This window comes from Homarus americanus, unplaced genomic scaffold, assembly GCF_018991925.1.
Source record: "Homarus americanus isolate GMGI-L3 unplaced genomic scaffold, GMGI_Hamer_2.0 scaffold46197, whole genome shotgun sequence".
NCBI classification, from domain to species: domain Eukaryota; kingdom Metazoa; phylum Arthropoda; class Malacostraca; order Decapoda; family Nephropidae; genus Homarus; species Homarus americanus.
In genome coordinates this window covers 4,037,248-4,151,443 of record NW_024723050.1, presented here as the reverse complement: position 1 = coordinate 4,151,443, position 114,196 = coordinate 4,037,248, and the positions used below count along the sequence as shown (strand labels likewise).

The following is a 114,196-nucleotide window of genomic DNA, read 5'->3' as shown; positions in this document are numbered from 1 at the left end:
CAGTCACTTCTTTGAAATTTTCCCAAGACCTTTCATATATAACAACGTCACAGACACTGCTAGGTTTGCTAAGGTCCTTCTCACAGTTAGCTTAAGTCCTGTACTTGGTCTTCTTTTCTGCATGTTGTCCAACTCATAGTTACTTTCATAGGTTATTTGTACCAGCCACAACCTGCCAAAAATAAGGATAAAATAAAGATATTGCAATCTCTAGCAATTTCATAATATTAAACTCGAAAATAAGGTAAACACAATTTCTAGGCTTTTCAAGAATGGCACAAATCTGGTTTTACTGACTGCATAAGCACTGGATCACATTGTCAACAACGCCAATATTAGGTCTTCTACTCCCTTCATCCATAGATGCAACAGCAAACTGTGCTAATTCACTGACTTTACTTGGTCAGGTAGATCTACTGGTGAATACATCTCACGCTCTCCTTCTTGCCCTTGAATGTTCCACATTTGTGCAATTCATTCCAGTCACTTCTTTGAAATTTTCCCAAGGCCTTTCATATATAACAACGTCACAGACACTGCTGGGTTTGCTAAGGTCCTTCTCACAGTTATTTAAGTCCAGTACTTGGTCTTCTTTCTTGCATGTTGTCCAACTCATAGTTACTTTCAAGTTCCAGTTTGCACCAGCTACAACCTGCCCAAAAATAAGGATAAAATAAAGATATTGCAATAGAGCAATTTCATATTAAACTCGAAAAATAAGGTACAACACAATTCTTTGGCTTTCTTTTGAAGAATGGCACAAATCTGGTTTTACTGACCTGCATTTCGGCACTGATCACATTGTCAACAACCCGGATATTAGGGTCTTCACTCCCTTCATCCATAGATGCAACAACAAACTGTGCTAATTCACTGACTTTACTATCAGGTAGATCTACTGGTGAATACATCCCTACGGCTCTCCTTCTTGCCCTTGAATGTTCCACATTTGTGCAATTCATTCCAGTCACTTCTTTGAAATTTTCCCAAGGCTTTTCATATATAACAACGTCACAGACACTGCTAGGTTTGCTAAGGTCCTTCTCACAGTTACTTAAGTCCTGTACTTTGTCTTCTTTCTTGCATGTTGTCCAACTCATAGTTACTTTCAGGTTCCAGTTTGTACCAGCTACAACCTGCCCAAAAATAAGGATAAAATAAAGATATTGCAATAGAGCAATTTCATAATATTAATCTCGAAAAATAAGGTACAACACAATTCTTAGGCTTTCTTTTGAAGAATGGCACAAATCTGGTTTTACTGACCTGCATTTCGGCACTGATCACATTGTCAACAACGCGAATATTAGGGTCTTCACTCCCATCATCCATAGACGTAACAGCAAACTGTGCTAATTCACTGACTTTACTATCAGGTAGATCTACTGGTGAATACATCCCTACGGCTCTCCTTCTTGCCCTTGAATGTTCCACATTTGTGCAATTCATTCCAGTCACTTCTTTGAAATTTTCCCAAGGCCTTTCATATATAACAACGTCACAAACACTGCTAGGTTTGCTAAGGTCCTTCTCACAGTTATTTAAGTCCTGTACTTGGTCTTCTTTCTTGCATGTTGTCCAACTCATAGTTACTTTCAGGTTCCAGTTTGCACCAGCTACAACCTGCCCAAAAATAAGGATAAAATAAAGATATTGCAATAGAGCAATTTCATATTAAACTCGAAAAATAAGGTACAACACAATTCTTAGGCTTTCTTTTGAAGAATGGCACAAATCTGGTTTTACTGACCTGCATTTCGGCACTGATCACATTGTCAACAACGCGAATATTAGGGTCTTCGCTCCCTTCATCCATAGATGCAACAACAAACTGTGCTAATTCACTGACTTTACTATTAGGTAGATCTACTGGTGAATACATCCCTACGGCTCTCCTTCTTGCCCTTGAATCTTCTACATTTCTGCAAATCATTTCAGTCACTTCTTTGAAATTTTGCCAAGACCTCTCATTTATAAAAACATCACAGATACTGCTGGGTTTGCTAAGGTCCTTCTGACAGATATTTAAGTCCTGTACTTGGTCTTCCTTCTTGCATGTTGTCCAACTCATAGTTACTTTCAGGTTCCAGTTTGTACCAGCTACAACCTGCCCAAAAATAAGGATAAAATAAAGATATTGCAATAGAGCAATTTCATAATATTAAACTCGAAAAATAAGGTAAAACACAATTCTTAGGCTTTCTTTCAAGAATGGCACAAATCTGGTTTTACTGACCTGCATTTCGGCACTGATCACATTGTCAACAACGCGAATATTAGGGTCTTCACTCCCTTCATCCATAGATGCAACAGCAAACTGTGCTAATTCACTGACTTTACTATCAGGTAGATCTACTGGTGAATACATCCCTACGGCTCTCCTTCTTGCCCTTGAATCTTCCACATTTGTGCAATTCATTCCAGTCACTTCTTTGAAATTTTCCCAAGACCTTTCATATATAACAACGTCACAGATACTGCTGGGTTTGCTAAGGTCCTTCTCACAGTTATTTAAGTCCTGTACTTGGTCTTCTTTCTTGCATGTTGTCCAACTCATAGTTACTTTCAGGTTCCAGTTTACACCAGCTACAACCTGCCCAAAAATAAGGATAAAATAAAGATATTGCAATAGAGCAATTTCATAATATTAATCTCGAAAAATAAGGTACAACACAATTCTTAGGCTTTCTTTTGAAGAATGGCACAAATCTGGTTTTACTGACCTGCATTTCGGCACTGATCACATTGTCAACAACCCGGATATTAGGGTCTTCACTCCCTTCATCCATAGATGCAACAGCAAACTGTGCTAATTCAATGACTTTACTATCAGGTAGATCTACTGGTGAATTCATCCCTACGGCTCTCCTTCTTGCCCTTGAATGTTCCACATTTGTGCAATTCATTCCAGTCACTTCTTTGAAATTTTCCCAAGGCTTTTCATATATAACAACGTCACAGACACTGCTAGGTTTGCTAAGGTCCTTCTCACAGTTACTTAAGTCCTGTACTTGGTCTTCTTTCTTGCATGTTGTCCAACTCATAGTTACTTTCAGGTTCCAGTTTGTACCAGCTACAATCTGCCCAAAAATAAGGATAAAATAGAGATATTGCAATAGAGCAATTTCATAATATTAATCTCGAAAAATAAGGTACAACACAATTCTTAGGCTTTCTTTTGAAGAATGGCACAAATCTGGTTTTACTGACCTGCATTTCGGCACTGATCACATTGTCAACAACGCGAATATTAGGGTCTTCACTCCCATCATCCATAGATGTAACAGCAAACTGTGCTAATTCACTGACTTTACTATCAGGTAGATCTACTGGTGAATACATCCCTACGGCTCTCCTTCTTGCCCTTGAATGTTCCACATTTGTGCAATTCATTCCAGTCACTTCTTTGAAATTTTCCCAAGGCCTTTCATATATAACAACGTCACAGACACTGCTAGGTTTGCTAAGGTCCTTCTCACAGTTATTTAAGTCCTGTACTTGGTCTTCTTTCTTGCATGTTGTCCAACTCATAGTTACTTTCAGGTTCCAGTTTGCACCAGCTACAACCTGCCCAAAAATAAGGATAAAATAAAGATATTGCAATAGAGCAATTTCATATTAAACTCGAAAAATAAGGTACAACACAATTCTTAGGCTTTCTTTTGAAGAATGGCACAAATCTGGTTTTACTGACCTGCATTTCGGCACTGATCACATTGTCAACAACGCGAATATTAGGGTCTTCGCTCCCTTCATCCATAGATGCAACAACAAACTGTGCTAATTCACTGACTTTACTATCAGGTAGATCTACTGGTGAATACATCCCTACGGCTCTCCTTCTTGCCCTTGAATCTTCCACATTTGTGCAATTCATTCCAGTCACTTCTTTGAAATTTTCCCAAGACCTTTCATATATAACAACGTCACAGATACTGCTGGGTTTGCTAAGGTCCTTCTCACAGTTATTTAAGTCCTGTACTTGGTCTTCTTTCTTGCATGTTGTCCAACTCATAGTTACTTTCAGGTTCCAGTTTACACCAGCTACAACCTGCCCAAAAATAAGGATAAAATAAAGATATTGCAATAGAGCAATTTCATAATATTAATCTCGAAAAATAAGGTACAACACAATTCTTAGGCTTTCTTTTGAAGAATGGCACAAATCTGGTTTTACTGACCTGCATTTCGGCACTGATCACATTGTCAACAACCCGGATATTAGGGTCTTCACTCCCTTCATCCATAGATGCAACAGCAAACTGTGCTAATTCAATGACTTTACTATCAGGTAGATCTACTGGTGAATACATCCCGACGGCTCTCCTTCTTGCCCTTGAATGTTCCACATTTGTGCAATTCATTCCAGTCACTTCTTTGAAATTTTCCCAAGGCTTTTCATATATAACAACGTCACAGACACTGCTAGGTTTGCTAAGGTCCTTCTCACAGTTACTTAAGTCCTGTACTTGGTCTTCTTTCTTGCATGTTGTCCAACTCATAGTTACTTTCAGGTTCCAGTTTGTACCAGCTACAATCTGCCCAAAAATAAGGATAAAATAGAGATATTGCAATAGAGCAATTTCATAATATTAATCTCGAAAAATAAGGTACAACACAATTCTTAGGCTTTCTTTTGAAGAATGGCACAAATCTGGTTTTACTGACCTGCATTTCGGCACTGATCACATTGTCAACAACGCGAATATTAGGGTCTTCATCCATATGTAACAGCAAACTGTGCTAATTCACTGACTTTACTATCAGGTAGATCTACTGGTGAATACATCCCTACGGCTCTCCTTCTTGCCCTTGAATGTTCCACATTTGTGCAATTCATTCCAGTCACTTCTTTGAAATTTTCCCAAGGCCTTTCATATATAACAACGTCACAGACACTGCTAGGTTTGCTAAGGTCCTTCTCACAGTTATTTAAGTCCTGTACTTGGTCTTCTTTCTTGCATGTTGTCCAACTCATAGTTACTTTCAGGTTCCAGTTTGCACCAGCTACAACCTGCCCAAAAATAAGGATAAAATAAAGATATTGCAATAGAGCAATTTCATATTAAACTCGAAAAATAAGGTACAACACAATTCTTAGGCTTTCTTTTGAAGAATGGCACAAATCTGGTTTTACTGACCTGCATTTCGGCACTGATCACATTGTCAACAACGCGAATATTAGGGTCTTCGCTCCCTTCATCCATAGATGCAACAACAAACTGTGCTAATTCACTGACTTTACTATCAGGTAGATCTACTGGTGAATACATCCCTACGGCTCTCCTTCTTGCCCTTGAATCTTCCACATTTGTGCAATTCATTCCAGTCACTTCTTTGAAATTTTCCCAAGGCTTTTCATATATAACAACGTCACAGACACTGCTAGGTTTGCTAAGGTCCTTCTCACAGTTATTTAAGTCCTGTACTTGGTCGTCTTTCTTGCATGTTGTCCAACTCATAGTTACTTTCAGGTTCCAGTTTGCACCAGCTACAACCTGCCCAAAAATAAGGATAAAATAAAGATATTGCAATAGAGCAATTTCATATTAAACTCGAAAAATAAGGTACAACACAATTCTTAGGCTTTCTTTTGAAGAATGGCACAAATCTGGTTTTACTGACCTGCATTTCGGCACTGATCACATTGTCAACAACGCGAATATTAGGGTCTTCGCTCCCTTCATCCATAGATGCAACAACAAACTGTGCTAATTCACTGACTTTACTATCAGGTAGATCTACTGGTGAATACATCCCTACGGCTCTCCTTCTTGCCCTTGAATCTTCCACATTTGTGCAATTCATTCCAGTCACTTCTTTGAAATTTTCCCAAGGCCTTTCATATATAACAACGTCACAGACACTGCTAGGTTTGCTAAGGTCCTTCTCACAGTTATTTAAGTCCTGTACTTGGTCTTCTTTCTTGCATGTTGTCCAACTCATAGTTACTTTCAGGTTCCAATTTACACCAGATACAACCTGCCCAAAAATAAGGATAAAATAAAGATATTGCAATAGAGCAATTTCATAATATTAATCTGGAAAAATAAGGTACAACACAATTCTTAGGCTTTTTTTGAAGAATGGCACAAATCTGGTTTTACTGACCTGCATTTCGGCACTGATCACATTGTCAACAACGCGAATATTAGGGTCTTCGCTCCCTTCATCCATAGATGCAACAACAAACTGTGCTAATTCACTGACTTTACTATCAGGTAGATCTACTGGTGAATACATCCCTACGGCTCTCCTTCTTGCCCTTGAATCTTCCACATTTGTGCAATTCATTCCAGTCACTTCTTTGAAATTTTCCCAAGGCCTTTCATATATAACAACGTCACAGACACTGCTAGGTTTGCTAAGGTCCTTCTCACAGTTACTTAAGTCCTGTACTTGGTCTTCTTTCTTGCATGTTGTCCAACTCATAGTTACTTTCAGGTTCCAGTTTGCACCAGCTACAACCTGCCCAAAAATAAGGATAAAATAAAGATATTGCAATAGAGCAATTTCATATTAAACTCGAAAAATAAGGTACAACACAATTCTTAGGCTTTCTTTTGAAGAATGGCACAAATCTGGTTTTACTGACCTGCATTTCGGCACTGATCACATTGTCAACAACGCGAATATTAGGGTCTTCGCTCCCTTCATCCATAGATGCAACAACAAACTGTGCTAATTCACTGACTTTACTATCAGGTAGATCTACTGGTGAATACATCCCTACGGCTCTCCTTCTTGCCCTTGAATCTTCCACATTTGTGCAATTCATTCCAGTCACTTCTTTGAAATTTTCCCAAGGCCTTTCATATATAACAACGTCACAGACACTGCTAGGTTTGCTAAGGTCCTTCTCACAGTTATTTAAGTCCTGTACTTGGTCTTCTTTCTTGCATGTTGTCCAACTCATAGTTACTTTCAGGTTCCAGTTTACACCAGCTACAACCTGCCCAAAAATAAGGATAAAATAAAGATATTGCAATAGAGCAATTTCATAATATTAATCTCGAAATATAAGGTACAACACAATTCTTAGGCTTTCTTTTGAAGAATGGCACAAATCTGGTTTTACTGACCTGCATTTCGGCACTGATCACATTGTCAACAACCCGGATATTAGGGTCTTCACTCCCTTCATCCATAGATGCAACAGCAAACTGTGCTAATTCACTGACTTTACTATCAGGTAGATCTACTGGTGAATACTTCCCTACGGCTCTCCTTCTTGCCCTTGAATCTTCCACATTTGTGCAATTCATTCCAGTCACTTCTTTGAAATTTTCCCAAGACCTTTCATATATAACAACGTCACAGACACTGCTGGGTTTGCTAAGGTCCTTCTCACAGTTATTTAAGTCCTGTACTTCGTCTTCTTTCTTGCATGTTGTCCAACTCAAAGTTACTTTCAGCTTCCAGTTTGTACCTGCTACAACCTGACCAAAAATAATAATATAAAAATGTTGCAGTAGAGAAATTTCAAAATATTGAAACACAATATTAAACATGAAAAATAGGGTACAAAAAATTTTTACGCTTTCTTTCAAGAATGGCACAAATCTAGTTTTACTGACCTGCATTTCAGCACTGATCACATTGTCAACAACCCGGATATTAGGGTCTTCACTCCCTTCATCCATAGACACAACAGCAAACTGTGCTAATTCATTAACCTTGTTCTCTGGGAGTTCTACTGGTGAATATCCTCCCAAGGTCAATCTCTTTGTCCTGAAACTGTAAGGGTTTAACAATTATCATTGCAATGCTTTATGTCTGTTCAATATAGTATGAGATGATCAGCTTACGTTTTGAATACAGATAATAATGTTGTTTGTTATTATCATTATTATTTATATATTTTGTTTAGAATACTCTTTTATTTCTTTCATAGGTCATCTGACATATTCCTCTTTTTTGTGGAAATTTACAATGATCATTTGCTTATTAGGTGAACTGTCTTGAACATAGGCTTGTATTGTACACTATGAATGATATGAAATATTTGTTTAGTTGTGTGAAAAGAGATGGTGTATTGATTCTCCCCTGAATGCTGTAAGAGGGAAAGAATTTCCATAGTTGGAAAATACTGTATAGTACAGTACTGTAAATGAATGATAACGAGGTTTGAGTGGAAGGAAAATTTTCACTGAGTTTGGATGACATTAGGGAATGATATGTCTTCGACTTGAGATGAAAATATTGGTATCATTGATCGTCTTATAGTGGATTACTGACCATGAAGAAAACAGATCGTCGTTCTGGGGGGAAGGAGGGAGGAAGTGAGGGAACTGGTCTTTGATAAGGAGGAATAGCTTTAGATTGAATTTTGTCTAACAATAATAAGTAAGAATGTAGAGCACCACCTCTGATGTGAAAGTAAGACTCTTCAGTTAATGAAAATATGGCTGTTGTAAAAAGTTAAAAGTCGTGAAGAAGTAAAATATGGACGAGCGCTAAAGAGGAAGCCTAGTGCTGTTGATGTATTAATTGGAGTGTCGGATTTTTTTTTTTTATCCTCTTCACCACTGATCGGCTCGTTAGCCGCTTGGGCGATCGGTCATGTCTTTGTTACGCAATGTTGGCAAGTACTAGGCATGCACTGGCTCCTGAATGTATCTGAACCTGCTCCAGTGCTTGTCAAGTCTAGTCTTGAAAGAGCTCACACTCGGTGCCGTCACAATACTCTCTGGCAGATTGTTCCACGAGTTCACAATTCTCACTCCGAAAAAGTTACCCCTCACAGTTTTCTGGACTTGCGGCTTCTTCAATCTTGAGCTGTGACCCCTTGTGGGGCGAGCATCCGCCAGCTCCATGTAAGGACACTCGACTGAGTAGTGCCCCCTGAGATGCTTATACACCTCAACTAGGTCACCCCTTGCCCGTCTGTAATATAAGCTAGGCAAGTTCAGGCGCTCCAATCTCTCAGGGTAGCTGAGGTGCCGAAGTGCAGGCACCAGTCTGGTGGCCCTCCTTTGAACATTTTCAACCAACTAACAGTCCCTAGCATATCTCGGGGACCAGACGGGGTGACAGTACTCCAGATGGGGAAGCACTTCACTCTTGAAGATCGTTACGAGGGACGGACCGTCTAGATATCTGAACGACCTTCTTATAAGACCCAATAATTTATTTGCCTGGTTTACCTTCTTCTCGCAATGGCCCGAGAACTTCAGCTCATTGTCAACATACACACCTAGGTCCTTCTCACATTCAGTCTCAACTAGTGCAGTTTCTTCATCCCGTTGGGACACATGATACGCCTCCTTACCGTTGGTACGCCCCAGGTGCATCCTCTTACACTTCGTGACATTGAATCTCAGCAGCCATTCCTTCAACCATTCCTGGAGCCCACAGAGGTCCTTCTGCAGCTCTTCACAGTCAGCTGGGTTCTTAATTTCCCGAAATAACTTAGCGTCATCGGCAAACATTTGTATGGAGGAGTGTACAACGTCAGGCATGTCATTTATGAAACAAACAAACAACAGCGGGCCCAATACACTGCCCTGTGGTACCCCACTTGTAACAGGTACGGATGGCGATTTCGTGCTATTAATCACCGCACACTGTTTGCGGTCATGTAGAAAGTCTTCTATCCACGCTAGGACATTTCCCCGAATTCCGTACCCTTCCAGTTTGATTTTCAGCCTTTCTTGGGGTACACTGTCGAAAGCCTTGGCAAAATCTAGGTAAATATTGTCGATATTACCACCCCGTTCTAGAATATGGGTCCAAATATTCAATACCTTGAGCAATTGTGTCAAGCAAGAGCGCCCCGGCATAAAACCGTGTTGGCAATCTTTTACAAGGTTGTTTCGTAGTAGATGTTCCATCGCGGCATCTCTGATAATACTCTCAAGTACTTTATATATTATGCTGGTCAGGCTCACCGGTCTATAGTTGTTCGTGGAGTGACTATCGCCCTTCTTGAAGATAGGACTCACATAAGCCACTTTCCATTCACTGGGGACCATTTGTTCATCCAGGCATTTACAAAACAGAATCTTCAGGGGCTCTGCAAGCTCGTTGCACAGCTCTCTTAGCACTCTAGGATGCACCATGTCAGGTCCGGGACTCTTATGGACCTTTAGCCTGACAGTTTATTTCTAATACCCTCTTCTGTGAACACAATGTGGGTCAGTGCTGTGTCGAACCGTCTGTCCTCAAACGCAGGAAGGTTAATCGCATCCTCTCTTGTGAACACCGAGGAAAAGAAGCTGTTCAATGCCTCAGCTTTATCCTGGTCAGAGTCTGCGTAACTACCATCTTCAAGCCTCAGGTCTGATACTCCTACTCGCGTTTTCAATTTCGACTTTGCATAGCGGTAAAACGCCTTTGGGTTTGACTTGACCTCGCGTGCAACCAGCCTTTGGAACTCCTTTTCAGCCCTCCTACACTCTATCTTTGCTTGGTTTCTGGCTCTTGCATACATCCTCCTGTCTTGCTCATCGTTTGATCCAACCCACGTCTTGAATTTCTGGGTTTTCTTCTTAATTTTGTCGACCGCCGCATGGTTCATGTGTAGGGATCCCCTCGTATTCCTAGAAGCACTGGGTTTGGTCTTGGGTATATATTTATCGATCAATTGGGTCATTTTACTAGTTATGATATTCAGCGTAGTGTCTGCGTTCTTGTACCTTAATAAGTCAGGCCAGTTGATACCCCTCATCTCTTCCCTCATCCCATTGTAATTTCTCTTGTAATATTTGCACCTTGGCCTGGCCTTATCTTGAACTAGGTAACAGTTAAATCTGAATGACAACACTGTATGGTGACTGGTGCCAACTGGGGCAAGGTGTTCCAGTTTGGCCACCATACCCTCCTCGTTTGTTATGATGAGGTCAAGTGGCTTGGGTGTTTGCTCCCCTCTGTAATGTGTCGGGTCTCTCACATGTTGGTACAGAAAATTATCTCTCAGAGTTTCTACAAAAAGAGTAGCAGGGTTATTCAAGTCATTCGGGGTGGACTCGTTTCTCCAGTCGATGTCGCCATAGTTAAAGTCCCCCATGATAAGGAGGTGGCTCGGGTTGAGCATCGCCGTATTGTTTATTAAGGTCCTTAAGTTCCTTTGATTTAGTGGGCCACAGTTTGGGGATCTGTAGATACACCCGACGATAAGTAAGTCCCCTCCCTTTAATTTAATTTTACACCACTTGGACTTTTCAAAAACATCCTCTCCCTGTACCCTCGCCTAGCTGGCTCTAAGGTCTTGCCTAGCGTAGATAACCACACCCCTCCTACAGGATTCTTGAGTTAGGTTCGTAAATGAGTCATATCCAAGGTCTTGCCTAGCGTAGATAACCACACCCCTCCTACAGGATTCTTGAGTTAGGTTCGTAAATGAGTCATATCCAGCAATACTGAACTCACATTCCTCTGGGTTGATTCTCCTGTTCTTGTACAACAGTTCTACAACTCCTACAATATCTGGTTGGTGTACTCTTAGTAGTGTTTCAAACTCCTCTCTCTTATCAAGGAACGTGTCAGTATTAGTGTACATGACATTCAAGCCAGAATTTGTTCTCGGTAACGTCTCTGCTCTTAGTAATAAACCCGCTCCCCCCACATTCTCAGAAGCTGCAGCATTTGCTAAGTACACTGTATTTTGCAGGGTGTGGTTAGAAATGTCATTGTTTACACGGCGCTCGTCCCCTCCTGTCCGGTAGGCTGAGCTGGTGCCGCCTCCCGGGTGGGGGGTTGAGTGGGTGGAGGGTGCACTGCTGCCCCCTGGCCCTGTGTCGGCATACTTGTTTCCACTACCTCCCCCTGAGTATAACCCATGTACACCCGTCCCCGTTCCTCCTCGACTCCTCCCTCTTCTGCTTCAAGTCCTGCAGGAGCTTCTTGTGCTGTTCCCTCTGCATTACCGTGCGGTCTGGGTGAATGAATACATCCCGAAATGCCTCGCTCCTTGCTAAGTTTTTTGCCTGCCGAATAACTTGCCATTTCTCCTCCTCACTCCCAAGTGTGATCCTGAGGGGGCGAGGCTTAGCCCCCTGCTTTTGTCCCAGCCTCCTCACATCCTGAGGGGTTGATGGAATCTTCAGAACCTCTGTGCAAATATTTTGAAACAGCACCTTATCGTGTGTTTCCTTACTCATAGTTCCCTCCGCCTGGCTCTCTGTGACTCCAAAAACTATTACATTGTTCCTGCGCTGGAGCCGTTCCTGGTGTTCCTCCTCTCCCCTAACAGTAGGTCCGTTAATTTTCATTTCTTCGACACACTTCTTCAAAGTCCCAATCTGCTGTAGAACCTGTACTGATTCTGCATTACTCTCCGCCCTCCCCCGTGGCCCTCCTAATACGTCAGCATAACTCCTCTTAGCAACCACCTCCATTCTATTAGCTACTTCCTCAGTCTTAGCAAGGATCTCTTTCTCAACTTGCTCCAGTTTGTCAACCAGCAGGGCTCCTGCTTCATCTATTTTCGTCCCTAGAGAACTCGTTCCCTTATGGATTGCAATCGCTTCATTCACCTTGACTATGCAGCCAGAGCAATACCAGCAACAGCCATCATGCTTTACGGCAGTTAGTAACTTCCTAAACGTTGCATTAGTTAGGCCTGTATCCTCCATATCCGACGTCTCCCTGCAGTAATCACATATCAAACTCATGGTTGTTGTTGTTGTGGGGGGGGGGGTGCAGACTGTGTATAAATCTACACCTATTTCAATAAAAATAAAGAGAGAAAAAGTACTTAGCTACTCTCTGTTGCCTATAGAGTTGTCGTCTGTGACTGCGTACACTGTATCTCCCTGTGAATGGTGTATTGTAGGCACAGTTTCAGTCCTTGAGAAAGCACACAATCAACATAAAATTTAAAGTCTCTGTGGCACCTATGACACGACTTGGTTTCAGCTGGCACGGTGCCTTTGCAGCTTGCTTGCTAGTGAGCGCTCACTTTAAGTTATTTACAACTTCCGCGGTCACTGATGACACTATGAACTATCACTGTGGCACCTATGACACGAATAGGCTGGCAGTTGTCCTTACCAGCTTGATTGCCAATATGTATTCACTTTAAGTTATTTATAGTCTCTTCTGCATTCACTGATGACAACTATGAACTGATTAAACTAAAGGCACAGTACTACACTCCCTGGTTGGCCTTTATCACAGCCGTGACCACAACACCCTAAAAAATAAAATAAAATAAAAGCTTTGTCATGTGGCAGTGATTGTGTGGTTATAGGCCTGTGACCCTGGCTGTACCTCCAATCCCTGCGGATTGCCATGAATTTCCAATTGCTACTGAAGTTAGATTATTTTGAGGCCCAAAAATCAGAGAACCTGATGTTTGTAGTTTAGTTAGTGTTAGTTGTCTATTTAAGAAAGTCATTAATCTCCTGAACTATTCTGTCAACCTGTATAATCTCCAACATCTAACGTATCCCCTTGAATAGTTCCTTGTTTGTAGCTTCGCTGATTTTGCAAAACTAATGTTAACAGCGTGTGTAATTCCACTTTTTCCTGACAGGCTCAATCTCTGATTATATTATATGAATAGACGTAGGAAATTCGCAGGACCAGTGGCAATTGGGTGTCATAGTTAAATATACAGCTACTGAGTTGAATGTAATTTCTGTCATTGCGTGATTAGCCTTTCTGGCATGTGTTCCGCACAGGCCTAAGTTGCCAGTTAGCCGTATATAGGCTCATGCACGGGGGAGCATCACACCTCTGACGCTTCTCCATCTTTATCTCAGGTATGTGTACGATTCTCCGCCCGCCATATTGAGTCAGTTTAACTCAGTAAATTTTGTGAATATCAGTGTTCATGTTGTAACAGTGAAATTGTCATTTACCCAGTGAAAGAATTAATGTAACGTAAATGTTGTCTGTCGTTGCTAGACAAAAGATTGATTGTGATTGAGTTACTATTCACTTTTCTGACGCTTCTCCATCATTATCTCAGGCACTGTCTGTGTTGCCACCACTACTGAGGTACGGTAGCCGCCTATGGGCAAGATGGTCATGGAAAGATGTCTTTAATAAGGCAAGACTAGAATCGGAGGACAGGAACAGCCAGTGAAGATCTTGCTACAATACTACAGCGATTCTACCACGGGCGTTACTAGCGAGCGAGCCTCAGCTCGGCTGTGTGTGTAGTCAACTACCCGCGCCCAGTGGGCTCAGTATTGGATTCAAACCTCCAGCCATCTCTCCCGCCGTGTTGGGTAAGCGGCGCGAGAAGGTTGCGCAGTGTATGTCTTTGTTGCGTTATCGGTGACGTCATATGACGTATCTGACTGTGATTGGGCCAAGCATCCTTACCTCCCTCCCCCGCTAGCTGTGATTGGTTTAATGTAATATGACGTGCCCCTCTGCGGGAGCGTTCAAGCTCCTTGACCTACCCGCGTCAGTTACACCCCTCCCGGCTACACCGTGTATATCGGTATCCATTGTTCCATTGTACTGAGCACATCATTGTCATTCCTAAACACCCCATTTTAATTCATATTACGCTACATAACATTCAAATCCACCACGCTTGTAGATTCTCAGAGAACGGGAAACATTGTTAAAGGATAACTCACCTAGTCAATGTTACTGAATCATGTGTTGTGTTGTACCCAGGTACAGTTACATCATGTTAATTGTATGTATTCATAGCATTAAGGAGAACTCAGGGTATCCATAAGATGATTGGGAAAGTCCAGTTGAGCCGGACTAGTGTACTGTAGGACTAAGTGTGGATCATGGTTTGAAGGTCATACTATTTACATCTGTGAACGTGCAGCAAACATAACTTCCACAGATATCATATGAAAAACATGAGAACAATGATCTGGAAAAGGATAAATGTGTCAGAACTATGAGGTGTTGGAAGTGACCCAGAAACTATACTTGAAAAAAAAATATCTTGTATGTTTGGTGTGAACTTAATACACCTCGTATCCTCGTGACATATACCACAACAGGTACAGTGATCAGAGAATCTTATGTCTGTGTTCAAATAGTGCAATGTGTGAGAGGAGGATCCTCATTACAGTTTTAAGTGAAGTGGATATACCCACATAAGAACATTCGGCTTTTGTTTTAGGGAGCGTCGTGGACCCGCCTCGAGTGTGCCGCGTTGATATTATAACCCAATGAATTTACCCACGAACTAGCAAACCAAGACCTTACCTTAGTGTGTAATTTAGGATTAAAATATGTGTTTATAAGACATGGTGACAATATACGGAAAGTGTTCAGGTGAGGAAGAAAATAAAGTAAAAATTGAAGATTGGAAACTGTAGGCCTACGTGGTGACGAGCGGCGGGGCACTGCCCTCAGTACCCTCCGTTCTACCGTCACCTCAGGTCAGTGTCCTATCGGGCTACATCCCGCCACAGTAAACTTATATAGCAGTTATTACAGTTTAAAGCTTTGCCTGATGTATAAGTGAAATAGTAATGTGTTAGGGTGTGTGATAACCGCCCATCAGGCAATATTCTCAATACCCTCCGTTCTACCCGCTTCTAGGTCACAAGCGGTGGAGCACCTTGCTGGGCATCGGCCATTCTCCCTGTGAGCGTCCCACCATGTGAGGTGACTACCAGCTATACTATTCCACTGTGAACCTGGGGATCCCCAGCAGACCACCCCAAATGAGTGGAATAAATAAGGAAATGCTTGAGAAACTCCACGGTCGTCACTTGGAGCGACCTATAATGCCAGGCGCAGAAACAGTACTGGTATGTCTCTGGGGTAGCCCTTGTCTCGACCCACCGAGGACGGTGTGCGAACAAGGTGCCTCATGTGTGCACCTAGAAATCACAAGGAGTCCCATACTTGCAGGTGTGGGTAACAGGTGTGGTGAGCTGGTGCTACAGAGGAGGTGAGATGGTGTTACATGTATGATGACCTAAGGTGCTATATCCCATACAGGTGGAGCAGTCCAAAGTGTTAAATGATACTGTAAGCAGGGTAACCAAACTCATCGTTGTTCTTCTGAGGAAGGCCAGCTCAATTGTATTTTTGTTACCATATAGTTTATAAAGAATAAATTAGTTAAGACATGTTATGGTTTCACCCTTCTTTCCCCTTATCGATCTGGTCAATGAAAAAACCTAACCCAATGCCTAATCCACTCTGCACGCTACCTAACAAGTTCCATACTGTCCAGAAGGGGTCTGGTGGCGACCCTTAGAAATTAAGATTAGAGTTGTATTTTCCTTAGAATTAGTACCCCAGTCTGGCAGTATACCAGAAGAATGGCTACCGGACCACCACCACAAAGCCTTGCATTATTACCTGGACCCAGCGCCCTAAGCCAAAAGAAGATACAACGTTCCCCTAAACTCTGAAATTAAATACAAAAGATCATCAAGTTGGAGAAAGGAACAAGACAGGTTGATCTTACTTGGCACGCCAGCATGGTGTTAGCGAATCTACGATCCGGAAGATCAAGAAGGATGCAGCCAAGATAAAGGAGCACGAACATCACAAAGTCTACAGGTGCTTCTATGATCCAAAATATTGCCACAACCAGGTGCTTCTCAAGACAGAAAAATTACTGTGAGCTACTTGATTAGATCAGGTGCAACAGAACATGGCGGTAGACAGCGATCGGTTGAGGAGTACTCACGTGAACTGTATGCTGCAGTGTCGCGTATAGATGGGAATTGCAAACTAAACCGCTAATATTTCACTCTGGGTGGTTGCAAAAGATTTAAGAAGAGGAACAAGATCAACAACATTAACATTGGTGGTGAAGAAGCTGAGTGCTGACGTGTTGCGGCTAGGGATTTTCCTCCGTTTTCACGTGAGATTATGGAGGAAGGACAGTACATTGGCGACCAGGTCTTTAACATGGATGAATCTGGTCTTTTTGGAAAAAGCTACCTTCAAGATCTTAGTTGTGAAGAATGCCAGCAAAATTAATGGGGCGGGAAGTTGCAGAAGGGCGCATCACCGTCCTGTTTACCACCAATGCCTCTGGTACCTGAAGCTCAAGTTACTTGTTGATCCACACAACCGCGCCAAGCTGCTGCGCGCCCACTACAAAAGAGCATGGACATGACCAAGCTAAATGTCCACTGGCTGACGCCGTAAAGGCGTGGATGTTCTCTACTCTATCCCTCTCTGGTTTGATGACTGTTTAGTTCGGCGTGAAGAAGAAATTCTGTGAGCAACAGAATGTTCCATTCAAAATTTTGTTGTTGTGACAGCGCGCAGTTTACTCGCCCCTACTGTTAGATGCGTCACCCCAACGTAAAAGTGAGGGTCTTCCTTCCTCCCAACACTCGTCATTAATACAGCTAGCCCATGGACAAAAATTGATCTGTAATGTGAAAGCTGCATTTCTGCAAAATTTAAGCTCTTGAACGACTATACCAACACCAGGATGAGTTGCTAACTTACAGGTGACACCGATAGCAAGCTGAAAGTGGGCCGAGGAACAACTCAGTTGGTAGAGCAAGAAGTACTTGTGAAACAATTTTTGGAGAAAATTCAACGTCAAGAAAGCTGTGGACTTCTTGGTGGAGGCATGGGATCAGCTGTCTGTAGTAACAGTTAGATCGCATGGAGACATGTGTTGCAGGTATTCAGGTGGGAGGCAGGGGTCAATCTGTGACTGGTGAGGTTCAGACTGTTGCAGTAGCAGTGGACAGCCTTCCCAGAAGAAGCTGGCGAAGTGTTGCAGCTGCAGGCTTCTCGAGACCACCAACAGCGACATCCTGGAGGTGATAAGGGATCCTGATGTGACACACGTGAGGATGTTAGATGATGATGGCGTCAGTGAAAGAGCGGGTGGTCGTCATCCCAAAGAAGAACACAAGGATGCTCGCGCATGGTAATGTAAGGGGTGCCATGGTGTGTTGAAAATCAAGTTCCTCGCTCACGGCGACCCTGGCGATGCCCGATTGTGAAGTCTTCACTACCCAGCTGTTGCAGATATGGAGCCCTACATCCAAGGTGTATCGCGACAACATCAGCACCAGCGGAGTAAACGAAAGCATTGCCGGAGTTCTTAAGCCACAACCCACCACAGCCAGCCCAAGCCAGTGATAGTGACAAAAGACAGTATTGGTGACTTTGAGGGGATTTGTCGGGAGGCACTAATAAGTGTGGTGGCAGTGATGAAGACTCACCTGAGGGCAGTAGCCTGCCCTCTGCCTCGAACCAGCCTCTATTCCATGCACGCCCGACCCACTTCTCTCACTCTACTAATGCAAGTAATTACAACCTAGCCTTGTTTTTTTTCTAACCTAACCTGGTATATTATTCTCTTGTGTTGTTCCCTTCTATATTATGTGTGTGTACGTACCATCATAAAGTTAAGATATTTTACTAAGCGTCGCGTATTGTGTCGAGGGAGAAAAAGTGGAGTTTGGGGGTGGAAGCCCGGTCTCTATTTCAGTGTCCATATGTTATGTTGTTCGTTTTCTGGTTTCTTGCTTTCTGAGCTGCGTGGAAAAAGGTTCAATTGACGTAAAGTGAGGTTCACTGTATAATTAGAACAGGGTATACTTCAGAAAGGTAAGGACATAGAAATTCAGAAAATACAATACTATATATGAAAAATGAAGTAAGAAAAAGAATATTGACTTGGAAAATATAATAAGATACAGTATATACTTAGACTAGAAATAAAGGCCACAGCATATGAAATTATTAAATATATACACCAGAAAGATTAATACTGTATAAAGAATGAACATGAGCAAGAAAATAGTAAATAAGAATACAGTATTACCCCGCCTAACGCGGTTTCACTTAGTGCGTTTTCGCATATACGCGGTGCCTTGCCAGAGCTGAACTTTCACTTAACACGGATATTTTCCACATATACGCGGTGAGTGTCCGGCTCGAGATGCTATTTTTAGATTTTGCCCACGCGCCACCCGCCCGCCTGCCTGCCTGTGCTCCTCGCCTCTCCCTCCTCCTCCCTCCGCTTGGGCAAGCCGCGCGGTAAGGTTGCGCAGTGTGTCTTTGTTGCGTTATCACTGACGTCATATGACGTATCGGACTGTGATTGGCCATGCATCCCTACCCCCCTCTGCTGCTAGCTGTAATTGGCTTAAAGTATTATGACGTGACCACCCCGGGGAGGGAGGGAGGGAGGGAGGAGAGACGACGCTTGACCTAGCCGCGGCAGTTTCATCCCTCAAGGCCACCCCGTGTTAACGCGCATCCATTGTTCCGTAAAATGGCTTCCGCCGGACCACCACCGCCCCCAGAGAGAGACCTTTCCTTACCTGGACCCAGCGGCACTAAGCCAAAGAAGACACGACGTTCATTAAGCTACGAGGTGAAGTACCAAATTGTTCAAGATTTGGAGAAAGGAAGACGGCAAGTTGATCTCGCGCGCCAGCATGGCGTCAACGAATCTACGATTCGTACGATCAAGAAGGATGCAGCCAAGATCAAAGAGCACATGAAAATCACAAAGTCTGCAGGTGCTTCATCTATCAGGTATTGCCAGAACAGGGTGCTGGCAAAAGTGGAAAATTTGCTGGTGAGTTATTTGGTGCGTCAGGCGCGACGCAACATGGCGGTGGACACGCGCTCAGTGCAGGAGTACGCACGTGAGCTATACGCAGCAGTGACACGTAAACTGGGAATTGCAGAGCCCAAACCCTTCAATGCTTCCTCTGGTTGGCTGCATAGGTTTAAGAAGAGGAACAAGATCACCAACATCAACATTGGTGGTGAGGAAGCGAGTGCTGACCGTGCGGCGGCTAGAGATTTTCCTCCGTTTTTACGTGAGATTATGGAGGAAGGACAGTACAGTGACGACCAGGTGTTTAACATGGACGAATCTGGTCTTTTCTGGAAAAAGTTACCTTCCAAGACCTTCGTTGTCCAGTCTGCCAGCAAGGTAAGGGGTCGGAAGTTGCAGAAGGAACGCATCACCGTCCTGTTTACCACCAATGCCTCCGGTACCTGTAAACCAAAGTTATCGGTGATTCACACAGCCCGCAAGCCGCACGCCTACAAGAATATGGACATGAACAAGCTTAATGTCCACTGGCTAACCGCACGTAAGGCGTGGATGTCCTCTTCTCTGTCCCTCTTCTGGTTTGACAACTGTTTTGTTCCCGACGTGAAGAAATTCTGCGAGCAACAGAATGTTCCATTCAATATTTTGTTGCTCCTTGACAACGCACCTGGACACTCGCCCCTACTTATGGATCGTCACCCCAACGTAAAAGTGGTCTTCCTTCCTCCCAACACTACGTCATTAATCCAGCCCATGGACCAGGAGTTGATCTGCAATGTGAAAGCTGCGTACTCTGCAAAGAAGTTCAAGCTCCTGAACGACTCTACCAACACCAAGGATGAGTTGCGTAAGCTGGGTGACACCGACAGCGAGAGCAAAAGCGACGAGGACAAGGAACAAGAGGCGGTGACTCAAGAACTTCTCGTCAAACAATTTTGGAAGAAGTTTAACGTTAAACAAGCTGTAGACTTCTTGGTGGAGGCATGGGATCTGCTGACTATTGCTACGATTCGTCACGCATGGAGACATGTGTTGCATGGCATACCAGGTGAGAGGAGGAGTGAACCTGTGACTGGTCAGGTTCAGACTGTTGCAGTAGCAGTGGACCTTGCCAGAGAAGCTGCGCTCAATATTACAGCTGAAGGCTTCTCCGAGACCACCAACGAAGACATCCTGGAGGTGATCAAAGATCCTGAAGTGACTGCCGACGAGATGTTGGAAGAAGAACACGCCAGTGAAGAGGAGGAAGAAGGTGCGTCATTCTCCGAAGAACCTAGTTTAAGTCATAGTGATATTAAGTGTGTCATAGAGTTTACAGAAAAAATTAAGTCCGTCCTTTCCCGCGACAATGACGATGAACGCTATGAAGTCTTCCATACCCGACTGGTGCAGGCTATGGAGCCGTACATCAAGGTGTATCACGACAACATCAACACCAGCCGTCAGCAAAGCATAACCGAGTTCTTCGCCCGCAACCCACCACAGCCAGCCCAAGCCAGTGATAGTGAAAGTGAAGTTGACTTTGAGGGATTTGTCAGGGAAGCCCTGACAACTGTAAGTGACAGTGATGTTGATTCACCTAGTAATGGTGATTCACCTGAGGGCCAGTAATCTGCCCTCTGCCTCGGAACCAGCCTCCATCCCCGTATGCCGACCCATCTCTTCTACTACCGTAAGTGTTCCACAAAATTTTTCGTTTTTTAACCTATTCTTTATTTTTCCTATGTTAACCTTTATCTTTCCTAACCTAACCTCTTCTATATTACTTGTTTTTTCATACCATCATAAAGTTAAGATAGAATTTTTACTACAACATAGTTATGTGTCGTCAAAAAGTGGAGTTTGGGGGTCGGGCTGGGTTCTATTGGAATTAATCCCATATGTTCTGTTGTTCACTTAACGCGGATTTCACTTAACGCGGGACCCTCTGGGTTCAATTGACCGCGTTAAGTGGGGTACAACTGTATAAGAAAGAAGAATATAAAGAATATAAATATATTAAAAAATAAAAGAGAAGAAATATATCAAATAGAATAAATCTGAAGGATAAAATAAAAATAAAAAGTCTGCCCCTTACACTATAGTCCAAGCTTAACCTGGTATGGCATGGTTGCCTTGTTGGTAATTTTCATGTAAACAAGGTTAAAATTGGCCTAATTTTGAAGAAATTGGCTGATAATTATGTATGAAATCAAGGTTCTGCATTAAGTCATGAATAAGCCTGGGAATGCTCCCCCCACCCCACACCAACACCCACCACAGACCTGACCCAACCTCCAAAACTAAGGTTTAGCACATTGGGCATTTTCCTTAAACATTTGGCATTATTTCATGGTTAACGTTGGCCACACCCAGGACTCTGATTGCTGATTGGCTGGCATGGAAGCTGTATTTAAACATTCAGAATTTCTTCAGTTTGATAAGTCTGTTACCTGGTAAAGATCAAAGCACTTGACTGTGGTCTTTTTGTGTGTATTTAAGCTGAGGTGTTCCTCATTACCATTTCAACAAGGAAACGTGGATAGTGAGGTGTTAAGAGAAAAGTTCTATCCAGTGATTACAAAATCAGACTAGTGAATACTGGCTGGTTGAAGTGTGGAAAACCTTGGAATAATATTGCTTGTAATTTTATTAGCTTGGAAACTTGCAGGTGCTGGGCGTGGGTTCTATACTAGGGTATGCATGTATGAGATGGGAAGTGAACAAGATACAGTAAGTCCTAAGCTTAGCGTTGCCCAACTTAACTTTGTTTGGTTACTCGTCACTAAACTTTGAGACCAAAAATTCGTTTTAACGTCCGGTTGATCAATACTCGTCGTTTTGCGTTGTCCGCGGACTTCTTTCTGGAGCATCACCCGGCTCTTGTGCTGCACCACACTCTCTCGGTTAAGCTGCCATCACTTTCGTGAATGTCACAGCTTCCCCAAGGCTCCAAGCTGGTCTCTGTTAAGACTTCACATCATTCGTGTGTGCTTAAGTGGCGCTCTAAAACTCTACTATAACCGTTCGAAATGGCTTCCAAGCGCCCAACAAGTGCTACTGATGCTCGTGTAGTGAAGAGGCAACCTTTGCTACGAAAATGGATGTATTAACCCGATTTGAAAAAGGGGAACGTTTCTGTGAACATAGCCGCTGTGCTGGGTCTAACCCCCAACGTGCGTACTATCAGGACCAACTCTGACAAGATTAAGGTTAGTGCTGGAAGTAGTTCTTCTCTGAGTGCAATTAAGACAACTCGCACTAGAAGCACTGTGATGAAAAGTTTAGAAAGGTAATGTGTGGATGGAGGGACCAGAATCAAAGCTTAATGTGCCTGTGAGCCTTATGGTTATCAGCATAAGGCAGATATTGTTTGATGACATAAGGACAGAAGAGGGTGAAGGGATGAAGGAAGGGCATTCGTAGCGAGGATGGTTTCAACAATTTAAACACAGGTATAACTTCATAATATTAAGATGACTGGTGGAAGCTGCGGGTTAGGATATGGTTGCTGCTTGGGCATTGCATATAATTAAAACTTTTTATCAGGAAGAAGGCTACCATCGAAGCAAGTCTCTGTGTGGATGAACTGGTTCTCTTTGGAGGGGATGCCTGAGGAGGACTGTATCTCCAAGGAGGAGAAAAAGTAGCCAGGTTTTAAAGCTGAAGGGCAGGCGGCTGCTGCTTGGGGCGAAAGGTGCCAGTGACTGCAAGCTGGAAGCCTATGCTGATTTCTCACTTTTGCCAACCCACGGGCCTAAAAGTTGCTCTAAGGATCACCTTTGTCATGTTACAAGTAAATGAAGGCATGGATGGAAAAGCGCCATTTTGTAGTGGTTGAGCGTGTATGCCATCCCTGCACTGAAGGAGATACTGTGCCAAGGAGAACCTTGTAACTTAAAATTCTTCTGATCCTTGACAATGCCAGCTCATCTCCCAATCTCGGCGACTTGCATGACAATGTAAAGAGTTGTGATTCATTCCTGCCTCCAACACAACAGCACTGTGATATAGTCTGTGGATCAAAGGCGTCATCGCGATTCAAGAGGCATGTGTTTCACGCCCGTACCATGGCAACTGCTCAAGGCTACGAGCTGGAGAAATAAACCAGATCGAGAATATTGGCACAGCTTTACTATTCTTCATGCAATTGACAACATTGGCAAGGCATGGGAGAGAGGTTTTCAGAAAGTGTGCATGTGGTGTGTGGGGTAAGCTGTGGCCCAAAGTCGTCAGCAGTTTCACGGAATTCACCGGACTTAGTCCCAGCAGTGAATAGGGATATCCCCGGAAGCTGGACAGGCAGGCTGATGAGCTGGAATCAGAGGATGATGGGACGTCTTGGCATCCCATACGGAAGAGCTCACCAAGAATGCAACAACTAACAGAACACAGTCCGTTGAAGATGGCGGCGGCGACAAACGCTAATTTCAAGAGGATGGAATTGTTCAACATGTTCCAGCAAGCAATGCAAATCCTTATGATGGCTGACCAAACAGAGAATGTAGCTCAAAGGTTCAGCGTAACATTGAGGACAGTCTTGGTTGTTACACCGAGATGTATGGAGAAGAAGATGAGTAGTACCAAGCAGTCAACACTGGATTCATTTTTCGCCGCTTGGGGCGGCAGGAAGCAGTTTCTTCACGGAACCCGGTGGCGAGGAGGAGCAAACATCAGCGGAGGAGGAGCAAGCATCAGCGGAGGAGCAAACATCAAAGGAGAGGAGCAGGCATCAACGAAGGAGGAGCAAACAGCAATGGAGGAGGAGCAACAACAGCGGAAGAGGAGCAGGCGGCGTGAGGAGGCTTGGTCAAGAGCAGGAGGAGGGAGGGGAGAGGCGGCCGCGGTCTCAAGACTTTTCCCACCCTCCTCCTCTCCTGCCCTCCTCCCTCTCCGCCATCTCCCTCCTGCCATCCTCCTCCTTCACTGAACTACCCACCACACACTGGCTCTACCACCTCCGCCCATCGGTGGTACGCAATACAGAACTTGTACTGTAGTTCTATATAAGTAGTACTGTACATATACTATTTTTTCTATAGAAGTGGCGTGATTTTCTGTATATGTTATGTTTTTAAATTGGGGCAAGGGAGGCTGGAGGGCGTAACTCCATATTTTATCTTTCTTGTGGGAAAATTTATCTGCTTGACTTTTGTTTTATAGCATTAAGCGTTTTTAGGAGCGTAACCCGGCGTTAGCGAGGCTGCAGGTGTGATGCACTGCGGGTCAATGGTCATGTGTATAGTAAGTCCTCCTTGCGTTGTGGTTCCGTTTCTGAAAGCGGCAATGATTCGCGAACAAGCGTTAGCGGGAATCAATTTTCCCCATAAAGTACATAGATAAATTCAGGAGTTACGTTCTGAGTCCTCCCCTTAGCCATTACAGTCTCTCCTCAACTTACACGACGGGGTTCGTCCGGCGGCCAGGTAAGTAGTGAAAATAATACATAGAAATTCTAGAATGTGTCTCTTTTTCTTCTCAGCACCACGAGAACTCTCACTTTTACGCTTGCCAGCCATTTTAAAGGGAATTACAAACAAAAATTTTGTCACTACACAGCACGATCATTAACGTTGGGACTAAAAAATAAGTAACTTTAAAAATATTTTATACGACCACGGCGGTTGTATGTCCAGGTTGTCGTAAGTGGGAGTACCTGTACGTATACAGAAATTCAAATGATATTTTTATAGAACATAGTATATGTATACTGTATATATATATAAATAAACTAAATCATTTTGTATTGTACCCACTGGTGGACGGAGGTGGTGGAGCTAGTGTGTGGTGGGTAGTGGAGGCGGAGGAGGGGGTGAGCAGGAGGAGGGTGGAGAGTCACTGAGATCAGGCGGGTGGCTTCTCCTCCCGGTTTAAAACTTCCATTTTCGTAGCAAGGCTAATGGTCTTATGTTGCTTCTTCTCAACACTAGCATCAGTAGCAGTAGCACTTGATGGGCACTTGGAAGCCATTTTGAATGGTTACAGTACAATATTAAGAGGAAAAACACTTAAACACGCACGAGCGGCTGTGGAAGCCTAACAAAGACTGGGGACTCTGTGACGTTCCACGAGTGAGAGGCAGCACGCCAAGACGAGAGAGGGTGATGCGCCATAAAAAGTAGTCCGTGACGACCCTAAAAACGATGTTATATTGAGTCGTCGGGACGTTAACCGTTTGGTATCTAAAGAGGGCGACGTTATAACGAAACAACATTATCGGGGGCAACATTAAACGAGGTCTTACTGTACATAAATAGCTTCTGTAGGTGTTGGTCAGGTGCAGACATGATACTGTAGGGGCGGGTCAATTTTACTTACCCATGTCGGGCTCTGGGTCACACGGGATAAATTCCTTCTCACATTTGTCCAGGGCCGGGGATTGAACCCAGGACCTAAAGTGAGATATGTGCGTTGTGCTGTACCACCAACACTCTTATCTATACTACAGTATCTCCAAGTATTTCGTTAAGTGATGGGGATTCCTCACATGTCCCAACAGGAAGAAGAAACATCATTAAATGAGACCAATTGTGAAAATGACCTAGGTGTGCATGTTGACAATGAAGTGAAGTTCTTAGACCATTGTGGTAAGATGGTAAATCAGGTAACTAGGCTTGTAGTTCTTATAAGAAGGGCATTCAAAAGTGGTGCTTCCCCATTTGGAGTAGTCACCCCATTTAGTCCTGAGATATACAGTACAGTGGTCCCTCGGTTAATGAACACAATTCGTTCCAGAAGGTCGTTCGTTAACCGAAACCATTGTTTCAATGGGATTTTGGGAAATTGGTTCCAGCTCACAGAAAATTACATACAAAGTAAAAATAAATGCAGTAAAGTACACTTACTTTGAGGTGTGTATGTAGAAGGCTCCTGGTTGATGATGATGGTAATTAGAAGTGGGGGTGGAAGAGAAATCACCCCATGTTTCATGCCGTCATTTCACCCATAAAATTTTAAGTTCACTTGGTGTAATTCAAGATTATTTTCTTTAAATCAACACTGCACTGCACTATATATTGTCAATATGTAAAATAAATTTCAGAATGAACAATAATTGTACTGTAAAAACGTAAAAATAGTTTATGTTCAAGAGAGCCACAAGCAAGATGTTACCTCCACTGACCAGAGATACAAACTGATGCCTTTGTGGAAGTCAAATTGGCTGATTGGCGCACAAAAACTAGTTTCCTGTGCTGCAATTATGTGAAATAAGTGATTAAAATTACTAAAAATTTAATATAAAACTTGGAAAATTATTGAATAGTACAACCTTCTTGATATTTGCTCAAATGGGAACGAATTTAAGCCCTAGAACCGATTACTGTATTGGCGGACTAATATTCAGCTGGTGAGCAAGCGAAAACATGTTGACATGATTTCGTAAGAATTTGCAACCGAATTTTGTTGGATTAACGAATTGAAGATTCTTATGGAAGGTAATTCGTTAACGAGGGATCACTGTACAGTCGGCCCTGTTACTCACAGCGGGTTTAGCATACACGGATTTGCAAATACTGTGCGGATTGCCGCCGGGAGGAATATTACATTGAAGTAATTGAAGTACATTCAAATCGTGGCATTGAACTATTCCTTGCATGGCACCTCCCACGGGACACCGCCGCTCCCGCTACCTCACACACACCGCGCATAGCTCTCCCTCACTCAGCCAATCTCGTGTAACCACGCTTTGACATCAGCATTGTATTTGCAAAAATATTACATTTCCGTGAATGTATTATATCAAGCACAGTATGAATAGAATATCACCAATATAACAGTATTTTAACGAAACTATTAAAAGAGCGAGTAACATATCTTGAACATCTGAAGGTTAGGTAAAGTTTTTTGTTTTCATGTAGTTTATCCTAATTTACATTGAAATACATTACGTTTCAGCAAAAATACTATGTGGAATTATGAGGCTAATGATAGGATAGAATATTATTGTTATACAGTACAATCGACAGTTTTTTAACTGAAAACCATTAAAGATTACGGTAAAATCTTTTGAACAACGAAAGTCATTGTTTTCGTCATGATTTTATCCCACTTTCCACTGTAATATGTACGTCATTTCAGCCAAAATATTACATTTCCATATTTATTTCTGAGGAATACAGTCAACCCTCACTTTCTGTAGTTAATGCTTAACCCGCGGGAGTCCATGGAAAAGTGAGGAACAGCGTAAAAGTGAATAACATAACATATGGGATTAATTGAAATAGAGTCGAGGCCGACCCCAAACTCACTTTTGACGACACAACTATATTTGTAGTAAAATTTTATCTAAACTTTATGATGGTATGAAAAAACAAGTAATATAGAAGAGGTTAGGTTCGGGTAAATAAAAGTTAATATAGGAAAAAATAAAAGGTTAACATAGGAAAAATAAAAAGGTTAGGTTAGGAAAACTAAAGTTACTAATGGAACACTTACGTTGAAGTAGAAGAGATAGATCGGCGTATGCGGGGGATTGGAGGCTGGTTCGGGCAGAAGGCAGGTACTGGCCTCAGGTGAATCCTACATTACCCCAGAGTGCATCACCATCACTGTCTAACGAAGTTCAGGGCTTCCCTGACAAATCCCTCAAAAGTCATCTTCACTGTCTATCACTGGCTTGGGCTGGCGGGTGGGTTGCGGGCGAAGAAATCTGTTATACTTTGCTGACGGCTGGTGTTGATGTTGTCGTGATACCTACCTTGATGTAGGCTCCATAGTCTGCAACAGCTGGGTAGTGAAGATTTCATACCTGTTTGCATCGGTGGTCGGAAGGAGGGAGCTTGGCTTTTCTTGATACACTCGATGGCACCTAACATTAATATGGGATAATTGTTGTTTTCTTGGGATGACGCACCACCTGCCTCTTCACTGACGTCGTCATCATCCTCTACCATCTCGTCGGTAGTCACATCGGGTTCCATATTATCACCTCAGGATAATGCGTGGATTTGGTGGTCTGGGAAAACCTGGAACTCTAATCTGCAGCTTCTCTGGCAAGGTCCACTGCTGCTGCAACAGTCTGAACCTCACCAGTCACAGATTGACTCCTCCTCTCACCTGGTATTCCATGCAACACATGTTTCCATGCGTGACAGGTGTAGCAATAGACAGCTGATCCCATGGCTCACCAAGAAGTCCACAGCTTTCTTGATATTAAATATTCTCCAGAATTGTTTGAAGAGTATTTTACACTTTGTACTTAACTGTTGATACTCATCTTCTTCGCTCTTGCTATCGGTGGTGAAAATTGTCACTCAGGTTGCAACTCTTCCTAGTGTTGGTGCTTAGTCGTTCGGGAGTTTGAATTTTTTTCATGAGAATCTACAAGTACAGATTAACTCTCTTGGTCCACATGGGCTGTAATATAGACGTAGTGTTGGGAGGAAGAAGACCACTTTTACGTTGGGGTGACGATCTAACAGTAGGGAAAGTGTCCTGGTGCGTTGTCAAGTAGCAAAATCTTCAATGGCACATTCTGTCGCTCACAGAGGCCCTTTTACATCGGGAACTTCAAAACCAGTCATCAAACCAGGAGGGATGAGTGTAGAGAACATCCACGCCTTGAGATTTGGTCAGCCAGTGGACATTTAGCTTGGTCATATCCATGGTTTTACAGCTAAGGCGTGCGGCTTACTAAAACTTCGTATTGGATCACCGATAACTTGAGCTTACTGGTACCGGAGGCATGTCGTCGGTAAACAGGACGGTGATGCATTCCTTCTGCATCTTCCGGCCCCGAATCTTGCCTGGCATTCTTTACAACGAAGGACTGGAAGGTAGCTTTTTCAGAAAAGACCAGATTCGTCCGTATTGCATCACCTGGTCGTCACTGTACTGACCTTCCTCCATAATCTCACGTAAAAACGGAGAAATTCCTAGCCGCAGCACAGTCAGCACTCACTTCTTCACCGCAATGTTTATATTGGTGATCTTGTTCGGATCTTAAACCTCTGCCAATCAGAGGAAGCATTAAAGACTAGCTCTGTAATTCCCATCTTTCATTACCACTGCAATGTACGGATCTGATGGTACTCCTTAACGAACATCGTGTCGACCGCCATGTTCCGTCGCGCCTGACGCCAAAATTACTCACAAGTAATTTTCTGTCTTGAGAAGCACCTGGTTGTGAAAATCGATCATCGAAGCACCTGTAGACTTTGTGATCTTCATATTGCTCCTTTATCGCCAGCTGCATCCTTCTTTATTGTTCGAATAGTAGAGTCATTCACACCATGCTACAGTAGCCAAATCAGCCTGCCTTGTTCCTTTCTCCAACTCTTGGATGCTGGTATACTTCACCTCGGCCAGCAAGAGACGTCGTGTCTTCTTTTGGCTTAGTGCCGCGCTGGGTCAGAACAGAAGGTTTCTCTCTGGGGTGAGTCAAGTCAGCGGAAGCCGTACAGAAAGTATAATGGATACCGCGTTTACACGGTCTGGCGTGGAGGGATGAAACTGGCGGCGGCTAGGTCAGGATGCGTCTTTCTCCACTCCCTCCCGGGTGAACCGCGTCATAATACTTTAAGCCAGTACAGCTGGCAGCAGAGGAAAATGGGGATCCTGCCTCATCTGAGAATCAATCAATCATATGACGTCAGTAATAGCAACAAAGACACACACTACTTAACCACACAGCGGCTTGCCCAGCGGAGGGAGGAGGAAGCGAGCACAGGCAGGCAGGCGGGTAGGCGAATCTAAAATGGCGTCGGCGCCCGGACACTCTCCGGGTAATGGGGTTCGCACCGCGTAATGTAGCCGAGCAAGTTGAGTTCTGGCAGGGCACGGCGTTAACGTGGAAAAGCAGCGGAATGTGGGACGCGGCGTAAAGTGAGGGTTGACTGTATATTCATTCAGTCACAGTTAAGGTAAAATACTTGTGATGTAATATTTTAATGAAAATACGGTATAGTACTTTTCTTTTGTTTCAAATTTAATTAACAAAGATTGATGTTTCAAATGTAATGAACAAAAATTTATGTACAGTGTCTATAAATAAACTTTAAAAAATGAATACTTTATGTTTTACATCATCCTGTGCTACCATACCATGCATTTGGCTACTTTGGGGCTCTATGATGACGCAAGAGATCTGCCCTGGCAACTGTACCGACACTCACAGCTGGTGGTGCGTTGGTGCGTTTCCATTGTTTACTGGTAGTTACTGGTAAATATTTTTCAACCTAACGAAACTATTACCCGATAGAGGTCGACCCCAATTTTTGCCAAATAATTTGGTCTTGAAAACTCGAACTACACACAGGTATATATGGTAAATAAGGACATGGGGGGCCAGGGTTTTAGGGGGCGGGGGCAGCAAAAGTACACGGATTTTTAACGTTCACGGGTATCTCTGTTACCTAACCCCCGCGTATGTTAAGGGCCGACTGTATTTGCAAACATTTGAAATCAGCCTTGAAAAGTGCATTGTGAAACTCCAAGCTTTTAAGCTGTTTCTTGAAGATCAGCAGAATGAAATTATGGAGAGGGCCATTCATTATGTAACTACAGGTGCTCCCCGACTTATGACGGGGTTAGGGACTAAATCCAGGTCGTAAGTCCGACATAGATTAAAAAAAAAAAAAGAATTCTAATTAAAAAAAAAAAATCTACACTGAAATACAGTACAGTAAAAGTAATAAATAATGAGGAATGGATACAGTGTGACTGAGCACTTACCTTTAATGTAGTCAGCTGAATGCACTGGGTCCCCCATAATTTTCTAATTATAAATGGAGACTACATTAACTGGAAACGTTTCAGTATAGAAAATGCGCATGTCATTTTGAAAAAAAAATAAAAAATTTGGGTCACAACTGAAGCGGTTGTAAGTCCCGACGGTCGTAAGGTCAGAGCAGATCGTAAGTACCGATGGACTTAAGTCCAAACAGTTGTAAGTCGGGGACTACCTGTACACAGTGTGAGGAAATGGGCATTTCTGTGGAGAGAAGAGTGAGGATAAGGCTCCAAAAAAGGATGCCAGGGGAGATGGCAAAGGATGCTGGACTCACATTGCAAGAGGAAGTGAAGAGGGCTATGTTTGAATGCTTCGATCACTTTCATCAAGAATTGGAGATTCATTCAAAGGCAATGGATCACATTCTGTCAATCTTTGCTGCTATTCAGCCAAACTCTTTGGTTGTTACAACAGAAGAACTTCGGAAGAGTATTCCAAAATTAACTAAAATGTTCAATGAATTCTCTGATGAAGACATTAGTGTAGAACTTGGACAACTTTGGAGACGTTTGGAAGTTGCCAAAATCAGCCTTGAAGAAGCAAAGAAGTGGACAGCATTGCAGTTTTTAGAGTTTATTGTAAAATGGGATTTTTGTGAATCCCTGCCAAGCTTGTCATTGTGCTTGAGATTCTTTTTTACTATCTGTGTGTCTATAGCTTGATGTGAAAGAAGTTTTTCCAAACTGAAACCGATAAAAAATTCTCTTCGCTCTAGCATGAGTCGGACAAGATTGACAAACCTGGCTTTGCTTTCAAATGAGCATGAATATGCAAAATAGGTGAATCTTTATGTCATTGGCTAATTTGCAGAAATTAACAAACTGTGAATGTTTTTTCTATTCATCTTTGAAGAGTATGTTGAGCCTTGTGACTGGGTTTTCTGTTACCTTTTTTAAAATTCTTACTGATGATGTTTTCTCTGTTTTTGAAGATGCGTTTTTGTTATATCAATGCCATGTCTGTTTGCCGAATTTTTAATGTCCTCCATTTTCTTATTTCCAATTTGCTTACTACAGTACTGTATTACTGTAATCCACTTGAAATTTTACTTGCAAACATGATATTGTATATGTTTTCTGTTTACAGTTAACGAACGCCTCGGTTAACGAAATTTCGGTTAACGAACTGCCTCCCATAAGATTCTTAAATTCGGTTAATGAACAAAAATTCGGTTAACGAATTTCTTACGAACCGACCTCAACATGTTTTCGCTTGCACTGGCCGGTCAACCAGCTTTAGTATGAGTCCGCCAATACATTAATCGGTTCTAGGGCTTAAATTCCTTACTATTTTAGTAAATATCAAGAAGCTTATACTATTCAATAATTTTAAAAGTTTAATATTAACGTCTTTAGTCATTTTAACGATTATTGAACATAATTGAAGGTAAAGAAACTAGTTTCTGGCATGCCATCAACCTGTTAACACACCAGACAGGCGTTAGTCTCTCTCTGTTTTCAGTGGAGGTAACATCTTGCTTGAGACTCTCTTCAACTAAATGCTTTTTTCTGTGTTTCCAAGCAAATTATTGGTCATTTGAAATATATTTTACATATTGACAATATATAATGCAGTGCAGTGTTGATTTAAAGAAAATAATCTTGAAATACACCAAAGAGAACTAAAATTTTATGGGTGAAATGGTGCCATGGGGTGACTTCTCTTCCACCCCAATGCCTTCTCTTCTTCCTTCTCCTCCACCTCCCACTTCAAATGCACATCATCATCATCATCCAGGAGCATTCTACATACACACCTCAAAGTAAGTGAACTTTACTACCATTTTTGTTGAATTTAGGCAATTTTCGGTGAGCTGGAACCAATTACAGGTTGTACCCTTCTAGTCCGGCATTCTGTGGTCCGGAACGATTTTAGTTTGTCCAATAGGTAGATAGGCAGTTTTTTTTTTTTTTTTTACTTATCTGAATTATTATTATTATTATTACAGGAGTATTAAATTTTTGCCCCTCAGGCCCCAATGTGGGTCAGTGACCTATGCCCGGGTGGGCTAATCCCTTAAAAAGCCGTGGGAAATTAGGTTCGTTTACATCCGGCAGTTCGGCTGCTCTCTCTCTCTCTGCTTGTCTATACAGAGTACATTTAACCCTTCAATATATATGAGCAGTAAATAGGTGTTGCTTTCATATTCTTATGTAGAGTAATGACGATATATTTCACATGTGCGCACTTACATACGAGCACTCACTTTTTTACCATTAATGGTTAGCTACTTATATTGTTCCATTTATTAACATTAAATAACATTACAGGTACTTCAAGCAACCATATTCATTTTTTACATTAATTTTGCTACAGCTAAACTCAGGGTCTTATTTTCTTCAGTTTTATATGTAGAACCAATCAGTCACTGGTTTCGTAAGCTTTAACATAAACAATGCCGGCAGCCGTCTCGTCTCCTCTAATATTCCACGTATTATTAATAAATTGTATTGTTAATTTTGCACACACGTACATTAATTCAATAAAAACAAATTCAGAAACATTAATTAAAATATATATGAACAGTAAATAAGTGTTGCTTTCATATTCTTATGTAAAGTAATGACGATATGTTTTCACATGTGCGCACTTACATATGCGATCTCTCTTTTTCTTTACCATTATCGTTAGCTACTTCTATTGTTCCATTAATTAACATTAAATAACATTACTTAAAACAACCATATTAATTTTACTACAGCTACAACCAAGGTCTTATTTTCTTCAGTTTTATATGTAGAACCAATCAGTCACTGGTTTTGTAATCAACGAAAACAATGCTGTGTCATTTCCTCGTGTGTTTTAATATTCTACGTATTACTAATGAATTGTATTGCTCATTTTGCACACATAGACATTAATTCAATAAAAAAGACATTCAGTAATCAACAATAATGAATCTTTTGTACATAAGAGAAATGACGCTGTTTACACGATTATGCCCGTCGTCTGCACGTTGGCGGGCCGTTCAAACCCGTCGAAATTCAATTTTCCGCCGTCAAAATTTTTATTTATTTATTTTTTTGTGTGTTCCAATAAAATACGTTAAGAATTAAAAACTCGCGAAATTTGAGAAGCTACTATACGACATTTAACCCTTCAATATGTCTTCAAAGAAACCATGACGCAGAGAAAGTGGTGCTAGTGCTTCCAGGCATCAGCACAAGTCACTATCTATCCAGGAAAAGGGTGAATTTCCATGGTCCGGCACCGGTCAGGTCCCGAGGTTGCCGGACTAGAGAGGTACAACCTGTACCCAAAAACCCATTGAAACAATGGTTTCGGTTAACGAATTTTTCGGTTAACGAACAATCTGCTGGAATGGATTGTGTTCGTTAACCGAGGGACCACGTATTTAATTTTTATAATTATTCATATCGGGAGGGGGGGGGTGCCAATGGAAGGGCCTGCCCCGGGTGCCAAATACTCTAGGTACGCCCCGGGTGCCAAATACTCTAGGTACGCCCCGGGTGCCAAATACTCTAGATACGCCCCGGGTGCCAAATACAGGTAGTTCTGCTATAACGCGATAGTTGTGTTCTTGTAAAACATCGTGTTATAGAAATTCGTGTAATAGAAATAACAGGGCTTATGGAGAAAATAGGGTTAGGTGCAGATTACTCCAAATAAAAAAAAAAATTCGTAGTTAGCCTAACACAAATGATAGCACAGTCTAAATAAATGTTACATTCATATCTAATAATGTTACACTTTACCTTGAAAAAATATGAATATAACTTGATGGGGGAGAAGGGTGATGTTGAGGCTGAGGAGTCATGAAACATCAAGCTTTTCTTCAAGTGTTATAGCCTTTCTTTTACGATCACCACCGGAAATGCGATCACCAGAGTGCTTCCCAGAGATATTCTTCTTTTCCATAGTCACAAAATTGGAGAAACAGTAATCAGAATTCACTGAGGACACTTAAAAACTTCACGTGTTTCAAACAAAGTGTGGAGTAAACAGAGCGCGCGGGTCTAAAACGCTATGTATTTTGTTTTTCTCTTATTTAAAATTTTACATTTTACATATACTGTACAGGTATACTGTATACATAAATATTACATAAATTATTTCTGCAATTCTTCACAAACAAAACACATAAATCAATTGAACAAGTGATGTCGAACGTGAACTGTAAACATTGAGCCAAGCCACAACACTGTACAGTACACTTTAACACTTTAAACGCTACGTATTCAGTTTTTCTCTTTTATTTAAATTTTTAAAATTTACATATATATATATATATATATATATATATATATATATATATATATATATATATATATATATATATATATATATATATATATATATATATATATATATATATATATATATATATATATATACCTGTATAAGTAAATTGTAATTTACATATTATTCATATTATGCTAGAGCGCCCACAAAACATAAGAAACGTTTGAGTCCCCCAGTAGAGATGTCCGTTCTCTATCCACTCCAGGATGTCCTAGTCCTCCGTTTTCTTTTTGTGTACTCGCTCAGGGACTCAAGTATTTCTGTATATGACACAGGATGATAAGGGAATTTGAATTTATTTGTTTATTTATTTATATATAATATACTGTAATATTTTAAATATACTGCAAGTATTTTCTTTAATTTATATACGTGTTTCGCGAAAAAGGGAGGCTACATTTATGGTGATCGTTAAGGACCAAACTCCGAATCCATGACGTGACTTCTGTTCATTATTTATATCCTAAATTTACCACTGTAGGTAGTTTCAAGAATTAATGCAGTCATTTACTGAATATTCTTTGCAAAAAAATTAATTTTAAATAAATTATTTATAAGAGATAAGTATTATGATAGTAAATATACGGCGGTGTGGGCGGGCGGGTCGTGTTGCGTCTCTGTAACAAAGCGTGTTCGCCATTCGGGCCTTCGATGTAGAGCGGCAGAAATTGGACAGTGATTACAGAAATTCGTCAAGATCGTCTTAGTGAGGTGAAAGTGTAAATCGATGTAGGACTTTTCATGCTAGACACGATTGTATTTTTGAAAACTCAATTTCCACCGAGTTGGAGGTACAGCCAGGGTCACAGGCCTATAACCACACAATCACTGCCACATGACAAAGCTTTTATTTTATTTTATTTTTTAGGGTGTTGTGGTCACGGCTGTGATAAAGGCCAACCAGGGAGTGTAGTACTGTGCCTTCAGTTAAATCAGTTCATAGTTGTCATCATTGAATGCAGAAGAGACTATAAATAACTTAAAGTGAATACATATTGGCAATCAAGCTGGTAAGGACAACTGCCAGCCTATTCGTGTCATAGGTGCCACAGAGACTTTAAATTTTATTTTGTTTGTGTGCTTTCTCAAGGACTGAATCTGTGTTTATAATACACCACTCACAGGGAGATACAGTGTACACAGTGATAGTTCATAGTGTCATCAGTGACCGCTGAAGTTGTAAATAACTTAAAGTGAGCGCTCACTAGCAAGCAAGCTGGAAAGGCGCCGTGCCAGCTGTAACCAAGTCGTGTCATAGGTGCCACAGAGACTTTAAATTTTATGTTGATTGTGTGCTTTCTCAAGGACTGAAACTGTGCCTACAATACACCATTCACAGGGAGATACAGTGTACGCAGTCGCAGACGACAACTCTATAGGCAACAGAGAGTAGCTAAGTACTTTTTCTTTCTTTATTTTTTTGAAATAGGTGTAGATTTATACACAGTCTGCCCCCCCCCCCCACAACAACAACAACCATGAGTTTGATATGTGATTACTGCAGGGAGACGTCGGATATGGAGGATACAGGCCTAACTAATGCAACGTTTAGGAAGTTACTAACTGCCGTAAAGCATGATGGCTGTTGCTGGTATTGCTCTGGCTGCATAGTCAAGGTGAATGAAGCGATTGCAATCCATAAGGGAACGAGTTCTCTAGGGACGAAAATAGATGAAGCAGGAGCCCTGCTGGTTGACAAACTGGAGCAAGTTGGGAAAGAGATCCTTGCTAAGACTGAGGAAGTAGCTAATAGAATGGAGGTGGTTGCTAAGAGGAGTTATGCTGACGTATTAGGAGGGCCACGGGGGGTGGCGGAGAGTAATGCAGAATCAGTACAGGTTCTACAGCAGATTGGGACTTTGAAAAAGTGTGTCGAAGAAATGAAAATTAACGGACCTACTGTTAGGGGAGAGGAGGAACACCAGGAACGGGTCCAGCGCAGGAACAATGTAATAGTTTTTGGAGTCACCGAGAGCCAGGCGGAGGGAACTGTGAGTAAGGAAACACACGACAAGGTGCTGTTTCAAAATATTTGCACAGAGGTTCTGAAGATTCCAGCAACCCCTCAGGATGTGAGGAGGCTGGGACAAAAACAGGGGGCTAAGCCTCGCCCCCTCAGGATCACACTAGGGAGTGAGGAGGAGAAATGGCAAGTTATTCGGCAGGCAAAAAACTTAGCAAGGAGCGAGGCATTTCGGGATGTATTTATTCACCCAGACCGCATGGTAATGCAGAGGGAACAGCACAAGAAGCTCCTGCAGGACTTGAAGCAGAAGAGGGAGGAGTCGAGGAGGAACGGGGACAGGTGTACATGGGTTATACTCAGGGGGAGGGTAGTGGAAACAAGTTTGCCAACGCAGGGCCAGGGGGCAGCAGTGCACCCTCCACCCACTCAACCCCCCACCCGGGAGGCGGCACCAGCTCAGCCTACCGGACAGGAGGGAACGAGCGCCGTGTAAACAATGACATTTCTAGCCACACCCTGCAAAATACAGTGTACTTAGCAAATGCTGCAGCTTCTGAGAATGTGGGGGGAGCGGGTTTATTACTAAGAGCAGAGACGTTACCGAAAACAAATTCTGGCTTGAATGTCATGTACACTAATACTGACACGTTCCTTGATAAGAGAGAGGAGTTTGAAACACTACTAAGAGTACACCAACCAGATATTGTAGGAGTTGTAGAACTGTTGTACAAGAACAGGAGAATCGACCCAGAGGAATGTGAGTTCAGTATTGCTGGATATGACTCATTTACGAACCTTTCTCAAGAATCCTGCAGGAGGGGTGTGGTTATCTACGCTAGGCAAGACCTTAGAGCCAGTCAGGCGAGGGTACAGGGAGAGGATGTTTTTGAAGAGTCCAAGTGGTGTAAAATTAAATTAAAGGGAGGTGACTTACTTATCGTCGAGTGTATCTACAGATCCCCAAACTGTGGCCCACTAAATCAAAGGAACTTAAGAACCTTAATAAACAACGCGGCGATGCTCAACCCTAGCCACCTCCTTATCATGGGGGACTTTAACTATGGCGACATCGACTGGAGAAACGAGTCCACCCCGAATGACTTGAATAATCCTGCTACTCTTTTTGTAGAAATTCTGAGAGATAATTTTCTGTTCCAACAAGTGAGAGACCCGACACAATACAGAGGGGAGCAAACACCCAAGCCACTTGACCTCATCATAACAAACGAGGAGGGTATGGTGGCCAAACTGGAACACCTTGCCCCAGTTGGCACCAGTCACCATACAGTGTTGTCATTCAGATTTAACTGTTACCTATTTCAAGATAAGGCCAGGCCAAGGTGCAAATATTACAAGGGAAATTACAATGGGATGAGGGAAGAGATGAGGGGTATCAACTGGCCTGACTTATTAAGGTACAAGAACGCAGACACTACGCTGAATATCATAACTAGTAAAATGACCCATTTGATCGATAAATATATACCCAAGACCAAACCCACTGCTTCTAGGAATACGAGGGGATCCCTACAAATGAACCATGCGGCGGTCGACAAAATTAAGAAGAAAACCCAGAAATTCAAGACGTGGGTTGGGTCAAACGATGAGCAAGACAGGAGGATGTATGCAAGAGCCAGAAACCAAGCAAAGATAGAGTGTAGGAGGGCTGAAAAGGAGTTCCAAAGGCTGGTTGCACGCGAGGTCAAGTCAAACCCAAAGGCGTTTTACCGCTATGCAAAGTCGAAATTGAAAACGCGAGTAGGAGTATCAGACCTGAGGCTTGAAGATGGTAGTTACGCAGATTCTGACCAGGATAAAGCTGAGGCATTGAACAGCTTCTTTTCCTCAGTGTTCACAAGAGAGGATGCAACTAACCTTCCTGCGTTTGAGGACAGACGGTTCGACACAGCACTGACCCACATTGTGTTCACAGAAGAGGGTATTAGAAATAAACTGTCCAGGCTAAAGGTCCATAAGAGTCCCGGACCTGACATGGTGCATCCTAGAGTGCTAAGAGAGCTGTGCAACGAGCTTGCAGAGCCCCTGAAGATTCTGTTTTGTAAATGCCTGGATGAACAAATGGTCCCCAGTGAATGGAAAGTGGCTTATGTGAGTCCTATCTTCAAGAAGGGCGATAGTCACTCCACGAACAACTATAGACCGGTGAGCCTGACCAGCATAATATGTAAAGTACTTGAGAGTATTATCAGAGATGCCGCGATGGAACATCTACTACGAAACAACCTTGTAAAAGATTGCCAACACGGTTTTATGCCGGGGCGCTCTTGCTTAACACAATTGCTCAAGGTAATGGATATTTGGACCCATATTCTAGAACGGGGTGGTAATATCGACAATATTTACCTAGATTTTGCCAAGGCTTTCGATAGTGTACCCCACGAAAGGCTGAAAATCAAACTGGAAGGGTGCGGAATTCGGGGAAATGTCCTAGCGTGGATAGAAGACTTTCTACATGACCGCAAGCAGTGTGCGGTGATTAATGGCACGAAATCGTCATCTGTACCTGTAACAAGTGGGGTACCGCAGGGTTGTGTATTGGGCCCGCTGTTGTTTGTTTGTTTCATAAATGACATGCCTGACGTTGTACACTCCTCCATACAAATGTTTGCCGATGATGGCAAGTTATTTCGGGAAATTAAGAACCAAGCGGACTGTGAAGAGCTGCAGAAGGACCTCTGTGGGCTCCAGGAATGGTCGAAGAAATGGCTGCTGAGATTCAATGTCACGAAGTGTAAGAGGATGCACCTGGGGCATACCAACGGTAAGGAGGCATATCATATGTCCCAACGGGATGAAGAAAATGCACTAGTTGAGACTGTGTGTGAGAAGGACCTAGGTGTGTATGTTGACAATGAGCTGAAGTTCTCGGGCCATTGTGAGAAGAAGGTAAATCAGGCAAATAAATTATTGGGTCTTATAAGAAGGTCGTTCAGATATCTAGATGGTCCGTCCCTCGTGACGATCTTCAGGAGTGAAGTGCTTCCCCATCTGGAGTACTGTCACCCCATCTGGTCCCCGAGATATGCTAGGGACTGTCAGTTGGTTGAAAATGTTCAAAGGAGGGCCACCAAATTGGTGCCTGCACTTCGGCACCTCAGCTACCCTGAGAGATTGGAGCGCCTGAACTTGCCTAGCTTATACTACAGACGGGCAAGGGGGGACCTAGTTGAGGTGTATAAGCATCTCAGGGGGCACTACTTAGTTGAGTGTCCTTACTTGGAGCTGGCGGACGCTCGCTCCACAAGGGGTCACAGCTCAAGATTGAAGAAGCCGCAAGTCCAGAAAACCGTGAGGGCAAAGTTTTTCGGAGTGAGGGTTGTAAACTCTTGGAACAATCTACCAGAGAGTGTTGTGACGGCACCGAGTGTGAGCTCTTTCAAGAGAAGACTTGACCAACACTGGAGCGGGTTCAGGTACATTCAGGAGCCGGTGCATGCCCAGCATTTGCCAACAGTGCGTGACAGAGACGTGACCGATCGCCCGGGCGGCTAGCGAGCCGATCTTTTGGTGAAGAATATAAATGAAAAGAGACGTGACCGATCGCCCAAGCGGCTAACAAGGCGATCAGTGGCGAAGAGGATAAAAGTAAAAGTATTACTGACCACCTCCGAACACAAGGACGGCTAAAAATAGCCACAGGCGGTCACAGTCAAGGTCACTTTCCCTTTCTTGTCACTGGCAAATGGGGGTGGGGGGGATGATAATAGCAGCTGTGTTTATTACGGTATGTTAGACTGGTTTATAATACATTTTTATTATTTTAATATACCGGTAATCTTCATTTTAATCCAGCTTCCCAAACGTAAGTTTCAGTATAAAATAATTAGTGGTACTGTAGGACCTTGTGAGTGGTTTACTGTATACATAAATATTACATAAATTATTTCTGCAATTCTTCACAAACAAAACACATAAATCAATTGAATATGTGATGTCGAACGTGAACTGTAAACACTGTGTGTGATGTAAAGAGAGCGCGGGTGTAAAACGCTATGTAATTTGATTTTCTCTTTTATGTAAAATTTTACAATTTACTTATAATATATAGGTATACTGTATACATAAATATTACATACATTATTTCTGCAATTGTTCACAAACAAAACACATAACTCAATTGAACATGTGATGTCGAACGTGAACTGAAGCCACAACAACCGTTCGAGTGCAATCGCGTTAGAGCAAACGAGTTCGCGTTTTACAAATATCGTTCCTCAATTCATAAATCGCGTTCGAGCAAATTCGCGTTGTCAAAACACGCGTTATAGCAGAACTCACTGTACTCTAGGTACGCCCCTGCTGTACTGTACTGTATTGTCACTAGTAGAAACATACAGTATGTGTGCATTCTACACCACTGACTGAATGCACACCACACTTTGTCAAAATAACCAGAGTGAAAAGGATCAAAGGGTGATTTATATGATCAGAAATAAAGACAGGGATATATACGGTATGTAAGGAAGGGTTGTAATAAGGTAAGGATTGAGATTGTTTTTGTAACGTACAATACATGGCTTAAAAATGAACCAAGGTAGAGCACATGTTTTGATGTAAGAGTACAGTACTTATATAATCTTGTGAACAGAAATAAAATGGGGTTTACTAAATATGTAAAAAAAATGTTAAGGAAGGTACAATAACTGAAAGAAGAATTAATACAGTACTTGTACAATATATATTGATAGGGGATGAAAGACAGGCAGTTATCAGGGAAGAGTGTGGGTGTATAATGACAAATTCCTTATTGACTTACATAATTGTAATAAGAGGTTTCCTTCTGATGAACATTTCTTTCTACCATAAACACAAATGGAGAAAGGATGAGAGATTGAATGGAAAGTTACTAAAGGATTATGAAGTAATGATGAGACAATCTGGAAGAAAATGGTAGATGTGGAAGTAAAGGTAATGAGAGTAAAGATGTTGAACGTTTATGTAGTACATTACTGTACACTACCCGTACTCTGTACTAGTGAAGTTGGATGGTTTGTATAAATTACTGTAGTCAAAAGGGATAGGGTTGATAAGAGTTACAGTGAAGGATCTAAGAGGACTGGAGATACAGTCCAAGTATCGAAAAAGTTAGAATTTGTACTATGTGATTATTTTTTAATGAAATGGTGTACCTGTATGTTGCAATACCATTTACAGTATTAAATACACAATGTTTGTTGAACTGCAAGGTTATGATGTGTGGTGAACTATTGGTGGAGATGAGAAAATTTAAATACTGTACTGCACAGTACATGGCCAGTGATAAGTGAAATAAGGTGGAAAGGGTAAATGTAACCATACAAATAAAATTCCATTTTCCATCAGTGTTTCCCAATTTGACCTACAGGAGTGGAACACTGACAAATTATAGAACACAGTTGTATAGCTCAAGCTGCTGCAATAAATTACCTGAAAAGTAATTGTTGTATGCATTAATGTGAGAAATTTTTAATAGTACAGGGTGTGTGGGAAGGCCTGAGATGGTTTGGTCATACACACATGATGTCATTTGGCAATATGGCATAGAGTACAAGAGCGGGGCAATAATGGCACAGGACGGGAAAGGTACAGAAATACAACGGGAAAACTCTTACGAGACAGAGGAAATGTAGTAGGCTGGGGAGATGTGTTCAGATGGTCCAGCCTGGATGTTTATATCTCAAGGCCATTCCCAAGGGTAAGCTTCTTGAGGAAATAAGATGTCAGAGTTACAGTACAGTACAGTACTGTACTTGTAAGTAGAGATGGAAGTTGCTATTAATTAGCAGAATTACATTGCTTCTGCTTCACTTACCTTGTATCTGTCCAATCTTACGAAAGTGTGTTCTCTCTTGAGAAAAAATTTATATTTGTCATGAGCAGGATGAGAAGCCATTGGGCTAGAGGCTCAGGAGGTTCCAGAAGCTGAAAGCTTGGAGGCACTCGGAAGTTAGTTGAAGATTTGAAATAAATATTAATTTTTTGTACTGAGCAGTACAGTACTAGGATTCAAAACTAAAGGAGTAAAAAATGAGGCCATCGAACTACTAATTAACCAAGAAGATTTATGAACCATATGAGAAGACTACCTCAAAATACTGTACACCAAAGAAGAAAGGGAGCAACAATTGACTATGGTAATTTCCAAGAGTCTGATATTGTTGATTGTTAATAGCAGCTCTCAGTAACCTTATGAACAGCTCATGATATCCCAATAGAACTGCTTGAGTACAAGGGAGAGGATGTAACACAAGAATCTCTGAATTCTTAGAAAAGTGTGAAGAGAGCCATAAATCTACAGTATCTCCACTCTACAATATTTTTTTGACACTATGATCAACATCTGTTTACTAAGACATTAATCAGATTACATGAGAAGACTATAACTATATTGCAACAAAAGATGGATATAAAAGACAGCCAACTTTTACTCAATCAACAGCCCATAATCCTTGAAAACATTACACATTTGCTGACTCCATATTTTGCAAACAAGTTAACAGCTGAGAGCTCTCCATCTTCTTAAGTGAAATATCTGCCAGATACTAACGCTTAAAACAATAATGATGGAACTGCTTCCAAATGCTGTATTACTCTTTCTTAGATAATTTACCATAACTTCTTGACTAATCCAAATCTGCTCTATAACTCAATCGATTTTCTTCACTGCCAACACAACACAAGGTTCTCTTTGTTCCTCAACTTTGCAATTCTCGACTCTTGCTTTTACTTTTATCCTCTTTGCCAATGATCGGCTTGTTAGCCACTTGGGTGGTCGGTCATGTCTCTGTTACACATTGTTGGCAAGTATTGGGCCTGTATAGGCTCCAGAATGTACCGTATCTGTACCTGCGACAGTGTTGGTCGAGTCTGGTCTTTATTGAGCTCCCACTTGACGCTGTCACAACACTCTCTTGGAGACAAGATGAGATGGGGTGACTGTACATTTACCGTATGTCTTGCTTATTATTGAATATTTGTGTTATTTATCTGTGTCATACATAATTGTTTAAAAATATGTATACATTTATATCATATAATGTTTGGTTGTCCATCAGAATAAATCATGCAGGTCCCCTGTGTTTTCCTGTATATACTGGGATTACCACTGAATCTAACATATTTTGTTGGTGCCTTACCTTTTTTTTCATAAAAATGTATTGATTTTGACCAGTTTTGATAAGATGTGAATAAAAAGCACAACTCATTTGACTTAAAACACCCATGTTCTTCGTGTTCACTTTGTTAACTTTCAAAAGTAAATTGTCCAAACAAATATGGCAATGTCTTCATTTGCATCAGATATTTGTAGACTTAAAGTGGTACATATAGTGAATGAGGTTTTGCTATTCGTGTAGCAACATAAAGAAAGAATCTTGGGGTATGGTAAGCAAGCCCAGGATAAAGGAACTTACTGGTAAGATTAGACTACCATGAGCATGCACTATATTGTACTGGGTAGTTATTGTTCGCCGTAAATGACCCAGGGACAGGGTTGTTCGAATCTCTGAAAGTTTGTAAGTAGAGGAGCACCTGTATATACCTGGAACTGTACAGTATATATATTTTTTCACCTATAATGATATACATTTCTTTTTATATTCACATTACTGTATTCTTTAGTTTTTAAGCTGTATAAAATGACACAACTTCATGGGAGTCTGAATTTTCAAATTCATCTTTCAAGTACACTCGCCACAAAAATTTCTTGAACGCTCTAAGGGTCATACAATGACAAACCGAACAAGAAATCTGAACATTGCTCTCTGAGGAAGTTTTATTGGAAATTAAATTACTTCTTTTCACCTGTAAATACTTACAAAGATGAGCAACATATATTATTATGAAATATTGAGTCACTTCACAACCAGACATACCATCCATTCTGAGATGACATGAGCCACAGTGCTCATTCTGAAATCTGTTCTGCCCAGCTGTTTGAAAACTTTTTGTGGAGAGTGTATTTATAATTGAGGTTCATTCTGCAAAAGCTAAAGCTTAGAAGGTTCTAATTATATAAATGCAAGCACCAATTAATCACTTTGTAAAATTAATGCATATCTTTCTGAATGATATGAAGATCTGCTTTTCACCATGTCTGAAGCAGTTGATGAGGCTGCTTGCAAAGAATACCCCGGAGTAATTTCATATGGAAAGGATAAGGGATACTCCAACAAGTTACCCAAAGCTGAGAAGTAGAGGGAGGGAGCATGACAAGCCAGAAAGTTCCCAATAGAGGAAATAATAAAAGGTGAAGCATGGGAAAATAGTATTTATTAAAAGGATTATATTAAGTTCAAGAAAATGCAGCAGATACCAAGTGGCTCTGCAGAGTGAATGTGACCACAGAAAATAACCATCAATGGGAGGAGAGGAAATAATCTTTCACCTCTCCCACGGTAGTGCTTCCATGGGCGACCGAGGCCAACCGGTCTACTACCTGTGCCTACCAGTCTTACCTGTACCAACCAGTTTAGAACTTGAGACAAAACCAGTTTACTACTTGTGGGCGTATCCAGTATAGTATTTATGGGCAACTGGTCTAGTACTTGTATCAATCAGTCTAGGACCTGTGGGTAACTGGTCTAGTATGTGTGCTAACTGTTTTACTACTTGTGCCAACTGGTCTAGTACCTGTGGGTTACTGGTTTACTACCTATGCCAACTAGTCTAGTACCTGTTAGCAACCAGTCTACTATTTTTATATTAGCTAATATTTGTGGTATTAACATTACAAAATTATTTTGCAGAACAACAGAATTTCCCCATGAACCTATATTGTACAGGTTTTAACCTATACAGTTCCTATAAATCCTTGTTCATGAACTTTACTGTAATGAATAATTTAAAATCCTATACCTGTATATATAACTAAGAGGAGCATATAAATTTGATAAAAAAATACCCTCCATGATGATGATCTGTCACTACTGCAAGATCCAGTTAAAAATAATATCACTCTAACATAGTCAAACTCAGTAGTAGTAATAATAATACTAATGCACCACAAGTATACATCAGATGAGTGTTTTACTGCCTCTCAGTGAATCAAATTATTTTAAAATTAAGGAAAGCATCATTTCCTCTGCAAAATATCCAGGCTAATGCTAAAAAAAAATTAAATAAGCTCCTTCATCACTCACTGTTTGTCTTGTACATCTCTGCAAATTATTTTAGTTACTTGGAAAATTTCTTCCCATGGTTTCTCATAAATATCGACATTACAAATACTGCTGGGTTTACTAGTGTCCTTCTCACACTGACTCAAGTCCTGCACTTGGGCTTCAGTCCTACAGGTCGTCCAACTCACTGCTATCTTCAGTTTCCAGTTATATCCAGCCACTACCTGCTCAAAATAAGGAAGAATTAGATATTCAAATAAAAATAACATTTTGTTACATGTAATACTATCCTAAACCTTTCATAAAAAAAAATCATGCAGTAAACCCTCGATAACTCAGACTTTCATTTACTCGGCATGGATATGGTCTCGGAATGTACAGCATAACTTGGGGAAATGCCGAGATGTATAAAATTATCTGGGAAAATCTCAGCATATCTGGCCACCTGCATCAACTACCATGTTTCTGTGTCACCCAAAGACTATGTGAGAAAGACGAGAAAGCATCTACCTTTATCGAATAAAAAAACGTGAGCCACTGAGCTCCGATCAATGCCATCTGTTGGCAACGCGGTTAACTAAAAGCCCGGGGCGTGTGAGGGTAGCGTGTCCATGTTTCCATGGTAACCAGCAGAGTGAGCTGATATTACCTTGATGTCTTTGCCTTGACACACACACACACCGGGTACACACTGACACACACACACATACAATATCACACAGTAAATTCTGTATGATCAATGATATATAGTAACGGGAAACACAAGCTCAGGGTGATCTGTTTTTGTACGTGTGCATATGGCGCACCGGTGATGGTGACGGCCACTCATGGTTAAATGTTCCGGTCTTCATGTAAACAAACAGTTACAGCTACAGCATCAAATTCAGCAACTACAGGTTCAGTAACAGCTTCAGCAACACCTATGCTAACATTATGGAAAGCTACAGCTTCAGCTAGAGTTGAACCTGATGACTTGGCAACTTCGTCATCCGAGTAAAAACACACACAACAACATTGGCTGTCCTTATGTTTTCAACTTTATTACCACTGGTGAGTAGAATTTGTTTTTTAATTCAGAAACATTAATTAAAACAAATATGAACAATATTAAGTGTTGCTTTCATATTCTTATGTAGAGTAATGACAATATGTTTTCACATGTGCTCATTTACATACGTTGGCGTTGCGGTCTCACTTTTTTCTTTACCATTAATGGTTAGCTACTTCAATTGTTCCATTTATTAACATTAAATAACATTACTTAAACCAACCATATTATTTTTTTTTTACATTAATTTTACTACAGCTACAACCTGGGTCTTATTTTCTTCAGTTTTATATGTAGAACCATCGTCCCGGGTGTAAACACTGACGACAACAATGGCGTCCCATCTCTTCTGTGACTACATATTATTATTTATTTATTTTGTACTGTATAAGGAGCATTAATAACCATGATTTAAAGACTATAGTTTTAATTTTTCATTAATTTTACTTTTTTGGAGGAAAAGGGTAAAATACCACACAACATATATGAAAAAGGCAGACCTTGGAACGCATCTAATTAGTAGAACGTCGATTTAAAGTGATTCAATTTAAGATTATTGATTTAAAGAGACCCACAATTAAGGACAATGTTTTAATTTAAAGCGAATCTTTCCTATTTTGCACGAGTCAATCTGGCTCATCATTTAAAATTTTGAGCCTAATGTTTCTCTGGGCACACTACACTGTCCTAAGGGCAAAGCTGGACTTTTACATGTACTCAAAATAATGTACTTAATGATGACTAAAGTTTTTGTCTAGTGCAAACTATAGCATGTTTATGTTCAAATTAATCACTATCTTATAACAATTCCAGCTATGTAAATTTTATTCTCCCCGGTCACTTCTGTGACATTTTATAAGCAAAAAACATCAACTCAAGCTAAAGGACATAAATAAACAAATAAATACTTCACTAGACCTTCGGTGCCAACTGTCAAACATGTCACTGTCACTTACCCTCCCCCCCCCACCTCTTCCCAGCCAGAGTTTGGTGTTTTAGGCTTAAAGTTTTTATCTTATATAATGTCACAGACTAAAGTTAGGAGAATATAATTTGTATTGCTGGAATCCTTGCAAGACAGCGAATAATTTGAATATAAATGTCATATATTTTGCACGAGATAAAAAATTTTGCTGTGTAATAAAATTCTTAAATTATAACTAAAATTTGTATGTCTAATGCAAGCTATAACATGTTTATATTCAAATTAATCACTATCTTATAAGAATTCCAGCAATGTTAATTATATTCTCCCATGGCAGTTCAGTGACATTTTAAAAGAGAAAACTTAGTCACTCTTAGGGACAGATAAATAAATAAGCACTAGACCTTGGCATCAACTGTCAAACATATCACCTCACCTCCCTCCCTCAAGCCCCATCTTCCCAGCCAGTAAACAGACCATTTCACATCCCTTAATTTTAGCTGTGTTGATTTACGAGTGTTTGTTTTAACATAATACTACAAAAAACAATGTTTTGTCTATTCTAGGAGATGGGCTGAGGTGCATCTGGGTAGACTCTCAGTCTTTTTAGTATTTTGTGTTTCTCTCAAGTACCAAACTAAATTATTCCATTGAAACAACACTTCGATATAGAGCAAATTCGGTTTAAAGCGACCTCTCTTGGAACGTTCTACTGTATTATTGCTTTATTTTCATGGTAATTAAGGATTCATTATACGTTGATTCACCTTACACTGCAATATTGGAGGACACATTACCGTCGTTATTCGAGGCTTTAGTCACCTTCCATACCCCTTCATTCTTCATCAGCAGTGCCGGTAAGTGTTACTTTTTTACATTTAGTAATTACATGTACACATATATGGGTCGATAATTTTTTATTGTTGTATTTTTGTAGGAGGGGGAGTGCCTTGATAAGTCAGAATTTGGGATAACTCGGCAAGGCCAGAGCCCCAAATGTGCCGAGTTATCGAGGGTTTACTGTACAAGTAAAAGAAAAATCCATTACAATTAAATTTATATGGGATAATTTTAGCAAATTTTCAACATTTTATATACATGTACCTAAAACGAAAAAGAACATAAGAATTGATAAACACATTAAATCTGTCAATGACTAATGAGGAATGACTTTTACTACCATACAGTCCAAGATATTTAGAGCTTGTAACTATATCATAATATTTCATCTTCAATAGCCAATGTTTGACCATATTTTGCTTTTTTATAAAACAATACAAAATTTTTTATCTTTTCAGTGAGAACAAAATCAATCTAACCTCCATTATCTATTTACAGTTTTTACAGACATTACAGTATTCCATCTCCAAATATTTAAGTGTGATTATTAACAGTCACTATAAAATAATCAATCTATAAAAGATTCCCCATTTCCAATTATTCAAGTGAAAAACCTTAACGTCATCACAAGAACAATACAGTACACTATTTACAATGGAATACTGTACATAAAAAGGTTTTACTTTATGGAGACTTTCAGTATCTCTACAAGAGTTCATATTTTAACAGGGTCACTGCCCCCATCCCATATTCATTATACATCCATTACATCTTGTAGGGCATATATATAGGATCTGTCTTTATCACCCAAACCTCAAGGATAAAAACACAAACCTACAGTATGGATAAGGCCGGCACAAAATAGTATTTTGGAAAACTGACCTATGAGCCTCAGTGAAAACATATTCAACTCTCACCCATTAATTCTGATGCAACCTGCAGCTATCACTTAGGGGTAATATACCCTTGCTTAACCAGAAACTTCTATATTTCCATACAAAATCCATCAATATTAGAATACTTAAGTACTTCATTCACTAATTTATTCTTTTTCTCTGTGAGTAAACAGTTTTGAGTATCCGTCCTTCTTGTTCATGAAATTTTGAGAACAGTCCCTGTATACAGTGGGGTATGCTATAATGAACGGATCCTACTACGAATATTCCTATAACGAACGGTTTTACCTATAAAATTGAGAATGCTATAACGAACGAAACTCCTACAACGAACATTATGTAATTTTTTTTTTTTTTTTTAATTTATTGTTTTTGTATTACAAATATTAATGACATTCTTTATTTCAGGGGTTTAGATGCATATTTATGCACTTTTTTACAATTTTTACAATTTTATATTATATTTTTCAGTGTTAAGTGGTTGTATTTGGGGGCCTGGAACGGATTAATCATATAACGAACGAATGCTATAACGAACAAGGTTCTAGAACCAATTAGATTCGTTATAACATACCCCACTGTACCTGGTTAGTGCTGTACTGGTTAATATTTGTTTACTTCTCTTCTGCTTAATCCTTTCATGCCTTTGTCCCTCTCAACCTATTACACTTACTTAATTAGTAATTATTGTGTTTATTTTCCTTAGTCCTGTATTGGAAGAAAGAAAATGTAAACAATTTGCATGATTTAAAAACAAGCAATCTCTACTGACCTGCCGCTGAGCACTGATCACATTATCAACAATCCTGTTGTATTCAGACCCTGAATCTGCAGATGCAAGGGCACGTGCTGCTACACTATTGACATCTTCAGAGAGATCTACAACTTCATATCCCCCTGCAGCAGCTCTCTTGCCTCTGAAGTTTGGGAGTTCATCGGAATCGTCCTCATCACTATCATGACGATGGAAGTTCATCCGACCGGACGGGTGATAGAAACGCTGTTACGTGAAAAAGTTATGTTGATTTATAAATTGTTCATCTAGCGTAATACCTGTACCTCATTTTAATAAAAAACAAATAACATTATAAAATGTGCAATCTGAAATAAACATGACACCATTTGATATCAAATTAATTTACCACTAAACAATATCATCCAGATTCAACTGACAGCAAATATTGCACCAACACTGCTTTGCAAACAAACATATCATTTAATTTATATGTATTAGTTGAGAAAGCAACATACTAAAGTAACACATAATGGAATATAATAATCATGTAGACGTATCCTGGGTGTCAAATAAACCTGGGTCACAATGTTGACCCACTTTATCAAAACTAAATTCTAATGGCCAGAACCCATTGTTAACAATATTTACTTCATCAGAATCATCTTCGTTGGACTCGTGGCTGTTGCTGGATGCCGGTCCGGATGGATCGTAGAAACGCTTTAGGAAGGAAGAGGTACAACTGCCATTAGCGATGCCTCTTTAATGGCAATGGACCAAGTTTCAAGCATATGAAGATGCATGACGAATGTCATGTGGAAAAATATTTAAGGATGAGGCTGAAATTACATACTGAAGGAAAAGTATTGAAGGTAGCGATAAAAATGGTAATATTCATAACTATGCACAGTCACAGCCCAGTAAGAATTGCTTTTGGGAGGAGTATGATAGATACATACAAAGAGTAGTGGAAATATGAGTATGAAGCTAAATGAAAGTTAATATTGATAAGAAAAGAAATATCAACAGTTTTTAAGGAACAAGGGTGAAATTTTGAAAGTAAGACTTTTTACATTGCCATCATAAACATGCTAATAACCAATTGCCACATTCAACTCCAAAGCTATTTCCAACACCCTTCTGGCATAGCAACATGTTCAGCTCAAAGGATAATCTGCCTTTTACCACTCAAATTTTGTAAGTTTGAAGACTTCAGATGCACATAAACCATGCAGTTAAATAACTATTTATATATATTTTTTAAAGTTTGGAAAGAACAAACAGCAAGCTGTAATGTTGTCAAGAAAACTTACCTCATTGCTCTCATCACTCTCATCACTGCTCCTGATCAAAAACTGACTCTGAAACACTGGCCGTGCATGAGCAGATGGATGTACTTTGGGGTATAGAACTTCAACAGAATCATCTGCCTCAAAGAAATCATCCTTCTCAGCACACCGTAGATCAGTCACAACTTGTCTCTTGAGCCATGGTTGGGTGAGGACATTTGCTTCACACACCTACAATTTGATGAAAGGGAATTACAAAAATATAAAAAGTGAGCATCCTAGATAGATGGATTAATCCAAGAAGAAAGTAGAAAAATCAATGAAAAAAGTAGTGAAAGTAAAAATTATACCCTGTATAAGGTTATAGTAATACCTGAGAAATAGATAACAACTTGAATGATGTCCAACACTATGCAGTACTACATCCACTGCAGGAAATTTATATTCCTTTACTGACAAACTGATGAATAATGAAAGCCAGAAGACAAACACTCACGTACAACCCAAAGATAATAATCTGGTAAAACCAATTTTTTTCTTTTAAGAAAGACTTAATATTGACATAAATTATTATCATTTAAGTTAAGGTAATGAGAAACTTGTAGAAATTTTATTACAGTACTTCTAACATTTATGCTCAATTCATTAAGGATTACAGTTGGTATAAATATATTCTGATGAGTAGTTCTCAGAGAACAATGTTCAATTTGTTTTTAAACTCTCTACAGTACTTACTCAACACACAGTGCACAGGTTATTTAAGTCTATCCTGGATAAAGCCATCAGGTGCCTAGGCAGAATCTTACCCTATACAATACAGTGTATCTATAGTAGATCATGGAAAGAAAGATCACACAAAAAAGTGGCAATACTTTTTGTTTAAACAAGTCTTGTGTGTGTGTTCACATGTGCCTCCATGCAATGTCTTCCAAGTATTTTGACAAGACTTTTATATGAGCAAATACATCATTTGCCTGCAAAACCTATGGTTTATTTTAGTGACTGTCAAGACAGTTCTGTTGTTGGTCTACAACTGGCCAGTTTATCTACTGTACTCTTATCTTTATATCTAATTAACTATCTACTGTCCTTTCTCTCTCTCATCTTACCATAGGTTCTTCACCAATGTCTGGAACACAGCGGGCCTTGTTGATGCGACGCTTGTACTTGGGGCACACTGTCTCCTTCAGCTCAACCACAAGGTGATACTTAATTCCTGAAGCAATCTGAAGAAATAGAGATGATACATCTTTTTCAGAAACTTATAAATCTATATCATCACAATGAGTACAAACTATCTTAGAGTAATCATTAACTATTATCATTAAAATGACCTTCATGCTATCATACATCTTGATCATGACAATGACCAAGTTAGCTTACAAGCCATATATCACAATGGTCTACCTCTATAGGGTTCTGTATCAAAAAAGGCATATCCCAAGTTCCCAACTTTTAGCACAGCAACTCCAGAAGTTAACTCATTAATGCAGTACATGTGTACTTTGTACTGTATAGTATATATATTATCTTTCTCATTCATTCTCACTTTCAGCCTCCCACTTTCCTCCTTTCTACTTACATTACTCTTATCCATTTGTCTCAGCTACCCTTAATAACGTTATCCAACTCTATACAAAGCTCTTCATCAAAATTTCATCACTAATACAATACTGTACTGGCATTATAACAAACACTTTCAGAGGATGCCACATAGTAAAAAATATTGATAAAATTACAGACTGTACTGTACCTGCTTGCGGGCTTGTAGGACCTTATGGAAGATAAACAAATTATCTTCATCAGATCGTGAATCAAACTCGTCAGCAATGAGGTGACCGTACTTTGCAAGACTTTTATCATTGATATCAGCTTGAGTCCACAGCCCACCATGAGGACCTGTGGATTACAAAGTTGGATAAAATACAAACAATGAAAAAAGAGTATTTAAGACACCCTGAGGTTTTACCTCCAGTAATTTTTCTATATGTATACTGTAAAGTATGTACAGTGGCTTTAATAGATACATTATGTTATTTTGAAATATTTTTCTCATATATGTGTGTGTGTGTGTTTTTTTTTTTTACCGCAAGCAGTAATGAGTATACAGTATATAGAGTATTGAGATGGTGGAGATGGAGAGACCTAGAGTAGGTTGAGGTGTTGGATGGTGTAAGGGGAGCTTGTTTGAGTATAAAAAGCCTGACGCAGCAAATTTGGCCAGCCAGGGCTGGACATGTGACGCCCGGCAGGGCACTGCCACTGTAGCTATCCCCATCATAGAGCCAACACCTAACCTGTTTCTCTTGAGACTTTCAACACATAAGTTTAACTTGTACTTATTGTGTACACAGGTAGACTGTGTCCACTGCATCGTTTATCATTGTGACAACATAAAAATATGACAAATTAAGTACTCAATGGAAGTGTTAAGATTAGACTAATTACATAGCTATGATTGTTATGTAAATACATATTGGATTAAACATTTATGTATGATTGTCTATGTATGATTTATTTGAAATAACAAAATGAATTGTACTCAACAGGTTTGACCGAATTATAAAGTTCGAGTTTAACGTGAAGAGTCTGATAAACCTTTAAACGCCCGGAAGGCGTTTATAACACACACACACATGCATGCATGCATTCGCATGCACACACACACACACACACACACACACACAGTAATCCCTTGCCATTTGCAGGTTTGTCATCCGCGATTTCGGCGATCCACAATAAGCAGATGGTGGCTAGTTTGCAGGCCTTTTCCCGCAGCACCACATTCAGCATCTTGTGTTGTACAGGTACTCTCAAAAGTTTAGTGTTTCTGTGTGAAATGGTCCCTAAAAGACTGCCTAGTGTCAGTGCTATTGGTGCTAGTGGAGTGAAATGTAAAAGGCAGAAGTCAGTGATAACCCTGACAAAGAAAGTTTAATTATTAGATAAGTTAAAAGAGGGGATGAGTGCTGCCGCGGCTGGTCAGTTGTTTGGTATAGGTATACAATAGTGCACTAAGGTAGTGTAAGTAGCTATTTGTTTTGCCAATTCGTGCCATTTCTTGGAACCTATCCCTCACAAAGGGCAAAGGTCTACTGTATATCATATGTATAATAACATTACCATTTTTCTTAGTACAGTAACACCATCACAACTTACCAGATGCAGATGCTTGATGGTCAAAAGAGCTTACACGTCCAAGCTTTCCTGAAAAACAGACAACAAAATCCTACAAGTTGTATTGTGATATCAAACCTAAAACAATGAACACAAATCTTATAGTACTGCTGATATACTGTACTGTACATATGAAATCTAGTACAAAGAGAAGACTGAAGTAGGAAAAGTTACTCAAACTCCTAACAAAATTCTTATCATTTGACTTATGAAATCAGCTCACTCACATTTGGATTCATTTTAGCTTTTAATACCTGTTTATGGATTTTATTCAAATGCAAAAGAAAAAAGAAAAGATCATCTGCATGAAGTTCTGTAAAATTCACAATGTTAGAAAATAATAAGATATGGGCTCTCAACTCGAGTAACTGTACACAGCCAACCCAAAAAGTATCAAGACTCCAATAATTTTTTCTTTTATTTTATTTATTATTATTTGTATTTATTTCTCACATTTGCTATGACTGTAAAGTGCTTTTGCTCTGTTTTTGTGACTGTGAAGTGAGCAGTGAAACTTTAAAATGTTCTGCATCTGGGAAGGTCAAGACACTTGGGAAAACCATGTTTCTGGAGGTGAAGCTTGACACTGTGAAGCAATCTTAATAATGTGGTGAGTGGAATGTAGGAAACTTCAGCACTACAAGTTGGACACTGGAAACTTCGGCACCAAATTTTTGGCACCCAGGAACTTTGGCACTGGGATTTTTGGGGACCAAATTTTCTACACCATGAAAGAGTGCATATTTACTGTTTGTTTGCTTGTAAACAACGTCCATAAAGGTTAATAAGTCCAATAATACCCTTCACAACCTCACCACAAACAAAGGAAACTGAAGGACAAAACCTAAAAAACTAGAAATATTTCTTTCGGTATCCTCCAAATTTTTTTTGCAAATAAACAGTGTTTCAAAAAAAACATTCTAATAAACAATATCCTTCATTATATTAACATTGAAGGATGTTGTATACTACCAAACAGGCATTAGAAACAAACTATTTATTTGCAAAGGACACTGAAGGATACTGAAGGAAACATTTCTAGCCTTTTAGGTTTTGTCTTTTAGTTTTCTACGAGTTCCTTCGTTTGTGACTTGGCTGTGAAGGGTATTATTTAACCTACTAACCTTCTAAGATTTTGTTTACTAGTAAACAAAATGTAAAAATACACTATTTATTGGCTATGAACACCGACGGAAGCAGTTTTAGCCTTGCAGACTATTTCCTTCGGTTGTGAAGAGCATTGTTTGACTTAATAACCTTTAAGAACATTGTTTCCTAGTAAACAAACAGTAAATATGCACTCTTTCATGGTGTAGAAAATTTGGCGCTCACGTTTCCTAAAGCCGGTGAGTGTTGTTTAATTCTTTTTTAGTTATAGACAAGTATAAACACCCAGTCAAGTGTTTATACCTGGTATTGGCGGACGCCCGTCGCCCGCCCCACAAGGGGTCACAGCTCAAGGTTGAAGAAGTCACAAGTCCAGAAAGCTGTGAGAGCAAACTTTTTCGGAGTGAGAATTGTGAACTCTTGAACAACTGCTAGAGTTGTGACGGCATCGAGTGTGAGTCGTTTCAAGATCAGACTTGACCAACAGTGGAGCAAGTTCAGATACATTAAGGAACCAATGCACACCTAGTGCTTGCCAACTGTGTAACAGAGACGTGACCGACCGCCCAAGCGGCTAAAGAGTCAATCAGTGGCGAAGAGGATAAAAGTAAAAAGTGTAGGATTTTTTTTTTCCGGCGATACATGTTGGTGTTGGACTGGCTGGGAACATATCCCATTGAACCCCATGTTATAATGATCCCAATTTACGATATTTTTGACTTGCAATGAGGTTTTCAGGAACATAACCCCATCGTAAATTGGGGATACCATAATGAACAGTAAACCCTCATTTAACTGACCCATGCAATAAACAACCCACCCCCCAAGGAATGGGTTCAATTCTGCCATACAAGATTATTAAGAACACTTTAGAACCTTTAGGAAATTGATTATCCGCAGGCAACGGAAGAAGCTCACACAACTGAAAATTTACAGCTTCAAGCCAAGGCCTAGTTGGACACTATACCTATACCATCAGGTGTAAGCACTCCCAGCACATCAAATCGGACATCAGTTCCCTCAAACAACATTAACCACAAGTCCAGGTGGAGTCTTCTTCAGACTAAGAATAACTACAGTACTGTGCTGTACTAAGTGCATTTGTTTACGGCAGAGAGAAAGCGAGTGAGTGGGTGAGTGAAATAAAGATGACTGTACATGTACTGTACTTTATGTTATTTCTGTATAACACGATACTGTATATTGTACCTGTATTTCCATATATTTGTACAGTTCTCCCACGCATGATTATTACCTAACTCAAGTGATTATCTTATGCGCTTTAACATATTTTTGGTACAGCACCTCCATTATCCGACTTATTGGCTTTTCCGACCCACCCCTCCCCCCATATAGGTGAGTTAAACGAGGGTTTACAGTATTCTCACCCTATTCTCAGTGAGTAAGTAAGAAATTATGAAATTAACTTCAGAAACAAGTACATACCTCTATACTTTCTGGTGTAGTAATCACTTGTTTCATCACAGTACAGTTTGTTGAGATGCCTGCTGCTTCCAGGTGCTTGTGGTACGGAGACTTCAGCCTGGCACACTTCCTTCTCCTCAGAGTGGTCAACTGGGCAGCGACTGGGGTCAGCAATTGGGAAATATTTCTTGCAGTGGGTCTCGGCTAACTCAATCTCAAGATGATAATTAACACCACCTGATGCAGCCTTGAAGAGTGGAAAACAACACAAAATAAGTTCTGGCTCACTGCTTAACACTATAACTACTTGCTAGCACAAGAAGAACAGTAAGAAATTACATTAACTAAATATTTTCAAAACACTACTGTATAAACCCTATGGATGTGAAACAGAAAATTTTATTTATAATAGGTAAGCAACTCAATTAATATGAAAAAATCAGCTTTAACTACAAAATTTCTATCCACAATCCTTCAGATTACCTTTACAATGTTGAAACTATTTATTTACCTGTTGGTATGCACTGATGACCTGCGTAAGAGTATATACCTCATCTTCGTCCGCCCTCAGGTTATATTGCTCTGTGACAAAAGCAGCAGCTTGTTGTACATTAGAGTCATTTGCTGCAACAGATTGGAAACCTGCACTTGTGTCTTGTGAGACATCCAGGAATGGATGATCCATAAAGTCAAATGAATTGAGGTTAGACATGAGTTTGTGGCGTAAATAGTCATCCAGGTCATCGCAGGTGAAAGAGATAATTTTGCGGAAATCAGGAGTCTGAAGCCATGCCTGTTCATGGACCTCTGCTTTGCACACTTCATGTTCCTCAGTAGGATCCAACAAGCAGTGTTCACCATTGCCAAGTGTTGGGTCAAACTTGCGACAGTTGGTTTCTCCTAACTCTACCACCAGAGTGTACTTCTTTCCAGACACCACTTGTGAGGTTGCTTCATGAACCTTCACCAATTTGTAATATTCAGAATCATCCTCCCGTCTATTGTATTCATCCACAATCATCTTGACCACTTCCATTGTCTCATCATCAATCTCGATTGGACTGTGACCTCCCAGTAATGATGAGCGAGATCTAAATGATGACACTAAGCCAGGTGAAGCAGAGCTCAGGCCACCTCCCAGGGCAACAGGCACAATGAATTCATCCTGGCCTGACTCACGATAATCATCCTTGTCATAACACCTGTGGGAAACAAATAAGTAAAATCAATATATTGTCAATGGTGCTCAAAAGTTAATTTAAATTATTAACTCGGGGTGGACGACAGCTAAAGATTTACAGACCAAGTGACAATGATATTCCTATTATCATGCCTTCATATTTTGGCCACTCTGGTAGGTACAGCTAATACAAATGTACTAATTTTTGAAAGAGTTGAAGAGTGTTCCAAGGGTACCTAAAAAAAAAGTGTATATATATATATATATATATATATATATATATATATATATATATATATATATATATATATATATATATATATATATATATATATATATATATATATATATATATATATATACACATATATAAGCATTCAACATGAATTTGAGTAACGGCATGTACAAGCTGGACAATTTTGTAATTAAGAAGATTTGTGACCAGGTGAGAAGGCCGGGTCACCTGACCATCTGACCTGACCACCAACCATTGTGTGCTATTTAAAGATTAGTAGGGTCATTACCTAATACCTGACCATTGTGGACCTGGTCTCACCCTCCTCTGTATATATACACCTTGATTTGTATATATATATATATATATATGCAGTATATATATGCAGTATAAATATGCAGTATATATATGCAGTATATATATGCAGTATATAAATGCAGTATATATATGCAGTATACACACACACAAACACACACACACACACACATACATACATACATACATACATACATACATACATACATACATACATACATACATACATACATACATACATACATACATACAGTTGAGTCTGGATTTAGGCCGGTTTTTGTTTATGCGTTTGGTCGTTTACATCGGGCCTTGCCAGAATTGAAATGCTTTGATTATGCGGTAAATTTGGTCATTTACGCGGAGAGCAGCTGGCGGTCCAGCCGCGCCGCGCCATTTTTGGATTCAAACCTCCTGCCATCTCCCGCCGTGTTGGGTAAGCGGCGCGAGTAAGGTTGCACAGTATGTCATTGTTGCGTTATCGGTGATGTCATATGACGTATCGGACTGTGATTGGGCCACGCATCCTTACCTCCCTCCCCCGGTAGCTGTGATTGGTTTAATGTAATATGACGTGCCTTGCCACGGGAGGGAAGAAGCCGCTGACCTAGCCGCGTCAGTCGCTCTCCACCCAGTCACTCCGTGTAAACTGTGTTCCATTGTGCTCGCTAATCTCGTAAGAATGGCTTCCGCTGGACCCCCACCACAACAGAAAAACCTTGCATTACCTGGACCCAGCCGCCCCAAGCCAAAGAAGATACGAAGTTCCCTAAGTTACCAAGTTAAGTACAAGATCGTACAAGATTTAGAAAAAGGAACGAGTCAAGTTGATTTGGCGCGCCAGCATGGCGCGAACGAATCGACGATCAGGACTATCAAGAAGGATGCCGCCAAGATAAAAGAACACATGAACATCACAAAGTCTGCAGGTGCTTCAATGATGAAGTACTGTCAGAACAGGGTGCTGCTCAAGACGGAGAATTTACTTGTGAGCTACTTTTTTGGAAAAAATGCCTCGCCGTACATACATTACCAAGGAGGAAACTTCTGTCCCTGGCCATAAGCCAATGAAAGACACGCTTACCCTCCTTCTTTGTGCTAATGCTTCTGGTGACTGCAAAATAAAGCCACTCCTTGTGTGCCACGCAGAAAACCCCAGAGCATTCAAAAACATTAGGAAGACCCGCCTTGGTGTTATGTGGCGGTCAAACCCAAAGGCTTGGGTGATCAGGAATTTATTCTCTGAGTGGGTGATTGAGGTGTTTGGACCCAGTGTTCGGGAATATCTCAGGGAGAAAAATCTTCTGAAAGCTTTGTTGGTGATGGACAATGCACCAGCCCACCCTCCTAATTTGATGGTTGAATTGCCAGAGTTGAACTTCATCACTGTGCACTTCTTGCCACCCAACACAACACCTCTCATCCAGCCCATGGATCAACAGGTAATTTCTAACTTTAAGAAGTTGTACACAAAGGCACTGTTTAGAAAATGTTTTGCGTCCACTTCTTCCAGTGATGTTAGCTTGAAGGAATTTTGGAAGTCACTTCAATATAGCAGACGCTGTTTTTTTAATTACCTCAGCCTGGAAAGAGGTTACTGTGAGGTGTCTTTGTGCTGCTTGGAGGCCATTGTGGCCTGAATGTGTCCTTCAAAGAGACTTTGAAGGCTTCAAAGAGTTAGAAGAAGAGACTGTTGCTCATGAAATTGTGTCTCTGGGCAATTCCATGGGCCTGGAAGTGGATGATGATGATGATGTTGAGGAGTTGGTGGAAGAGCACAGTAAGGAATTGTCCACTGAGGAGCTGCTTGAGCTTCACAAAGAACAAAACGAGACACTGAAGCAGAGCTTAACTTCTGAGGAGTCAGGGGAGGAGGAGGACAAGGAGGAAAGCTGCATCATTCCAGCCAAAGATCTCAAGGATGCATTCTTTTGCTGGAGCAAACTGTCCAAACTTGCTGAGGATTATCATCCTGATGTTGGCTCTGTGCAAAAGGCCATCAGTGTGTTTAATGACAATGTTATGAACTACTTTTGGAAGGTCCAGAAATCAAGGTTGAAGCAGCCAACCCTGGATTCCTTCTTTACAAAGGTAACAAAAGACCCTACAGACAAAGTGCCTGTGAGACAGTCACCAAAGAGGGCTAGGAAGGATGACTCCTCTCCTTCCACCTCTTCTCCATAATTCTCTCCTCCCCCCTCCCCCTCTGCCTCCTGTCCTGCATGCTGAACAACACTAAGTAAGATAAAGTACAATATTTTTTAAATTTTCCACATAATTTTTTCAGTGTTAAGTGGTTGTATTTGGGGGCCTGGAACGAACTAATGCTATAACGAACGAGGTTCTAGAACCAATTAGATTCGTTATAGCATACCCCACTGTATTACATTTCCGTGAATATAGTATATCAAGCACAGTATGAATAGAATATCATTGTAATATAACAGTATTTTAACCGAAAACTATTAAAAACACGAGTAACATCTCTTGAACATCGAAAGGTTAGGTAAAGTCTTTTGTTTTCGTCATGTATTTTATCCAATTTTACATTGAAATACATCACGTTTCAGCAAAACTACTATTTATTTCTGAGAATATATATTCATTCAGGCGCAGTTTAGGTAAAATACACATGTGATGTAACAGTTTTTTAACCGAAAACGATTCGAAAAACACGTACCCTCTAGCCCTGTTCAAGAAGAAGACTGGGAGGAGCTGTTTGGTGCTGAAGACGATGACAAGGAAAATGATTTTGATGGATTTTAATGAAAATATTCAGAAATATGGTATCGTAGTATTTATTCAAGTGAATTAGGATAGAATATCATTGTAGTACAACAGTAGTGACGATGTGGAGGAAGCGGAGGGATAGAGCGGGGAGGAGTGGTGACTGGCGGGAGCAGGGACGAGTGGAGATGCCAGCCAGTACATTACGGGTGTACAGTATTAATTGTTTTTATAGCTCTTTTTGCATTTTAATATTAAATACTGTACATTACATTTCAACAAAACTACTATTTATTTCTGAGAATATGGAAATGTAATATTTTTGCTGAAATGACGTACGTATTACAGTGGAAAGTGGGATAAAATTGTGACGAAAGCAATGACTTTCGCTTCCTTTCGTTCAAAAGATGTTACCGTAATCGCTTTTCGAATGGTTTTCAGTTGTGGGATTATGAGGCTAATGATAGGATAGAATATTATTGTAATACAGTACAACAGTTTTTTAACTGAAAACCAATCGAAAAGCGATTACAGTAAAATCTTTTGAACAACGAAAGAAAGCAAAAGTCATTGTTTTCGTCATGATTTTATCCCACTTTCCACTGTAATATGTACGTCATTTCAGCCAAAATATCACATTTCCATATTTATTTCTGAGAATATAATCATTCAGTCACAGTTAAGGTAAAATATACTTGTGATGTAATATTTTAATGAAAATACAGTATCGTAGTTTTCTTTTGTTTCAAATTTAATTAACAAAGATTGATGTTTCAAATGTAATGAACAAAAATTTATGTACAGTATCTATAAATAAACTTTAAAAAATGAATACTTTGTTTTACATCGTCCTGTGCTACCATACCATGCATTTGGCTACTTTGGGCTTGCTATGATGATGCAAGAGATCTGCCCTGGCAACTGAACCGACACTCACAGCTGGTGGTGCGTTGGTGCGTCGTTTCCATTGTTTACTGGTAGTTACTGGTAAATATTTTTCATCCTAACGAAACTATTACCTGTTTAGAGGTCAACCCACAAATTTTTGCCAAATAATTTGGTCTTAAAAACTCGAACTACACACAGGTATATACGGTAAATAAGGACATGGGGGGCCAGGGGTTTTTTTTTGGGGGGGGGGCAGCAAAAGTACACGGATTTTTAACATTCACGGGTATCTCTGTTACCTAACCCCCGTGTATGTTAAGGGCCGACTGTACTACGTTGACGACTAGCATTGATGGTGTCAAGATAGATCTGGATATACGGCTCCATAACTTTCGTAAGATGGTTATTAGACGCTTCATACCGATGCTTGTCTGGGTCGTTGTCAAGGATGAGCTTAATTTTCTACCCCAAATCGATGATTTCCTTCACACAATCATGGTTTGGTCCAAGTAATTCAATGTTTTTCTCTGGTGGTGGGGGTCCCGCGGAAGCCATTGTGAGTTGTGAGGGGAATAGTGGGCACAAGAGAGAACTGTATACGCGGACTGAGAACAATGAGACAGGCCCTGCTAGGTCAGCGACTTCTACCCTCTGGTGGCAGGGCACGTCATGTTACAGTAGACCAATCACAGCTGGCGGCGGAGGGAATGCGTGGGTGGTAAGGATGCGTGGCCCAATCACAGTCCGATACGTCATATGACGTCAGCAATAACGTAAGAGCGGCCTAATGCGCACCACTCACCTCGCCGCTTCCCGCGCACGGTCGAGAATGGACCGCTTGAATAAAAAATGGCATGGAGCGTCTGGACCTCCAGCCGCTCTCCGCGTAAATGACCAAATTTACAGCGTAATTAAAACATTTACATTCTGGCAAGGCACCGCGTAAATGACAAAACGCGTAAACAAAAACTGCGTAAACCCAGACTATACTGTACTGTACTATATAAAAAAAACTATGGTTAACTTACTGTGCTGAAACAAGATCTCTGGCAGGAACCCATGGCTGGTCAACAATTTGCAAGTCACATATTTTAGTTTCTTCATCTAGATCTTGTTTACAGAAAGTTCTGTTGACATCAACACCAGTCAAAGTCTTCTTGCAGTCTGTCTGTGCCAGCTCAATGGTCAGGTAATACTTTAGACCAGCAACAACCTGAAAATGACATTACAGATTAATGTATATGCTGACTTAATAAAAAATAAATAAAATAAATATGTAAATAATACAGGTTGACAACCCTTTATCCGAAATTCCAAAAACCAAAAAGCTCTGAAAACCGGAAACAAATTTTTGTGGAGCAATTTTTTTTTTTTTTTATATTAGCCCACCTGGGCACAGATCACTGACCCACATCGGGGCCTGGGGGGTGAAAATGTAATAGTAATAATAATTATAATAATAATAATGATAATACAGTAAAAATAATAATTATTCATAGTAAATAAATTTTTTTATAAAAAATACACAAAAATAAAATAAGAATGATAACAATAATAATAATAACAATAATACTGTAATAATAAAATAATAATAATAATAATAATAATAATAATAAAGAAATACAAGAATGAAAAAAAGATCAAAAGTGAGAAACATGACCTAGACCTATGAATTATTATTATTATTAGTAGTAGTAGTAGTAGTAGTAGTAGTAGTAGTAGTAGTAGTAGTAGTATTATTATAATTATTATTATTATTATATTTTAGCCCCCAGGCCCCAATGTGGGTCAGTGACCTGTGCCCGGGTGGGCTGATCCCTGAAAAAAAAAAATTAACCATTCTGAAAACCGAAAAATTTAAAAAACCGAAATACATCTGGTCCCAAGGATTTCGGATAAGGAATTGTCAACCTGTATCTACAATTAACTGAATTAATTCAATCTGGGGCAGATTACAGTTTCCTGTGTCAAAGAAGCTGAGCAAGTACATACAGTATAACTTTATGATTGGACACAATATGTGATCCTACTACAATACAAAACATAGGATAATAAAGATTCTGTTTTTATTCTAGTAAGTCTTTTCCTCTGTGGTGCAAGGCAAAAAGATTGACGAACAACAGAGACTTACCAATCACTTTTGTCATTCACTCTAATACTTACAAACGATGGGTTCTGCTACAGTGTTTTCTTTCCACAACACAGCCCTAAAACTCCTATCTGGTTTACCTGTTGCTTCAAAGAACTCTGTATCAAATCCATCCAGAAAAAGAATGACATGCTCTCCAACCACATACACCCTCTGTTTCATCCTCCTATCTACCTCTCCTTCACCTCCTTAGTCTAACCCCCTTCCTCTCCAACCAACCATGACTGGGGTGCTCTCCATAACAAAATTTGATTGGCTTTCTGTTTAATATTCTTTTCACTTTTACAGTTTATGTTTATTATTTCTTACGCTCCTGTTCCTAAGCACATCATTTCCATTGCTTCTAACTTCTTCCTCACTCAGGTATAATCCAAACCCCACATCTGTACAGTAATGTCAGATAAACAATTCATCTTTACATTTCCATCTTTGTCTCGTTTCACATAGTTCTCGCTTCCCTCTCCCTCCATATATTTCTTACTGAGCCTTTAGGTATTCTTGTGATTATACAATACTCATCATTCATTGTTCCCTTTGCTGTTAGTTTTACCCCTCTTATTACCATATCCATGAATACACTCAACAAGCATGGCAAATTTACACATACTTCATGTAATCCCACTTTCTCTTGCCAACACATTCTAATGTAGACTTTAAAAAAGTATTTTAAATACTTTCAACACTGTGCATATATCACTCTATTACCATATACTGTATACATTTTCCAGAGACATAAATGCAACAAAGTATTTCCTCCCCTTTCTCCAGATACTTTCCACTGATACTCCTCAACACAAACATCTAAACCACACATCCTCTTTCTTTTCTCAATCCAGTGTTCTCTACTTAGCAAACTCTTTCCAGGTTTGCTTAACAAATTTATTCCTCTCTATTTTACATTCATTCCAATATCCTCCCCTGTATACAAGGAAACTACTAATGTTCTCTGCCATATCTTCAGTAATCTTTTCCGTCATGCAAAGCATATTTACTCCATTCTATCCTTTTCACTTCCCTTTCCATTGAGGTAACATCCACATCTTGTGCCTATCCAGTGTTAAGTTTACTTACCACCTGTCTTTCCTCTTCCTCATCTAACATTTTCCCCTCTTTCAACTTTGGTTTATATGTCTTCACATCCTGAAACAACAACTATGCCTCTCTTTCATCTATATCTTTTGCTACATTCATTTTTTTTCGACTCACTAACATTTATAACCCTCATTATAATTTGGATTCTATTTTTGTCCTGAATATTCTGTTCCCTATTATTCTAACTTCTACAAGATGATAGCCAGATACTCTGCAAGCAGTACTTTTACATCACTCATTGTGTATTTCAGTCTTCAGCCCATGAACACATACTATCCATTCTTAACCTGACCAACAGTACAATATTGTATTCTGGTATCGACTCCCATATTTTCCCCCCACATACTATCTTCACACTTCATCACTCAGCAGCAAAGCCACATCTTCTTTTGCTCTCACCTTTTTAGACATTCCTGACTTTACTCATTTCATACTAATTATATGTATACACAGTAAAACACCAATTTTCTTTGCCTTTGTCTTTTTGAAAACATGAACATAAAAGATAAGTTACCATCCATCATTCAAAGTTAGTGAAATGACTAAGCATATTAGTAGTACAGTATAAAAAAAAATGAGTTATTTTAGCATACAGTATTGAATTTTCATTATTACTTCATCAAAAAATAAAAAAAATGGTGAATAAAATTTTAACTGATATTTTGTTCACAAATCGAATCATGGGTCAAACTTCTTTTTTTTTGTAACTTTGGACTTACATAAAATGGACCTTCGTAAATCAGAGCCTGCCTGTAGTGAAAACTGCGTTTCTGTGTCTTATATTTGTGCATAAAATAACATATGATAAGACAGAAATCAACACTGCAGAATTCAAAGCAAAATTTAGTATATTAACCTGTGTGTGAGCTTTCAGGAGCCGAAGAACCAGGTGGAGTTCTTCTTCATCAGCATTCCTGTCGTACTCCTTCAGAGCAAAATCAGCAATCTCCAGGATGGTAGGATCATTGAGAGGGGCTGGCTGAGGGCATCCCGCACAAGGGTATCTCACTGGGATGACCAACTCCTCCTCTACACTTCGCTAAAACAAATTAAACAAAAGCATAAGTACAATGATCACCCTCACCTTCTGACTTTTGGGAATTGACTGATTCATTCACTCAGGAAATATATATGATCTTGTAGGGATTGACTTGCTCAAGGACAGTCATGGACTTATTGATCGGCATTAACTCTCTCTCTTACTTTCATATTAATTTACTGTATTACACATGCTGTTCTTTTCAGGGAATATAAAGCATATAAAAGATAGTGGAGATATATTCTAAGTGAGCTTCAAGCATTACTGCACAAAAAGCTTAGCTAATAATCAACCCAATACAATGATCTAGAAAAAACAACTACCCAGGTACTAATGTTTTATATAGTACAATTAACTCCTTCATAAGAGAGAGAGAGAGAGAGAGAGAGAGAGAGAGAGAGAGAGAGAGAGAGAGAGAGAGAGAGAGAGAGAGAGAGAGAGAGAGAGAGAGAGAGAGAGAGAGAGAGAGAGAGAGAGAGAGAGAGAGAGAGAGAGAGAGAGAGAGAGAGAGAGAGAGAGAGAGAGAGAGAGAGAGAGAGAGAGAGAGAGAGAGAGAGAGAGAGAGAGAGAGAGAGAGAGAGAGAGAGAGAGAGAGAGAGAGAGAGAGAGAGAGAGAGAGAGAGAGAGAGAGAGAGAGAGAGAGAGAGAGAGAGAGAGAGAGAGAGAGAGAGAGAGAGAGAGAGAGAGAGAGAGAGAGAGAGAGAGAGAGAGAGAGAGAGAGAGAGAGAGAGAGAGAGAGAGAGAGAGAGAGAGAGAGAGAGAGAGAGAGAGAGAGAGAGAGAGAGAGAGAGAGAGAGAGAGAGAGAGAGAGAGAGAGAGAGAGAGAGAGAGAGAGAGAGAGAGAGAGAGAGAGAGAGAGAGAGAGAGAGAGAGAGAGAGAGAGAGAGAGAGAGAGAGAGAGAGAGAGAGAGAGAGAGAGAGAGAGAGAGAGAGAGAGAGAGAGAGAGAGAGAGAGAGAGAGAGAGAGAGAGAGAGAGAGAGAGAGAGAGAGAGAGAGAGAGAGAGAGAGAGAGAGAGAGAGAGAGAGAGAGAGAGAGAGAGAGAGAGAGAGAGAGAGAGAGAGAGAGAGAGAGAGAGAGAGAGAGAGAGAGAGAGAGAGAGAGAGAGAGAGAGAGAGAGAGAGAGAGAGAGAGAGAGAGAGAGAGAGAGAGAGAGAGAGAGAGAGAGAGAGAGAGAGAGAGAGAGAGAGAGAGAGAGAGAGAGAGAGAGAGAGAGAGAGAGAGAGAGAGAGAGAGAGAGAGAGAGAGAGAGAGAGAGAGAGAGAGAGAGAGAGAGAGAGAGAGAGAGAGAGAGAGAGAGAGAGAGAGAGAGAGAGAGAGAGAGAGAGAGAGAGAGAGAGAGAGAGAGAGAGAGAGAGAGAGAGAGAGAGAGAAAAAAACCTGGCCCTGTCATTGTGTTGTGATTTTGTTCCATTTGTTATTTTCAAAGAGTTTCAATTTTAATAAAATAATTGTGAACTTTCCTAGGGAATCAGTGACAAAATCCCAGTTACATAAAATTAATTCAATAACTATATCACACACCTTTCTTTCACACCGTATATCAGCATCACCCTCCAGGATCGGCACCACCTCCAGACCTGATATTTGGTTTGGGTTATGAACCACAATAACAGAACAGATGTAGTGGTCACGCTGGACATCTCGGGGACACGACCTGGGGTCAGTCTTCTCGTCGAGTGACTTCAAGCAAAGGTTGAAACCATATTCCACATTCACTTGCACTTTAGTTGTGTTCATTAATGGGTCAAACTGCAAAATATTACCCATAATTAATATATATAAAGCAGTCATAAATAAATTACTACAGCAAATGAAAACTAAAAAATTTCATAAAACTATTTTTATACAGTACTTGATACTTTTCAGCATAAACATATATTGTACTACAGTAAATATACAGAACTTAAATTTGAATTCATCTTAAATCATATTGGCAAATTCAACTTCTGGTACATGTTACTATTAAAAATCACAAAATACCTAATACTGTATATGTATAGTGAAGTACAGTAAGGAGAAATACAGTAATCTCTCCATTAGCCAAAATCTTCTATCCCCAGAATTCTGGCTGTTGCAGAATTCTGGGAAAAATCTCTCCATTCCAAGTATGAGAACAAATTTCCAAAGACTGCACCACGTGCACTTCCGAGAAAATTTCTCCATTCTGGCCACTAGAAAAATTTCCAAGAAAATTTCCATCATGTTTCTGTTGCGGGGACCCACATTTATTTTTTACGGGGATTAGCCCACCTGGGCACAGGTCAGTGACCCACATCAGGGCCTAGGGGGCGAAAATGTAATATTAATAATAGTAATAAAAATGATAAAAATAATAATAATACAGTCAACTCTCGCTTTACGCGGTCCCACTTTACGCGTTTCCATGTTTACGCGGTACCCTGCCGAACACGGAATGCTCACTTTCCGTGGTGTGTGTACCCCTTTATGCGGAGAGCGGCTGTCAGTCCTCTTGCGCCGCGCCATTTTTGGATCCAAACCTCCCGCCCTCCGCCATGTTGTGTAAGCGGCGCGAGTAGGTTGCGCAGTGTATGTCTTTGTTGCGTTATCGGTGACATCATATGACATAGCGGACTGTGATTGGGCAAAGCATCCTTATCTCCCTCCCCGCTAGCTGTGATTAGTTTAATGTACTATGACGTGCCCCGCCGCAGGAGCGTTGAGGCCCTTTGACCTACCCACGTCAGTTACACCCCTCCCGGCTACACTGTGTATATTGGTATCCATTGTTCCATAAGAATGGCTTCCACAGGACCACCACCACCACCACAAAGAAACTTTGCATTACCTGGACCCAGCCGCCCTAAGCCAAAGAAGACACGACGTTCCTTAAGCTACGAAATCAAATATAAGATCATACAACAGTTGGAGAAAGGAACAAGACAGGTTGATCTTGCGCGCCAGCATGGTGTTAACGAATCAACTATCAGGACAATTAAGAAGGATGCAGCCAAGATAAAGGAGCACATGAACATCACAAATTCGACAGGTGCTTCTATGATCAAGTATTTAAACAACCAGGTGCTTCTCAAGACGGAAAAATTACTCGTGAGCTACTTGGTGCGTCAGGCGCGACGGAACATGGCGGTGGACACGCGCTCAGTTAAGGAGTACGCACGTGAACTGTATGCTGCAGTATCATGAAAGATGGGAATTACAGAGACCAAACCCTTTAATGGTTCCTCTGGGTGGTTACAGAGGTTTAAGAAGAGGAACAAGATCACCAATATCAACATTGGTGGTGAAGAAGCTAGTGCTGACCGTGTTGCGGCTAGGGAATATCCTCCGTTTTTACGTGAGATTATGGAGGAAGGACAGTACACCGACGACCAGGTGTTTAACATGGACGAATCTGGTCTTTTTTGGAAAAAGCTACCTTCCAAGACCTTCGTTGTGAAGAATGCCAGCAAGTGTCGGGGCCGGAAGTTGCAGGTACGCATCACCGTCCTGTTTACCACCAATGCCTCCAGTACCTGTAAGCTCAAGTTATCAATGATCCACACAGCACGCAACCCGCAAGCCTACAAGAGCATGGACATGACCAAGCTAAATGTCCACTGGCTGACCGCACGTAAGGCGTGGATGTTCTCTAATCTGTCCCTCTCCTGGTTTGATGACTGTTTCGTTCCCGATGTGAAGAAATTCTGTGAGCAACAGAATGTGCCATTCAAGATTTTGTTGCTACTTGACAACGCACCAGGACACTTTCCCCTACTGTTAGATCGTCATCCCAACGCAAAAGTGGTCTTCCTTCCTCCCAACACTACGTCTATAATACAGCCCATGGACCAAGAATTGATCTGTAATGTAAAAGCTGCATTCTCTGCTAAAAAATTCAAGCTCCTGAACGACTACACCAACACCAAGGAAGAGTTGCGTAACTTGAGTGACACCAACACCGATAGCAAGAGCGAAGACGACGAGGATCAACAGTTGGCAGAGCAAGAAGTATTTTTGAAACAATTCTGGAGAACATTCAACGTCAAGAAAGCTGTGGACTCCTTGGTGGAGGCATGGGATCAGCTGTCTGTAGCAACTGTTCGTCATGCATGGAGACATGTGTTGCAAGGTATTCCGGGTGTTAGGCAGAGTAAATCTGTGACTGGTGAGGTTCAGACTGTTGCAGTAGCAGTGGACCTTGCCAGAGAAGCACCAACGACGACATCCTGGAGGTGATAAGGGATCCTGATGTGACTACCGACGAGATGGTAGATGATGATGACGTCAGTGAAGAGGCAAGTGGTGTTTCATCCCAAGAAGAACGCCGCTTATCCCATAGTAATGTAAGGGGTGCCATCGAGTGTATTGAGAAAGTCAAGCTCCTCCTTTTTGTCGACCCTGACGCTAACAGGTATGAAATCTTCACTACCCAGCTGTTGCAGACTATGGAGCCCTACATCAAGGTTTATCACGACAACATAAACACCAGCCGTCAGCAAAGCATAACAGAGTTCTTCGCCTGCAACCCACCACAGCCAACCCAAGCCAGTGATAGTGACAGAGGCAGAGACAGTGATGATGACTTTGAGGGATTTGTCAGGGAGGCACTAGTAAGTGTGGATGACACCGATGAAGACTCACCTGAGGGCCAGTAGCCTGCCCTCTGCCTTGGAACCAGCCTCCATTCCCCTACGCCGACCCATCTCTTCTACTAACGTAAGTGTTAACCCCAACCTTGTTTTTTTCTAACCTAACCTTCAGTATATTATTCTCTTATTGATTGTTCCCTTCTATATTATGTGTGTGTGAATACCATCATAAAGTTAAGATGTTATTTTTAGTAAAACGTACGTATTGTGTCGGGAAAAAGTGGAGTTTGGGGGTCGGCCCGGTCTCTATTTCAATTAATCCCATATGTTATGTTGTTCACTTTACGCGGGCCGCCGTGGGTTCAATTAACTGCGTAAAGTGAGGGTTCACTGTAATAATAATTATAATAATAATAATAATAATAATAATAATAATAATAATAATAATAATAATCATCATCATCATAATAATAATAATAATAATAATAATAATAATAATAATAATAATAAACCATAAAAAAATACAAAAATTAAAAAAAAAATCAAGAGTCAGAAACAATATACAGTACTGTATGTATGTTGTGTTGTCAATAGTAAGAGATACAATTGAGACCCTGCAATTGTGTTTAAATTAGGCAGAAAGTCAGATCAGCAACCTGGGACTTGGTCACAATTTTCGTAATGCCACATTTTTTTTTTACGGGAATTAGCCCACCCGGGCACAGGTCAAACGATCCACAACGGGGCCTGGGCAGCAGGGTCTACCATTAGACAATACATTATGCTTCCAATATCTTCCTGAACAGTAGTACCTCCCTGTTTGGTAGCTGCCTACTACCTAGTACCTGGATGGGTAGGCTCAGAGTGCTCGTGAACTACGATTGGTCATTAATGTCATGTAACTGCATGGGATGCCTATGATTGGCTGAAGTATCTCAGCCTATCTCCTCAAAATTTTGCATCATGATACTCTTAGTTTATTGTCCGCTGCCATTGTACAGTACCAGCTTGTTCACTCGCTCACTACTGTTTTTGCGTACAATCTGTGTTGTGCAGTACTGTACATTATTGTGCCAGCATATAGTTAGCTATCAATTGCATTAAAACAGTGTTAAGGTGTACAAAGTGATTACAGTTATGTACTGTATGCAGTATTGTATTGTACATTCACTACATGTGAAAGTACCACATGTACAATACAGTACAGTATGTACTTGTACATAGCAGTGAACAGTGTATGCTTGTGTAGAGGGTGCATGTATAAATAATATACAGTGTTTGTGTTTAACCCCTCCTTCATGGACAGAGAGGAGAGTGACAATTAGTAACACCTGCTACAGTAGATGGTAAAGGTAGACCATCCTGTATCATCATATCACCATTTGGCCTGCCTGTATTAGCACCACAGGCTCAAGACTACAGCATCTGCTGGTGAGTACCATACAGTATAATGTATACAGTAGTATATTTTGTTTATTTATAATATATTGTATGTGTACAGTGGCGTTTGCATAAATAAATACAACTCTGTGTCTGTCAGTTCAAGATGCGTAGTTTAGACTCTTGAGAAACTTTCCCCAGTACAGTACCCAGAAAAATTCCAAGGATGAGAAAATCTCCCAATCCCGGAACCGCTTTGCACCAATTATTTTGGCTAACGGAGATATCGCTGTATCACCACAGCTATCTACCTATCTATCCCAGCATAGGTGCCAATCTGAATTGACAATAAAAAGATGTTGCAACTTTGTTTCACCATCAAATGAACATTGAAGCAATGCTGATCCAATGTTCATTTAATGGTGATGCGGATTCAATGTTGAAACAAAGGCAAGTGCCTGCTGGAATATTTCCATCTCTCCAAGGCCCTTACACCTCTCCTTACTACACAAGGTGGAACATACATGTGTCAAAGAACCTCCCTTGTGAAGGTGCTTCAGGAAAGAAAACCAACCTACCATAATGTTGCCAAGGTCAGAGCTGATCAACTCTCCTCTGAACTTAGACTCTGAGCCATGGTCTATATAATTAAATGCCTCAATGCCCAGCTGATTTTCATTAATTCCCTCAGGCAACTCTGCCAGCGTCACATCTGATGGGGAGGGCAACAGGTGATGGAATGATCCCCAGCTGTTAAAGTCGTTGTCATCTTCTGTTTCAGCGCACCTATGGATGAAATACAAGATACAGTACCGTACACTATAAACTGAACAGTAAAGGTGAATCATCATGTAAATAATAAAAAAACACAACTAAAGTACATACTGCACGGTGAAAGCATAATTTTCTCTTACAAAATAGCATATGTTGAACTCACCCCCTAAAAAAGGCTTGAGTGAACAACTTTCTGAATTCCAATATATCCTAATGCACTTTCTTAAATTACCTTACACAGGAGAAAACTTGTACTGACTATATCCTTCTACATAACATTGGAATAAAATTTATATACAATAGTATATGGAATGTAAAGCAGTGTAGATTAATATTACCAAAACAATTAAAAACAACAGGTGCAACCATAAAGTAGACTCACCTGGATTTTTCATCAATAACCTTTGAGCTATTGAGCCACTGCCTTTCCCAAATAACAATTTCACAAATGTGCATATCCTCTGTTGGGTCAAAAGCACACACATGGAGATCTGAAGTTCCAATTGGGCATTTGGTCTCTCCAACCTTCAAAGTAAGGTATACAAGCAAGCCAGACACAACCTGAAAGAAGAAATTATATATTCTTTCTATGTACATACACATAACTGTATCTTTATCATAAAAATCTACAGTTGTTGAATGGTAAATATCCACAAGCTTTTAAGTGTGATTTTAGTTCCAAGATTCCTAGACACTCCTGATGAGTACCTCCTCATTACAACTAGGTACCAACTGAGATATAACATTTCTAAAGCCCTGAGTATCTCACACAATACATATTTTTTCAAATACTGCTCAGTACAGTACTGTATCACAAAATTTCAAGAAAAATCCTATTAATTATGTAACTATATTAACTGTAGGATTATCCATATATAATCTCTACCCACTCTCCAGTAATGTAAATGGAATATGAAAGTAGATTCCACAACCCTGACATCCTATTATAGGCAGTGTACATACACTATACTCAGCCTTCAGTAAATAGGGAGGCAGGGAGGCCAGCACAGCACTTGACTACCTTCAATTCCCCATCTGTAAAGTTCAGTACCTATTCACAGCTTGGAAGACTGTAGATGCCCAAGCCATGAAACAGTGTCTCTTGGAACTGGAGGTGAACACTACGTACTGGGCTACTGCACCCTACTACTGATATGAAAAGGCCTGACAGCCCATTATGAGCAGTGTGGATAATATATACTGTAAATTAAACTTTTTTCTGGTATACAAAGAGGTAGCGTGGCTAGCACTACGCCAGTGGTGGGCACAGCTAAACTAAAAGTTAGCTTCGCTAACAGCTAATCTGCTAACTAAAAAGTTTTCGCTAACGCTAAACAGTTAAAAAAATTAGCGGAAGCTAACGCTAACCGCTAACTTTTATTATATGAATTTACTTTTGGTTTGTTTGTTATTTGGCTCTAAAACCCTTAAAAGCAGACCTAGAGAGCTGAAATTTTCATATGTTGTCTTGTAGATTAAACATAGAGCTTTCCAAAAAGGTATAGCATGCCAAGATCAGATGATGATCAAGGTGTACACAAATAATTAAATGAACTAATAAAATTAAACATTACCAGTTTACATTCAAGTTTCAACACACACTTTATAATCTTTATTAATTGTATGAAAAGACAGAAAGTATTAAACGAATGCAAAACTATAGTACTGTATAGCATAGGTAGCAAATAGCATCATGCCAAGATCAGATGACGATCAATTTATCAAGGTGTACACTGTACACAATTTCACAAATAATTAATTTGCATTCTCATACAACCTATCGGCCTTATTCATTATTCATGTAAATATGCAATACCAACCACATACACATTATACCAGTGCATTTTTATATAACTTATTGTTGGTCTTAGTCATGTAAATAAACAGAAAACTCTAAACTTTAATGAAAAGTAAGTTTTTAGAAAATTTTGTTTGGCACACACCTTGGATGACATCCTGGTTATGAGCTTATGCAGTACTTAGCATAACCAAATATATTGACACAAACAAATCCTATTTAAATTAACAAATAAATGAGAAATGAAATCATACATTAGTTTACAATTACACTCTATGATTCTTTCAACATACACTGACAGTCTTTATTTACTGTAAAAAAAAAGTATTAAACTTTAATAATCGAAAAATTCCATTCACTCTGGCTGCAGTGGCTGGGCCTTCATCATCGCCTCGACGTGATGCTGGTTGCCCTTCATAAACATCAGCCTCTCAAAGTTGCCATCTGACAGGGTGGCCCTCTTGGCCCTCAAGGTATCTTTGCACGTACTAACAGCCAGTCAGCCAAGCGTGCCTGACTGGCTGTTGGAGACACGCGTCGCGGCGTCACACGCTTACAACAGACAGGAACAAACATGTATAAATTTTGTTAGCGGACTTAAAGTTAGCGGAAGCTAAGTGGTCCGTTGATGGTTTCCAAAGTTAGCGAAAACGCTAATCCGCTAACGAGAAAGTTAGCTTCGCTAATTAGCGGAACCATGCCCACCACTGCACTACAGTACACTCAATCTAATTGGTATTTGTCAAATTTAATATGTTTAAAAGATGTCTGTGCAGACGGACTGACGGACCCAAAGAATTTGGTTTCTCTATTGTGAAAATGGCAATCAAAGATAGCATACATCACCTCAGCTACACTATTGTCACTGGAGAAGGAAACTACACTTATGACTTCATTTCCCTGTTCAGTCATGTTTTTATTTCATGGAACTGATGAAGTGTCCCACAAAGACTCCATGCTATGCCTAATTTGAAGATTTAATTCAGCAGTTTCTATAGCTTTAACTTTAACCTATTAGGGTAAAAAAAATTAGGTTGCACCCCAATACTTTTTTCTTAAATGCAATATTGTAGGCCTACTCAGGCATTTTTGTATAGTAAAATGTAATTAATATTGACTTCAGAATATATCCTAATATCAAGTGCACATGACTTCAAAATAGCCTCAAAATGCCCATGATATTGGTCAGATAAAATCTAGGGGGGCCTTACAGCACCAAAAAAATAATAAAATAAAAATCCCAGCTGGGTGGCTTGCTGTGCTCGCCATGTTCCTCACCCACAATTTCTTGGACCCCCGTCTTTTTTATAGTCCTGGACCCGCCCCATGGGGTCTCGACAGTTAATTCATCAAGCAATTTTCATTTGTAATGCGGGTAAAAAAATCACCTTTGGCATTTTATTACATTATTGGCCTCATGAGGAAACAAAGACACTCATCCAATACCTCGGAAACCCTCTCAGGGCCAAGTACAGTGCTATACGCTGTAATACTGTATGCAGATAACAATTAATGTAAAAAGCAGGTTTTGATTACCCAAATCAAGAATGACTTGCCACAATAATGGTATCTACAGTAGAGACAAAAATATCAACTACAGTCAACAAAATCAACTAAAGAAAACAAAATTCATCAACTGTAGACAACAAAAACATCAACTGGACAACAACAAAAACATGAACTGGAAAAAAACATTAATTAGACGCAAAATACAACTTAGATAGCAATAAGACAGCCACCCAGAGACCTTGAGGTAGGCGGCAACACTCCTACATTCATCTAAAGGTTACCAATAGGCCCCGCAGGTGATAAGTAAGTACAGTACAAGGCAACTAATAACTACAATTAACGAGTTCTAGACAATTTCCCAACACTACGACAACTGTGAAAATTTATATTAGGAGAAATCAAAAGATGGTTAATTACAGAGAGAGAGAGAGAGACTAATAAAAGACAAAAGAAAAATAACACTGAACTAAAAATAAATCCTATATATAAAATGTCCAAAGGGGAATAAACGTTACTACGACTTACAGTACTTCTTGACATACCCGTGTTTTTTGTTTGTCACTGATTAGGCTACGCACACACACACACACCAAGTCATTTATCTCAAATAAAAAAAAATCAACATCTATCGACTTGCACAGTTGACATACTTCCTGGATACAATGGGATTTATAACTTTTTTGTTGGTACACGGTCCTCACAGAAGGTCACAGAGATAACCCCCTGTGGATTTCCCTGTTACAACATGGTCTATCTGAGTCCAATTACAGTACTAATATGCAGACCTCTTCCGCTACCAGTTTGCAACAGTCACCATAAGAACAAATGTCAAATATCTTAGCCAGTTAACTGTGAAGCTAAAGGCGATTACTGAACCTGAGACAAAGGTCGAGTCATGAGCGAAGTGAGAAATGTCAAAAGGGCAGAAATGACTCCGAAGAAATGGTGGAAGGTCGCACCAGTACCGACAAACAAAGTGCAAGGGCAACTTAAGTAATCCCTAGTGACCACAGCAAAAAGTAGGCGGAATTATTAACAATGTTGGCATAAGGCCTGTGTGAAGGGAATTGGAAAAAAAAGCAAATATCAAGAGCACGATATAACATTAAACATGAGCAAGCCAATAAAGGGGACTACAGTACCTAAATTAAAAAGAGAAAATAGAATAAAACTGAAGTAAATAACTATAAAAGTACACCATGAAAATCAAGAAGCACAATTTCGTTGGAAGGATGGTTAAAATTGGTTGAGCGTGTATATATATATATATATATATATATATATATATATATATATATATATATATATATATATATATATATATATATACACATATAGTTGCATACAAAAATTCTCTGGACATTACTATCAATATCTGCCATCTACTTCAGTGTCATGTGCTTTACGTAAGGGGAATTGGGATTTTATCAAGTACAGTTTATGTTCCCAATTTGTTATTCAGACATAACTATATACAGCACCTATAATGAACCAATCACACGTATTACCCACACGTAAATGTCAGATACAGTACTCAAGATAGTGACGATTGTCGACAGAATTTGGTCCATATCTATCTGGTATCGATTCCGGTGTAACACTGTCCCTGTCACAATTATAATTGCTTATCAGATAATGATGACAGGATATCTCTCGTTGTGACGACGACAGAAACAGCTGTCAACACTTTATCTAGACCATCAGAGATACCCTAAAATACACGTACTGTAATACTAAATGAGATAAACAGCTTGATTGGCATATTTCAAGCAATGATTCTCACCGAAACTTTTGAGACGTACGGGGTGTGGGGGTTTGAAGACATACAGTACAGTACTGTACTACAGTACATGTATACCAGTAATATTTCTGGGTCTAGATTCTCACAGCCTCTACAATGAATAACCCTGGTAGCTGAATGTGTAATAATGCATCTAACTGTTGACAAGAGCTAAAGCATAAAAATATCTTATATGTATACTTTAGTTTAAATTAATAAGTAATTATATTCTTCTTTAGTTACCCAAAATATCCGTCGCACAAACCCTTGACGATGGTAAACACGCAGATGAAAAAATTACATAGTTAAAATAAGAAAAACAAGAACACAATGAACGGATGCAAACACTCCTTAGTCGAAGGTTATTGAGATGACGTCAAAACTGATTGGACAACCATAATAACAATAATTTACTTGGTAGAGACAACCAAAGACACATTTCAAAGTATTAACATCCCACAACCACTATTCTAAACTTTCCCTTACTTCGCAATTCCCCTTTATACTCCCTGATACACTATGTATCTTTCCCAATTTATATGTAAATTCTCCCCGTTAATGTGTATAATCCTTAGCCACACTTAAAAAAAAAAAAAATAAATGAAATAAAAATTCTTCCCTATCACTCCCCAACAATCATTCTCACACTATAATATAAGTAAGTTATTACTGCCACTGTCGATGATGATCCAAGTCGCAATTTCTGAGTATTTGTAAATTGTACTGTATATTCACGAAAATAGATCAGCCATGATACCCAAAGCTGTCTCAACACAAAATGTGCAACTGTTTACTCGAAGATTTTTTCTGGGGTGGCATTTGGAATTTTAATGGAAGTTATGTCCTCTTAAATTAAATAGGTTTATTTTACCTAACCTAAAAATAGAGGGTCAGTTGACGTCATTGAGGTGAGACAGAAAGGCTAATCCGTGTCGCTTGCCATGTACATTAAGTATTTCAATTTATTCTTTTGAAATGCACGGCCATACTCTTACTAATGTGCGAAAAAATGTCATAATATAGTTTTTGCAACCTTCGTTAAATTATAATAAAATCAATAAAGCCTAAAAACAGGTACAAATGAGAATGTAATATAGCGTCATATTTTATGTGGCAACCGGCCAGTCTAGATGCTTGCCACACCGCTTCTCTGCTGACAAAATACAAAGGATATACGCGCGCACCGTAATGACCTTAGTATTTGATGGCTACGAAATCCAAAGGAGCAAACCAGCTCGTTCTTCCCAAAACAATATACAAAAACTAATCAATATCGATTTTACTAAACAAAGAAAGTGGAAGAGCTTTGAATAAACAAATAATTCGGTTGTAATAATACAACTCCTAGGTCTTAACAACTCCTATTAGCGTATAGTGTATAATTTAAGTTGTATTAACTTTCAAATCAGTGAAGACGTTTTTAATTGTTTCCACACCATAAAGATAAAACTTTCTTCCTAAACTTCAAATTATCAACACAAGTAGTGTCATCAAAACGTGAGTACTGTAATGCTGCTATTCCAGATTTTTTCACTTTTGTTTATTCCATTTAGCTGGTCTTTGGATTTCAGAGCACCCAAGAAAATCTACCGTAATTCTGTTTTATCTGATGTCATTCTTATTTGCGCTTTTCATAATTCGCATCTTACCTCCAAGTAATTTTCATATCCATAGTCAACGTTCACTTGCACGTGCTACTAATGAAAATAGTAATATAAGTTTGCCATTAAATGCGGGAAAACCCCTGTCCTGCCACATCCGACCCGGGGGAGCCACAACTCAGCACATTAAAGATAGTTAATTCAATTATCGATCTTATCCAAGATCCTGTTGCGATAAATAAACAAATCGACTGTTCGAATTATCGTGCTCATAAACCCAACATGCGTGGACGGGAGCGGCAAGTTGCAAAATCTAAAATTAAAACTAAACACTTTTGATGACCACTGACAGCCTGAGTTGTGATACAAGAATAGTCCTTACTGACAGCCTCTGTTGTGAGTACAAGAATGGTGTTCACTGACAGCATGTGTTGAGTACTAGAGTAGTGCTCACTGACAGCCTCTGTTGTGAATACAAGAATACCCTGCAGTGCTCGCCAACAGCCATGTCGTGAGCACAAGAGCGGGTTCTAAAAATATCAAAGCAGCGTACGCTTGTTCTCTCTGACCTCACTTTTGTACTCGCAACAGAGACGGCCCATTATTAAACATCTTCCCTTGAAGAAGGTCGTCGTGTTTCAACCAGAGTTTTGAACTAAATGAGTCCTGAGGGACACCGCAGTACAGTACTTAACGGGGTGGTGTAGCGGTAAAATTAACTAATTCCAATAAAATGTATTTATAATATTGGAATTAGTTAATTTTACTGCCACACCACCCCGTTAAAGTACAGTACTGCGGTGTCCCCAGGACTCATCTAGCTTAAAACTCGGGTTGAAACACGACGACCCTCTTCAAGGGAAGATGTTGTGTAAGAGACTTAGTGGCCATATTGCACTCACATGAGTTTGTCAGTGGCCATCACTCTTGCAGTCACAACGGAGGATGTAAGAGAGCATCTGGAAGTTTTAATCTTGTTTAAGTTTGTCTTTAGTGAAGGTTTGATTTACAAAACTGACAAGGAAGTTATTGTGAATGTTTTCAAGTAGCGAACTATCTAAATGAAACACTAAAGGTGAGAAGAGTTAAACGCTTTTATGAATATATAAATTACAGTATTACTTATTATATATCATTTCATTAACATCTGGGAGTGAACTTAATAATTTACTGAGTAATGGGTGTTCAATAAGCCCTAAGTTACATCACGAGAGAGGTTTCTTGCCAATCATTTCGAGCTGAACTTGTAACATATGATGGTGAGGGCAAGTCAATCCTTCGGGTGGTAAATTTAATAGCTGAAAACTGTATGACGGCACAACGCTACAGATAAAAGTTTATTACATGGGAGAAAAGTGTGGATGTTTTTCCCTGAATTTAAATACTGTAGTGACGTCATAATACTAGTTATCTAGGACAATATAAGCACAATATGTTGAAGTAAATGTTTGCGTTGTTTAATTCTTTATTCCCAGGGCTGAAGTTATTCACACATGGCCGATGCGTCATCTGTTACGCCACCTCCCCGATTCATTAATATATTGTTATGTGTTATAGACCGTAAATGAGATGTCAGTAACCACTGGCTGATGGGAAACTAAACTAAAAATATTTATATCCTAAAGGTGAAATGTGGTGTACAGCCTCGTTTAAGTGTGTACTGTACTATACTTTAACAAGACTACAGCTGTTAAGTGTTTACATATTTACGCAACAAATACCTTATAATTATCATTGTGACATTCATGCAGTAATTTACCACGTGTTCTTTTTTATTTTGCATTAGTTTTTCCGCGGATTTAGGATTCTTGTATTCAAAATCAACACTTTATTTTAACTAATTTAATGGAAAAATAACGTAAATATTGTAGTGTGGTTCCTTAGTAACTATTTCTGCTCTCTCATTGTTGGCCAAGAGGAAAAACAAATACTAAAAAAATAAACCTTAGCCGAGGGATAACGTAGATTACAGTGACTTGTCTGTATCTGACGAAATCAAGTTAAAATTAGCTTGGGTGGGATGGGTTAGGCAAGAGCTGAAGGTACAGCTCTACAACAAACACTTTTCTCACCGTCACACAAAACCCGTTGTCGTGCGACAAACTTTCCGTGCGCAAAACCTTCCGGGGTAAATGCTTAGTTTTGGGTATTAAATGTAATTATAAAGTTAGTAAAATTCATACAACTTTGGTGGTTCTCCAGTTCGCGTGTGTTTATTGTTTACTTCTTCACGCGGTGACACATGATCAGCCTCCACCATCGGTTATGTAGGGTAAAATTTTGTAATGTTAGGTTAGGTCAGGATTCCTTGGGTTTGATTGGTTCATTTTTTGTGTTCTTACCCCACAATTTCCATCGACTTCAAAGCCCTGCCCACTTTGTGCTTTCATTGTCTTTGGTAGTGAGTATGTTTCATATCATCGTTGTACTGTAGTCAGTTTGCCCAAGATGAAATGGGAAATTCATTCAAAACCTTCCGTTACCGTATTTATTAATATTTTCAGCTCTCACAAATCAATCATACATCTTAGATGTCAATAATGAACATCAGTAATGGCTGAGCCCGGAAGGTTTATCGCACCGAAAGTATTTGTCGCGTGACACCGTACAAACAGGATGGTGGCTGGTGCTGTTGAGTGGATGGTGAGTCACATTTATCTGCTTTGCCATACTCTCTGATAATTGAATAGTACCTTGGACCAGGTAGTAAGCAGCTATCAAACAGGGAGGTGCTACCGCCTGGGGAGATATTGGAAGCATAATGTGTTGACTAATGGTAGACCCTGCTGCCATATGGCATCACGAAAATTGTGACCAAGTCCCAGGTTGCTCATCTGACTTTCTGCCTCATTTACACACAATTGCAGGGTCTCAATTGTTTCTTACTTGGACAACACAACATACGTAATGTATATAGTTTCTCACTCGATTTATTTTTTTTTGTATTTATTTATGGTTATTATTAATTTATTTTTATTAATTTGATTAATTGTTGTAATAATAATAATAATAGATATTATTATTATTATGTTTTCGCCCCCCAGGCCCTGATGTGGGTCAGTGACCTGTGCCTGGGTAGGCTAACCCCCGTAAAGAAAAAAAAAAGTTAGATAGAGAGATCTATGGCCCGGCACTGTCTTGGACTCCTCACAACTTTTACTTTTATCCTCTTCGCCACTGATCGGCTTGTTAGCCGCTTGGGCGATCGGTCACGTCTCTTTTCATTTATATTCTTCACCAAAAGATCGGCTCGCCAGCCGCCCGGGCGATCGGTCACGCACTGTTGGCAAATACTGGGCATGCACCGGCTCCTGAATGTACCTGAACCCACTCCAGTGTTGGTCAAGTCTTCTCTTGAAAGAGCTCACACTCGGTGCCGTCACAACACTCTCTGGTAGATTGTTCCAAGAGTTTACAACCCTCACTCCGAAAAAGTTTGCCCTCACGGTTTTCTGGACTTGCGGCTTCTTCAATCTTGAGCTGTGACCCCTTGTGGGGCGAGCGTCCGCCAGCTCCAAGTAAGGACACTCAACTGAGTAGTGCCCCCTGAGATGCTTATACACCTCAACTAGGTCCCCCTTGCCCGTCTGTAGTGTAAGCTAGGCAAATTCAGGCGCTCCAATCTCTCAGGGTAGCTGAGGTGCCGAAGTGCAGGCACCAGTTTGGTGGCCCTCCTTTGAACATTTTCAACCAACTGACAGTCCCTAGCATATCTCGGGGACCAGACGGGGTGACAGTACTCCAGATGGGGAAGCACTTCACTCTTGAAGATCGTTACGAGGGACGGACCGTCTAGATATCTGAACGACCTTCTTATAAAACCCAATAATTTATTTGCCTGGTTTACCTTCTTCTCGCAATGGCCCGAGAACTTCAGCTCATTGTCAACATACACACCTAGGTCCTTCTCACATTCAGTCTCAACTAGTGCAGTTTCTTCATCCCGTTGGGACATATGATACGCCTCCTTACCGTTGGTACGCCCCAGGTGCATCCTCTTACACTTCGTGACATTGAATCTCAGCAGCCATTCTTTCGACCATTCCTGGAGCCCACAGAGGTCCTTCTGCAGCTCTTCACAGTCAGCTTGGTTCTTAATTTCCCGAAATAACTTAGCGTCATCGGCAAACATTTGTATGGAGGAGTGTACAACGTCAGACATGTTATTTATGAAACAAACAAACAGCAGCGGGCCCAATACACTGCCCTGTGGTACCCCACTTGTGACAGGTTCGGATGGCGATTTCGTGCTATTAATCACCGCACACTGTTTGCGGTCATGTAGAAAGTCTTCTATCCACGCTAGGACATTTCCCCGAATTCCGTACCCTTCCAGTTTGATTTTCAGCCTTTCTTGGGGTACACTGTCGAAAGCCTTGGCAAAATCTAGGTAAATATTGTCGATATTACCACCCCGTTCTAGAATATGGGTCCAAATATCCAATACCTTGAGCAATTGTGTTAAGCAAGAGCGCCCCGGCATAAAACCGTGTTGGCAATCTTTTACAAGGTTGTTTCGTAGTAGATGTTCCATCGCGGCATCTCTGATAATACTCTCAAGTACTTTACATATTATGCTGGTCAGGCTCACCGGTCTATAGTTGTTCGTGGAGTGACTATCGCCCTTCTTGAAGATAGGACTCACATAAGCCACTTTCCATTCACTGGGGACCATTTGTTCATCCAGGCATTTACAAAACAGAATCTTCAGGGGCTCTGCAAGCTCGTTGCACAGCTCTCTTAGCACTCTAGGATGCACCATGTCAGGTCCGGGACTCTTATGGACCTTTAGCCTGGACAGTTTATTTCTAATACCCTCTTCTGTGAACACAATGTGGGTCAGTGCTGTGTCGAACCGTCTGTCCTCAAACGCAGGAAGGTTAGTTACATCCTCTCTTGTGAACACTGAGGAAAAGAAGCTGTTCAATGCCTCAGCTTTATCCTGGTCAGAATCTGCGTAACTACCATCGTCAAGCCTCAGGTCTGATACTCCTACTCGCGTTTTCAATTTCGACTTTGCATAGTGGTAAAACGCCTTTGGGTTTGACTTGACCTCGCGTGCAACCAGCCTCTGGAACTCCTTTTCAGCCCTCCTACACTCTATCTTTGCTTGGTTTCTGGCTCTTGCATACATCCTCCTGTCTTGCTCATCGTTTGACCCAACCCACGTCTTGAATTTCTGGGTTTTCTTCTTAATTTTGTCGACCGCCGCATGGTTCATGTGTAGGGATCCCCTCGTATTCCTAGAAGCACTGGGTTTGGTCTTGGGTATATATTTATCGATCAAATGGGTCATTTTACTAGTTATGATATTCAGCGTAGTGTCTGCGTTCTTGTACCTTAATAAGTCAGGCCAGTTGATACCCCTCATCTCTTCCCTCATCCCATTGTAATTTCCCTTGTAATATTTGCACCTTGGCCTGGCCTTATCTTGAACTAGGTAACAGTTAAATCTGAATGACAACACTGTATGGTGACTGGTGCCAACTGGGGCAAGGTGTTCCAGTTTGGCCACCATACCCTCCTCGTTTGTTATGATGAGGTCAAGTGGCTTGGGTGTTTGCTCCCCTCTGTAATGTGTCGGGTCTCTCACATGTTGGAACAGGGTCTCTCACATGTTGGAACAGGGTCTCTCACATGTTGGAACAGAGTCTCTCACATGTTGGAACCAAGCAAAAATATAGAAAAGAACTCAAATTTCCCCACCCAAATTATGTGGCATAGTGCACCACGCTATTGTATAAAGTACCGACATGCATCTACATACTGTGGGTAAAAACTGGCTCCAAAGGACAAGGGATCTGGGAGGCAGGTCTCTTTTCCTCAAGGTTTAGGAGTTTCAGGAAAATAACCAGAAAGCGAAATTTTGCTGTAAATTATGTTATGTTAGAAATGGATTGCTTAGGTTAGATTAGGCTTAGTCATAGTCTCTCTCTCTCTCTCTCTGTATATATATATATATATATATATATATATATATATATATATATATATATATATATATATATATATATATATATATATATATATATATATATATATATATATATATAGAGAGAGAGAGAGAGAGAGAGAGAGAGAGAGAGAGAGAGAGAGAGAGAGAGAGGTGTACAAGTGCTGTATAATCAGTTTGATTAAATCTTAATCTAATACAGTATATTGTGTTGGCATTCTTTTATATTATTCCTTGATATATGATCAGCATTTTTCATTGTGCAACATTTGCTTATTCAGTTCAATGTCGACATTAGTTTTAAATCTCTATAATGCACACTTAGACTTGCTGGTGTGCACTATACCGTGTACAGGTGGTGTGGGGGCTTGAGCCCCTACCTTTCTCTCCTTACACCCAAAAACTACCCTTATTAGAATGTTTAATGGATCACCTGAATAGCATACAGGATCTGTTCACTTTTGATAAGATTTCCCTTAAAATGCACTTATAATTTGAGAGTGTAATGTTTGGAGAAAAAAAATCCAATGAGCCGGTTGAGCCCATAAAATATGCTCTGCACATCTCTGTCATATGTATACAGTACATACATTCGCCTACAGTCATTCACATGAAAAGCACCCAAAGCCTAGGTTAACGTTGTGAGTGGTCATGTAAGTCCAAGGGCGATTATACAGTACAGTATTTGACTACCACAGCCCTACCCCCAGTACTGAAGCAATCTGCAGAAATACTGTATGAGAAAAGAAACAACCATATCACTTATTTTAATCAGATCACCCTTATCCTTTAAACTTTTGTGAGCTCTTGAGAGAAATACTGCACCTTGTTGAGCTTCAAGGAGATCTGTAAACTTTTTCAAGATATCACCTTCACATGAAGAGTGAGGCCACTGAGTGGGTAGTGCGCACCAATCGAAAATAACCAGTGAATTCATTCGGAGATGAATCTAATTTTTGTATACAATTTGAATCCCAGGGGTAATAAATGTTATTAGCATATATTTTTAACTTCTATACAATACTATGAGAGCACAACTGAAATAATGCAGTACACTCACAAACTGCTCTTAATTCACTAGGTTGTGAACAGTCATGGAACAAGTTCTGAATAACATATACTCTACATGCATAATTAACAATAAATATCCTATACTATTATTTTTATTTCCTATAAATCACCAAGTCACTAATCTGTGCTGCTTCTTTGGCCATCACAAACAAACATCTACAATCTTCACCAAATACTGTACTGAGCTGTATACCTACAGTATACTGCACTGTACTCTGAAATGTTTATCAAGCATTCCAAGTACCAGGTACCCGGTATTTGGCAAAAAAACAAACATGTGGCCCAAGCCAGCCACTGTGGCCACCTTCTAAGTCCAATGAAGAATAAAGCATTAAAGATACTAGTATAAAAAGCCAAATGGCCACCTTTTCAAATCCTGGAAGTAAGTTTGACGTTTTATACTAAAACATTTAAGGTCTTTAAGCACATAAGGTTAGTAATTACAGTACAGTACACTAGTCCATCAACAATTAAAAATTATGAGATCAAACTCGTGGAAGTAATAAGGCATCACAGATATAAAGATGCCATACTCAAACATTACCATGACCACCCTCTTCAAGTCCCGGCTGGAAATAATAAGGCATCACAGATATAAAGATGCCGCACTCATACATTACCATGACCACCCTCTTCAAGTCCCGACTGGAAGTAATAAGGCATCACAGATATAAAGATGCCATACTCATACATTACCATGACCACCCTCTTCAAGTCCCGGCTGGAAGTAATAAGGCATCACAGATATAAAGATGCCACACTCATACATTACCATGACCACCCTCTTCAAGTCCCGGCTGGAAGTAATAAGGCATCACAGATATAAAGATGCCACACTCATACATTACCATGACCACCCTCTTCAAGTCCCGGCTGGAAATAATAAGGCATCACAGATATAAAGATGCCGCACTCATACATTACCATGACCACCCTCTTCAAGTCCCGGCTGGAAGTAATAAGGCATCACAGATATAAAGATGCCATACTCATACATTACCATGACCACCCTCTTCAAGTCCCGGCTGGAAGTAATAAGGCATCACAGATATAAAGATGCCACACTCATACATTACCATGACCACCCTCTTCAAGTCCCGGAAGTAATAAGGCATCACAGATATAAAGATCCATGACCATTACCCCTCTTCAAGTCCCCCAAGGCATCACAGATATAAAGATGGACCACCCTCTTCAAGTCCCGGCTGGAAGTAATAAGGCATCACAGATATAAAGATGCCACACTCATACATTACCATGACCACCCTCTTCAAGTCCCGGCTGGAAGTAATAAGGCATCACAGATATAAAGATGCCACACTCATACATTACCATGACCACCCTCTTCAAGTCCCGGCTGGAAATAATAAGGCATCACAGATATAAAGATGCCGCACTCATACATTACCATGACCACCCTCTTCAAGTCCCGGCTGGAAGTAATAAGGCATCACAGATATAAAGATGCCATACTCATACATTACCATGACCACCCTCTTCAAGTCCCGGCTGGAAGTAATAAGGCATCACAGATATAAAGATGCCACACTCATACATTACCATGACCACCCTCTTCAAGTCCCGGCTGGAAGTAATAAGGCATCACAGATATAAAGATGCCACACTCATACATTACCATGACCACTTCAAGTCCCGGCTGAAATAATAAGGCATCACAGATATAAAGATGCCGACTCATACATTACCATGACCACCCTCTTCAAGTCCGGCTGGAAGTAATAAGGCATCACAGATATAAAGATGCCATACTCATACATTACCATGACCACCCTCTTCAAGTCCCGGCTGGAAGTAATAAGGCATCACAGATATAAAGATGCCACACTCATACATTACCATGACCACCCTCTTCAAGTCCTGGCTGGAAGTAATAAGGCATCACAGATATAAAGATGCCACACTCATACATTACCATGACCACCCTCTTCAAGTCCCGGCTGGAAGTAATATATCACAGATAAATAAAACCAAAGAGATAGGCCCCACCTCCCCCTTGACAACAGACTACGAATCAGCCAGAGGGCAGGAACAAGTGGCCTTTGTATGAGGATCTATCCCCTCTCCTAGGACTGACCCAACTACACAACAATCATGCTCTGTTCCACTACACCCTCAGTCCACCTTGAAACCTAATTATAAATGCAATTGGCCTCAATTCCTTATAACTGTGATGAGTATTTTTACAATCTGCATGCTTTCATAACTTTTCAAATCCACATTCATGCTGTATAATATTGCAAGTTAACTGGAATAGGGGTGGCCCGATTAGGTTATATTTAGGAGAATTAAATTGTACAATATTTCTGATATTGCACAACCTCACATACTGTTATTATGTCATAATCCAGAACACTTATATCCATATCTGGAGTCATGCACAACACATCTACCGTACTGTAATTACTGTAACTGGGAAACAAAAAATTATATCCCCTCCAAGGTTATCCTTTATAATCTATAAGTTTGTAAATCATTTAAAACAGGCAATGTCTCCAGCACATGAATTAACACTTATTGCCATCTTTCATAATTTTGCAATAAGGATTAAAAACAAACACTACAAAATACTGTACAAGGAAACGACAATAATCAAGAACAATTTCCACCAAAGCCAGAGGTATAAAGTCAAAGTGAATTTCGTCACTGACAGAGAAAGAACTCCCTACCAGAGCCAAGCACATACAGTACATGGTTGGGCTACAGTTAGATTCAAAGGATGATCAGACTGTGTGCTGTAATCTGAAACAACGATACAAGACCCTGTACAATACAGTAATCATTTACATATTAAGAGCATGATAATGTGGCACTTTAACCTTCATTCACCTTTCAATAATAAATGTGTCTTGAGGACGAAAAGTTTTAAATTTTAATCCAACAAGTGGACAAAAACTGACTTGAGTGTTGTTTATGAGTACAGTATATCACATTACTGGCACTACATTCAAGAGGTCCTCATCTCTCCTCTGGCATCTTCTCAGTGCCTCAAGTTTAAAGTGCTCTATATACAGAGTAGGTCATCTAGTTGGCAGCAAACACTGCCTTTGTGCCCAAATACTTTGCATTGTTGTTATGCCTTAACATTTTTCCTCTTCTGGTGACACTCCACATTAATAAGCAACATACACATCCAATAGATAAAGCCATCCTCCTGCACTTTCTCTCAAATTTATTAGCAACAAACTTTTGTCTCCATACAGTACATGTATTCACAATTAACCCTGGTCAACAGTAGCAGTACTTTTGCTACTCCTTGTATATTGTCTTTCACAAAAAAGGAAAACAAAATATCACCACAACCAAGAATAAGAGGTAACTTGTTGCTAATAAGAGAATATCAGTTAAAACATGCAATACATGAGATGCAATGACAATCTTAAGACTGTATCACTACAGTATTTGAAAAATACCACACAGTACAGTAGAGTACGTACCGGGGTATAAGAAAACTGAATTTCAGAAAAAGCAAACAATACTGTAAAATATATATCATAAACTGTACTGTACAACAAATCCTGACTGCACAAATTAAGAAATTGCAACAGCTACTGGTTAAAGGTACAGTGAGGTACAGTACCATGCTCTCTAGACCACACCCAGGAGTTTACGGGGCCCTAGGCCATTTTGCTGGATTGTATTTGCGGGGCCCTAAGCCATTATAAATGCTGACACTTAAAGGGACGGAGATAAAGTCGAAGATGTAGTTTCTTTGGACCAAGGGCCTGCTCACCAGGGAGATTTTTAAAATTAAGGTCCTTTGAGGCTGCAAATCCTGCCTTCTGAAGGAGAGTGCAATGAATGGTAAGGTCATCTTAAATGGTATATGATATGAGATTTCTGTAATCTAAAGATATTTTTGGGCAAAACCAGACATTCTGTGAGGGCTTTTTGTTCTCTGTATTGGATGAATGAAACTGATTGTCAGAAAAGCAACAATAAAACAAGTGAAGTGAACCAGAAAAACATGTAAATTTATTATTCATGCAGTAGAATAACATAATGATAGGCCTATCCAAGTAATGCAAGAAAAAAAATTAAATTCATTTGAAAGCTCTCTTACATGCTTTCCTGCAAGCAAATTCATCAATAAAATGTTCAAAGTTAAGTGTTTGAATAATATCTGACTCAATGGTGAGAGCAGAAAGGTTGCTGAGTCTGTCTTGGGTAACAGAAGAACAAAATCTGTCTTGAGAACCGAAAATGAACTTTCTCCTTCTGTGTTTGCCGCTGGCAATGTCAGGTAAATCCTCAATGCTATTTCAACATTGGGAAACACTTCAACAGTATCCGATCCTCGAATATACTCCAACATCTTCTGAGGTGATAAAGATCTTTCTTTAGTTTAGAGAGGTGCCCAGAGAAATGAATCATCTCATCAGGAAAGCTTTTTTTCCAAATCTGTGTAGTACGTTGTCTGTCGCTTTGAAGCAAGAGAGCGAATTTTGTCAGTAGAAAGTGTTCACAGTTCAAACAGCAGTACAAATTGGTCATAAGTACTGCATATACAGTACCGGTACTTGTTTTCTGCAACCAAGCTCAGTAGTCAAGAAATCCAAAATTACTACAAACCTCATAATGCAAAAGTTTTCTCTTGCCATTGGTAATCCTTCTTCAGCTGAAGCTTCCTTGCTTGCACAAAAAAAAAAGTTTCCGTTTCAGTGTCCGTCTTTCATCGTAAGTATGATCATCCACAAGTTTCTTGGCCTCATGCTCAAATAAATTGTATTCGGTCCGCAACGATTTTATGTACGTCATCAAGCCTTCATACAAGTGAACAACTGTGGACAACTCAATTGTTTCCTTTTGAAGTGCTTTGCTTGTGGCATTGAAGTGATGCAAAACTTTGCCCCACAAAATGGCATGCTCATACTTTTCCATCTTTCTAGCCAAAGATGATGCTTCACTTCGTGTCTGAGGTGTCTCTTTTTTGTCTGTGGAAATACCCTGTAACTTGCAAACCCGAATAAATTTTTTTATACCTCTTCTTCAATGCCCACGTTGCATCATGTCTATCGGACCATCTTGTATTTGACAAAGACCTAGGAACAATACCATGCTGATGCAGAAAATCTTTGAGTAACTTCCAACGACGTGTAGATGCCGAAAAGAAATTATAAAGAGCTTGCATGAATCCAAAAAAATTTAACTGCATTGACACAACATTCTGCAGCACATGAACCAACTAGATTTAAAGAATGTGCTGAACAAGGAACAAAATGAGCAAGAGAATTTATGTTTCTTATTCTTTGCTGAACTCCTGAATACTTTCCAGCCATGTTGCGAGCATTGTCTTAACTTTGTCCTCGACAGATAGAAATGGGAATATCAAGGTCATTCAGTGTACTTAGTACAACATTTGTTTGATCATGCCCCCTCAATCTCAATGAATTTTAGAAACCTTTCAACATAAATACCATCTGCACTCACATAGTGCAATATGAAAACTAACTGATCTGAGGGAGGGTAATGTCTGGTGTCAAATCTACACTTATGCTGTGGTGCTTGGCTGCCTTCACTTCAGACACACAATAGCAGTCGTAATCTGCTTTGCCATCAAATGGATAAATTCATTGCAAACTGTTGATGAAAGATGTGAAGGGATACCACGTCCTGCATTACCGAATCTGTTCAAGTAATCTGCCAGGAAACCACCATACTGCGCAAGCAGTTCGATTATTCCAGGAAAGTTTCCATTATTCCTAGAGCCTATCTGTTCATTTTGACCACGGAATGGTAGTCCTCTCTCTGCTAAAAACTTTACAGCAGAAACCACTCATTTTAATGTACTCTTCCAGTACTGCACTCTTTTTCTGTTTTGTAACTGCATAAACAATGTCTTATCTACTCGCTCAGTTTCATGGCCAAGAGAATAACATGCAGACATAGACTCTCTCTGGATTATACTGTTTTCATGCTCTAAGAGATGATGAACATTTTTTCAGTCATTAAATCCTGCAGTTAATGCTGACTGATTGGAAGAAAAAAGTTTACAATCATAGCAAAAAACCATGCCACTTGACTCAAAAAATCATCCATCTTCTAACTTTTCATACCAAATATATTAAAGTAAGGAAACAAATTCCTAATTCTTTTTAACCTCTCATGCATCAAGACATGAATTACATCAAATCATTGGGTAGTACTACAGTACTTGCATCAGGGATGCATATTGTATCATTAAACTTTGAAAATTCACCAAAAGATGTTTAAGATAATTGCATCATAGATGAATGCATGATCCTGTGAGTGAAGCTTCCAGAAAGTACCAAAATGCTGGGAGTTCCACTGTCCATCAGCTTCCTCCAGTCAGCTGTGCTGGTAAGTCACATTCGTCTCTTTATTTCCTCTCCCACCCTCCCCACAATTCATCACTGGAAAACTCATAAAATTCCACTTCTATAAATATACATATAATACCATAGCAGGTTTGTAAGAAAATATCTGAGATATGGAACTAAAAATGAAAAAATATTTATTCAGGGTGAAAAAATATTTTTATATAACCCTGTACCCCAGGTTGACAATCCCTTATCCGAAATCCTTGGTGCCAGATGTGTTTCAGATTTCGTAATTTTTCGGATTTCAGAATGGTTAGGTTATTTTTTTTATGGGGATTATCCCACCAGGGCACAGGTCACCAACCCACATTGGGGCCTGGGGGACGAAAATGTAATGATAATAATAATAATAATTCAATAGGTCTAGGTCGTGTTTCTCACAGTGAATATACAAAATGCACCCAGGTCCTTAAGTAACCGCAATACGAGGTTACGCCAGTGCTACATAGGGTACTGTATACGTAAATAGTGTGGTCAGTGGTGCACCATTATCAAAATGTCAAACACCTGAAAACCCGTATATCCGAATCAACTGTGAATGAAGGAGTACAACTTTTTACTGAGCAAAGTCAGGTGAGCGAGAGAAAAAGTCACCCTGCACTGGACTTAAGAGATAAAGCATGTATTGTAGTGTTGAAATACTTACTTCAGGCAGGTAATTTTGTCGGCAAGACATTTAAAGGGAGTTGACCAGATGGCCTTGGTGATGTGAGGAAGTGCAAGTGTGGGTGATGTCAGGGCAATTGCCTTCCTTCCAGCAGTAAATAGGTCACTTTCTCTTCTAGCAATAAATAGGGCACTTCCTTTCCTCCTAACAATACACAAGTCACTTTCCTTCCTCCCAGCAATACAGAAAGTACCAGTACTTCCTTCCTCCTAGCAATAAACATGGTACTTTCCTTTCTCCTAGCAATACATAGAGCATCTGCTGTCCTCACAAATATATATTGTACAGAGCACTCCCCCAGCAAAACTCAGGACACTTCCTTTCTCCCAGAGTCAGGGCACTTTCCTTCCAACTAGCAATAGTCAGGTCACTTTCCTTTCACCTAGCAATAGTCAGGTCACTTTCCTTTCAACTAGCAATAGTCAGGACACTTTCACTTCCCCCCTCCCCCCTAGCAACAGCAATATCTCAATTTATATTACTATTACCCCTAACTCTATCTTACCCTTTTCCCTAACTTTAAACCACTTATCGTCTCTCCTTATATCCTGTACAGTATTTCAGTTTATCAACATTTTGGATTACCTTGTTATAATCATCCATTTAGGATACTGTGCTTTAAAATTTTCCCAAAAGAGAGTTACGGTATGTGCCATCCATTAAAAGAGAATTCCGTAGGCCTGATGACCCATTAAAGGAAATGTCTATACATGAGAGAGGCAATGTGGCTAACACAGCACTCAATCACCTTCACTGTGCCCAAGTTAAAGTTAATTTGAACCACTGTTGTCAGAGGACAATTACAGGTTGACTGCTGTGCATAATGATTTGGACATTAATGTAAACACCTGTTTGCACTAATGACAAGACTTTAATGGTGGGGTATGGTAAGAGTTCTGTATTACTCATGAGAAGATTTTTATCTGCACTATAAAGTTTCATGTCTATGTACCATATTAATTTTCATAACACACAACTGACACGAGCAAACTGAATCGTTGTAGCCATTACAACACCCAGCCATCATTTCAGGGAGTTCACAGCTGTCATGATAGCTACTGTTTCTAGATGCCACGTGTGTACTGTGCAAGATATGTTAAGTGACCCTAGTTATAAGAAAAAAATCACATTGTGCAGGACTCATATGGGATCAGGAGATAAATGTCTCCAGTAAAAAATACACAGGGTCCAAAAATACCTTGTGTTACCACTGAAATGACACCTTCAAGAACAAAAGGTGGAAGAGAAGACAGCTCCCCATTTGTCCCACATGAGTGTTGTTGCTTCCTTGAGTGAACAAGGCCAACAAGTCTACTTATTTTTATCTCAGGCTGTCCTGATTATTCCTTCTTATTTAAGTGAAGGTTCTGGCCTCATTCACCCAAAACTTATTTTTTCTTTATGCCTTGAAGTTTTCATAATACACCACAGTAAACAAGAGTCTGTAAGAAACTGATTCTGCAAGGTGAGAGGGATTTGATAGTTGATTATTTTTCAAAGCTATAAAACAAAATTAATGATTTTCTATTTTACAAAGTGTTCTTTGTTTTGGTGTTTGATTCACATACAGTATGTAAACATTTTATGGTATAATGAATATAGTTTAATGTACTGTGCCTTTTTAATACGATTCCATGACAAAATCCCAGCGGACAAAATCCCAGCCTCTAATCCCAAAAGTGGACAAAAACCCAGTCTCATATAAGATTAATTAATAAGATTAGGTGTAAAGGCCATTCGCCTGTTATCATATTAATAATATGATATTATATTATATATTGTACTAAGGTATCGTATACAATTTTTATATGTGGCAAAATAAAAATAAATAAAAACACGACAAAATAATAACACCTATGATTGTTGTTCCATAACAGCATAAGACTTTTATTTATGAAACTGAATTTTATTTTATTTTATTTATGAGACTAGAATTTTGAATGTTAAATTTGTTTTTTTTAAATATGAGACTTATTTATAAGACTGGGATTTTGTCCACTTTTGGGATAAGAGGCTGGGATTTTGTACGCTGGGATTTTGTCCTGTAACCTTTTAATACAGTAGTCAAATACTGTACTGTATATTTTCAGTCAAGTACACCACAAGAGTTGAAATCTAAGCAAGAGTAAGATTCTTGACTCTGGTTTGTGTACAAGAAATGTCAGCCAACAAAAAAGAATGAAAAGAATGAACAGTGCAACAAGAGGGTCAACATCATTCTCCCCCAAGCTCAGAAAGGAGACAAGTTTCAATGCCGGAGTTAAAGATTATGATTTGAGACCACTTGCAAGCTGGGGCCTGCACGCATGCTCTACCTCACTAATATGACACGAGCAAATCAAAAACAATGAGGCTTTGTTGAAGAAGGTCATTTGTTCACCATGTAAGAATAGGATCACCTGAAGATTATACAACCCATTTGAAAGACCCTAATCACCCTAATGCTACCTGGGTGAGTTAGATTATGTTAGGTTAGCATTAGGGTGTTTAATTTTCTGGTGATCCCATGAATGTTATATGGGGTTTGCCTGTTAACTTCTGTGTTGTATATTTTGGTGAAGTTCAAGGTTAGCTGCACACACTTATTGATAAATACCAGATAATAAAAACCTGTACTGTACAAACCAAAATGCTGCTCTCACTTAGTAGAATCCATGTCAAGCTAATATTTGCTTCTGATTACTGTACTGTACTACTTCAAATTTACTCCTGTGGTATGGAAAATGGGTTGCTCGAATTTATCAGGACTGGACCCGTGAATATTTACGAAATTGAACATCATGTAGGTTCATCTGCACAGTATTTAAAATAAAATACCTATACTGTACTGTATCATATAGTAAAGGTCTTTGTCAATTTCCTGTACCAAAGGATAGATTTAACATTACCATTAAAGGTAAAACTGTTGAAGGTGTAAGTATTTTTCAATTAAACAGTATAATACAATATACAGTATTACACCCGCCTAACGGTGTTTCACTTAGCGCGTTTTATCATATATGCGGTGCCTCGCCAGAGCTGAACTTTCACTTAACACGGATTTATTCATCATATACGCGGTGAGTGTCCGGCTCGAGACGCTATTTTTAGATTTGCCCCACGCGCCACCCGCCCGCCTGCCTGCCTGCCTCTCCCTCCGCTTGGGCAAGCGGCGCGGTAAGGTTGCGCAGTGTGTGTCTTTGTTGCGTTATCACTGACGTCATATGACGTATCAGACCTGTGATTGGCCATGCATCCCTACCCCCCTCTGCTGCTAGCTGTAATTGGCTTAAAGTATTATGACGTGACCACCCGGGGAGGGAGGGAGGGAGGAGAGACGATGCTTGACCTAGCCGCGGCAGTTTCATCCCTCAAGGCCACACCGTGTAAACGCGCATCCATTGTTCCGTAAAATGGCTTCCGCCGGACCACCACCGCCACCAGAGAGAGACCTTTCCTTACCTGGACCCAGCGGCACTAAGCCAAAGAAGACACGACGTTCCTTAAGCTACGAGGTGAAGTACCAAATTGTTCAAGATTTGGAGAAAGGAACACGGCAAGTTGATCTCGCGCGCCAGCATGGCGTCAACGAATCTACGATTCGCACGATCAAGAAGGATGCAGCCAAGATCAAAGAGCACATGAAAATCACAAAGTCTGCAGGTGCTTCATCTATCAGGTATTGCCAGAACAGGGTGCTGGCAGGTATTGCCAGAACAGGGTGCTGGCAAAAGTGGAAAATTTGCTGGTGTTATTTGGTTCGTCAGGCGCGACGCAACATGGCGGTGGACACGCGCTCAGTGCAGGAGTACGCACGTGAGCTATACGCAGCAGTGTCACGTAAGCTGGGAATTGCAGAGCCCAAACCCTTCAATGCTTCCTCTGGTTGGCTGCATAGGTTTAAGAAGAGGAACAAGATCACCAACATCAACATTGGTGGTGAGGAAGCGAGTGCTGACCGTGTGGCGGCTAGAGATTTTCCTCCGTTCTTACTATACAGTGACGACCAGGTGTTTAACATGGACGAATCTGGTCTTTTCTGGAAAAAGTTACCTTCCAAGACCTTCGTTGTCCAGTCTGCCAGCAAGGTAAGGGGTCGGAAGTTGCAGAAGGAACGCATCACCGTCCTGTTTACCACCAATGCCTCCGGTACCTGTAAACCAAAGTTATCGGTGATTCACACAGCCCGCAAGCCGCACGCCTACAAGAATATGGACATGAACAAGCTTAATGTCCACTGGCTAACCGCACGTAAGGCGTGGATGTCCTCTTCTCTGTCCCTCTTCTGGTTTGACAACTGTTTTGTTCCCGACGTGAAGAAATTCTGCGAGCAACAGAATGTTTCATTCAATATTTTGTTGCTCCTTGACAACGCACCTGGACACTCGCCCCTACTTATGGATCGTCACCCCAACGTAAAAGTGGTCTTCCTTCCTCCCAACACTACGTCATTAATCCAGCCCATGGACCAGGAGTTGATCTGCAATGTGAAAGCTGCGTACTCTGCAAAGAAGTTCAAGCTCCTGAACGACTCTACCAACACCAAGGATGAGTTGCGTAAGCTGGGTGACACCGACAGCGAGAGCAAAAGCGACGAGGACAAGGAACAAGAGGCGGTGACTCAAGAACTTCTCGTCAAACAATTTTGGAAGAAGTTTAACGTTAAACAAGCTGTAGACTTCTTGGTGGAGGCATGGGATCTGCTGACTATTGCTACGATTCGTCACGCATGGAGACATGTGTTGCATGGCATACCAGGTGAGAGGAGGAGTGAACCTGTGACTGGTCAGGTTCAGACTGTTGCAGTAGCAGTGGACCTTGCCAGAGAAGCTGCGCTCAATATTACAGCTGAAGGCTTCTCCGAGACCACCAACGAAGACATCCTGGAGGTGATCAAAGATCCTGAAGTGACTGCCGACGAGATGTTGGAAGAAGAACACGCCAGTGAAGAGGAGGAAGAAGGTGTGTCATTCTCCGAAGAACCTAGTTTAAGTCATAGTGATATTAAGTGTGCCATAGAGTTTGCAGAGAAAATTAAGTCCGTCCTTTCCCGCGACAATGACGATGACCGCTATGAAGTCTTCCATACCCAGCTGGTGCAGGCTATGGAGCCGTACATCACGGTGTATCATGACAACATAAACACCAGCCGTCAAAAAAGCATAACCGAGTTCTTCGCCCGCAACCCACCACAGCCAGCCCAAGCCAGTGATAGTGACAGTGAAGTTGACTTTGAGGGATTTGTCAGGGAAGCCCTGACAACTGTAAGTGACAGTGATGGTGATTCACCTAGTAATGGTGATTCACCTGAGGGCCAGTAATCTGCCCTCTGCCTCGGAACCAGCCTCCATCCCCGTATGCCGACCCATCTCTTCTACTACCGTAAGTGTTCCACCTAACTTTTAGTTTCTCTAACTTAACCTTCATTTTTCCTATGTTAACCTTTATCTTTCCTAACCTAACCTCTTCTATATTACTTGTTTTTTCATACCATCATAAAGTTAAGATAAAATTTTTACTACAACATAGTTATGTGTCGTCAAAAAGTGGAGTTTGGGGGTCGGGCTGGTTTCTATTGGAATTAATCCCATATGTTCTGTTGTTCACTTAACGCGGATTTCACTTAACACGGGACCCTCTGGGTTCAATTGACCGCGTTAAGTGGGGTACAACTGTACTGTACATTACGCCCGGATAATTCGCAGTCCTCTATTATTTGACACCCTGGATGTTCCCAAGAAGGTCTGCGGGTAGTTTTAAACTTGCCGACATTTTCGCTGCCAGGACAGGGGGCCATTCATTCTAGAGACAGTAATTTCCTTTACCTGTATTGTATATATGTATGTGTAGACACACACACAAAATACATATAGATAAATATTAATGGAAAAATCCTCTCACAATTAATCAGAAACAATTGTAGTGTTAAAAATGTTGAGTCTACCCTCAAATCTACTCCATATGCTAAGAAAGAATGGGGGTACAGGTACAATATGCACATTAGGCTTATGTACTCAAATTATAAATGACATCGGAAGCATTTTTGTTCTAGGCAGAGGCTAAACGTACAGATAAATATCATCTCGTCTCTCATGATGGACGAGAATTGAATGATTCTTGAGAACCTCACCAAACTTGGAGCAAGAGATGTGATGTACGCAATTTCCCAGCCATCACGAAAGACAACGGGATGAGCTATGTCCACACAATTTGCCACAGTGCTTTTTCTATACCTTGTTCTTTGTTGTCAATCTTTCATTAATATTGGAAGAAAATTATAAGCTGTTCTGTTTCTATTTTCCAAGACTTCTATTTCAATATAATTTCCCTAACTTATCCTGACTCAATAATCACATCTATTTTTTGGTTATGATAAAACTTGGATGGTTGAAACTGGATTGCAGTCATACATACCAAAATACCTGCACTTTTCACACATGTTTACATTAATGATGGAATTTTACATTAATAAGTAAGTCTGCCCTCGTTAAGAATTTGGTAAATTACTGGTACAGTACAGTACTGTACTGAAGAACAGGGAAAAGAATTCTTAAGTGTATATGGATTGTTTTTTAAAAAGTTTAATAATGATAAGATACCCGCCGCCGTGTTATTTGTTTTGATGTTTATTTTCTTACTATGTTTTCATCAGTGAGTTCTGATACGATATTAATTTCTTGGGCAAATGCTTCATTTGGTAGAAAATTAGGGAGCCACGAATTACCCAAATGTACCCAAAAGTATAGCAAATAAGGGTAAAATCTTAACGAATATCTGTTATACATACACAAAACATGTTTAATAATATTTTTGGTGTAATTTTGTAAAAATAATTTGTAAGATGAAATAATAAACAGCGAAAAACTTTCAGTATTGGACTAACGCTAAATTCCAAAGAGTTCGTTAACAAGAGAGATAACTCAGATCCATCGTGATGCACTTCGCTAACCTAACCTAACCTAATGAAAAGTAAATCCTACGGCTATGTTAAATACCCCAAAGTAACAGAAACATCGGTAATTATATCTCCATTTTGGATAGGTGATTCTTTGGAATTTAGCGTTTTTTGCTGTTTATATTTCATTATTTTGACTACATTTCAATGAAAACATTATTAATCAAGTTTTATTGATGTAAAACATATATTCATTAAGATTTTACAAATTTAATTTACTTTTGGGTACTTTTGGGTAATTCGTTGACCGGAAAATTATGCCCCTAGGTTCGTAGTAGAGGCACACTTTGATTTTGTCCTACGTTCAGTGTATGTTTGTGAGCTGCTCGGACTGGGTGGCTTCTCTCACGTCCACAAAAATACATAAAATTACATCAAATCATAGTGAGGTCTTTCTGTTTAATAACCTGGGAGTCCATGGGAGCAGAGCTAGGAAGTTGGGTTTCTTTGGTTAGGTCTTTTAACAATGCTTCTGCTGCTTGTTTTTCTTATTAACTTCGAAATAAACCACTTTTTAACACATCTGCCCAAACAACAACAGTGTCCACTACAAAACAGTGAAAAAGCGGCTTTTTTTAAATAATTTTTAGAAAAATCGGCGGCGTGTATCCTGTCAATAAATACCTTGAAAAATATTGATATTTGTATCGTGATCTATCAAAAATGTACTGTACTGCTAAACTGTAAAAATAAGGCTAAATGAAGTACTGCATACACTCCACATAAACATTCTTGTCCAATTTATAGGTTATTGTTTTGGTCATGCAACGAATTTTAGGGTTTTAAGGTTAGGTTGAAATTATGTTTTTCCAATGGTTTTTTGATGTGTTTTGAACGATACTGACCTACTTCAAAATCGGTACATGACCGAAATGATAGTTTTACCCTTTACAGTAATAATAAAGGTAATTATTGACGACTGACCCGTGGCCGAGTAGTCAATATTAACCATAATAAATCTTGTTACGAAGATAAATGGTTTACTTACCTGTTTGTGTGCACTGACTAAATCACTGATCTTGACAGCGGAGTCCGCATCAGTCTTGGATTGTATAAAGCTATTAATAAGTGACAATCTCATCACACGTTGTACATCACTGTCCAATTCAGGTTCTCGCACAGGCCGTACTCCTCCTGGTGTTGGCAGGTCTTGTGTAGCATCAACGGTGTGGTAGGGTGGTAATGGAACACCTCCAGGGGAATGTGGGTGTCCTACACCACCAGAACCAGGCGGAGGAAGAGGAACTCCCACATTCTCCCCGAGAGGCACCACCACCGTGTCTATCTGTCCAGGGTGTACAGGACCAAAGTTTGATCCTAGGTGAACACTGCCTGGAGCTGGTGGAGGCAAGGGCACCCCAACACCAGGCGTCTGCTGGAAAGGAATAGGGCCACCGAATGCAATGCCAGGCGTCTGTTGGGTGGGTAGAGGCACTCCGACTCCAACGCCAGGCGTTTGTTGGGGAGGTAGAGGCACTCCGTGTCCAAAGCCAGGCGACTGCTGAGAGGAAATAGGTACTCCATGGTGCTGCGTCGGGGCCTGGTGGGGCGGAAGGCTTGGTAGGGGCACTCCTACATTATGCTGTTGCGCGTTGTTAAAGTCAATAATACACGCCCACACCAACAGTACGAACTTGACACTCCACCACATAACTGCGAGAGCTCCAGGAATAGCTCCGCTCAACACAGACGTGTGGGGAGAACTGACACTCAGCCAACGTGTTTCACTCAGCCTCCCTCACTCAGCCTCCGCCCAGATGTTTTGGTCATCAGCTGACTCACGCCGCCTCCTGCCACTACACGATGATTACAACTTATGCTCCTTTTGTTTTCATTAAAATTTCCTTTATTTTCTGTTGTTTATTAGCTAAAACATCTGCTTACAAATATAATGTTATTAATACAAAAGATATATTGGTAAGTTTTCAGAGGTAAAATTTAATAACAAATAATAACTGGCAATTATTCGTGACGCAACCAGTTAGACCTTGAAAACTCACCTGAGAACGTGGAAGTGGCGAGCTGAACTATGACGTTTTACTACTAGTGACACACATTATCTGTTGTTATTGTAGTTATAGTTCAGTCTCTTTCTCCCATACCGAAAGGCGAGATAGACTAATATCAAACGTGTACTGTCAAGTGAAATTGATTCAATACATTCTCAATGTCGTTTGTCTCAGCCAACATCGATTTAATGTTACTGGAGACAGTTTAATCCAATAACGTTTATTTTTATTATATATATATATATATATATATATATATATATATATATATATATATATATATATATATATATATATATATATATATATATATATATATATTGTCGTTTTTCCGTCGTCGAATAGTGAAACTATAATTAATGGAAAATAGTTTTATGTTACAGTATTATCTCCTGTTTCATATAAGTTATATGAATGATGCCTTATATGATATAAGGCATCATTTACTGACAATATAACAAGCAAATTGTAACTAAATTGAATTAGGGTAGGTGATTCATCCCCTTCGCCACTTGTCAACTTAACAGTGTCGTGAACCAAACTTGTTGTGCAACAAACCTTGCTTGATAAAGTTTGACATGCGCATTGAGTTTAGTAATAAAATTATTTTTTGCGATATTCCTTCGGCTATGATGTTCTACGAATTTACGTTAAATAATTTGTGCCTATTATAGTTTGTTGTTGGCAAAATGACCCTGCGTTTAATATTATGTAGTTTCTGTTATTTCACTTTACTACAACCTCTTCACTATATTACTAACAACACAACATACATTTATCGTTTCTCACTTTTGATATGTTTTATTTATTTTATTTATGGTTCTTTATTATTATTATTATCATTATTATATTATTATTATATTTATAATTTGTATTTTTTATTATAAATCTTATTTATAATTGTTTATTATAAATTTTATTTACTATGAATTATTATTATTACTATTATTATTATTATTATTATTATTATTATTATTATTATTATTATTATTATTGTTGTTGTTGTTGTTACATTTTCGCTCCCAGGCCCTGATGTGGGTCAGTGACCTGTGCCATGCCAGGGTGGGCTAATCCCCAAAAAAAAAAAAAAAATATATATATATATATATATATATATATATATATATATATATATATATATATATATATATATATATATATATATATATATATATATATATATATATATATATATATATTGATAAAATCACACGGGAAAATGGAAACAACGTAGTACCTTAGCTTTCGTCTTTATTCAAGACATCTTCAGAGGCAACGTTTTCATTGTGGATTTACATGAAATATATATATATATATATCATAAAAAATAATTAGTATTTGGATGTTTAGATTCGAGATAGGTTATATTGGGTAAATTTTAAGTTTTGGTGAGCCCTGTACTTAGACATGCAGACTATGTTTTTTCTGGTGGTTTGTGATGTGTTATGAACGATTTAGACCTTCATTTCTATCGGAAACCAATAGTTTTGAGTTACTACCCCCCCCCTCCCACCCCTTACCGATGTATGTTCAGCTAACCTTATAACTTATAATATAACTCATCATACCCTAACCTAACATATGACCTGTATTTTCTTATGCCATAGAAAAAAATTTGGCGACAGAAGTCCCATAGAGATAATGTGTCTTATTGTTTAAAGTACTTAATGCCATAGTTAGAATCTTAAGGTTCACCAGATGACCAAAACCAAAATAATACCAATATTGTTTGGATTGTTTATATTATGAAATTTGTAGTAGGGGCAGTTAATATCCATTGAATTAGTTAATGTGTGGGGTTATGAGATATTGGTACACACTCAGGATGGGATGGAGAAAGGAAACTTACAATGTGCTCTCTGTATACATATTGTATTGGATGTACAATGCAGCTTGGTGCTGGGGGGTGGCAGCGTGAGTCCAAGTGTGGTGTACTGTAGAGAGAGCTGGTTGGTGAGGGTGCTCAGAGGAAGGCAGGCAGCTTGTAGGGCGGGAGCCGCGAGGCAGGAGTGGAGGAGGTGTTGTTGCTGGCTGGTGGCTGTAGGTAGAAAGAGCCAGGTCACTGCCACGTGAGGTCTTATATAGCGGGGGTAGACGTGATTTGATAGTTTACCTCCGCTATGTAAGGTGGCACTGGTTGCCGACCATGACCACGAGGCGCAGGCTGGGGAACTCAAAGAGGGTCGACTAGTCAGCAACACACGGCGATTGTAGAGGAGGAATCCACCACAATTGTGTTGAGTAATATTTATTTATTCAATATAGCGTTGCTGTGTTGCACATTAAAGCACAATTAATTATCTAATATTTATTTACAGAGCCGATCAGCCGAGAAGGTTGGACAACTACTTCCAGGGTTCATCAAGACAAATGAAAGAAATTTACCAAAGATAGATGTGTTTATGATAGTAGAGTATTATCAAGAACTCCACCATCCAGCTATGAAGTGCGTTAAATTACATCTGTCATCTGATCATCTCAAGCCCATCCCCTGGCCATGGTCGTCCCTAGGCCGTCCACAACATTAAATATAGACATCAGTGACGAAAACTTACATTTTCCAGACATGAAATAGAGAACAGTGATGAAAACTTCCATGTTGGAGTTATCGGTCTTTTGCATCATTCTGGCACCCAGCAAGTAAATACACACGGTGATACTTGAGCAGTAATTTATTTTAACCTAAAATAAGGTATGCCTGTGTATATCAACATTGTATATGGATGGCCACAAGTCCTGTATTTCTGGTGGTAACAGCACACACACACACCACAGCTGGCTGCCTCCAGGCTCCTGCTCGGCGGCTCGAGCCAACCTGTGACGTCACAACCAATCACAGAGCTTTTCGCAGTCACGTGACGTTTTAGCTACTTTAACTCTTATTTTTCACACTTTTTGGCCCATTTTATTAAAAAATGTCATTATCATAGTGAATTTAAGCGTTTTCTTTACCCATTGACCTGCCATCTTACGAAAATATTCCAACCGACAACTCGTTTATTAAGTGTTGATAATGTAGTGGACGTCTCCCCTACAAACTGCGTAGCACCGCCACCACCTGCTATCACATTCCAACGTGCCGTTGCCTAGCAACCAAGCGAGAGCTGTCCCCAGATGTTACCGTATCTTAGCAACGAAACTATTCACCGGCGACTTCTCGGGTTTTCCCAACATGACTCATAGCGGCTGCTGGGTATATAAGCTCTGTCTCTCCATTGAGATTCATTCTGCCCATTTTCCTGAACAAGCAACACCTCCTCCAGCAAGCTCCTAGCTGTTAACATTTATTCAACCAGGAGGCCAGCAACAGGCAACATCTTCTCTAACGAAGCTCCTGCACATCTACCTCCTTCAACACGCTACTCACCGAACGTCTTCTACTGAGCAGCTCCCCACCACACGGCATCTCCAGCACCAGACTGTCTTCATATAACTTATATATTATACAAGAAAACCACATTAGAGTTTCCTTTCCATCCTGAGTGCTAGACAACATTAATATCTCGATACCCCTACAATGGTGACTCCCGGAGATAAGCACTCACACAGGATGGAGGACGGACGGATCTCTCTGCCGACTTTCAACCACAACGTCGAGGACTGGCTTGACCATGTGGAAGCAGCCCTCGCCGGCTCACGAGCGACCGACGGGCAAAAGTATTGCGCCCTGCTCTGTGCCTTGCCCACGGAAGTGGCCACGCGGGTCTCCCAAACCATTTCCAACCCTCCAGATCACAACAAATTCGCTACCCTGCGGGCTGCCTTGAAGACGTGTTATCAACAGACCAGCCCCAATCTCCTGCAAGATCTATCCTCTACCTCCCTCGGGAACTCAACCCTGGGACGTCTCTGGGAGGAGATGTGTCGGCTGAACTCCCGTCACACAGACAGACTCCTCGACTCTATCCTGCGCCAGCTTCACGCACAAAAGCTACCCACAGAAGTACGCAACATCCTGTCCGCAGTAGATTACTCTACGACACCGGAACTATATGCAACCGCGGCAGATAGAATTTTTAACGAGTGCGCTGCTGCACCCCTTGCCTCCACGGTCACACCAGTACCTACCATCGAACTTGTAAGCCGGGTCAACACCCCTCAGCCGAGCAATACCTCACAAGACATCAAGGACCTGTTGCAAATTTTGAACCGCAGGATGGACACCATTGAGCAGTTCTGCTCCTCCATACCCGCTGCTGCGCCGGTTCCTGACTCACACACTACGCCCTACAAGTTCCGACACACAGCAGCCAACCCCCAGCACAACAAATTTACCCTCTGCTGGTATCACCAGACTTTCGGCCGCAATGCTCGAAACTGTGAGCCCTATTGCACCTATTCGGGAAACGGCAACACCGGAGGCTGGTAGACGCCTCAGCCTCCGTCCCTCCAGGCGTCTCATTACTGCGCACCACCGACCGCACCTCCGGCAAGAAGTTTCTCATCGACACCAGTTCATCGGTCAGCCTCATCCCTCCCTCACTACGAGACAAGTCAAAGCAACCCTCGCATGACCTGTTCGCTGCCAACGGTACCTCCATCGCCTCCTACGGCGTACGCACCCTCGCCTTAGACCTCGGTCTCCCCAAGACTCTGCGTTGGTTATGCGTGATAGCAGACGTGTCTCAACCCATCCTTGGTTTCGACTTCCTCACCTTCCACAAGCTCGGCGTCAAACCAAGTCATCTATGCCTCATTCATGAGCCTACAGCACGCAAGATCCAGGGTTCTCGTGCCAGACACACGGACGCTATCACCTGTCTTGCGCCTTCCAACGAGTTCTCCTCCCTGCTCGACGAATTCAAGGAGCTTTTCTCACCCCGAGTCTCCCTACCCCCACCACCCACGTCGGGAATTTTCCACCACATCGAAACCAAAGGACCACCAGTCTTTTCACGCCCTCGCCGCCTGCGCCCTGAGCTCCTGTACACAGCCAAAGTAGAATTCAACAAACTACTGCAAGACGGCATCATTCGCCCTTCAAGGAGTCCCTGGGCATCGCCTCTTCACATGGTTCCTAAGCGAACACCCGGCGAGTGGAGGGTGTGTGGCGACTACAGAGCCCTGAATCTCGTCACCAAACATGACAGGTACCCTATTCCGCATGTCCAGGACTTTCACCACAAACTTCATGGCAAGACTATCTTCTCGAAGATCGACTTGGAGCGTGCTTTCCACCAGATCCCAGTAGCACCGGCAGATACCCAGAAGACAGCCATCACCACTCCGTTCGGACTTTTCGAGTACACTTTCATGAGTTTTGGCTTACGCAATGCAGCACAGACTTTCCAGAGGTTCATGGACCATATGCTTCGCGACCTCAATTTTGTCACCGTCTACATTGACGACATCCTCGTCGCATCTTCGACGCCTGCCGAGCACCGCCACCACCTACAACTCCTTCTCCAACGCCTGCAGAACAACAACATGAAAGTTCATCCTGCTAAGTTCGTCTTTGGAACCTCGGCCATCGATTTCCTCGGTCACAGAGTCTCGCCCAGTGGCATACAACCCCTACCACAGAAGATAACCGCGATTAGGGAGTTCCCCAAACCTGAAACGGCGAAGAAACTCCGAGAGTTCCTGGGTTTAGTCAACTACTACCACCGCTTCATTGACAAAGCTGCCACCGTCCTAGCCCCCCTACACGACCTTCTCAAGGGACGCCCAAAGAAGTCTCACAAGTCTCTCATGTGGACTCAAGAGGCTACTACGGCATTCACCACTATCAAACAGCGCATCACACGCCTCACCCTCCTGGCCCACCCCGCACCTAACGCCCGGACCACTCTCACAACAGACGCTTCTTCTACTGCAGTGGGCGCCGTCTTACAGCAGGAGATCAACGGAATTTTCATGCCCGTTGCTTTCTTCTCACAACGGCTTCAACCACCACACCTCAAGTACAGCGCCTTTGATCGAGAACTCCTGGCCATATACTTGGCTGTCAGACATTTCCAACACTTCCTCGAGGCCCGTCAGTTCACCATCTTCACTGATCACAAGCCCCTCGTCCACGCCTTCGCTTCAGCTTCCCAGTCACATACACCTCGTGTCCTGCGCCACTTGGCTTACATCTCGGAGTTCTCCAGCGACATCCAACACATTAAAGGCAGCCACAACGAGATCGCCGACGCCCTCTCTCGTTGTATATCCACCATTCTTCCCTCATCTCCACCCATTGATTATGGGCAGCTAGCCGCGGCTCAAGAGAAAGACGAAGACCTGGCAGCATACAAGACATCCCCCTCAGGCCTCATACTCCAAGAACTCCCTGTTCCTGGCACAAAGATAAAATTGTGGTGCGACGTATCCTGTGGACAGCCTAGACCGTTCGTGCCTCACGTCCACCGCCGCGCTGTTTTCGACCGCATCCATGGTCTCAGCCACCCGGGTGTGCGGGCCTCCCAGCGCCTCCTCACGCAACGTGTCGTCTGGCCCGGCATCAAGTCTGATACTAAGAAATGGGCTGCCCAGTGCCTGGCCTGCCAGTCCTCCAAAATACATCGTCACATACGGGCCCCCTTACAAGCCTTCCCTATTCCCAAAGGACGTTTTCAAGTAGTACACCTCGACATCGTGGGACCTCTTCCATCATCCTACGGTAGCACCTACATCTTCACCTGCATCGACCGTTTCACCAGGTGGACAGAAGCAATTCCCATGCCCAACGCTACAGCAGAGACTACTGTCCGCGCCTTCATGTCCGGTTGGGTTTCCCGTTTTGGCCCCCCCGCAACCGTAATCACTGACCGAGGAGTACAGTTTGAGTCACAACTCTGGCAGCACCTCCTACAGTTCCTCGGCACGTCTAGACAACGCACTACAGCATACCACCCTCAAGCCAACGGCATGGTAGAACGTTTTCACCGGCAGCTGAAGGACGCACTCAAGGCACAGCACGACCCTTACAGCTGGACTGATGCGCTTCCCTTAGTGCTCCTCGGCATCCGTGCGTCACACAAGGAGGATATGGACTGTAGCCCAGCAGATCTGACACTAGGCGAGCCCCTTCGGCTACCCGGGGATTTCTCACTCCCTCCTGATCCCAACCAAACCACTCCAGCCGTTCGTCACGACTTACTCCAAAAGCTACGACAAGCAGTTTCTGCATTCAGAGCTACTGCTCCACGCCAGCCTACTCGGCGCCCTGAACACATCCCTCCTGCACTACTCACAGCCGAGTATGTTTTCGTCAGGCATGATGCTCACCGCAACCCATTACAACGCCCCTACGATGGACCCTTCCAGGTGGTTACCCGTTCGGCAAAGTTCCTGACAATTATCCGGAATGGCAGACATGACACCGTCAGCATAGACCGAGTCAAACCGGCCGCCTTACCCGTCGGGCCCCCAGCCCAGCAGCACCATCAACAAACTACGCCTGCACCAGTCCACCCGCAGTTACCACCGGCAGCAACACCACGCCCACGACATTTCTGGGCACCCTCTTTTCACCCTCATGTACAACCTGCTCCTGTCATAGAACCTGCACCTGTAATAAACCTCCCTTCTATCATAGAACCTGCTCCTGTCATAGACCCTCCTCCTGTCATAGAACCTGAACCTGTAATAGATCTCCCTTCTATCATAGAACCTGCTCCTGCCATGGACCCTCCTCCTGACGCAGCCCCTGCAGCAGCAGGAGCACAACAACCATTGCTTGTACAACCTCCTCTAATCACAAACCCTCTTTCCCCTCCTAATTCTCCCACAGGTTTTGTGTCACTGGATGGAGTTGTTACACGTAGCGGTCGAGTCGTACATACACCTGCCCGGTATGTGTTATGTGTGGGACACAACCCGGACAACATCCAGCCTCCCGCCGCGCCGGGAGGGGAGGGGGAGTATTGTAGTGGACGTCTCCCCTACAAACTGCGTAGCACCGCCACCACCTGCTATCACATTCCAACGTGCCATTGCCTAGCAACCAAGAGAGAGCTGTCCCCAGATGTTACCGTATCTTAGCAACGAAACTATTCAGAAACTATTCACCGGCGACTTCTCGGGTTTTCCCAACATGACTCATAGCGGCTGCTGGGTATATAAGCTCTGTCTCTCCATTGAGATTCATTCTGCCCATTTTCCTGAACAAGCAACACCTCCTCCAGCAAGCTCCTAGCTGTTAACATTTATTCAACCAGGAGGCCAGCAACAGGCAACATCTCCTCTAACGAAGCTCCTGCACATCTACCTCCTTCAACACGCTACTCACCGAACGTCTTCTACTGAGCAGCTCCCCACCACACGGCATCTCCAGCACCAGACTGTCTTCATATAACTTATATATCATACAAGAAAACCACATTTGAGTTTCCTTCCATCCTGAGTGCTAGACAACATTAATATCTCGATACCCCTACAATATAGAATGATATCCGAAGCCGAGTAAGTAAAAATTAGCACGTGAAGCACATTGATAACGTAGATATCTTAAAGTGAAAAATAAAAAGTTAAAAATAATGTTGCGCTTGTTGCTATTTCGCCACCCAAGCGCATATTCACCCAGCGTGACTCGCAGTGGACCAAGTGGTCCGAAAACTAAGTTTGTCACCTTATTCTCCCAGACCATTTTGACATTTGTTCTCTATTAATGTTTCTTCGTTATGGTGGGACATGTGATACGCCTCATTAACTAGCAAGTTTGCGCAAGCTAAACTGAATGTGTGGAGGGACACTGTTGATTGTGCAAACCGTTTGCTTTGTGCAAAATCAAGCGCTGCCCAAAAATATTTTTGCACAAACGTTTCCGTAAATAACTGAGCGTGTGTAGGGCTGTAGGCTAGTTCGGACCAGCAGTTGCTCAATTTTCAGTAGTAGCAGCCCCAGAAAGGATTTTGTAGGAAATTTCTCCCGCAGTTGGATAATTTGATTTGTGAGTGAAATCTACTGCATGTAATGATCGCTAGGTCGGGGAGCCCTTACCTCACGCGTTGGCTGAGTGTGTTTTCCGTTTGACTATAAACACCTTCACTTAGTACGGAGGGGGTTTCTTTTTTTTTATTCATTCTGATAATCCTCCTGAGCGATTTGTTTATTATTTATATTTTATCATTTATATTTTAAAAGCTTACTAGCTGTTCAGGCGTTTGCTCTTTTCTTTGTTACTCCTTTTTTGACTTTTATTGTCTTAGTACAGGAGGAAGGCGGAGTACCCGGAGAAAACCCGCATGTTAGGAAGGCTCACACAGGATAACACACTTCTCACGTCCGTCCTGAGCTGGGGATTGAGCAATAATTAGATTCGCCGTATTGCCTGTCAACTGTTATGCTTGATGAGATTGATGATTGATAAATAGTATCTGTCACGCCTACTTGTCTGAAAATTTGGGCCTGTGGGCTAACCCCAACCAAAAATTCTTAGCTATGTTACGGAGTACCAGTAACGTCAACACCATGTGAAAATGAGTGATTTTTTTAAATAATTCCAAAATATTCATAACGGAGTTCATTGAGATCTACAGCACAATGAAATGTCGCTAAGATAATTGAAGGTAAAGAACACGGTGACATTTCATTTTTTTTATTCATTTGTCGCTTTGTCAGTAATCTCCATTGCTAAGTATCTACGATGATCATTTATACTACTTATTGTTTGTATTATCTGTATGTTTACAATGCCCAAGCATAGGGGGGGGGGGGGTTACGTCTTTCCCAAGCTGCAGGACCTGGGATACCATGGCGGTCGGCTGGGCCCCACACCTTGACGGGAATGTCGTTAGTGATATTAAAAGGTAATACTTGGGTCTTTTATGTACAAAATCCCATTTTCAAGCCACAATTAGAATTGTAAACTCATTGTGATGCCTGTAACATTTTATTAAAGTGAATGCTTTATCCTTCAGATTTATAATAATTGAAGTATCCAAACTAGTCTACGATGCAAGCATATGAACAGAGGATACAAATCGTACCATTTAGAAATGAAAATGTACACACTAAAAAAATTATTCGGCACCCATGTCATATTGTATCACGCCGTAAGGGTGCCGAATAATGTTTTAGTGGGTGTACATGACACTTGTACACACACACACACATGTATACATACACGTACACCCACTAAAACAATATTCAGCACCCTTATGGCGTGATACAATATGACACGGGTGCCGAATAATTTTTTAGTGGGTGCACAAGAAAAGAAAAGGTGTATTTCTGTGTAACTGGCTGAACTGGAGCTGGCGGACGCTCGCCCCACAAGGTGCCGGATTTACCTACAGTACTTGTGGGCCTCAGGCCAAACTCATCACAGTGAGC

The 114,196-nt window shown here is 40.7% G+C and overlaps 3 protein-coding genes across 4 annotated transcripts in view; all 3 read right to left on the bottom strand.

The window, feature by feature from the left end:
* The window catches only part of LOC121863333, a 6,733-nt gene extending 2,017 nt beyond the window's left edge, over positions 1 to 4,716 (bottom strand). Inside the window, exons 1-9 of the mRNA XM_042361958.1 lie at positions 4,669 to 4,716; positions 4,182 to 4,538; positions 3,695 to 4,051; positions 3,211 to 3,567; positions 2,724 to 3,080; positions 1,267 to 1,623; positions 780 to 1,136; positions 435 to 652; positions 85 to 172 (exon numbers count right to left, since the gene is read on the bottom strand). Coding sequence (XP_042217892.1) covers positions 85 to 172; positions 435 to 652; positions 780 to 1,136; positions 1,267 to 1,623; positions 2,724 to 3,080; positions 3,211 to 3,567; positions 3,695 to 4,051; positions 4,182 to 4,538; positions 4,669 to 4,674 — 2,454 coding nt within the window. The 5' untranslated portion in view covers positions 4,675 to 4,716. The remainder of the gene's footprint in view (positions 1 to 84; positions 173 to 434; positions 653 to 779; positions 1,137 to 1,266; positions 1,624 to 2,723; positions 3,081 to 3,210; positions 3,568 to 3,694; positions 4,052 to 4,181; positions 4,539 to 4,668) is intronic.
* Position 4,717: 1 nt separating this feature from the next.
* On the bottom strand, positions 4,718 to 7,809 carry LOC121863332 (kininogen-1-like). Its single transcript, XM_042361957.1, has 7 exons — positions 7,578 to 7,809; positions 7,083 to 7,439; positions 6,596 to 6,952; positions 6,094 to 6,468; positions 5,626 to 5,982; positions 5,142 to 5,498; positions 4,718 to 5,014 (listed from the first exon to the last, which is right to left on the bottom strand). Exons 1-7 carry the CDS (start codon positions 7,641 to 7,643, stop codon positions 4,718 to 4,720), a joined length of 2,166 nt encoding a protein of 721 aa, XP_042217891.1. The 5' UTR covers positions 7,644 to 7,809.
* A 37,816-nt stretch (positions 7,810 to 45,625) lies between these two features.
* On the bottom strand, positions 45,626 to 103,680 carry LOC121863290. Of its 2 annotated transcripts, XM_042361875.1 has the most exons (15): positions 102,916 to 103,680; positions 74,638 to 74,816; positions 74,060 to 74,267; positions 69,076 to 69,303; positions 67,370 to 67,552; positions 64,301 to 64,485; positions 58,442 to 59,132; positions 57,952 to 58,177; positions 55,381 to 55,428; positions 53,975 to 54,120; positions 53,331 to 53,447; positions 52,246 to 52,452; positions 51,584 to 51,652; positions 50,972 to 51,199; positions 45,626 to 46,714 (listed from the first exon to the last, which is right to left on the bottom strand). In XM_042361875.1, exons 1-15 carry the CDS (start codon positions 103,576 to 103,578, stop codon positions 46,508 to 46,510), a joined length of 3,585 nt encoding a protein of 1,194 aa, XP_042217809.1. In that variant the 5' UTR covers positions 103,579 to 103,680; the 3' UTR covers positions 45,626 to 46,507. The 2 variants fall into 2 exon arrangements, with proteins under 2 accessions (XP_042217809.1, XP_042217810.1); XM_042361876.1 differs by lacking the exon at positions 51,584 to 51,652.
* Between the last annotated feature and the right edge of the window lie 10,516 nt (positions 103,681 to 114,196).

Coding starts and splice junctions, on each gene's coding strand:
- LOC121863332 (XM_042361957.1), bottom strand. CDS start 7,643: ATGGATGAAGGGAGTGAAGACCCTAATATCCGGGTTGTTGACAATGTG. Junction 5,499..5,625: donor TGATCAGTGCCGAAATGCAG/GTCAGTAAAACC, acceptor ATTTTTGGGCAG/GTTGTAGCTGGTGCAAACTG. Junction 5,015..5,141: donor TGATCAGTGCCGAAATGCAG/GTCAGTAAAACC, acceptor ATTTTTGGGCAG/GTTGTAGCTGGTGCAAACTG.
- LOC121863290 (XM_042361875.1), bottom strand. CDS start 103,578: ATGTGGTGGAGTGTCAAGTTCGTACTGTTGGTGTGGGCGTGTATTATT. Junction 74,268..74,637: donor GTTATTGATGAAAAATCCAG/GTGAGTCTACTT, acceptor TTTCATCCATAG/GTGCGCTGAAACAGAAGATG. Junction 69,304..74,059: donor CTGACCTTGGCAACATTATG/GTAGGTTGGTTT, acceptor AATATTTTGCAG/TTTGACCCATTAATGAACAC.